Genomic DNA, 121896 nt, shown 5'->3' with positions numbered 1-121896 from the left:
ACTGGGCAGTTATGACACAGTTTTGGTAATAAGGGAAGATTCTAGTAACTAGGTTACAAGAGATGATGATGACATTTTCTGGAACCCGTAGTGCCCCCTGAAGGATTATAACTGACTATAGTTTTGGGGCAGTCATGATGTAACAGACCCCACTTCTCTGTTTCAGTTAGGGTCTCCAGAATTTGAAGTAATAATTCTCTCAGGGGGTAATAATTTTTACATCTTGGGGAAAGTGGGGCATCCCAGCTCTCATTCCCAAACACTTGCCTATTTAGATAAGATTTCCCACTGTTTCAGTCTCAGGACTCTTGGATTTATCTTAGTGCACTGGCCTCACATTTGTCCTTCCTTGTCCTTTCCCTTTGCTCACTTGTTCATGGCTAACTAACCTGCCTAATAGCAGCAGTAGAGAGGGTGTTATGTGGCCCAATCCCGAATGCATTTTGAAGGTAGAGCCAATAGGGAGGGTGTGATGTCAGCCTGGAGATGGTATGAGAGAGGAGGAGCAACCAAAGACAATTCAAGCTTCTATGCAATGTAAGGATGAGGTTCCATTGACTAAAATAGGTAAAACTACCGAGAAGGAGGCTTGGAGGGCATGTATGGACATGTTCATTCAGGACACCCAATAGTTATCATCATACATCTTGTGAGTAGGCATGTGGCTCTAGATTTAGATTAGAATTTAAGGTACCAGGTGAGTCTACAGATAAAAAATGTGAGCATCTTTATCATATAGGTGATATTTAAAGCCATGGTACAAGATTAAAATCCTGTAGGAATGGCCATAGATAGAATAGGGATATGTTTAGAACTTGAGTATATGAAAAGGTCCTAGGAAAGGAGTCAGAGTTGGAAAATCAAGAAGAGGTGCCAACTTGAAGTCATGCAAAGAAAGTATTTTGAGGATGGAATTGGGATAAGCTGTCAGATGCTCCTGACAGGTCAAGTAAGGTGAGGCGTGAACATCACTCCTTAGATTTAACAAAGTCAAGTGACCTTGGCAAAGAGCAGTTTTAGTAGAGTGCAATCAGGAAAAGCTTAGTGGGTTCAAAAGAAAAACAAAAGTTGTTTTTATAGAATTATTTTGAGTTCTGCTGTCAAAGGGAGGTGAGAAAGGGAGCAGTGACTAGAAGGGAAAAGAGGCTAAGAAAGGGTTTTCAAAAATTTTGTTTGGTATCTTAAGATGAGGAAAGTAGTTATTTGTACCAGGAACTGAAGACAGTGGATATTGAATGCAAATAAGGTATAATGGGCAGTGAGTCTTGTCTGATCAGATGATGGTGATGATGGTGGTGGTGATGATGATGATGATGAGTGTGTGTTTTCCAGGAATGTAAATGAGAAACCCCCAGAGTTTCTTCTCCAGCACATTGGGATGGGATCTGATAATTTTCACTACTAACATGTTTCCAGGCGATGCCAAAGTTCCTCTTCCTAAGAAACTCAATCCACTGAGCTAATCACTTTTCAATAAGATTGAAGTATTGTTTATAGAAAAAAATTCTTTAAGTGTGTTACTTTTAAAAATTTGTAATCAACTAAACCTTGCTCCATGTAAAATTAACTCCAATTTTATCGATTTTTTAAAGATCATGTTCATTCATCCTTAAATACAACTCTTATTTTCCATGTTTCTCTATGCCATCTGTAAGGAAGTTGATTTTAAATATTGTAAAGATAATAAATGCTATTTCATACTGAGAGAAGAAAAATGTCTTCTTAATCATATTGCTGCCTACCTGTAATTTCAGTGAATGGGGAGGCTGAGGCAGGAGGATCACAAAGCTTGAAGTCAGCCTCAGCAACTTAGCAAGACCCTGTTGCAAAATTAAAAAAATTTAAAATGCTCCCAAATGTCATATTCCTAGTATCTTTCAGTCCTTTGTTTTATCTACCTTTTTAAATATATTCCATTCATCTTGAAAACACTTTTCCCACAGATATTTACTGAGCACCTATTAAGAATCAGGAATCATTCTAGTACAACTACAAACAGAAGCATCTGGGTTCGGGGAGGCTACATTCCTGTTTGTAGAGAAAAAGACAATAAGCAGATAAACAAATCTAGTAGTAATTCAGGTGGTGGTGATTTGTATAAAGGCAATGAATTACAAATGCTGAGAGGGACAGGAATGCAATGAAAAATAGGAATGGCAATCAAGGAAGGCCTTGGGAAGGAGGTGATATGTCACAAGAACAGGAAGGAGGGAGGGAAGTAATAGACCCAGGGCAAGACTATTCCAGACAGGAAATAAGAAGGCTCAGGGCCTGCAGGATACCTTCTTGGCTTGTGTAAAGAAAAGCAAGGCATCCCGGAGCAGTGTGGACGGAAGACAGGGGGAGTGGATGGAACCAGAGAAGAAATGGAGAGGTCAGGGCCAGGGGTCACAATCAAGTAAAGTCTTGTCCAACCCTGGGAGGGATTTTCCTTTGAATTAGGAAGCCAGTAGAACGTTTTTTTTTTAAGCTCAGAAGTGACATGATTGGTTACATTTTAACAGACTCCCTCAGGCAGTTGCCTTGTGAATAGACCACAGGAAGCCCAGGGCAGAAGTAGGGTGACACCCAGGGTCACGTTGATGATCCAGGCAGATGAGTGAAAGCAGAGGAGGTCTAAGAAACAGTGGGGCTGGGTCTGTAGCTCAGTGGTAAAGCTCTCGCTTAGCATGTGCGAGGCTCTGGGGTCCATCCCTGGCACCACAAAAGATAAAAATAAAACATAAAAAAAAAAAACAGTGAACGCTGGATAGTTTTTAAGAGTAGAGCCAAGACATGCCGAGGAATTCCATGTGGGAAGTGGAAGAGAGAGTCAAGGAAGATGGTACGTTTTAAGTCTTGATGAGTAAAGTTGCCATTCACTAGAAAGTTTGGGAGTTAAGTGTGGGACATGTCAGGTGGGTACCCTCTGATCCCACCAAACGGAGGAGACAATGAGTTAGAAAGATGAGCCTGGAGTTTGGGGAGCATTATGGAATAATGCTGGATGAGCTGGTATTGAGATGGCATTAAGAAGCTGTGAAATTTGATAAAATCACCCAAGGATTGAGTATAAGAGTGATGAGTACAGAGAGGAGGGACCTAAGGATCTAGTTCTGGGTGCTCCAACATTTGGAGGATAGGATGATAAGAAGGAACCAGCAAAAATAGATTGAGAAAGAGAGCCACGAGGTCAGAAGGCAATCTAGAAAGCAGAGTCAAAATTGTACTTGAAGAAGGACAAAGGAATAACTTCCTGCCCCAGTTCAGAATCCCCCAACTTTTTTTTCCTGTTGCACATGATGTTTTTTTGTGGTATGCACAGTAAATTACATCATTAGGCAATGACCAAAGTTTTTAAAAAAAAATGTGATCATATAAAATGCAGGATTGCATTATTGTACGGTAAATGATGAAAAAATAATCTGCCAATTAGTACACACATACTGGACTTTCACAAAGTACATAAGAGTTAAGATCGATAGTACAATTTATTCAGTGAACCACTGACTAAACACAAAGCTCAGGACACCCCTAAAGATCATGCAACATTCACTTCCTGACTTCCTCTCCCTCACATTAAGAGCAGAAATATATTCGGATGGCATTTAGAGGTGAGAGTCCCAGAGTCAATCTCTAATCTCATTATATGGAATTGCACTTTATTTTCACTGAATCCCTAACTTACTTCTGCTGATTCCTCGTTCTCACTTCTTTAGATTTTTGGTTATTTTATCCATTTGCTTTTTGTGGAGAACATTCTCAGGAAAAGCTCCAGGATGTAAGATTTCTGAGAAATCACCAGTGGGTCTGAAAAGGACAACTGATCACTAATTTGTCCTACCTGATACCTCATTTTATAGGTAATCAGATTTTAAATTTCAAAAATTCCTCAGAATGTACAAGGCTGAAGCTGCTGCTGAGGGGATGATGTATCTTCTGGTTTGCTTCATGTTTTACTGTTCTTTCTGGGGCTTTTTGTCTCTTCTTTTGCCCTTGTTGATGTGTTTATGTGTTTCCTGTCATTCTTCAGGGCCTACACTGATCTCCTTTCGATTTTAAAATATATAACATTCTTGAGTGAGTTATAAGAAATCGTCTTCTATTATTTGCTTTGATAATTTTCCCCCTTTACTTTTCTGTTTCATATTTCTGGAATTTCCATCAATTGAATACTGAAGCTCAATACTGATCCTCTGTACTAATATCTTTTCTGTCTCCTATATTTCCCCTCTTTATGTCTTTTATTCTCTGAGTAATGATCATTTGTGCTTTTTATGCAAATAGTGTTGATGTGACATTCCAGGTAGGTCACCCTAATTGAGAGGCACACGATTTTAAAGAATTGAGACAAATTATTGTTAATCATAAATGATAACCCAATTCACTTCTCTAAGACTACATTATCTATATGTTAGGTGAACTCATTGGGAGAAAACATAAATCTATACATAGTTAAGATGATTTTCAGATTTTGCTGTGACTTTTATCTCACATTTCATCATATAACAAAACATGGCTTCTTTAGAAATATTTATTTAGTCTGAAAGATGGCAAACAATTTTCAGTTGTCTCACCTTGAAAGAGATGGGGGGAAGACATAAAATGCCCACTAAATAGGTGGTTGCCAAGAATATACTTTAACAAATTCTAATTATACCCTAATTCTTGGCACCCATTTCTCCTTGAAAGAACCTAGGAAAATTCCATCTCTATTTCTATAGTTCTCAGAAATGTATGTTTTTGAAAAGGAAAACTGACATGCCTACACATCATTAAAAATCCTCTCCCTGAAACATTTGCAGGAATTTTAAAGGAATACAAGACCAGAAATATCAGACATGGATGAATACACACATATACATGTGCACATCTGTGGCTGCATGCTCACACAACCATGCACACATACATGTACACTGACATGCATGCACATGACACTCTTTCAAATTCTGCTACTCCATCAATGTTTCTGCAGAGTTTTCTAGTGCTCTGCAAAATTTTATACACAAGTGTATCTTGATGCTTCTTTGGTAATTATTTGTAGCATCAGCAGACTTTTTGTATTAGACAATATTTAACATTCAAATATAGATAAAATGGTCCCACTTGTGGACACAATTTGACTTTCCTTATGGTCCTCAGACTCTATTATTCAGAATCTAGTGATCTCACATACAGCCACCTGATATCCAGGTGTGGAGCAGCCACTTGTCAACAGCCTTCCAAGGTCCCACCTGCACCACTGACGGTGGTGCCACTGGTAGTTTGCTTTGTCACAATTCATATGATTTCTTTTGTATCAGCTCTAGCCCTGATGAGCCAGATGAAGAATTCTATCTTCTCATCTTTGTAAGTTTACAGACAAGAATTGAAATCAGGACCCCCTGGGCCTGCACATGTTAGTTATTTTGTAGTGAGATCATGGATCAGCAGATAGAAGGGGAAAGAAGCACAATTCATTTCCCAAACATATCAGTGAGACTTCTGGATGGCTGGACCATTCTTGCTCAGCACTAAAAACTACATTGTGGGAACAAATGGGTTCTGTCACTCTTATTAGAGAGAATAGGGCTCAACTTTTCTCTTTGTAGGGACAACCATTTGTGTATGTACATTCTTTAAACCTCAGTTTCCCACCTGGGAACCAAATTCGTGGGCTTCTTTAAAAAGCCCTAGTAGCTAATTTTAATTATTGCCATCCTATAGATCAGGAAATTAAAGTTTCAGGATGTCATAAGAACTTTGTATACTGAAAAGTGCTTTACAAATTTTGGTTTCTATTTTTCTAAAACTAGTAAGAAGACTCCTTTTCTTTTCCTTTTGCATAAAACTATTTAAGTTTGGAACTTACTTCCTGAAGATGACACAAAGAGTCTTTTAACACTGCACCTCAAGATAAAGATGTTTCAAATACCAGTTAGGAGAAAAAGTATTTCCTGGGGAAGAAGTAGTCAATACTATCATTTCAATGGGTAGATGATGAGAAAATTGATTTTTCTATCACCATATCTGTAAACCAACTGCTGATTTCCCATACTAAAGCAGCTCAACGGTATTTTCTGTGAATGGCTAGTGTGTCACTCCGAGAGTCAGATACAGATGACGTGATTGTGCTAAGAACTCCAGGCACATCACCTCCAATCTCACAAGAATTCTGTAAAACAGTTGTGTGCTTCTTATTGATAAAAGATCATGAACTTCTACACACCTAAAACGTTTCTCTGATTCTCAGATCTGCACCGTTTTCAGTAGGCTCTCTCCATGTAACTACAATATAAGGACAATCTAGTTCCTGCTACTGCAAGTGACTCTAAATCCCAGAGATCCACCTTTCCAACAAATTGGGATAATGAAATATCTTGGGTTCTAAGTTCAGCGAAAAAGATCATGAAGTAGTGAAAGTAAAGCCAATTTTCACACTCAACCTCACATACAGGGAACATTGTTAGGTCTCCCAGAGGTCCATACTCCTTGTTGCAATCTGACAGACAGCTGTCAAGCAGAAGCTCAAAACTGGCAGGGTATGAAAAACATACCCAGCTCTCTGTGAATTATCAGGCAAAACACAGCTTGTTAGCCTGTCAATTATTGTCACCACGGTGCCAGACTGATTTGGGTTTTCTCATCATACATATGAAATACTTTGTGTTAACAGGGAAACCCTTTTGGGAATCAAAGTCCTGCAGCTTTGTATTTCCTTTTTTTTCTTAACTGTTTCTTGGATGTCAGAGCTAACCCTCTGCTCCCGAGGAGGAAGTAAATGAATAAACAATCTGTCTAAAGAAGACACAAAGAAATGGACCTAAAGCATGTTTAGCCAAACAAAAAGAACACTCATTTATCTGTTCCTGTCACAACTTTTGCCGAGCACCTAATTTGTGTCCTGTCTTGGGCAGGGCACAGGAGACTTAATGATGCACACAGCATGCTCCGTGCCCTGAAAGTTCTCTCTGGCAAGCTACAACGAGACACTTAATCAATTAACTACAATACAATGGTGCTCAGGTGTTCAATGTTTGGAAAAGGGCTAAGCCATATTAGGCATAGAAAGAGCAAGGAATAAAAAAATTCAGTGATGCCTTGCTTAATTAAATCATTATCTGAGCAGTTCAATCTGCCAGTAATTAAAAATGAAAGAAAGTCACTGGGATGGAATTTGTCATTGCACTTGATTCTTCCTCCTAGAAGAGATCTCTCGCTTCCATCCCATTCATTAGAGACAAGATGACTGAATCGCTGCCCACTATTTGTGTACCATTTCTCCTTTCATCAATTGTGGGTGATTTGTCTTATTTTCAGAATGTCCACTTGTCCTGAATGATTCTTGTTTTCCTGGTTCTTGTTTATATTCTTTTGTTTTTATAGAAGGCTCTCACTTTCTTCCTGGCTTTCCTTGTTTTTGTTGCAACTATTCAATGTCCTGCTCTGATAATTCTCTGCTTTTTTTCCTCTTAGATTTTTCTGGGATGAGTTTGCATTCTCTTAGCCAAAAGACACTGAGAACTAAACAAAGTCAGACATATGATTTCTGACTCGGCTAATTTTGCTTTATTGTGGCTCCAACAGCAACTCAGGTGAGATTTCAACAAGGACTTGTTTGAAGCCTGTGTAAATGAAAGAGAGTGTTGTAAGTGTTGATCTGTTTTGTCCTTTCATTTATGGAACCGTGTGTTCACTTTGAAGCTGCAATTTATAAAGCACTCCAATTGATTTTGGGTCTAAATTGATAAGAAGGGAACAGATCAGAAGCCAACAGTAAGACTGAGCAAGTTGAATCAGTCACTAAAGTTTATTTTGCCACAAATAAATGCCAAGACAAAATTGGAGAAAAGAAAGCTAAGTGTTTAGAACCTGGTGTTTTATGGGAGGAAGGAGAAACAAATGAGCTCTGTTTATTAATAGCTTTTTAAATTGAAATAACTCAACTTCATGTTCTGACATATTAGTGGTGTGGTCAGATCATCTCACAATGTATAAGTCTGTCCACTGGCTTCACTTGGCAAGGAAAGACCAGAGAGAGACATGGAGTTCCACCCCCAGCAGATCCAGGACATGTCCTGTGCACAAACAGAAACAGCCGGAATAATTCAAGGGCTCAACACATCTGATGAGAGGTTGAGAGAAGTACAAGAAAATAGTCCATTTCCCTCATTTATTTTTCCATCTGATTTTTTTTCCTCTCCCCTTGTGGGAAATGAAGCAGAGAGTGTTCCTCAGTCATTTTCACCCACTCAACAGCAATGGGTAAATTCCAAAAAAAGAAAGATAAAAATTAGTACTTCCTTCACCCTACTCGCATCTGCTCCAACCCAAATGCCAATATCTATTGGTTTTGGAGCATGTAGGCCAAACACTATCTTTGTGCTTTAACTACATCTAGGTACTCTTGTACTTTAATGGTCCTTCTGCAAATACATGAGGTAGGTCTTTATATCCTCCTTTCACAGAGGATACCAAGTAATTGAATGAACCATACAAGTCATCAACTGAGTTTTGAATCAAGGTCAGCATGACTCCAAGTTCTCTGAGCCTTTTCCTGGCATCATGCCTCTCTCTCCTTGGACCTGCCACAGGCATTCTCTTGGAATCCCATTCCTGTGCGTTCCCAGTTATGTAATCTTCCCATCTCCTCAAGTCTCAGCTCATTCCCCCCTCTTTCATAGAACTTAGTTCAGCCTTTCCAGCAATTCATTCTCCCTAAATCCTAGGGTGCTTCTTTCCTTGGCATTTAACAAATATAACCTTCTGTTGTTCATCTGCTGTGCGGCAGGGGTTAGAAGCCAATGGAAGCTGTTTATCCATGGAATGTTCAGACGTTGGGAGCTGTCATCTTTTCTGCTAAGGTACAAGCTGATAAAAACTGAGATTGCTTCTTCAAACACTATCCCCAAGGCCTAGCTAGCACAGTAGCCAACAGGCAGTGGTACTGTCTGTGTTTTTATTGAATAAATATTATGCAGAGGATAGTTAAGGTGAGTTACCAGGAGGCCTAATGGCAAAGAAGCATCTTATGAAAGTAATTTATTGTTAACAGGGATTAATCCTGGCCAAGTGAATCAACATGGAAGCAGAGAAGTAGTTTCATGTGCCACCTGAGGTATGTTGTTCCCGTTGTCCCCTGGCCCATTACACTCCTACTCCATAACTACCAGAACTTAGCCAAAAGTCATGAGACTTAGAGTTTATAAAGCAAATAAATAAAAGTGCTGCTTCATTCAGATCTCTCTAAAACACAGAGGATACAAAGTGATGCTTCTTTTTACCCCGAGCAATAAACGGTGGCAACAAATGGGCACAGGAAACATTTTTCTCTCTTGAGCAAGGCAGACATCCAGCAGGCAGGGATCCACGAGAACTAAGAAGGGAGAAAATCACAGTAGCCTGATTAGGAAGCAGACTGATCTACAAGTAAAGAATTGCAGAGCTGGCAAGAGATATCCATGAGGATTCAAAAGCAAGGGAGAAAACATGTTAGGCTCTCAAGGTGGCCAGAAAGGAATGATGAGGCTCCTGGACTCCACTTAATAGACCAAAAATGCAAAGTCTGTGTTATTTAGCACAAATGAAACACTCCCTCCAAGCTTCCTGAACTCGTTGTGAGAAATTTGAGTTGGGAATAGTGAACCAAACTATACATAAATCTAAGCTAGAAAAGATATACTACTTTGTGAACTTTATTTCCTATTTAGCCTGAGGACACTCTGGTATACCAATATGTGTCCTGACTTCTGTACAAGATTGTAATCCTCTATAAATATATATTATATATATATATTTGGTCTCCCCAAATCTTGGCAAGATGTTCTGCCTACTAAATAAATGTTTGGCATAAAGATGGTAATGTTGAGAGCTCATTGGAAGACAACTAGATTTCTTATATGGTATTATTAACACTGAATTTTTTAAAATGTTTTGCTTCTCCTCCAAACTATTTCAGTCACAGCATATTCATTCTGACAAGTCATTATATCTTAACCAATCAAGGTCCCCCTAAAATCCTTTTGTATTTTCAAAAGAGCCTTCAGTACAAATCCTGTTGCCTCAGAGCACAACACTTTGAGGAATTCAGGGTCAAGCAAACTTGCCAAAAACCACATAAACACAGTACCCCTAGACATCACAAAACAAAGTAGAGGGCTCAACCTTTTCCAAAAGAAAACAAATACAACATGAAAACAATCTGGCCACTGCAGGGGCCCATTTGTCCCCCAGTTGACTATCAGATGCACCTAAAGCAACAAGAGCCTATTGGACTCTGTGTTGCCAGGAAACAGATTTTCTTCCCTGCACTCCAATACCTTTTTCCCCTACACTGAGAAAGCTAATATTCAGACCTAGTGGAAAAAGACAACTCTTCTTCTTCTTCTTCTTCTTCTTTTTTTTTGTTTTTTAAATTGACAAATGAAAGTATGCATGTTTACCATGTACCACATGGCAATTTGAAGTACATACACTTTGTGGAATGCTTTATCAGGCTAATTAACTTATGCATTACTTCACATAGTTGGTCCCTCAGGAAGCCCTGATACTGTTGGTGGAAAACTAAATTAGAACAGCTATCATGGGAAAGAGCATAAAGGCTTTTATTGAAAAATAGAACTTCCCTACAATTCAGCGATACCACCAGTAGGTGTATAGCCAAAGGAAATGAAATCAATAAGCCAAAGAGATACCTACATTCCCATGTTCATTGCACCACTATTCACAATAGCCAGGATATGGAATCAACCAAGATGTCTATTGACGAAATAATATATATACACAGTGGGATAAGATTTGATCACAAAAAGGAGAAGACAACTCTTAATGACCCTCCATTTCCAGAGATTGAAGAAGAGTTGTGTTCTAAACGGGACTAATTTAATACTAGTTGGGCACAGTTGAGTCAGAATATTGATAATAATGGAAAACAAAAATTGGTTTGTTCTCATTAGAGCCTCCTCATAATAACATATAGTCCCTTTTATTGGTCTGTGGACTTGAAGTCATTAAATTCACCAGACCAGTTTCTGTGCAAACAATATAAACCTAACTTAATATTGGTGACCCAAGGGAGTATTATTTGGCCAACTAGTCCTCTGCAGAGAGCACCAGGCTTCAGTTAGATTTAGAGAAAACAGGGGTGGAACCTAAACATAACTAGGATGTTTCCTAGTCTCTTGGGTTGGCTTCCCTCTTGAGGTCTAGCTTCCTTCACTCAGCCTTTCCTTGCGTAGAGAGTCAGAAACATGTCAGCTTACTGCGCTGGGCTTTATATTTCAAGCTTTGCTTTTATTACATCTCTTCCCTTAGTCCACTTTGGGAAGACCCTAGAATGGACTGGCTCAGCTTGTGTCCCCTGCCTACGCCTAGGCCCAGACAGGTAGGTTACTATGATGTGAGACTTCTACCAGGAACACACAGTACAAGTGGAGATTGGGGACATTTCTAAAAGGAAAGGGAAGATATTCTAGACAGAAGGAGGGCAGTTGGACAGACATTAATGATAATCCACTATATCATCTGCTATGCTTGGGGGGTGCTTTGTCCCTCAAGATTCATTCATGGGGGCTGGAATCCAAAGTGATGGTGTGGGAGATTCAGGATCTAGTGGAAGGTTCTTAGACTAGTTGAAGTCACTGCCCTTTGGACAGGATTAAGGTGATTTTCATGAGACCCCTTGGTGGTTCTTATGAAAGCTGAGCCTGGTCCCACCTGGTCTGTGTCCGGTCAAATAAGGCCATGTAGTCCTGCTTGCATTCTGGTCATACCATCCACCAAGATGGGATGCAGCCAAGAGATATCAGAACCAGTGCAGGCATCATGTGCTTAAACTGCAAAACCCTGAGTTGAATAAACTTCTTTACTAAGTATCCTGTCACAGGTATTTTATTATAGTGACAAAAGGATGACTAATGCCCCATCTTATATTAAAACTCTGCTTCAAAATAAGACACGTTATTATTTAAAAACTCATTTCATGTAAGCTTCACATCATTCTACCCTTGACTTCAAATTTCTTGCATTTTTTTTTTGACTTCCTCATGAATCCAGACAATCAAAGAACTGTGGAACAAATGCTCTATAAGCACACAGTAGAATCTCTATAAAATAAATGTAAGCAAAATACCGAGAATTTTTGTGTTGTTGTTGTTCCAGGGATTGAACCCAGCCTTTTTTATTTTTTATTTTGAGTCAGGATCTTGCTAATTTGCTCAGGGCCTCCCTAAATTGCTGAGGCTGGCTTTGAACTTGCAATCCTCCTGCCTCAGCCTCCTGAGCTGCTGGGATTGCAAGTATGCACCACTGCACCTGACCCAAGAATTTTTTAAAGGCTAAATTTTCTCCTATGTAGAATCTAACCTGTATCTTTCTTCTGCCTTATACACAGTCCTCATCTTTGTCTCCTGGGTTGCTTCTCCTGGGATATTTTTCTCCTTGCTCCCATCAGTCTCTACCTGTTCTTTCTTTAGAAATCAAACTTGAAGTTTACCTTCCCCATGAGAATTTCTATGACCACTCTCATGTCTTCACTCAGCTCTTCCATGTTTTTGTCACAACATTAGCTCAATATCATAAATTTATTCCTAATATCAGGTAGCATTCCCTTCTATGAACATCAGTCAGGATTCCATTTCTTCTTCTTCTTCTTCTTTTTTTTTTTTTTTTGATACTGGGGATTGAAATCAGGGCATTCCACCATTGAGCCACATTTCCAGACCTGTTTTGTATTTTATTTAGAGACAAGAGTCTCACTAAGTTGCTTAGCACCTCACTTTTGCTGAGGCTGGCTTTGAACTCTTGATCCTCCTGCCTCAGTCTCCAGAGCCACTGGGATTACAGGCATGCACCACTGTGCCTGGCTCAGAATCTCATTTCTCAAAAATGCTTTGTGTAAAATCTTGAGTGTAAGCATGAGTGAGTAAATTATGCATGACTTCCACTGGTGGTTAAACAAAAATACTAAGGCAAAATCCAAGGGTGTCTTAGGAAAATAATAAGCATATTATTTATCACTAATAAATGTCAATTATTACAATGGATATCCCTCAATAGCAAATATAAATATAAACCTCAGCTTATTTCAGGCCAAATTCAGTAAAATGTCCTAATTTTCCCAAGGTTCATTGCATGCTATCATGTGCTGAGTATTGTGTTCAGCAACCCTGGGAATACAAAGAAAAAAAAACTCATAATCCAGCAGAAGGGGAAGAGCAGCTGTGGAATAGGTGACTTAAAGGGGGAAAATGGAGAAGGAAAGTGAGTAACGGAAGATGAGCCTTCCCAGCTTTCCTGGAAGGACTTGGTCGATAGTTCCAATTATATCTTTTGCATATTCCCATTAGAGCATGTATAATAGTTTCTTTCCCTGTTTTTCTCATGTCTGTCAACCCCTCAATCGTGCCCCTACACCTACCTGGACCAAAACTATGCCCATTTATATATGTATGAAGCATTCAAGAAATATCTATTAAGTGAGTAAATAAATGAACACATCTGTGCCTGCTGACATAGGTTTCACACACAGAAAAAAATGCCTGGGATGCCTTGAAGATTGGTATCTGGTTCTGTAAATGGTAGAGAGGTATCAAAACTTCTAACATAGGCATTGAATATCAGGTTTGTGTCTTCTAACAAATACCTGAGCTGGGCGCAGTGGTATGCCTGTAATCTAAGCGGCTCTGGAGGCTGAGGCAGGAGGATTGTGAATTCAAAGCCAGTCTGAGGCCCTAAGCAACTCAATGAGACCCTGTCTCTAAATAAAATACAAAATAGGGCTGGGCATGTGGTTCAGTGTTGAGTATCTCTGAGTTCAATCCCTTGTACCACCACCCACCCACCCCCTAAAAAAAGAATATCTGGTGTGAATAAAGATGGACTGAGTGACCTAGGAAGAATAAGGTGGCTCTGTTACTATCTTAGGCAAGAGATGATTAGGGTCTGAACTATAGTAATAATGGGGATGGAAAAGTCAAGACAAATATTTAGCTTCTGCTTCTAAGTGGAGATGTAAACAGAGACATGAGATAGGAGGGAAAGGGAGAGAAAAGGGAAATTGGATGGAAATGAAGGAAGACCCTCATTGCTATACAAAATTACATATAAGAGGTTGTGAGGGGAATGGGAAAATAAACAAGAGGAGAAATGAATTACAGTAGAGGGGGTAGAGAGAGAAGATGGGAGGGGAGAGGAGGGGGGATAGTAGAGGATAGGAAAGGTAGCAGAATACAACAGTTACTAATAGGGCATCATGTAAAATTGTGGATGTGTAACCGACGTGATTCTGCAATCTGCATTTGGGGTAAAAATTTGGAGTTCATAACCCACTTGAATCTAATGTATGAAATATGATATTTCAAGAGCTGTATAATGTTGTGAACAACCAATAAAAAAAATAAAATAAAATAGAAGTAAAAAAAAAGTGGAGATGGGGAAAGAATCTAAGATAAAACCATTTTAACGTGAGTGAAAGAATCTGGAAAATTCCTTGAGGATTGCCATAACAGGGATTTTTCTTGTGCATCCAGGATGCCTGATAGTGTAAGTTGCACAAGCCCACACAATTCAGCATCCCCTGTCAGTGCCAGATATTTCTTACCCTTGAATTTCCAACACCCGCAGTAAGATCAACTTGGCTCAGGTATTTCACAACTGCCACAGTACTTGTTAATTTTATAACTTATGTAATTATTCCCTTTCATATGCCTTAAATGTCAGGGTTCCTGAAGTAATAGCAGAAGAGCAAATTAAGTAACTTTTGCTGAACTTATGGTATTTAGGCAAATTTTCAACACCAGCAACTCCTACAAAGCATTACAAATCCTTGGGATTTCCCCCCGAAAGGATGCCTCTAACAAGGTGTAATTATTTCTTCAATTTGGAAAATGATATGCAAGCACTCACTTGTTGTTTCATCCATTCCCCCCTAAGAAGTGAACTTCCTCCACTTACACTGGGAGCCCAGAGGTTGTTTTGCTCTAGAGGGAGTTTCATAAAGAAATAACTGGACGATTTGTTATCAGATCCACAAATAAGATGGAAGGATTAGGAAGCAGATGTCATCAGCCTGATTCTGTTCTCCACCCCTACACCAGTCTGGATAGATAATATTGTGAGTTAAGGGGTAAAAGATCTCAGAGAAAACAAAATCCATACTACCCGAGAAAGTTAACCATTTATGAGAGAGGTGGGAAGGTTCAGGCTCAGTCCCCACGGAGAATCCAAAACAACTTTAGACCTGTGTTTGGATCCAGGATTGAGAGGATCCAGGTATCGATTTTCAGGTGAAGTCTGAAATGCCATTGGCTGTGGGGATGTGACCATTATAAAGTAGAAAAGAAGAGACCTGGGGACAACACAGAAAATTCTTTAGCCCCCAAAGTAGTGAGAGAGCATGCAAAGGTGTTGGAATGGGCATAGCAGTTAACAAAAAGACAGAGTGCTGGTGCAGAGGTGGCAAGGTGATGTGGCCTGTCCAGCTGAGGTGCAGCTGAGGATGTTGATGAAATGCCAAATACTGTTAAGGTGGAGGACAGCCTGAGGGTCAAATGAATGGACCATAGCTAGTCACCAGGACAAATCCACATCATAATATCAACATCCCTCCTCCACCATGTGTCTTTTCCTAGGAAATGACAAGTTCAAACAACTTCAATGACAGACCACTGACAAATGTCTCTGGTAGTGACTAATTTAAAATATTAGCATTGGAAACAATGGGGGTTTGGGATAGAATTCACATTTTTATAGACATGTGAAATAATTTTCATATTGGCACATTTGAGTGAGTTACATAAAATTTGTGCATAACTTCATATCCTAGAGGAAGAGGACAGGATCTCTGGTGTACAACAGACCAAGATTTGAGGCCAGCTCTGCCAATTACTGTGTGACCAGGAATATGTATCTTCTGTTTTCAGCCTCAGTTTCCTTATTCACTGTCTTCACCTCACTTATTGGTTTACCAAACTTAATTCCTTACTCATGTATTGAACTGAGCCCAGCTAACAGATGTTAGCTCCTTGTCCTCCTGATGGCTTTTATATCAGCTTCCCTCAGGATCCTTATTTTCCAATTTCCAGCTCCAATTTTTTCTTTCCTAGACATTCCTAACTCAGAATGTGTCATTGCAACAATTAACCCCAGCAGAACAACTCATCCAAGTCCTATGCCTAAAAATCCATCTCTTAACATCTCTGTTGGAGTATCCTTCCGGGATAGGATGGATGTTCTATTTACTTAGATTCTGTTCTGATTTTTGAGTGTAGAATCCACGAAGATTTTAGGAGGAGAGAATAATGAAGTTGAAATAGTGATTGGATTAGCTGGTGCTTGTTAAGCATTTGGTGTTAAGAACTTTAGATGTCAAAGCTGTTAATAGAACCCTGTATGTACAATGAGTTCCCAGAAAATAAAATAATGACAGAAAATATTCATACCAGCGAGGAACATTAGCTCTATCAGAAGGTACAAGCTGAAGCACAGAGAACCAAGTCACGAACAACAAATGTAGAAGCCTCCTGTGTTTGAGAGTTCTCTTCACCTTCAGATTTATCACCAGTCTCTTTAGTCAATCTGTACAGTACGTTTCCCAGGATCATGCAGAGTGGAAATTGTGTCATTTATATAAGCCTATACTTTACTGATTTCCCGAGATCCATTCAAAATATTACCAAGAGAGCTCTGGGTTTTCCTTTCCAAACTCCCTTTCCTTTCTCCCAAGGAGAATCAGCATCCCAAGTTTGCTATTTTCGCATTGACATATATTTCTCCATGCTTTAATGCCTAAACAATGTATACTTTTTTATAATGTTTTATAATTTTCAGCTATTTGTGGTTCATTTATTCACTTGTATTCTGACTTTTTCTACAAAAGATTTGAGGTAACTTACAATGAGATCAGGAACTATAAAACCATAGTAGTAATATAAACTTGAATTTTAAAAATTGGTAACAGATGATTGAAATACAACTAGAAAATTAAAACAGGGGAAAAAAGAGATATAAGCAAAGCAATTATTATTATACATAATGAAATACTAAAAAATGAATTGTTGCAGAATACTATAATTTTGATATATTAGATTGTTCAGATATTAGTTTAAACTTCAGAGGGTCTATTATAATATATTATAATGTGAAATAGCTCACTTACTGTCATGGTCTGAAGAGAACATCTTTCCCTCATCTTTCCCTATAATGGCCCCTACCGGCCCTCACCTGTAGAAGGAGATGTGTGACCTCAGTAATGGAGAATTCAATCCCAGGAGAGTGCAGGTTAGTAAAAATAACAATGAACTAAGACTTACTGAACATTTATTATGAAGCAGGTGCTCTGCTGAGCTCTACACACATAATCTTTGATATTATTCCATAAGCATCCTAAGTGTTGCTCTATTTTACAGAAGTAGAAACTGAGGTTAGACATTTGCCTGAAATGAAACCCTAAATGGCTACACTGAACCTCAAGTTTTGTTGGGTTTGCTGGGTTGACTGACATCCCAGTAGCTGTGTTAAACTGTTGTGCTATCTGGCCTGGGATCCCTCAATTTCCTCAGGCCCTGTAAACAAGTCAGTGGGAGCATTGGATTTATCTATCAAATAGCTAGAATAATCACACCAACACATTTCATTATTTCAGTGTATGAGTGGTGTGTGTGTGTGGGTGTGTGGGTGTGAGAGAGAGATGCTGGGATTGAACACAGGGCCTTTCACATTCTAGGCAAGCCTTCTCCCACTGAGCTACACTGGAGTCCTCATTAATATTTTTTATCTCAAGACTTTTCCAACTTTTGAATGGAACCAGCTGTCTCATAAAAGGCGACAAAGTGCATTCAAGCTGTCCTAAACCAGTGGGTGTTGAAGCCCTGGTAATCTCCCTCTGTCTCTCTCAGAGGCCTGAGACCAACTTCTCAGACAAGAACTAGAACAACTTCTGTAGCTCTTGGTGCAATTACATTAGATTTAGGGTAGGTTGCCCTGAAGATCATAGACCCTGAAATCCAACTACTTTCCTGTACTTGCCCCCTGGAAACAAAATGCACACCTTGTTTTTTATTTTGTTTTTATTGATTTGCTTGTGTTTTCTTTTTTGGTGCTGGACATTCAACCCAGGACATCAAGCCCTACCACTGAGTTACAAAACCAGACCCCAAATGGATCTTTTAAAAATATATTTGGAGTTTTTGATCCTTTTGATTTTATTTTTAAGATTGAAAAATATTAAGAATTTATCAATTTTACTGGAAAATATTTAATGCTAAAAATATTCAAGAGATGCATCAGAAAAAAAATCAGAGATTTTTACATTTTACATTCAGCCAATTTTCCTGCTCTTAATTGATTTCATTATTCATGTTTCCACACCCCAAACCTAGCTGATTTTTTTCTTAGCACTTATGCACTTCAAGAATGCATAGTTATTAATCAAAGGATCTATGTTCTCTACTTAGCCAAGCTATCCATGTTAAAAATCTTTTCATCTTCTCTCATAAATCAGTTCTTCCCGTTTCTTCATTATTCACATTACTAATGTCTAAATTCTTTCTAAATTGTCTGAGATGTTCAAAACTTCCCATTGTTAAAAATTTCACAGAAAGGGATACCTCACTTCCAGAGTAATGCCATCATGATTCCTAATTAAAGTTATTTAGACATGGACGTATTTTGCTTTTTGGTGCTCAACTCAAGTTTAATTCTAGGTTTCAAGATGGTTACTTTTTTGGTTTGGCTTCTTTATTAAGATTTCACTTCTGGCTAGTCTTTTTTGGGGGTCGGGGGGTACAGTAAGGTAACTTGGGATTGAATTCAGAGGCACTCAAGTACTGAGCCACATCTCCAGCCCTGTTTTGTATTTTATTTAGAGACAGGGTCTCACTGAGTTGCTTAGCATCTCGCTTTTGCTGAGGCTGGCTTTGAACTCACAATCCTCCTGCCTCCGCCTCCCAAGCCACTGGGATTACAAGTGTGAGCCGCCACGGTGCCCAGTTTATTACTCTTAATTCTGAATTAGGTTGAGATTCTAACAAAAATAAGACTAGCTGGATGTTTAAGAACCAAATAGAGCATGAGGACTGAAACATTCAATTAAACTTGTTCATCTCAATTCATCAGAATACCAAGAGCAGTGACTCTGGAGCTCCCGGATCTCTGGCTTCTCAGCATGGATGTAAACACAGGTCAAAGGATTGTTTTCAGGCTGCACTGACTCAGGAGTGCTCTCTGTCTCCCACATTTCCATGATGCCTAGGCCCACATGGATTTTACAGTATCTGAGTGTTGCTGGTTTCCCATATTTTTATGTGAAAATACCATATAATATTGTTGGCAAAATTTGGCATATAGCACCAAAATTTACAGTCATGCATTGCTTAGCCACAGGGATATATTATGAGAAGTGCATCACAAGGTGACTTCATCATTGTTTAAGCATCACAGAGTGGACTTATACCAACCTTGATGGTACGGGCCAGTGACCTGATGCAGACTGTATGCAGTTGAGAAACCCAGGAAACATGAGATTCATGAGGCTATTGCTGGCATAACATTACCTACTGTTTTATAGTAAATTCTTATTTTTTTAAGGAGTTCACTCTAAAAAAAATTAAAAGTATAGAACAGTAAATATATAAACCAATAATAGTCATTTATTATCATTATCAAGTTTTATTTACTTTACATGATCCTATGTGCCATTCTTTTATATGACTGGCACATAAGTTTTAGATAATAGGTTTTACATCAGCATCATCACAAACACCCAAATACTGTATTTCACCACCATGTTGCAATAGCTACAATATAAAGAGGCAATTGGAATTGTTCAGCTCCGTTATAATCTTCAGAAGTCACCCTCGTGTATGTGGTTCCATGTTGACCCAAAATGCCATTATGTAGCACATGCCTGTAAATAATTGTTGGTTAATACTTTACTATTTGGAAATTGATTGTTCAGTGGTCATTGTCTCCTTTCTCACTGTCTTCCTTTGTTGTGACATATAAATGTTATTATTTCTCTGAAAGGATGGGGATGAGAAATGAAAGGTAGTGAAGTAGGACTAGAAATCACTCTCAAGCCTCTTCCGTGTTTCGAGATCTGTGCCAACAGATGGTATGCCTTGTTACCATTTCTGTTCCTCAAATATTGGCACCAGCCTTCTGTGAATCTGGCACAAGTCACTCTGCAAAACACAAAGAAAACTCTATAAGTGATAGCCAGCCAAAATATTATTTGATTTCAATTGTAGATTTTAACTACCAAAGTTACTATTACCATGCTTGGCTATCAACAAGCAAGAATGAACTGTAAGTGAATCTCCCTTAGCAGAATCAACAAGCTAAAGTGGCAGTCTGGAGAATTAAATATTATCTAGGCCTAGATCTGACCTATTAAAAGAGTCAGCATATTAGGAAAGGATGTTTTTTTAGTCTGTTTTGTGTTGCTATAACAAAATATTTGAGATTGGATAATTGATATTGAGTAGAAATTTATTGGCTCCCAGTTCTGGAGCCTAGGAAGTCCAAGATGAAGGTACTGGTTTCTGGAAAGAGCTGGCTTGCTGTGTGATCATATGGTAAATGCAGAAAGGCAAGATCTCAAAGAGAGTGAATCCATTCTGCAAACTTTTTTCCTAATGTCATTAACCTACTCATGAAGGCAGAGTCCTCGTAATTTAAACATCTCTGTTAGGCCCCACCTCCCAATACCCCAATATTGGGAGGTTAAGTTTCTAATACATGAATTCTGAGAGACACATTTAAACCAATGCAGATGTTTTCCACTGATATGCAAGGTTACTTGCTACTAAATTGTGAGACAGAACTATTGTCTCTTATTAATAAGTTTGCCAACCAATTGGGAAGCATCATGGACATTCCCATTGAAATCCTGCTATCTCACAAAATATGAGATTTGGGAATATGATTTATGGGTAGGATGACTCTCTTTGGAATTAGAAATAATAATGTACCAATGCATCCAGTGATCATTGCAGACATAATTTTATGTCATCAAGTTAAGTATCTGTCTCTTCCCTGTATTTTTACTCAAATTATTTTCAATTACAACCAAATCATTAGTGTTCTTATTTAAGTCAGAAAAGAACATGTGAGACATAGTAAAGCTAAATTTTATGACAGGATATTGGGTATAATTAGTTGTTCCTGTAAGTTTTCAATTGTGCCCTTAAAATTAATTTCCCAAGAGTCAGTATCCACCTCTGGTCCATGTTCTTCATGAAGTAGCAGTTTCTAGTGTCCATTGGATATCTACTCAATAAAACCTTTATTAAATGGAAGTTCAAGAATTTGCGCCAAGATTCATCTGAATCTTCTGGGCCAGTCAGAATAAGAATATTACATTTATGATAATTAACATAACATTTCTTTGATTATTTAGGGTTGAGGTGTGTTCATAACTAACATGCAAAATTGAGATCTTTTTACATATAAGGTCTCAATGCATCCTACAAAATGTCCTTTTCATTTTACCTGATATGAAAATCATCTCCTAATCTCTTTCATCTGTCTTGTTCTGCAAAAGCATAAAGTTGAAAAACAAAATAGTTAACAGGTCTCATTAACTTTTTACTGAACAGCATTGCTGAATTGTTTAGTATATAATTCGGCACCATGTCCTTTGGAATGAAACACACATAAAACACATGGTAGAATCATTACTATCACACATCATACCAATAATACCCAATAATTATTTCATGTAACCCTCAAAGCAATCCTGCTAGATAGAAATACATTATCCCCACTTTTGAGATGAAAAAACAAGGCTCAACAACATTAACTAATCCCAAGTCCACAGAGCTTCTAAGAGGCAGAGTGAGGAATCAAATCTAGGATTGCATAATTTCAAAGTCTGTAGATTACTCCTTCCTCATTATTGTCTCTTTTGGGGGAACTACCAGTACAACCTAAAAGAAGAAACAGATAAGAACTTCTTGCAGCTGAATTAGAATCAATCTCATAACAATTTTTCAAATGCCCAGTTGAACTTTATATTCTATATGGAAGCAGATCTGCCAATCTGGGAACTCTGTTGGAAAGGAGGAAACACACTGTCCAGGAGGAGACAAGACAATAAAGTTCAGTATTATTGTCATAAAAAAGCAGCATCTCTGTCCTTGAACAAGCCCCTCAAGCCTCTATGTTTTTCCTGAACAACCAGCTAGAAGTAAAACCAAAATGGTAGGACCCTGAATACCTGAAGCCCTTTGAAGGGGGATCTGATTCAGAGGGGACATCAGAGAATCCCCGTCTTTCATAGGCAAAGGACAGCACTTGATCAGAGCACACTGTGGAAGTTGAGTTGGGGATCACTGAATGGCAAATGCCTTTTGCAGAACTTCCACCCAAGATGGTAACTGCACACCTTTGGTTTGTGCTGGGTTAAGTTAATCAAGACTTCTCTTTCTGTCCTTTAACTACTTTAGCTTTTTTCAGAATTCCAGGCAAGGACATGGGGAAGTCCATTCCTCACTAAGCAGTTCTGACAAGATTTTTGTCAAGAAAATTGAAATAGCCTGAGTAAAATTGTGACAGACAGAAATGATGACTTAAGGGTGCATTGAGGCACTGCTGTGACAAAACTGTCTCTCAATGATGGGGACAGCACTAACAACCCTAGTGGTCTAGCAGGAGGGGCTGAAAGCCTGCTCTTGTCAAGCTAAGGCTTCCAGCCAGCAGTACACAATCATAAGTCCTGTGAATGGTTCTGGCCCCACATCAAAGCATCAGCAAGTTCCCTGTTTCAAGACATTCAGCATAACACCCATGTCTCTCAGACTCCAAAGCAACAGTTTTCCAAGATTCTATCAGCTGTTTAATACTATCAGTTCTTGAATACTCTCAACTCATAACTGCAACTCCTTCTTAATGTATGTGCAGGTGTAGACTTGGTCGTTGCACACTGCAGAACAGTAACAAATTGTTCCTGTATACATATGGGAGAAGAGAAGGAAAAGGAGTTGTGATTTATTCTGCATTTTTTCATACTGCTGTTCAGAATAAAGAAATAAAGACATAAATAAAGGATTGTTCCTCCTTCCAGTCTGCCCATGCTCTCCAATCTGCCTTCCCTCCTATTCCTAAAGAAAGTAATTTAGGTCTATGCAGTCCCGATTCATTATAATCTGCATTTTTTTCCCTTCAACCCCAATCCTACCACTCCTATAAGAAAAAAGATTCCTCTCCATAATAAAGATTTAGAACAATTGTTTTTAGCTCATTTTTCAAGAGTATGAGCAAATACCAAAAATAAGAACAATTTTCTAGATTTTATATTAATTGCATTATAGAAGAACCTATTTTTTTCCCTTTTACCATATCAAGTACTCAGTCTATAGCTCACTTTGATAATTTTAGAATAGTTTCAGAATCAATATCAACTTAACCCTCTCAAGATAATGAGAAGACAGCCACAGATTGGGGAAGGATATTTGCAACATACAAATCTGATAAAAGATTATCCAAAATACACAATTCTTAAAACTCAACAAAAAGAAAATAAAAACCCCAATCAAAAAAATGGGTGAAAAACTTGAACAGTTACCTCACCAAAGAAGATACACAGGTGATAAATAATCATATGAGAAGAGATTCAACATCAAATGTCACTAGGGAATTATAAACTAAAACAGTAAGATACCACTATTTTATTTATTATGCCTCCAATTTGCTCTAGCAAAATACCTAAAGCTGGGCACTATATAAAGAAAAGGGATTTACCTGGCTCGCAGTTTTGAAGATTGAAAACGTCTGCAATTTTGTAGCCCTGTTAATTCAGCCTCTGGTGAGGGTCTCATGACAGATAGTATCATGATAGAAGTGCATATGAGACAAAGGGATTGTAAGACAAGATAGGAAGCCAGAGAGATTCAGGGGAGAAGCCTGCTCTTTTTATAACAGCTTGTTCTCACAGGAACTAACTAGATCCCACAAATACTACATTAATCACACCCAAGGACATGGCCCCAATGGCCTAAACTTCTTTGACTAGACTCTACCTCTTAAAGGTTTTCTCAACCTCTGAGACACAGTGGGGACCGAACTTTCAGCACATGAACCATGAAAGGACACATTCATGAAAGCCATATCCAAACCATAGCAACTAGCGCTTATTAAGATGGTTAATCCAAAACACTGAAAATACCAAACACTGGAGCAATAGGAACTCTCATTTCTACTGGAGAGAATACAAAATAATATAGCTACTATAGAAGAGAGTTTCTTACAGAACTACATAGAATCTTAAACATATTACAATACAATTCAGCAATCATGCTCCTGGGTATTTACCCAAATGAGTTGGAAACTTGTGTCTACACAAAAACCTGTACATGTGCATTTATATCAACTTCATTTATAATTGTCAAAACCTAGAAGCTGTTATGGTTTGAATCTTTAATGTTCCCCCAAAATCTCATGGCTCAGGCAGTGCAGGAATATTTAAAGGTGAGGAGAAATGGACTACAGGAGCTGTAAACTCATCAGTGGATTAATCCATTTTATAGAATAATAATTAGAATGGACTGTTGAGTGATAACTATAGGTAGGTAGGGCATGACTGGAGGAAATAGGCAACTGGGGGCATGTCCTTGGGGATTTTATCTTGCTTCCAATTCCTTTCTCTCTCCCTGCTTCCTGGTTGCCATGAGCTAGCAGCATATTTCCACCATGCACTTCCACCATGATATTCTGCCTCACCTTGGGCCCAGAGCAATGGAGTTGGCAGACCATGGACTGAGACCTCTGAAACTGTTGGTTCTAAATAAACTTTTACTCCTCTTAAGTGGTTCTTGTCAGGTATTTTGGTCACAATGATGGAAAACTGACTCACTCAGAAGCAACCAAGATGTCCTATGGTAGATGAGTGTATAAATAAAATATAGTACAACTAGACAATGGAATATTATGCATCATTAAAAAAGAAGTGAGCTACCCAGGCATAGTAGCACACACCTGTAATCCCAGCTACTCCAGAGATCAAGGCAGGAGAATCACAAGTTTGAGGCCAGCCTTCATACCTAAGCAACACTCGGTATCAAAATAAGAACATGAAAAAGGATGGAGATGGAGCTCAGTGGTAGAAAGCCCCTGAGTTCAATGCCAAGTGCTGTGCAAAAAAAGAAGGAGAAGAAGAATCATTGAGCTCTCAACTTATGAAATATATGGAATAATCTTAAATGCATATTACAATATGAAAACATTATGTGTTCTATGATTCCAACTACATGACATTCTGGACAAAGCAAAACTACATACACAGTAAAAAGATGAGTGATTGGGGATAGGGATGTGGCTCAAGTGGTAACATGCTCAACTGGCATGTGCAGGGGGCTGGGTTTGATCCTCAGCACCACATAAAAATAAAATAAAGATGTGTCCACCGAAAACTAAAAAAACTAAATATTAAAAATTTCTCTCTCTCTTTCTCTCTCTCTCTCTCTCTCAAGAAAGAAAAAAGAAATGACTGTGCCTGGAGCCAGGTAGAGACACTTCTCAAAAAAAAAAAAAAAAAAAGATGAGTGATTGTTAAGGGTCAGTGGATAAGAAGGGATTAAATAGGCAGAACATAGGAGATTTTTAGGGCTGTGAAACTATTGAGTATGATACTATAAAGGTATATTATTATATTAATTATTATATCTATTATTATATCATATTAATTATTATATATTATTATATTAATACATCTTATTATACATTTTTACAATCCCATAGAAAGCACTACATCAAGAGTGAATCCCAGGGGCACCAGTTTTGGACTCCCCACCTGTGTAAAGCAGTCTCTCTCTCTTTCTCTCTATCTCTCTCCCTCCCTCCTCCTCCTTTTATCCTTTAAATAAAACTTTTTGTTCTTAAAAAAAAGAGAGAGTTGGGCTGGGGCTGGCTGGGGCTCAGCAGTAGCACACTTGCCTGGCATGTGTAAGGCACTGGGTTTGATTCTCAGCACCGTGTATAAATAAATAAAGGTCTATCGACAACTGTAATAATTTTTTAAAAATGAGTGAATCCCAAATGTAAACTATGGACTTAGGTTAATAATAATGAGTCAATTTAGATATAACACTTATAAGAAATATACCACTGTGATGCTGAATGCTGATAGTTGAAGAGGTTGCATATGTGTGGGGGCAGAAGATATATGGGAACTCTATAATTTCTGTTCAGTTTTACTGTGAACTTAAAACTGCTCTAAAAAAATAAAGTCTATTTTTAAAAGAAGTAATCCACTTTCTTTAAGATTCTCTTGTGTCAATCTCTATGCAGGGCCTGTCTTAAATGTGATCTCAGATATAATGTCCTCACAACTACCCTGTGAAGCAACTATTATTACACTCCTCAGCTGGAGAAGCTGAGGCCAAGAGGGTATAAACATACTACTGTTAATCAAGAGGTGTGGGGTAGACAAGTTAGGGGAGAAAAATCTAGAGCCTCAGGACTCTTAAGCCCAGCACTCTAAAGGACACATTACCCCTCATTTCCTATGAATCTATTTCTCTAAAACTAAATTGTATAAAATTTTGTTTTATAGTTTATTATTCTTTGTAATGTTAGAAAGTTTTTGGAAGTCTCTTAAAGCAAAATTAAAGTCTAACTCTACACATAAAGTTTTAATATCTATGATCAGAGAACCTAAACACTTCCACCCATAAATGCATCAGGATGAAATAATGCCATAATAATAACAACGTTTTGCAATTTGAGGGCTTTTTTGAAGTACTTAAATTTCAATGGAGTAACTTATGGGTCTTCCAATTCCAAAGTGCCTACATCCTTCCTTTTGAAGAACAGTATTTTATACTATAAAATATATTTATATTTTATACTATAGAACACCCTTTGCTCACACTCCTGGCAAATAAGTGGTACAGAGTTGATTCTCAGCAATCAGTCAATCCAAATGCCTGATAGAACAAAGCCAGAAAACAAAAGCAACAAATGTGTTTGTCTGAATTACAGAAGACTGCCTCTCCTCACCTTCCTGAAATAATTGTGCACAGTGCCCTTAACATCCAAAGCTCATTAAAGCTCAAGTTCAGACTTGCTGGAAACCTCCTAATCCAGCCTGGGTCTCAACTTCCTGGCTTTTGCAAACCCACTGCACATCTGTATGCTAGAGCATAACATCTGTTGAGTCCTATATCACTTGAGGTTTTGAGATTCAAGCAACAGAAGTTGACTGTGACTGATAAGGTATGAAAAGAGAAGATGGGTATCAGGTAATCCCCAGAATTATGGGAATGACGGAGAACCAGACAGGAGGCCGTCTCCAGGAACAATGCCCCAAATCGTGAACAAAAGTGATATGAAGCGAAGATTGTGCCACCATCAAGACTTGGACCCTGCTGCTGTTTCCAGGCCAAACCCCAAGACTCACATTCATGGCTACAGCTCATGTTGACAGAAAGCTGGACAGAGTAAGCGCTAGCATTGTGTCATGAGCTTCTGGTTAGAAACGAGAGTGGGTGAATCTGGCTGGAAGATTCTTCGTTGCATGCCTGAGCCCTCATACAGAGGTCATCTCCAGGTTTCAAGGGGAAGGAGGTCTTTGACACATCCCAAAACTCATGAAAAAAAGAATCGTCCCCCCATTTTTTTTTTTTTGAGAGAGAGAGAGAGAGAGAGAGAGAGAGAGAGAGAGAGAGAGAGAGAGAAAGAGAGAATTTTTTAATATTTATTTTTTAGTTCTCGGCGGACACAACATCTTTGTTTGTATGTGGTGCTGAGGATCGAACCCGGGCCGCACGCATGCCAGGCGAGTGCGCTACCGCTTGAGCCACATCCCCAGCCCTCGTCCCAAAATTTAAAAATAAAATATCGTGTTTCCAATACAAATGGCAAATTCCCTAGCACAGTAAAAGAGTTATAATATCCCTAGTTTTGAGTTGAGAAAATGAGAGACATAGTACCTTATTTGAATTCATAATGAGCAAGCCAGGATTGAAATTTTCATGTTTCTGATCCCAAACTCAGGCACCTTCCACAAGCTTTGCTGCTACCCATTAAAATAAGAACTATCTGAATTTTATATTCTAAACAACGCAGTGATGATTTGTACACCAAAATTTCGGATACCTAAGAAAATTAGAACAGCATGAGCTGTTGATCGCATTTATTCAATAAAGGCTTGATAATCTCAAAATAATCACGACTGTCAAAGTATCAAATAAGCCACCTACTCTACTTTGTTTAAATATGGAAAAAATATTGAATCAAAATGGCATAATTTTAAATTTTTTTAATCATTTATTCCTTTTCCAACAAAGCATTAGAAAATCATCTGTGAGAGCAATTTGCTGTATTGACTGTCTTAATGTGGAGTTTTAGGTCTCTAGAATTAAAAAACACAAGTTCATTAAGCTGCAACTCAGTGCAAGGTATTGTTCTAGCACCGGGGAAGAAACAACCCATCTGCAATGAAGATGTTATAGGGAGCCGCTCACAGAACACTCAAAAGACTGAATTTAAAACAAATTAGATAACTTTATTTACCTGGACAGGGACTGTCACCCATAGAGACTTCTGCTCTGTGGGAAAACAGCAATTTCTTGGCCTGTATCTTGGGAATTTAGGGACAAAAACCACAGCTCAGGAACTTTCCTTAGCGTCATGCAAGCAAGTCAATCATAGAAGCTAAAATAGTAGTTAGCAGAGCAACCACATCTTGGGTTTAAGCAGGTGTTAGACAACTGTATCCCAGGTTCGAGCAGGTGGTTAGCAGGGACAAGAATCTACTTCAAAGTCTTGGGGTCACCAAGACCACCATATCCTTGGTTGAGTACCTTTTGTGTACAAAGTACAGAAGATACTCTCTCTCTCTCTCTCTCTCTCTCTCTCTCTCTCTCTCTCTCTCTCTCTCTCTCTCTCTCTCTCTCTCTCTCTCTCTCTATATATATATATATATATATATATATATATATATATATATATATATATATAATTTAGCAGAAAATAGCTTTCATTTTGTTTTCTCAGAAATAGGTCCTGCAGCCATCTCTTCTCAGGGGCGATAACAGAAAAACTAAGGTGGAATCCAGAACAGCTAAGATGGAGTCCCTATGGCCACACCTGTTTGCTCATAGTGACTCCATTCTTGCTACTGCAGCAAGGAGGGAACTATAACAAGTGATCAGGAAGTTTTGCCACAGCAATTGCTTTACATATCCAGTACTAGTAACTTATTGTATTATACCTTGTCTTACTTATCAAAATCTTATTCCTATAGTCTATAACCTATACCTATAACTTATTGATTGTATTGGTCAGTTCATACCACACACAACAAAGAAGTTTAAAGACTAGAAAGCAAGTCAGAGAAGGGAATACATAATCGCAACTTGGAAGTGATACCATGCTAGGAGGCTTCCTGGAGAAGGCTCCAAGTCATTAGGGAGGTCCCAGCATTGTTTCTTCAAAGTCTTCATCATGCCCCTATGGAAAAGCTCATGTGGGCTTTGCAAAGAGTTAGGTGTTCAGGATACAAAACAAACACAGTCTTCATAGCATGGTACTTAAATCCTGGAGAAAAAGACAGAAATTCAACAAATAATTGTGCTAACACTTTATTAAAAATAATTGCAAAATATAGCATCAATGAAACATTAGAATTTTATAAGAATTTGTATTAAGATACATCTATTATCATCTAACCAAGTTAGTGGGGAGGTGTTGGAAGACCAGAAGATCATTCTCCATGAGGTTTTTTTGTGTGTGTGTGTGTGTGTGTGTGTGTGTGTGTGCGTGTGTATGCAGATCTTTTCTTTGTCTCTTGTTGTTTTGGTTTGGCTTTTTTACTGTTTTGTTTGTTTTGCTGTGCTGGGGATCAAACCTAGGGCATTGAACTCATTAGCTAAGCACCTACCATTGAGCTATAGCCACCACACACACTCACACACACACACACACACACCTTTTCTCAGCTTTTATTCTATACTTTCCTTCCAAGGATGTTCATGTACTGAAGAGCTTTGTTCTGGAGTTATTGTTTACTGCCTGCTATAAAAGATTCAGGTTATCTGTGTTTCTGGGTCCTTTCCTTTCATGCAAACTACTACCTAAACAGGGGTAACCTAGTCTTCTTGGTAGCAGCTTATAGGCATTGAGACTTTGGACATTCACATGAAAAATACTGGTACTGTGCCCACTGGTACTGCTCTACACAATCTCTGTCTTCCACCAGCCTCCATGAAGCTATGGCAGAGAAGCAAGGTAAATATCAGAGAGTTCTCTATGTTTTCTTTTGAAAAAAGTGTATTCATATCTTTAGCCCATTTTTAAAAATCAGGTATTTTGTTTTTTGCTATTGAATTGTTTGAATTCCTTATATATTCTGGACATTAACTTTGTCAGATACACAGTTTGCAAATAATTTTCCTCATACTGTAAGTTGTCTCTTGCTCTTTTGATTAATTGCTTTGCTGTACAGAAGCTTCTGAGTCTGATGGAGTCTCATCATTTTTTTGTTTCTGTTGCCTGTACTCATAAAAAATACAAATATTATGTGTCAGTCAAAACCATAAAAATATCTAGACCATTCACAGTTATTTACAGCACTTTATTCTGAGACAACAAGATGCGAGACAGTGGGTTTTTGTAGTTTTGTCTTTTAGCTTTTGTTTGGTGTAGTAACCTATACATCTCCAGAGAGTAGTGCCATAAATTGAGGAAACACACCATCCACCCCCGGGATGGTACTTGGCACAACAAGAAACACAAATGCTAAAAATAATCATTGTTTTCAAGAAGCCTAGAATATTCTTGGCACAACTGTAGAGTGGTATAATGGAAACCACGTGGAGCTGATGTATTCGAGTCTGGGTTCTGCCCCATGCCAGCTGTCTGAGACTGTACAAACCACCTAATTTTATTTGCTCCTCAATTCGTCACTCACTAAACAAGGATAATACAAACTTATGCCTTTTGTCTCACATGAGATAACAGCATTTTAATAATAGTAATAAATTTCCGTACCAAAGTCTTCTTTAAATGAGCCACCAATATTTCTTTTTAGGAAATATAGCAGTTGAGAGGCAGTGAGAAAAAAATTTGAGATGAATTTACTCTTGATTTAAAACATTTTGTTATTGGGTCACTGATAGCCATATAGCTGTTGGTTTTCTCTTTCCAAAAGCTCTCATGAACTCAGGGAATATGGTGAGGACAATTGCATTAGATGGCTGAAAATATGACTCCCTTCTCAAGCTCAGAGCATGATTTTCTCTTCTCTAACCAATAACCTCATAACCTGTAACACGGCTCATCGATACTTTACTGCAGTAAAACCACTGTGACTGTCTACATCTCCAGACAACCCTTAGAGGCACAGCTGCTGAGATGCCAAAAAGGAAGCCATATGTCAATTCCCCAAAACACGTTGAATGCCAGTTTCTTAAAATGCAAGTAGCACGTGAGGGTTTTGTTTCTGCTTCCAAAAAGCAGTGAAGCATCCTCATTCTCAAATTGATGAAGCCAAAGCACACAGAAAGCTCAGAGCTAAGCTTCCTCTTTATGGCTTTCAATCTCATACAAATTCTCGGTTCCATTTCCATGGAAATTTTCCTTTCCATTCTGCTAAAAGGTTTTCTGACATTTGCTTGACATCATGATCAATTAGAAAAATCGTGATTAATTAAAGCCTTGCACTAAAAATAAGCACCCACATTGGAGTGATTATTTCTTTGTTGTTTTGTAAAGAGCAAGGGGACTTTTATGAGAGAAAAGGGGACTTTGTTATGGGAAGTCAGTCTGGCTGAACCTTGGTGCAATAGTCTGGACTGAATGGCATTAGGATTGATTTAGGGTGCTTTTAAATTCACCCCAAAGTCATTTCAACTATGGCACCTAATCCTTTTTCCTTTTGCCTCCATTTTAATCCTACACACATCATTCGTATGTCCTCTGTCACCTGCAGCTACTTAATGGTTTATCTGTTAGTTTCCTTCTTAATACTAGGGATTGCGTTTTACTTACCTATTTACTCTCAGTAATTAACAGCTGCTGGAATAAATGTTATGTTTTTAAATTAAATGAATGAATGAGTAATATGTAATAACTAGGTGGATACATAAGATTCCAAATTATAAGCCAAGGAAATGTCACGAGAAGGTCCCGGGATAGTGTTGACATAGGAATCCGAAGTATGAAGACAATATTGCAGCAATCAAAGTAAGTCAGGTTTGCATTTTGAAATTTTAATTAAAGTTGCTTTCCCTTGCTTCCAAAAGAGAGAATTTGGCCCCCTGGCTATTTTAGGGGAACAAAGAACAAATAAACCCTAAAGCCTTCGCCTTCTTTCTTTCCATCTGTAATTACTAGGAACGCAAAACCGACTTTAGAATTTTGAAAAGTCTAGAGAAACTCTAAGGGTGGTGGGACAGGTCTCAGCAAAGCAGAGTTCCTGGGATCCAAACAGACAAGAAAAGAGAGATTGGCTTCTCAAGAATCTTAAGTGGGAGCAGATCATTGTGCTGGTCCTTGCAGAAGGGGTTGTCTCAAAATATTCACTCCTCCTCTGAGGGGCACAAACTGGCCTGTGGGTCCAGCAGTGACAGTTTGCTATGAAGAGGGCTTTAGGTGTCCTTTGTCTGCTCCTGTGCACAATTGAGGGCTTCTTTTCTGTTCTCTGGAGCTCCCAACCTTGACAGGCAGTCCTTACTATTAAGACACTTTATCATCTCCCAATTAAGGCTCAACACTTTCAACTGGTCTTCTCCTCTCCTGTCATCTTACATGGTTCTAAATGGTAAATTTAGCAAACATTCTATGTGATCAATTAAAAATCTTTCAACCTTATGGTTTGCCTACAGTACTCATTAATCATAGGTGATATTTCTACAACTCCATTGCTATGGTCTGAATATCTGTAACCTTAACTCCATATGTCCAGTAGGCAACATAGCTAAGCAGAAGCTGGTGCACATCCAAGCCCACCACTCCTGTGAGTGGCTAACTGAGGTAAGGCACCGAGTTTCCATAATGGACAATTAGAGACACACAGACTCAAGAGGCTCCGGTTACATTGAGAACTATGACACAAACCTTCTAGTTGGGGTAATGCTTAATCTTACACCTTAGGGAAACAATCTCCTCCATCATTATCATAGATACACACACACACACACACACACACACACAAGAGAGAGAGATCACAGCAAATATTGCCAAGGAAGAAGGTCCTTGCAGCCAGCTGCCTGAATAGTTTACACAGTGAGATCTGAGGGAAAAAGCCAATGAAACCCAACTGCAGGCAGAGGGAATGGAGCCACGCCCACCCGGCCTGGCGCATTGTTCTCCCCACAGTGAAAACTCCACCTAGGCACATAGAAATGCTCTACCCACAATCAATCTAACCAAAGAGGTAGAAGACCTATACAAGGAAAACTGCAGAACACTAAAGAAAGAAATTGAAGAAGACTTTAGAAGATGGAACGGAACAATCTCCCAGGGTCTTGAATAGGAAGAATTAATATTGTCAAAATGGCCATACTACCAAAAGCGTTATACCGATTTAATGCAAATTCCAATTAAAATACCAACAACATTCCTCATAGAAAGAAAAAAAAGCAATCATGAAATTCATCTGGAAAAATTAGAGACTCAGAATTGCCAAAGCAATCCTTAGCAAGAAGAGTAAAGCAGGAGGTATCACTATACCAGACCTTAAGCTATACTACAAAGCTATAGCAACAAAAACAGCATGGTATTGGCACCAAAATAGACCTCTAGACCAATGGTGCAGAATAGAAGACACAGAGACAAATCCACATAAATACAGTTATCTTGTACTAGACAAAGGTGCTGAAAACATACATTGGAAAAAAGATAGCCTCCTCACCAAATGTTGCTGGGGGAAACTAGAAATCCATATGCAGCAAAATGAAATTAAATCACTATCTCTCACCATGCACAAAACTAAACTCAAAGTGGATCAAGGACATAGACCTTATACCAGAGACCCTGTGCCTAAAAGAAGAAAATATAGGCTCAAATCTTCACCATGTCAGATTAGGTCCTGACTTCCTTAACCAAACTCCTAAAGCACAAAAAATAAAATCAAGAATCAATAAATGGAATGAACCCAAACTAAAAAGTTATTCTCAGCAAAGGAAACAATCAATAACATGAAGAGAGAGCCCACAGAGTGGGCTACCCACACATTAGGTAGAGCACTAATTTCTAGGATATATAAAGAACTCAAAAAACCAAACCACCACCACCACCACCAAAAAAAAAAAAAAAAGAGCCCAATCAACAAATGAGCTAAAGAACTGAACAGTACTTCTCAGAAGATAAGCAATCAATCAACAAATATATGAAAAAATGCTCAACATCTCTAGTAATTAGAGAAATGCAAATCAAAACTACTCTAAGATTTTATCTCATTCCAGTCAGAACGACAGTTATTAAGAACACAAGCAACAATAAGTGTTGGCGAGGATGTGGGGAAAAAGGCACACTCATACATTGGTGGTGGGACTGAAAATTGGTGCAGCCAATATGAAAAGCAGTATGTAGAGTCCTTGGAAATCTTGGAATGGAACCATCATTTGACCCATCTATCCCACTCCTCAGTCTATACCCAAAGAACTTAAAAATCATGTACAACCAGAGAAATGAAAAGTTGTTCTGTAATTGTGTACAATTAATCAAAATGCATTCTGCTGTCATATACACTAATTATAATAAATAAATGAATAAAATTTTAAAATCAGCATGCTATAGTGACACAGCCACATCAATTTTTATAGTAGCTTAATTCACATTAGCTAAACTGTGGAAGCAACCTATATGCCCTTCAATAGATGAATGGATAAAGAAACTGTGGTATATATATATATACACAAGGAAATACTACTCAGCATTAAAAGAGAATAAAATCATGGCATTTTCAGGTAAATGGATGATAATATCATGCTAAGCAAAGTAAGCCAATACCCCAAGTCCCACCTCCAAAACAACCAAAGACTAAATGTTTTCTCTGATAAGTGGATGCTGATCCATAACAGAGAGAGGGGGCATTGGAAGAATGGAGGAATTTTGTATTGGGAAAAGGGGAGAAGAGGTGGGGAGGGGGCATAAGGGTAGGAAAGATGGTGGAATGAGAAGGACATTATTACCCTACATATACCTAGGTTTGTACAAAGGGTGTGACCCTACATCATGTACAACCAGAGAAATGAAAAGCTGTGCTCCATTTGTGTACAGTGAAACAAAATGCATTCTGCTGTCATGTATAACCAATTAAAACATATTTAGAAAATCAATTGGAAAACAACAAAGAAGAAAAAAGAAATTCTCTACCCACATCAGAGAATGTTGGGTCTGTGGGCAGGGGACGCCCCAGAGCCAAAGACTCTGCAGTACCAGGAGGTACACAGGTTCCTAGGCCAGTGGTGGAGTTCCCAGAGCCACCTAGGTCTGAGTGGGAGGAGGAATGGATGAAGTCATTTTGGTTATCGTCGGGTCTGCACTGCTTCTCACCTTGCACCAAGAAATTCCCACAAGCACATAAAATTGCCATTTAACCAGGAAGAGATATGGATTCTAAGCTGGGGACACCTTGGCACAGTCCCCAGGAGTCCTTCCCACTCACTGGCCTGCAACAGAAAATCCAGAGACACCTGAGTTCACCATCACTGAAGGGAGAGGCTGCTATGGAAGCTGAGCTCCACAAGGTTCTTTAAAGATAGAGACTAACTGAGTTGGTTCCAAGCAGAAACCAAGGAACCAAGTGCTTTGGTCTCTGCCTCATCATATTTCTCAACAGAATGTAATCAAAGCCTATCAGAGGATGGACTGAGGAGGCTTGGACATTGGCCATGCCCCTGATACCTGGAGGATTTCAAAACTGGAAGTACCTGAAGGAAGTCTCTTTATCTCCAACATCTCAGGAAGAAGGACTTCTCATCTTTTTTTATTTGTTTTTGATTTGCCTATAATTTCTTCTATTTTGGTTTGTTTGGTTTACTGTCACTACTGGATATTTCATATTTTTTTGCAATTTAATTGTTTTTTAATTCATTAGATATTATCTCTTTTTTCTTCTCTTTTTAATTCCTCCCCTTCTCTTTTTTCTTTGTCTTCTTATTTTCTTCTGTCTCTCTTTCTTTTCCCTCACTTTCCTTTCTCCAATCTTCCCTTTTCTTCTATATAATTTCATGTTAATTTTACTTTCTTTATTATTTAATTTTTCATCCTACTCTGTCTAATCACTCTCCCTTCTCCTTAGTGAGTGGCATTGTAGTAAACATATTCAATAAGTTTTTATTAGTATATGGTTTGTTTTCAAGCTGTATCTGTTACTGATGGTTTTTCTCTCTCCTCAAAGCAGTGCTGGGGATTGAATATAAGACTTTTAGCACATTGACTGGGTTTTTTGAGGCTGAGAAAAACCCTCATCCCCAGGCACAGCACAAAGAAAAAAATTCTTCTAAAAATAAAATAAAAATAATAATAAAAAACCTCTCACATAATACATAACACTGGTAGAGATAGCCATCTTAACAGAAGAGGAAATTGCAACATAGAAACACATAACGCAGAACACATGAGAAAACTAGGCAATAATATGCCTCCAAAACCTCAAAACTCCCCAACAACTGAATCCATCAGTATTTAAGTGGAAGAAATTTCAGAAAAAAAAATTTTTTTTAAATTAATGGTTAAAATGATCAATGAAATAAAAGAAGAACTAAAGAAGACAATGTAGCATATTAAAGAGAACTTCAATAAAGACATAGAGATTCTTGAGAGGAACAAAACAGAAATCTTGGAGATTAATAGCATAATAAGTAAAATAAAAGCTCACTGGAAATTTTCCTCAACAGACTAGATCAAGCAGACAAAAAGAATAGCAGGGCTCAAAGACAAAGAATTAGAACTTTCAGATAGTAATAAGGAAAATAGAGAAGAAACTGTGGACAGAATATACAAAAGCTCTTGGATAACATTAAAAGACCAAATTGAAGACTCATAGGTCTCATTTAAGGAGTGGAGACACAGAAAATTGGCACATAAAACTAACACATTAAAATAAGAACAGAAATTTCCCTAATCTTTGAATTAAATGGACATGCAGAAACTGGAGGATTTTAGAATTCTAAATAGTCATGACCAGAAAAGAACCCCTACATGACAAATTATATTTAAATGCCAAAAATTTAGAGCAAAACAAAGATTTTAAAAGCTGTAAGAGAAAAGCACCAAGTCACTTGTAAAAGCAAACTTATCAGAAACAAAGTATGTTTCTCAGTAGAACCTCTGAAATATAAGAGGTTATTCCATTTATTTCAATCTCTGAGAGAAAATAACCACCCACCTAGATTATGATATGCAACAAAGTTATCCTTCAGACTTTTGAAGGTAAGTGTAAACTAAAGGCATTTATGACCACTAAACCTTCAGCATAGCAGAATATATTTAACCCAATTTTTACCATCATCCCCAAAGTGGATTACCTATTAAAACTTAAATATAGTATATAATTGTATATTAACAATAACTACATTGTATTATAATAAAATAATAATTACTATACTAATAACTATAAGCTCTGGGTTATGGCTTCCAAATTATTCTAATACATCTGTGTCAGTTTTATTAAAATATTCACAGAATTGAAAACTTGGGACTTAATGAGTTACAGGAATCCTACACACAGAACTGGGGAATAAAATCCATGAGGAGAGCAAGGGAAGGAATAAATCTCCTTACAAGACTAGATAAGCAAATGAGAATTAGGAACAAATAAAACATGAGAGATAAGACAAAATGACAGGAAGTAATACATTCCTCTGTATAATAACATTGAATATAAATGGTCTCAATTCTCTAATTTAAAAGACATGTACTGTCGGATTGAATTAAAAAACAAGGTATGACTCTGGGTTGTCTGAAAGAAACACATTGTACTGACAAAGACATTCATAGACTGAAAGTGAAAGGATGGAAAATGATATCCTGTTACCATCTAGGGGTTCTGGGTTTGTTGCATCCATTCAGCAAAGATTTAAAGAACAGGACACACAGACAGCAAGGAAGCAGCAGGCTTATTGCAAAAGTGACAGAGACAGACTTCTCTGAAATGAAGGAGTCTAGGACCTAGAAATCTGGTGGGGGAGTTTTGGCTTGTTTCTTTTTATGGTCTCTGGAATTTCCTCCTTTCCTTATCTCCTCCCCTATCCATACTTTCCTGGCTATAATTGATCTGTGCCCTCTGTATCCACGTGTCTGTTTTAGGTTTTTATTTTAATTGGATCTCCCACTTAGGAGCACGAGTATTGAAGTCTGTCTGATTGGTTCACCACTTGTGTCCACAAGGAAGTTGTCCTCATTAGAAGACCCTCTCCATGTTCCTTTGTTCTGGCTCTGCCTCTGACCTCCTCACCTGCCATCTTGTCCTGGCTGCCTACATCCTTTTAGATCTCCTTCAATACTATGCAAACAGAATCTGAAAGCAAGGAAGAGTCACTATTCTCATAGCTGACAAAGCAGACTTTAAGTCAAAATTCATCAAAAGAAACAAACAAAAAAAATCCTATCTATTGATAAGGAGAAACCTCCAACAAGATATAACAACTGTAAATGTTTATGTCCCAAACATCTCAGTATATCCAATTTCATAAAAGCAGTACTCCTTAACATGAAGACACAGGTAGACCCTAAAACAATATAAATGGGTGACTTGAATGCACCATTCTCATTAATGTATCATTCAAACATAAAATCAACAAAGATACTACACAGATAAACTATTGATTAAATATACTTAACAGACATCTACTGAATTCTTCACTCAACAACAGCTGAATATACTTTCTTTTCAGCTACTTACAGAACCTTCTCCAAAATAGATCATAAATTAGGCCACAAAGCAAGCCTGAGCAATTACTTAAGCACTGAGATAATGCCTCACATCTTATCATAATGGAATAAAATTAGATATCATCAGCAAGAAAAAGTACAGAAAATATCCAAACACATAGAGATTGAACAATACACTTTTGAATGATGAGTGGGTCATTAAAGAAATTGGGATAGAAAGTTTAAAACTCTTGGAATCAAATGAGAATAAAAACATAATATATCCAAATCTCTAGGATAGAGTGAAAGTAGTTTTAAGAGGGAAGTTTATAGCTATGAGTGCCTGCATTAAATTATCAGAAGGATCTTAAATAAATAACATAATAGTGTATCTCAAGATCTTAGAAAAGCAAGAACAAATCCATCCCAAAACAGTGGAAGGAAAGAAATAATAAAGATCAGAGCTGAAGTTAATGAAATAGAGAATAAAAAACAATTGAAAGGATCAATTAAACAAAAATTGGTTCTTTGAAAAGGTAAGCAAGATTGATAAACCTTTATCTAGAGTAACCAAAATAAAATTAGAGATTAAAAATGGGATATTTCAACAGACACCTCTGAACTACTTTGAAAAATTATATTCCAATAAATTGGAAATCTAGATGAAATGGATAAATTTCTAGATACATATAACTTGCCAAATTTGAACTAAGAGGTTACAGAAAACCTAAACAAAACAATAATAAGTAATGAGTTGAAGCAATAATAAAAGTCCTCCCAACAAAGAAATCTCAGGACAAAATGTATTAACAAATGAATTTTATAAGTATTAAAGAACTAACACCAATACTCTTCAAATTATTTTACAAAATAAAAAGAGATAGAACACTTTCAAATCCATTCTAGTAATCAGGTATTACATTGATACCAAAACCAGATAAGGACATATCAAGTAACAAAATTACAAACAAATATCTTTGATGAACATAGGTGCAAAAATCCTTCATAAAATATTTGCAAACTGGGGCTGAGATTGTGGCTCAGTGGAAGAGCACTTGCCTAGTATGTGCAAGGCACCAGGTTCAATTCTCAGCACCATGTATCAGTAAATAAAATAAAAGTTCAGACAACTAAAAAAAAATTGCAAACTGTATTCAGCAACATATTAAAAAGACCATACACCATTAACAAGTTGATTTCATTCCAGAGATGTAACAATGTTTCAACATACAAACATTAATACATGTACTGCACCATAAAAGCAAAATCAAGGACAAAAATCACAATATCATCCAAATAGGTGCAGAAAGAGCTTCAATCATCTCAATAGTTGCAGAAAGGGCATTTGACAAAATTCAACACCTCTTCATGTAAAAACCCTGAAAAAACTAGAGATAGAAAGGACTTACTTCGGGCTGGGGATGTGGCTCAAGCGGTAGCGCGCTCGCCTGGCATGCGTGCAGCCCCGGTTCGATCCTCAGCACCACATACCAACAAAGATGTTGTGTCCGCTGAGAACTAAAAAGTAAATATTAAAAATTCTCTCTCTCTCTCTCCTCTCTCACTCTCTCTTAAAAAAAAAGAAAGGACTTACTTCAAATGTCATAAAGGCTATTTATGATGAACTCAAAGCTAATATCATAGAATAAAGAAAAAAATAAGAAAGCATTTCCTCTAAAATCAGGAATAAGACAAAGAGTCCACTCTCAAACTTATGTTCAATATAGTACTTGAAATTTAGCCAGAAAAAATAGACAAGAGAAAGATATAAAAAGGATACAAATAGAAGGTAAGTTATTTCTATTTGCAGATGATATGATCCTATACTTAGAAGACCCAAAGACTCTACCAGAAGACTTCCAGATCTGATCAACAAATTCACCAAAGTAGCAGGATACAAAATGTACAAGAATTAATAGCTTTTCTAATAGAGCCATAATGAATTCACTTAAAAAGAAATAAGGAAAATAATTCCACTCACAATAGTTCCAAAAATAAAACAAAGTACCTAGAAATAAATCTAACCAAGGAGGTACAATATCTTTACAAAGAAATTTACAGAATGATACAAAAATAAATGTTTGGGAAGACTTCCCATATTCACAGATAGGCGAATTAATACTGTTTAAATGGTCATATTACCAAAAGCTATCCACAGATTCAATGCAATCCTCATCAAAATACCAATGATATTCTTCACAGAACTAGACAAAACAATTCTAAAAGTCATATGAAATAATAAAAGACTCAGAATACCCAAAGAAATTCTGAGCAAAAAAGAGCAATTCTGGGGGCATCATAATAGCATATTTCAAATTATACTAGAGAATCAGAGTAACAAAACCAGAATGGTACTGGCATTAAAATAGACTTATGGAATAGAATAGAAGACACAAAGATAAATCCACACAGCTATAAATACCTGATTCTTCAAAAGTTATCAAAAACATACATCAGAAAAAAAAGATAGCTTCTTTAATAAATCATACTGGGAAAATTGGATCCATATATGGAGGAATGAAACAAAGTCTCAATCTCTCTCTCTCTCTCTCTCTCTCTCTCTCACACACACACACACACACACACACACACACACACACACATACACACACCATGTACAAAAATAAACTCAAAATGGATCAAACACTTTGGTACATGACCAGAAACTTTGCAGTTTCTAGAAGAAAATTGGGGGGACATTTTAACAGATTAGGCACAAGAAGTGACTTCCTAAATAGGACTTCTATAGCTCAGAAAATAATACCAAGAATTGATAAATGAGATGGCATCAAATTAAGAAGTTCTACACAGTCAGAGAAACAACAGATTAAAGAAAGAACCTAAAGAATGGGAGAAAAGTCTTTGCCAGCTACTTGTCTGACAGAGGATTAACATCAAGAATGCAGAAAGAACTCAAATAACTCAACATCAAACAAAGAACCTATTCAATAAATAAGTAAATGAACTAAACAGACACTTCTTCTAAAAAGTACAAATGTCCAAAAATTATATGAAAAACTGTTCAACATCTTTAGCCATAATGAAAGCTACATATGCTAAACTCGAGGCCAACATCATTCTAAATGGAGAAAAATTGAAAGAATTTCCTCTAAAAACTGGAACAAGACAGGGATTCCTTCTTTCACCACTACTATTCAACAAAGTCCTTTAAATCCTACTCAGAGCATTTAGACAAAAGAAAAAAAATGAATAGGAAAAGAAGAGCTCAAGTTATTCCTATTTGCCTACAATATGATTCTATATTTAGAAGACCCAGAAAACTTCTAGAACTCATGAACTTGTCATTTGCAGAAAAAATGGAAGGAACTGGAAAGTTTCATGTTAGGCAAACTAAACCAGAGTCAGAAAAAAAAAGTATAGTACGTTTTCTCTTTTATATTGAAGCTAGAGAGGGGAAAAAAGGATGTCATGAAAGCAAAAAAGACCATTGGGGGAAAAGAGATGATCAGAAAAAGGAAGGAGAAGAGAGAAAAAGAGAAGTGTTGGGGAATAAAATTGATCAAATTATATGCAGGTGCAAACATATCATAATGAAACTATTTTCAGAAATTAATATGTACCAATAAAAAACCTAACCCAACATAATGGAGAGTTGGGCTACCAGAAAAGTGCAGTGTCTCTGGTCTAATGCCTATGTCTTTGATCCACTTTGAGTTGAGTTTTGTACAGCATGAGAGATAGGAGTTCGATTTTATTCTACATATGGATTTCCAGTTTTCTTAGCGCTGTTTGTTGAAGATGCTATCTTTTCTCCAATACATGTTTATGGCACCTTTGTCTAGAATGAGATAACTGTAATTACGTGGGGTTTTCTCTGTGTCTTCTATCTTGTTACTTGGGTTTTCATGTCTGTTTTGGTGCCAGTACCATGCTGCCATGCTGTATTTGTTACTAGACCTCCGTAGTATAACTAAGGATATCCAAATAAATGGAATGGAGGTCTCCAAATAAATTATTACTTTCAAATTATGAGAGCTTACCTGATTAAATCTAGAAGGAAATTTTCTCTATTGTCAAGGTTTGCTTCTATTTTGGAAGTGTAGAAGAGAGGCATTTTCTCTAATTCCATTGGGATCTGGAGAGACATTCCCATTCACTCTGCCTCAATGTTTCAGGAATTTTTAGGGAAAGCCCATATTGGTACAGAATTTCAGAGTGAGGAGAAAATTTCTGTAGTGGTTAGGTGGAGCATCCATTTCTTAAGTACTGAGTGCCAGTGGACTGGGGAGAAGGAACACAGGTGTGACAAAAAGCAATAGAGGGGAAAAGGTGTAAAAGCTAAAGACAGAAATAAGGGATCAGTAAGGTGGGGATGAGGGAGAGGGTGGGAGGGGCTCCATGCAGGGGCATATGACCATGGAGGGGAGGTATATTTTGCAAACAGATGGTGTTATGGTTTTAATGTGTGTGTCCCTCTCAAGTTTGTATGTTGGAATCTAAGACCCAATATGACAGTATTAAGAGGTGTGGCATTAGGAGGTGATTAAGTCATGAGGACTTTACTCTCAAAAAAAGTAATTAGTATGAATAATTATTATGTACTAATAAAAATAATAATGAAATTAAAAAGACTTTAGAGATAATGCCAAAATAGGCAAATATGTATTCTTTTATAAAATTTTTAATTTTGTTTTAATTAGTTATATATTACAGTAGAATGTATTTATGCACTTTATATATCATACATAAACGGGATATAATTTCTCATTTTTCTGATTGTACATGTTGTAGAATCACATAGGTTATGCAGTCATATATGTACATAAGGTAATAATGTCTGTTTCATTCTACTTTCCTTCCTATCTCCATATTCCCTCCCTTCCTTTCACTTCCCTCTACCTAATATAAAGTAACTATTCTTCCCTAGCGTTCCCCTCTCCTTGTTGTGAGTTAGCATCCGCATATCAGAGAAAACATTCAGCCTTTGGGTTTTTTGGGTTGGCTTACTTCACTTAGCATGATATTCTCCAACTCCATCCATTTATCTGAAAATGCCATAATTTTATTCTCTTTCAATACTGAATAATATTCTATTGTGTATATATGCCACAGTTTCTTTATCCATTCATCTTTTGAAGGTTCCATATTTTAGCTATTGTGAATTGAGCTGCTAAAAACATTTATGTGGCCAAATCACTATAGTATGCTGATTTTAAGTCCTTGGGTAGGTATAAACTGAATGGACACAGAGTCAAACCCATACAAATACAGTTATCTCATACTAGACAAAGATGCTAAAAAACATTCACTGGAGAAAAGATAGCCTATTCAACAAATGATGCTGGGAAAAATGGAAAGCCACATGTAACAAAATGAAACTAAAACTCTCTCTCTCACTTTGCACACAACTCAACTCGAAGTGGATCAAAGATTTAGGCACTAGAACAGAGAATCTGCACTTACTAGAAGAAAAAGTAGGCCCAAATCTTTACTATGTCAGCTTAGGATCTGACTTCCTTAATAAGGATCCTAAAGCACAGGTTGCTTCATAGTGAGGTAGAGAAGGGGAGCATGGGAGGAATAGACAAACTCTAGATAGAGCAGAAGGGTAGGAGTGGAAAGAAGGGGGCATAGGGTCGGAAATGATGATGGAACATGATGGACATTATTATCCAAAGTATATGTATAAAGACACAATTAGTGTGAGTATACTTTTTATACAACCAGAGATATGAAAAATTGTGGTCTATATGTGTAATAAGAATTGTAATGCATTCTGCTGTCACATATAAATTTAAATTTTTTAAAAGAATCAATAAATGGGATGGATTCAAACTAAAAAGCTTCTTCTCAACAAAAGAAACAATCAATAATGTGAGGAAAGAGCCTACAGAATGGGAGAAAATCTTTACTGCATGCACCTCAGATAAAGCATTAATCTCTAGGATATATAAAAACTCAAAAACTTAACAACAACAACAAAAAAAATCAATAAATGGGCTAAGAAACTGAAGAGACACTTCACAGAAGAAGAAAAACAATGGATTGATAAATATATGAAAAAAATATTCAACATCTCTAGCAATTAGAGAAATGCAAAGCAAAACTAAAATCAATAAATGGGCTAAGGAACTGAAGAGACACTTCACAGAAGAAGAAAAACAATTGATTGATAAATATATGAAAAAAATATTCAACATCTCTAGCAATTAGAGAAATGCAAAGCAAAACTACCTAAGATTTCATCGCATTCCAGTTAGAATGGCAATCTTCAAGAATACAGGCAACAATAAATGTTAGCAAGGATGTGGGGAAAAAGGTACACTCATACATTGCTAGTGGGAACACAAATTGGTGCAACCACTATAGAAAGCAGTATGGAGATGCCTCAGAAATATGTATTCTTGATTGTATTAATTTAGCTGTCCATATAAAATTAAAATGACATGTTAAAATAAATGGCTAAATTTGGGGGGGGGGAAATAGAACTAGTCCCTTTATAAAAGAACTCAAGGGAACTAGCTAGAACTTTTTGCTTTTCTACATCTGCCATGTGAGGATTCATAAAGGATGCACCATCTTGAGAGAAGAGAGTAAGCCTTTACCAGACATGCAATCTGCCAGTGTCTTGACTTTAAATTAATCAGCCTACAGAACTGTGAGAAATAAATTCCTGTTCTTTGTAACTGACCTAGTCTTGGGTATTCTGTTGTAGCAACATGCATAAACTAAGACAGATGGGTATATGCTCTTGGCTTGCCTATGATGTTGGCCCTAGGCAAAAATGGTGGCACCCATTTTAAGCATCCTTTCATAGTCCTGACTTAAGGAAGTGTCTTTTGATAATTTGTCCCTTTTGTACTTCTCTACCCATAATACTTGGCAGGCTGCATTGACTATCTTTCTCAGCAAGAGCTCTAATGTCCACTGCTGGATTATCTTAACACTCACAGACGGAATCAAACTTGGGTCCAAGTCTTCCTTCTTAAGGAAAATTAATCTGCTCTCTTTTGTGCCTTTTTCAATTAAATGGGCTCCTTCCCTGCGTCTTGTGTCCAAACTCTCTTTGACCCTTACACCTTTTCCTCTCTATTGCTTTTTGTCAGAACTGAACAGTTCTGACAAGTTCCTTCTCCCTACTCCACTAGCACTCAGTACATAAGAAATGGATGCTCTACCTAACAACCACAGAAATTTTATCCTCACTCTGAAATTCTTTACCCAATATGGGCTTTCCCTAAAAATTCCTAAAACATTGAGGCAGGGTGAATGGGAATGTCTCTCCAGATCCAATGGAATTAGAGAAAATGCCTCTCTTCTACACTTCCAAAATAGAAGCAAACCTTGAAAATAGAGAAAATTTCCTTCTAGATTTAATCAGGTAAGCTCTCATAATTTGAAAGTAATAATTTATTTGGAGACCTCCATTCCATTTATTTGGATATCTATAAAGCTGTTATCATTTCTGTAAGAATGTAAAAAAACATATGTACAGTCAGTGGCTGTCTCTCTTATTTATTGATATAAGCCCAGTGTCTACACTATATCTACTACATAATACATACTCATTAAAAAAAGATTAAAAGAATATATTGTATCTACTACATAATATATACTCAGTAAAAAAAATGATTAAAAGAAGTAGTGAATTATCTTACTTTATTAACCTTTACTTGCAACTTTAAATTTGGGGGAAAAGATCCTTATAACTAATTAAAACCAGTAATGTAAAGTCACCTATAATTAAGCTCTGCCGGAAGATAGTGAACAACTTTTATCCCAGCAAGCCCAAACTTTCAACTTCTCCTTAACAGTTCTGAAAATTTGAGCTCCTGGTCTCCAGGCTCAGATCATTTCCACATTCTCCAGCATTTCACCATCTACGATTTTCTTCACTTTTATTTTACACCAGTCTCCTGGTAGTTTTTGCAATGCAATCACTGCATAAATGTGTGTTTTCTAGCTACTTAGTGAAAATCTAATTATTAATATGATAATAATAAAGTAGCAAGAGATATTTTCTGCATGGCTCCTAAAGAATGATTAGACAGTTTATGGGAATTGGAGTTTACATAAATAACATGATTCATTATAAACAAACATATTTATTTAGTTAGTTGGTTAGAAATAAAACCTAAAATTAAAATCTGCCAGAAAAACTCACAAATAGATGTAATTAATTTTTTTGATTTATTCCATTTCGTTGAGTCTGTCAAGATCATTTCTTTTGCTCACTAGTAAAATTTTATGCATAACATAAACCATAGCACATGGAAATAATTTCCACCACTTCACTGTCATTATGATTATCATCAGCAAATTTATTAGACTGGCTATTTTTCTTTCTGCAGGGAAAAACTTTCTTTAAACGTGGAAAGAAATTCTATGTCCACAAAAGTTCTTTTCTATCCCAGAAGCTTATACACCTACTTACTGCTTCTGTCCTTGTTTAGTATTGTTTTGCAAAGTATAAACAAATGACAAGGGATAGTGAGGTACAAAGTAGCTGGTACCTCTGACAAGGGGTGAGTTAAAACCTAAAGCTTGAGTGGTCTTGGCTCTGCTCCAGTCAGGGTGAGGCAGAGTCTTTCTCTCTCCACCTGCCCTTTTAAAAGACAGAACCAGAGGGTAGAAGAATGAGGTTGGCTCATTCTTCACTGAGTGCCATGTAGCAAGAACAAGACCCCTGCCATGGATTGAAGTGACTAGAAGTCTATGATAAGGCTTATGATATGTTTTAATTTTTTTATATTTTCCTTCCATTAGTTATATGGAATATGAGTCATTAATAGCATATCATACACTTAAGTGCTTTTACCCAATTTATTTTATTTTACTTATTTATTTGGGGCACTGGAGATTGAACCAGAGAGTTCATGCATGCTAAGCACACACTCTACCACTGAGCTATGCCCCCAGTCTTGCCCAGTTTAAACTGATAAATTGTCAGTGTTAGAACTAGAGACAGACATCAGTGTCCTCCAGTCCTGTCACTACTACTAAGAGCTGTGTAACCTTATGCCCCTGACATATGCTCTGTGGGTCAGTTTCCTCTTGTGTAAACTGAGGCCATCGGTGCCTATTTGATTGAGGTCATATGTTTTAGCAAGTTCCCAGCATTTTTCTGGCAAAGCATAGAAGCAGTAGAATCCTGTCTAAAATAGGAATCTCTGTGATGGTGGGTATACATAATCTTACTAATGGATCATTTCCTAAAGGAAAGTTTTCTAAGATGACAATAAAATAAATAAATAGATAGATAGATAGATAGATAGATAGATAGATAGATAAATATTTTGGTTGTTTACAATAAACAAAAAAGATTCAAATTCCAAAGAAGCAAGATATTGTGTTAACCAATTACCCTACCCATCACCTCCCCTCAACACCAGTTCCTATGTTGAAACTCTAATCCCCAGAACCTCAGAATGTATGGGGGAGATTGGATCTTTACAAAGACAATTAAGTTTAAATGAGATCATTAGGGTGGGCCCTAATCCAACAGGATAGGTGTCCTTTTAAGAAGAGGAGATCAAGACACAGGCACAAATAGGAGAAAGACCATGTGAATAAATTAGGGAGGAGGGGACCACCTATAGGACAAGAAGAGAGGTCCCATAAAAAATCCACCCCTTTGAAACCTTTATCTCAGACTTCCAGCCTTCAGAACTGCCACAAAAAAAAATTGTTTGCTGTTTGTAACTCACCCATGATACTTTGGAAGGGAATGCCTAACAAATAAATATGGGGAAAACTTATGCAGCAATAACAGATCAGAAAAAAATGGAGGAAACCCCAGATTCCTTGGCTACCACCAGAGAAAGACCATATCATCCACTCAGGCAGGGGCTGGAAGTATGAAAGAGTGGATCCAGACAGAGCCTGGAACAAGAATGAATTCAAAGCAATCATAAGCAAGGCAGAGCTCTTCAACAAAGTCACCTCTTTCCCTCCGTCTCAGCATGACCCCTACATCACATGCTTCGTTTCAATGCTATGAAAGAACAATTCCAATCAAGGAAACCCATAACACACTTGTCAATGTTTCCTTTTCATCATAAATATCAAGAAAGGATCTTTAATAAAAATTTCAAACAACCATTAATCTAGAAGAGGAAGAAAGAGGCACTGTGTAGGTAGTTGAATTGTTTAATTAAGAAGGTCCTAGAAAGAAGTGGAAATTTAACTTCAAGGCAAAAAAAGAATAATTTCTAAGGAAAGGCAAGTTCATTACAGCAGATGCTTCTAAGTAGCCATCTCTAGAGGAAAGCTCTGGACAGTAAACTATGGTTCAAACCTAGAAGATTTAATGGACTTTCTGAAAGAAAATCCTCAGAGAATTTGTTTGAAAAGCAAAAGCACAAGGCATCTTAAGGCCATTTAATTTTTTTTAAAACGATGAGAACAGTTGAAATTTGAATGAGAACTGCAAACTTAATGTGCAAAATCAAAAGTCACTTGAGTGATTTGGAGAGATCAAAACACAACATGTACTTCTTTGCTACTAATAAATCATGTCAGATATATTATATTTTAAGGTGTTTAAAATAGAAATTCACTTTATAACATTCAGACTAAAATTATCCCTTCACACTCGGAAAGCTGATGCAGAAGGATTGCAAATTTGAAACTCAGCTGGGCAATTTATTGAGATCCTGTCTCAAAACAAAATTTTAAAAAAGGGATAGGAATGCTCTGGGGTTCAATCCCTAGAACCACAATACAAAAAAATAATAATAATAATAACAGGACAATGGTAGAGTACTTGTCTAGCATAAGCAAGGTCCTGGGTTCCATTCCCAGTACCAAAAACTAACACTAACTGATTTTCCAAATGTTTTTCACATTGCTCTGAACCAGGACTATGTATGCATTCCGAAGAATGGAAGTAGTTCTTGAATTTTGCCATTTGACAGAAAACAGGGAAAATTGAGGGTAAATAGTAGAGTTTATAAAAATGGGTTTTGCTTTTATATATATTCCTTTCATCAAAGAATAGAAATTTATTTCTCAATTTGATATACTTCTGAACATAGATCCCGATTTTTAAAAAAATTTGTCTAGAAAATGGAAGGAGTTAAAACAATTGCAAAGTCAGAGAATTCAGAAGTTGTACCCTCATTTTGAAGAAACAATCAGTAACAATCCATCTTAGTTCCTGCAGGATGCTATAACAGAACAAAATAGACTGGATTGCTTACAAACAATAGAAATTTATTAATTTATTTTTTATTGAATCTTTGCAGTTATATATGATGGCAGAATCCATTTTTATATGATTATACAAGCATGGAATATATCTTATTCTAGTTAGAGTCCCATTCTTATGGACGTTCATGGGGGTGGGATGCACTGTGTTGTTTTCATGTATGTACATGGGAAAACTATATCAGATTCATTCCAGTGTCTGTTTTGCTTCTACCCCTTCCATTCCCTCCATTCCCCTTTATCTAATCTACTGTACCTCTATTTTTCCCCTCACTGCCCCCATATTGTGGGTTAGCTTTCACCTATCAGAGAAAACACTCAACCTTTGGTTTTGGGGAATTGGCTTACTTCACTTAGCTTGATAGTGTTCAGATCCAACCATTTGCTGAAAAATAAAGTCATTCTTCTTTATGACTGAATAATACTTTATGGCTGAGTAATTCTCTATTGTGTGTGTGTGTATGTATGTGTGTGTGTATATATATATACACACACTTACATATACATATATACATATATATATGCCATATTTTATTTATCCATTCATCTATTGAAGGACACCTATGTTGGTTCCATAGCTTAACTATTGTGAATTGAACTGCTATAAGCATTGGTGGACTGTGTCACTGTAGTATGCTGATTTTAAGTCCTTTGGATATATACTGAGGAGTGGGATAACTGGGTCAAATAGTGGTTCTATTTTTTGAGGAATCTCCATACTGCTTTCCAGAGTGGTTGCACCGATTTGCAGTCCCACCAGCAATGTATTAGTGTATCTTTTTTCACACATCTTTGCCAACATTTATCATCACTTGTATTCTTGATAATTACCATTCTGACAGTAAAATGGAATCTCAGTGTAGTTTTAATTTGCATTTCTCTAATTGCTAGAGAAATTGAACACTTTTTCATATATTTGTTGATCATTTGTATTTCTTCTTCAGTAAGAGCACTAATTTCCAGGATATATAAAGAAATAAAAGAACTAAACACCCAAAGAAAACCAAATAACCAAATGAATAAATGGGCAAAGGAGCTGAGCTTACAAACAAAAGAAATTTATTTCCCACAAATATGGAGGCTGTGGGACTGGGGTTGTGGCTTAGTGGCAGAGTGCTTGCCTAGCATGTATTAGGCACTGGGTTTGATTCCCAACACTGCATATAAATAATAAATAAAATAAAGGTCCATAAACAACTGAAAAAAATTTTTTTTAAATGAAGACTGGGAAGTCCAGGATCAAGGTGCAAGCCCGCTTGTGTTTGATGAGGACCCAGTTCTTGGTTCACGGATGTGTCCTCATACGGTAAAAGGGGGAAGGCATCTCTCTTAATCAATTTTAGAAGGACACTAATCCCATTCAAGAACTCCCTCTTTGTTATTTACCTTACAGAGGCCCCACCTCCTAGTACCATCACATGGTGAGTTTGGATTTCAATGTGTGAATTCAAGCATGATATAAACACTCAGCCTAGAGCAGGGTCCAAGTTAATCCTGGATCAAACATTATAAGAGATTTCCTCTTCTTCTTCTTAGGAAAGTACTTTTTATATCACTCAGGATTTTTAGTTGAAAACAACAGAAACTGTTTCTGACACACAGCAGGATACCTGCTAATTTTAGGATATAATGTAGCTCACAGAATTCCCAGCTTCAGGTAGACTTCAAGTAAAAATGTCGAAAATCACACAGCAGAACTGTACTGTTGAAACTGCCATTGCTGCCAGCAAGAAGTAAATGACAAGAGTTTGCTACTCACAATCTAGAACCTGATGTTACTGCCACCACTTCCGTCACCAACCCCATTGCCTTGCTACACCAAAAGCCTCTTCTACTTCCAGAGCCACCACAGAGAGGTGCCCACCCATTCCCTTGTGTTTCCTTAGCTCAAGTCATCTAACATGATTACCACTGTGCAGGACAGCCTGGATGATATGCCCTGTCACACTGTCCATGGATCATTATGTAAACTGTAGCTCAATAGAGTCTTAATATTTGCCTTGTTTGTTGTTTACTCATCTTTCAACTTTTCTGTGTCCTTAGATTTAGATGTATCTCCTATAATAGATGAGGTTTTGTTTTTTGTTTTACAGACTCTGATAATTTTTTTTAAATGGAGAGCTAGTCCATTTATGTTTATTATGGTTACTGACATATGTAAATATGTCTTTTTGTGTTAAACTATTTCTGGGGTTTTGTTTGCATATGTGTTTGTTTTCCTCTTGACCTCTTTTTAATTGAACAAGATTTTGTTGCTGTTGTTGTTTTTATTGTTTTCTCTTTTTAAATTAATTTATTTTTTATTGATTTTCTAAAAAATAAATGACAGTGGAATGTGTTACAATTCTTATTACACGTATACAGCACAATTTTTCATATCTCTGGTTGTATATAAAGTATGTTGACACCCAATTCATGTCTTCATACATATACTTTGGATAATGATGTCTATCACATTCCATCATCCTTGCTAATCCCATGTCTCTTCCTTTTCCCTCCCACCCCTCTGCCCTATCTAGAATTCATCTAGTCCTCCCATGCTCCCCCTCCCTACCCCACTATGAATCAGCCTCCTTATATCAGAGAAAACATTCAGAAATTGGTTTTGGGGGATTGGCTAAATTCACTTAGCATTATCTTCTCCAACACCAACATTTACCTGCAAATGCCATGATTTTATTCTCTTTTATTGCTGAGTACAATTCAATTGTGTATATATGCCACATTCTTTTTATCCATTCATCCACTCAAGGGAATCTAGGTTGGCTCCACAGTTTAGCTATTATGAATTGTGCTGCTTTAAACATTGATGCGGCTGTGTCCCTGTAGTATGCTGTTTTTAAGTCCTTTGGGTATAGACCAAGGAAAAGGATAGCTGGGTCAAATGGTGGTTCCATTCCCAGATTTCCTAGGAACCTCCATACTGCTTTTCGTATTGGCTGCACCAACTTGCAGTCCCACCAGCAATGTATGAGTGTACCTTTTCCTCCACATCCTCTCCAACAATTATTGTTCTTTGTCTTCATAATAGCTGCCATTCTGACTAGAGTGAGATGATATCTTAGAGTAGTTTTGATTTGCATTTCTCTAATTGCTAGAGATGATAAGCTTTTTTTCATATATTTGGTGATTGATTGTATATCCTCTTCTGAGGAGTGTCTGTTCAGGTCCTTGGCCCATTTGTTGATTGGGTTATTTGCTTTTTCAGTGCTTAGCTTTTTGAGTTCTTTATGTACCTTAGAGATTAGTGCTCTATCTGATATGTGAGGGGTAAAAATTTGCTCCCAGGCTGTAGGCTCTCTGTTCACCTCATAGATTGTTTCTTTTGCTGAGAAGAAACTTTTTACTTTGATTCCATCCCATTTATTGATTCTTGGTTTTAATTCTTTATGTTCTTTTTTTTCCCTGCCTTCAGCTTGGAAGCATATACTACATTTCTATTCTTTTAGCATTACCCCACAATTTAATATGCATACTTATTGCGCAAAACAGAGGTTCTAAGAGTCTTTGAATTATTTATATATTATTCACAATGTCAATACTATCCTTCTTACAATCCAAGAAATTAGCAATATTGTTACTCTTTTACTTTCAATATTCATTTACAGTTTCCTGTAGACTTAGCCATTTCTTTGTGCTACATTCCTTCTTGTATCTCAGTCTTTCTGGAATATCTTTCTTCTTCCCAAAGTACATCCCTTAGAATTTCTTTCAGCGAGGGTTGGCTAGAGGTAACCCTGTCAGTTTTTAATTAAAGCACTCTTTATGTTGATTTCATTCTTGAAAGATTCGGTAAACTCTAATTTGACCATTATTTTCACTTTTTACCAAAGTTAGATGTCAGTTTCCATTTTTGTTGGTAAATTATCTTTGATTTCTTTGGCTTTAAAATTTAATCTTGCTCTTGCTGGCATGCATTCTCTCTCTCTCTCTCTCTCTCTCTCTCTCTCTCTCTCTCTCTCTCTCTCTGTTTCTCTCTCTCTCTCCCCTCTATTTACAATCTCAAATAATATGGGGCCCAGGTGTGGTTTCTTTTAAATGATCATATTTTGGATTAAATGAACTTCTTATATATAAGGATGGTTGTCAGATCAATTCAGAGAAATTCTCAACCATTGTCTTTTAATACATTCTACTCTTCCCCCATTAACTTTCAACTTTCCATTTTTAGAATTCTGATTTATGTCGTGTCTTTTTGTTTTTTAAATCCTGTATATGTCTTTAATATTTTTTTTAACTTTTCTGAATTGTGAGGAGTTTTTTTCTTCAGATTTATATTCTACTATGTTAACTTTCTCTAGCTATCTCACACCCACTGTTAAATTTACTTATACATATTTAAATTTTGATTATTTTTTCCTTTTTGTGTTATGTTTCCTTTATTACCTACCAAGAAAATTTAAATAGTTATTTTTTTCTATTACACTTTCAACTCCTCTTTGATCTCTCTAAACATTTATTTTCTATTCTCTGCTGATATCTGTGTTCTCTGAAGTACTGTTTTGGTTTTGGCTTTATTTCTATGGTATCATATGTACTTGGGTGTTTTGTGATTTTTGTGCACTCATGTAATTTTACCTTGACTTATGGGAAATTTCAGGCCTAAAATGAAAGTTCAGAGAAAAATCTTTGTTTACTTCTACCAGGCAAACCTGAGGTATTAAAATCCAGGACTGTTTTCCCTGAAAGCTCACACTAAAGTGTTTGTTTTAAACACAGAGACTATGAATCAACAACACATATATTTATGAGTATTGGATTATACATATAAATTTTCTAAAGATTATTTTTCTCCCTTCAACTCAGTTACAAGGTTAAGATGAACAAAATCAGCTGAGCACAGTGGTATAGCTATTTAGAATGCCGAAGGAGTAGAATCACAAGTTTGATATGAGTCTAGGCAACTGAGTCAGACCCCTATCTCCAGAATAAAATAAAAAGGGTTGGGAATATAACTTAGTGGTAGAGAACTTGCTTAGCCTTTGTCAAGGCCCTGGGTTCAACCCCTGGAGCAGGAGTTAAAATCCCTTTTTGTCACCTTCTGAAAAAAAAATGGTTTTATTTCTAATTTATACAAACATTAAGGGTACAGAAACATTTGAGTTCCTAAGATTTATAAAGTCTTAGATTTATACAATTTAAAGTCCTCATCTTGGGATGAAAAGTTATAACAACTAACATTCTAAATATTTCTCAGTTTCATTATAAACTTTGAGATGTTGAATTAAGCACATTTTAGATCTAAGCTTTATCAGTAAGTTCTGCATCTTCCAATCTCAAGGTCAACATGATCTGTATGCTGTCAAGAAAAGAACAGATTTACATGTACACTTAGCTGGTGGCTTATGACATTCACTGAAAGCGTAGTATTTTGCATTATTGAATAATTGTGATTAGTACATAAAATTCTGTACTCCTGATACACATTAACAAATGCTCGGGTTGTTCTACCCCTTCATATCTGGGACTAACCGAGCATGGTAACTTTGGCATCTTACTCTCTTTTGTGTTAAGGCAGAAAAAGAGTCACATAATTTTAAAACTGAAAGAAAGCATATATTACAAAGGCACCTGCTCTCTCTTTCTTTGCCAGTAGAGATCTTCCTTATCAACTTTGCTATATTAGTGAATACCTAGAATGTGGAAAATTAAATAATATCAGAAGTATTCTTAATATTTTTCTTTTAGTTTATATCCAGGTAAAAAATAAAAGAGAAACTCATGATAAAGATCCATTTATAATGAGAAATAATATATATATGGTATCAACAGTACAGATTCTCAGTAGGCTATGAGGCAATCAGAACTAGGGAAAACCACACAGGGTATACTTCCTCCTTCCATAGGTTTTAAATGTTTGGTGAAAAAAGTGAGATATTTAACAAAGATAGCATTGGTTGGATGGGAAAATATAATCACTTTTCAAACACAGTAATTGAAATAGAGGAATAAGTGGCAGAGAGAGTAACAGGACACTCACATATCATGACCAGTGTTCCAGCTGAGCTCCTAAGATCAGAACCAGAACCTCCTCTGAGGACAGAAGGAGCAGGCTGTTCATATCATGTGGATGTTGTTAGTTCTACTATTTCCAGGCCACTTAAAAAGGCAAAGCAGAAGGGTCCCAGTGAGAGAAATCTGCTCTAGCTGCTTCTTAGGGATACCAATAGTATCAACCAGAGATCAAAGCAGTGGAAACAGAACTAAGTGAGTCTTATCACCAGCTCAGCCAGTGACTATGAGGTTATTTCATTCAAGTTTTGGCTGATTTCTTTTGCCAAAATTCTTCTGGCTCTAAAGCCCACCTACCTGCACGGTGGTTCTTAAACAGGGTTGCTCATCAAGATTAGGCACCTTTTAAAATATACCTATACCACTTCTAGAAATCTTAATTAGTTTCTGGAAAGGGTTTGGACAGATCTAGATTAAAAAGCAATAAACAGAACAGTTGCCCTGGGCACCTATCAATACAGAGAATTGAAACTTCATTAGAATCACTAACAATTTGAACATCACAGAACTTCTCTTAGCACCAATATTCTCTGTGATTAAAAGGAAAAGTTTGATAAATCCTTGAATGACAGCAAGTGTTTATGAAAATAAGGTGGATTTACCCACCACTTTGTTTTACTGAGCATGGTATAAAATTTTGGAGACAGTACTGATGCCCTTTGTCTATCCTCTTACATGCCACTCAACATATCTTCTAAATAATTACCCCTGTTAATCAGTTGATCTTGAATCTACACATATCTTTTGACTATGATGCCTCCATATTTTATCAGTATTCTAAGTAAGAACTGCTATTCTGGAAAATAAAGCAGCACAAGTGTTGGGAGTTAACCAGCTTCTCCTCAGGAATTACCAACTCCTGGCTACTGATGATACATCCAGTCGAGACCTATGCCGAATGGACTAATGTCATCATGGATCTGTGGTGGCAAGGAACCTTCGTTGATACCAGTCTTATTTGCCATCCTGTGGGGGCTCCTTACTTTCCTCATCTTTCTCCCACACCACCCTATTTCAGCAGGAAGCAGCCAGAATTAGTCAACGCCCACTCTCATTTAATAACAAAGAGAGGGGAATGTTGGGATTCTCCCTGGCTCCAAAGACTAACTTCCCCATCCCCCAAGAAGAGCCATCCAATGGTGAGCCCTGCTGGCTCACATGATTCTGCCGTCCAATCAGACTAGCCCTGCTGGCTCACCTGATCCTTACCCACCAATCAGACTAGCCCTGCTGGCTCTCCTGATCCTTACCCACCAATCAGACTAGCCCTGCTGGCTCTCCTGATCCTTACCCACCAATCAGACTAGCCCTGCTACTCACTTGATCCTTACCCACCAATAAAAAAGCACCCCATGCCAACTGCCAAACCACCCCCGGCTCTATAAATATGAAGAGCTGTTCCTCAATAAATGGGCATTTGCTCCAACCGAGCCTTGTTCGTTCTTTCAACAAGTATTTTGTGATTCAGAATGCTCTGTATCAATGCTATATGTTTATCATCATCATCATCATCATTATGGAAAGGCAGTATGAAACATAATAAAAAATTGCTAATTTTTTCATTAATATTAAATCATTAGATAGTATACTTTTCTCCTTGACGATAGGAAATTCTAGAACCAACCACCTGGGCTCAAACCCTGGCTCACCTACTTTCTTCTACCTCTGCAAACTTGGGCAAATTAACTCATTTCTCTGTGCCTTCATTTCCCCATCTATAAAATGAGGACAATTATTATGCTTATTATTATAAGGAAAATTAACAGTGTTACTGCACAAAAAGCACTTATATTTATGCCTAGAATGTAGTAAATATTCAGTAAAAGTCAGTTTCTTCATCATTCTCATCAAAGTTATTATGATAAATATGAATTAAGGTGTCTGGAATCAAAATGTGTGAGCAGTTTTGGGATAAGAAAATTAAAAGAAAAAAGGAATCCCACGAAGCAACTGAGACAAACAAACTCAAACCATTATTTTCCAGATACTGTCAGGTTCAGACTCAGGATCTAGAAACTTTATCAAGTACAACCAAGAGCAGAGAACACAGGTCCTGATTTATGGCCAACATCAGAACAAAGACACCTCACCTCTTAAATCCAAAACTAGCAGAAGAGTTTAAAAGATGGAGCTGGTCTAAACACAAGGAAAGAGACATTTTAACAGTTTATCAATCAAGCAGATGTTCCCTGGCTTTTCTCCCTGGATGGGAGCAAGGTAAGAGTACCTGATTCTTCCTCAGAGCTATATTCAGAAGACTACCATGTTTGCTAGAGAGGGAAATGACCTAGATTCATTTGATACTGAAGAATTGCAAAGAACTTTCAGGAATTTTGTGTAAATGAAGTGAGATTGTGTATACCCATATAATATAATCTCCATGTAAATGACCATAATTATCATTTGGATAAAATTAAGAATAATGAGAGTGAAATAATCTTTTTTTCTTTCATTTTGGCTAAATTCTCATTAGAAAATAAAGTTGTTGTTGTTGCCTTTGTCCATTTGGATTGCTACAACAAATTACCATAGATGGAGTAGCTTAAAAATATATTTCTCACAGTTCTGTGAGAAATCCAAGGCAGACAAGGCACTGGCAGATGCATGTCTGGTGAGGTCCCACTTCCTCATAGATAACTATCTTCCCATTCTAATGTTACATGGTGCAAGGGGCAAAGGGGATCTTAGGGGCTTCTTTTATAAGGGCACTAAATCTCATTCATGGTAACCCCATGACTTAATCAGTCCCAAAGATCCTGCCTCCCACAATCTTCACCTTAGGATGAGGATTCCATAAGAATTTTGCAGGGAGAAATATAAACATTCAAATCCTAGCACTGTTTTATGTGAGCCTTTATTACCCAGGTATCTTGATTATACTTGTACAACTTTTATTTTTTTTCTACTAACCTCCTTCAACTTTTTTTTAAAGAAAGACAGAGAGAGAGGGAGAGGGAGAGGGAGAGGAAGAGGGAGAGGGAGAGGGGGAGGAAGAGGGAAAGGGAGAGAGAGAGAGAATATCTTTTTTGTAGATGGACACAACACAATGCCTTTATTTTTATGTAGTGCTGAGAACAAAACCTGGGTCCCACCCGTGCTAAGTGAGTGCTCTACCGCTGAGCCATAATCCCAGCCCTCAACTTCTTCATTTCTATTTATTGCGTGGATTGTTGTTGTTTTTTCCTTCCTTGATATCAATCAAATGTTATTGATTTCTGGCCTTGGAAGTCAAGTTACCCACACAGTTAATGTTAAAGAAAGCTGAATCAGAACCTGCATTCCCACAGGGTCATCAAGTGATATATACACAGGTGAATGTTTAAGAATACTTTTGTCACACAAGATAGGACCTTGGACATCTGCAAGCCCAGAGTCTTAGAATTCATCCATGCATTTGAGAGGAGGATGCTTTTTTTTTCTTTTAAAGCTAAAACCAAAAGGATTTAAGCTTTGGGTTTCCACACCCATATTTTCTGCCACATTGAGAAACCTAGCCAGAGAGCACACAGGCCACATAAGAAGGAAAGGTTCAGAGAAAGTGAGATGAAACCAAATGACATCGCTTGTATCCCTGCCAGTGCCTGATGTCAGAACCACCTTTTGAAATTCCCAGTTAAATTAGTTAATAACTGCTCTTCTTTACTTCAACTATTTTGACTTGAGTGACTATTATTTGAAACAAAGGGTTCTGAAATACAAAATACCAATCTGTTAAAATATACCAATATTTTTATCCACCAAACATCAAACACCAAATGATTCACTTGAATTCTGGGACATCTTTCAGGAAATAAACTTAACTTCATTTTCAGTGTATTTCTGAGCCACAGCATTCGTGTTGAGAGTCAAAGCCAGTTGTAATGGCCCCTGGCATTTTGCCAGAAGTAATGGTTGTGAGGTGAGCCATTAAGATGATGCTGGATTGATTCAATTGTATATTAGACCTTTATACTAGTAATAGGGCGGCTCTTGCTGCCTCGGGTTCCTGCTACTTTGGAGTTCCCCTTGAGTTCTCTCAGGGTTCCGAGCAGGAGGGGAGGAGGGGAGTTCTGTTTGGTGTGTGGTGTGTTCCTGGAGGAACCCCGTGGGTGGCGTTTGGGGAGAGTTCCCGGGGAGTGTGCATGGAGTGCTGTGGGAGTTCGGAAATAAAGTTTGTTCCTGCTTGAGTGGCTCGTGATTTATGCCCAGCCAGACTGCGGCAGTTGGTGGCCCGTACGGAGATTAGTTGCCACTCCTAGGCCTCAAAGCATTTGAGTGGCTTGTTGTAATGGCCAATGTTTTGGCCATTCTTGATGAGAGATGATGCTAAGGTCTGCACCTGTATCCAGTAACCCATTAAATTCATGTCCTTGAATATTTAGTTTTAGCATTGGGTGAGAACCTAAATTTAAAGACAGCATAGCTCAATCTACACCTGTGGAGCCTAATCCCCTGGAACCTCTTTCTATAGTACTACTGGAAAATTTATCACACAGGCTGGGTATTATTAATAACTGTGCTATTCTATCTCCTGGTGAAATTACTGATATACCTCTTGGAGAACTAGCTATAATTTTTATTTCACCTTCATAATCGGGATCAATTACCCCAGGACTTATCATAAGTCCTTTTAGAGTAGAAGAACTGCATCCTAACAATAAACCTACTGTTCCCTGGGGAAGAGATCCTTTTACTCCTGTGGGAATGATTTGAACTCCCATCTCTGGAGTTAGTACTGCTCTGGTAGAGGCACAGATGTCCAACCCTGCGCTCCCTCTGATGAGAGATCTGATGGATAATATGTCCTGGGCACTACCCTGATGGTGTTGCTGGGTTCCTCCATGGCCCCGGCTGCATGCACATTCACTCTCTCGGAACCCCACTAGAGAACTCAACAGGAACTCCAAAGTAGCTGGCGCCCAAGGCAGCAAGAGCCTCCCTATTACTGGTGTAAAGATCTAATATACAATTGAATCAATCCAGCATCATCTTAATGGCTCGCCTCTCAACCATTACTTCCGGCAAAATGCCAGGGGCCATTCCAACTCTGCTGTAGCTCTCAACACATTTGCAGAGGAAATAATCTATGGGCAAAGGAATAAATATTCTATTCCATTGTCAGGAGGACCTTTTATATTCATGTCACACTAGTTTCACCTTATTTTCTTTTCCAAGTATCTCCCAAGCCCAAGATGTACAATTAGTTAATAAATTGGCTCCAGCTCTTCCTCATGTTGTGAAAAATTCAGTAGTAAGAAAACCAATTACCACACAACTAATCCATTTCAAGAAGATTCTCAAGTGTATTTTTCTTATGAAAATATGAGTAGCCCTATGAAAATATATCAATATACTAATCCATTTCAAGAAGATTCTCAAGTGTATTTTTCTTATGAAAATATGAGTAGCCCTATGAAAATATATCAATATACTTTAGGATTACAATGAGATCAGAAAAGATAGACATGAAAATGTCTATCTAGCCTAATAATATGGAATAGACTAAGCAATCACAATGATAGATAACTTCTGAAGAAATGGGAAGTGTCAGCTCTCTGTTACTTTGACAAAATACCTGAGCTAACTTTTAAAAAGCAAAGAGGTTTTTTTTGGCTCAGAGTTTCAGAGATTTCAGTCCATGGTCAGTTGGTTCTGTCACTTTTGGGCCTGTGGCAGCACAGTACATCAAGACATGTGCTTATGGTGTTGGGGTGCAGCGGAGCGTCGGAGGAGAGAAACCACACAAGAGACTTCACTTCATGCAATAGCAGGGGGGAAGTTTATTGAGGATCCTGTTCCAGCGCGCTGGGACTCTGTGCCCACTCAAGAAGGGAGAGAGGCTCAGAGCCCAGAGCAGAGTTCAAGTGGAGCTTAAGTACACTTTTTGGAGAGGGTGGGGGGCTTTGCATACATCAGAACAAATCATCATGAGGCGCGGGAAAATTGAACAACAACCCTGAGTCAGGATTAGTGCATACATTGGCGGGAACAATTAGGGCAGGAGTGATTGGTCATGTCTAAACGGGGTACACATTCAAACTGATTGGCTTAGGTCCTGCAATGCCTACGTGCCAAGCAACTCGGAACCCTTAGCTATTAAACAACCAGAAAGTCAGTGGAAATATTTACTGGGCAGTTCCAGTATTGTCCTAATAGCTACAGGGATTACAGGTTTTGGGGGTAGCAGAGGGACTCTAACAATACCCAGTCTTTTACTTTTTAACCCAATCCCTGAACTTTGGAAACTTTAGGATGCCTGGTCTTTTACACTTTAACTCAGGCTCTGCGGCTTAGAATCAGCTTGGAAATTTTACCTTTACAATGGCAAGGAGGCTTATTTACCTGTTGGCAGCCAGGAAGCAAGAAAGAGAAAGATAGGAAGAGGCTGGTATCCCAATATCCTCCTTTGCAGACACACCGGCAAAGACCTAAACTCCTCCCACTGGGCTCAAACCCCTAAATGCTCCACAACCTCCCAATTGCACCACAGCTGGTAACGGGGCCTTTGGAGGACTCTATCCAAACAATAGGAAGATGTTTCCTATATAAATTAGGTGCTAGTGTTGTATAGTATTGAGAACAGTTTTTATTCTCTGAAAATACTAAGATTAGCAATGCCTTTGTAATAGCAAGCACTTGCAATCTTCATGAAGGGAATTCTTCCAGAGGTATCCTCTTCCAAGTCCAATTAATTTTCAGTGGATTCCAACCTGTCCTATGTTAAGTACTTTATCCAGCAATATTGAGAATGATATGTTTCTTTTAATGGTCTTATAAAAAAATATATGACTTCCAAGCCAAAGGGAAGTAGAGTATTCAATAATAGTTTAATGGTTTATGTATCCCTAAAACTTAATCTTTATCTGACCTGTAAATATGCCTTATACTAAATAAGAATCATAATTATTGAAAATCCAAACTAAAATACATTTTCTTCAAACCAAAAAAAGAAAGTTTTTTGTTTGTTCTGTTTTGTTTTTTGTTTTTTGTTTTAATAGGAGACAAGCTCTGTGTGTCTCCCTATATATTCTTCTGCCATTGGTTTAGTTCACAGCACTTTATTTTTCATTTCTGAAATGTATGAAATTATTCCCACCTTAACATCTATGAATCAAAATGACATTAATCCCATATCTCTCACCATGCACAAAACTTAACTAAAAATGGATCAAAGACCTAGAATGACAATGAAATAATCTTTTTTTTCTTTCATTTTGGCTAAATTCTCATTAGAAAATAAAGTTGTTGTTGTTGTTGCTTTTGTCCATTTGGGTTGCTACAACAAATTACCATAGATGGAGTAGCTTAAAACACAGAGACTCTGCGTCTAATAGAAGAAAAAGAAAAAAGGCCCTAATCTTCATCATGTGGGATTAGGCCCCAACTTCCTTAATAAGACTCCTATAGCACAAGAATTAAAACTAAAAATCAATAAATGGGATGGAATCAAACTAAAAAGTTTCTTCTCAGCAAAAGAAACAATCTGTGAGGTGAACAGAGAACCTACATCCTGGGAGCAAATTTTTACCCCTCACACATGGGGGCAGAGCACTAATCTTTAGGGCATATAAAGAACTCAAAAAACTAAGCATCGAAAAAACAAATAACCCAGTCAAAAAAGGGCCAAAGACCTAAACAGACACTTCTCACAAGAGGATATACAATCAATCAACCAATAAATGAAAAAATGCTCATTATCTCTAGCAATCAGAGAAATGCAAATCAAAAGTACTCTAAGATATCATCTCACTCCAGTGAGAATGGCAGCTATTACGAAGACAAACAACAATAAGTGTTGGCAAGGATGTGGGGGAAAAGGTACACTCATACATTGCTGATGGGACTGTAAGTTGGTACAGCCAATATGGAAAGCAGTATGGAGATTCCTCGGAAATCTGGGAATGGAATCACCATTTGACCCAGCTATTCCTCTCCTCTGTCTGTACCCAAAGGACTTAAAAACAGCATATTACAGGGACACAGCCACATCAATGTTTATAGCAGTACAATTCACAATAGCTAAACTGTGGAGCCAACCTAGATGCCCTTCAGTGGATAAAAGGATAAAAAAAATGTGGCAGAAGAATAGATAGGGAGACACACAGAGAATTTTTAAATAAATATTTTAAATAAATATACACAACTGAACTTTACTCAGCAATAAAAGAGAATAAAATTATGGCATTTGCAGATAAATGGATGGCATTGGAGAAGATAATGCTAAGTGAAGTTAGCCAATCCCAAAAAAACAAATGCCGAATTTTTTCTCTGGTATAAGGAGGCTGACTCATAGTGGGGTAGGGATGGGAAACATGGGAGGAAGAGATGAATTTTAGAGAGGGCAGAGGGGTGGAAGGTAAAGGTAGGAGGCAGGGGATTAGCAAGGATGGTGGAATGTGATGGACATCACTATCCAAAGTACATGTATAAAAACAGGAATTGGGTGTCAACCTACTTAATATACAGAGATATGAAAAATTGTGGTCTATATGTGTAATAAGAATTGTAATGCATTCTACTGTCGTGTATTTTAAAAAAATAAAATCAACAAAATGAATAGAGACATAAAAATAAATCTATGTATCTAAAATGCACACCCTTGATTAGAATTCCCCATCCTGGTCAAATAATGATAACCCTAGTAGCTACCATTTACATAGTCCCAAGCATTGTTGTGACTGCTTTACCCATGTTAATTCACATAATCAGTCAGGACAACCCCATAAGATTGATCATCCCTATTTTATAAGTGGATTACCAGTATTTTATAAGTGGATTACCAGTGTTTGCAGGTGGTTTTCATCATCTCTATTATTCAGGTGAAGAAGTAGAGACATAGTAATTTGCCCAAGATTATCCAGCAAGTAAGCCACAGAGACTTGGTTCACACTGTGCTACTGACTCTCTAGCCTATTAAGGTATTTTTCTCAATAAAGTCTAATCTACTTTTCAGATTAAATTTGGAAAAACTGTTACATAATAAATACTCACCCAACTTTTTCCTACAAAACTCAATTCAAAAACCCTTCTTAACAACCCTTGTACAAAACTCCCTATCATTAATCCTCACTTGGAAATAACCTAAGAATTCCCACATAATAATCTGTTCTTTTTAAAAATCTGATCTTAAGAGTCCTTGGATTATAATTATGTCTATGATTTGTCGGCCTATCTAAACTGCAGCTTCTTGAGAGTTGGAGCATTTTTAAATAATTATTACAAAACACCCACTGAAAGTAGGAGTATTTTAAAATTATTATTACAAAGTAGTGTTTTGCATGAAATTCTTACTTGATAACCACTTGTCAGCTGAGTTGATTAATATGTTAAGCCAAAATTAACTTTTTCTTGAGTACAGGGTCCAAGCAGTTTTCACAAATCTTTTGGGGGAAAAAAACAAGGATTATAATAATCATAATGATAGTGACAGATAATGGTAGATAAACAGAAAAAAATGAAGCAAATCTGAGTACAGTGTAGTATATACAAAGTAACAATTTCCAAAAAGGATTTGATGCTTCCCTTGATTGTCTTGCAAATATTCACTACCAATATCTGTGTAGTCACCTCAGTATTCCCTACTTATTTGACTTCTTCAATCTCTTAGTAAATTTGAGGCTAAGGGACAAGATGATACATACAAAGCCTCCCATGCTCAATGGAAAAGTAAGACACATGCACATTAATTCTTATTGCATATTTAAAATAATAATAGCAAGAAGTAAACATGATGATAATGATCGAAACAAAAATGTTCATCTAACTGTTCAATAGCTTAATACTTAATCTCAGAAAAATGCCAGTGATTGTCTAGCCCCCTTCTTGGAAATGGGACAATGGTGAGAAATGTGGTCTTCAGTGGTATGTACTTGGGCTCAAATCCTGGCCCTGCTATCTGGGCAGCCAAGGGTAAAGCACTGTACTCACTGATTCCCAGCCTATGAGATGATAATGCAAATTCTGCATTCATAGAGCTGATTGGAAGCTTAGATGACTTGCCAAATACCTAGAAGAGGAAGCTCTTAGTATTAGACACTATTTTAAAGTTGTCTTATTACCACTATGCATATCTCCTAATATTATTCAGTCATCAAGACAAATCATATAGCTAGGAGCAGTGGCACACGCCTGTAATCTCAGCCACTCAGGAGGCTGAGACAGGAAGATTGCAAGTTCAAAACCAGCCTCAGCAAAAGCGAGGCATTAAGCAACTCAGTGAGACCCTGTCTCTAAATAAAATTTAAAAATAGGGCTGGGATGTGGCTCAGTGGTTGAGTGCCACTAAATTCAATCCCCAGTACCAAAAAAAGAAAAGAAAAGAAAAGAAACAAAATAAGAAAAGAAAAACCATGTAATTCCTAATTGCACTACAGAATTTACGTGCATGAGTAAAGATTATGCCTGTTTGTTAATGTTCTCCAGATGACCTCTTAGTCCTTTATTTCCCTGTTCCTCAGAAGGAAATAGCATTGATTATTTATTTTTTGATGTAATTATTCTGTTATTCATTCATATTTATGTATGTTGTTATTTGCCTCATCAGGTCTTTTGTCAGTGTGACTATCATATTCAATATTCTTCGGTTTGTATCCTGATATAATGCATTTAAGACAGGCATGGTTATTTGTCTTGGTACTTCTAGGCAAGAAGATAATAAAATGAACCATACAAGAAAAATCACATGGATTTTGAAAATTCATAATGGCAAAACAATAGCTTTTTAAATATCTGAAGACCTGTATATCTTTAATGTAATTCATTCCTCCGGAGACTCTAAATGTGATGCAATTTGCATATTAATTGTTGCCTCTCAAAGAATTAATTGGTTACCTCAAATACATTTGGTGGCTTTTCTAATGAATTGTCCTAAATGCTGGGGGAAAACCCACAGAAATGAAAATGAGCTACAGCCCACACAAGAAAGTTTCTAAAAGAACCTTTGCATGCTTAATTGAAATTAATCCATAGTTTTAAAAGAAATGAGACTTATTTAGGCGCAGACTCCTGACGCAATCCCAGAATATTTAATGATTCTCCATGTCAACTCAGATGCTGAGGGAAGTCTCAAAGGTTGGCAGAGCTTCACAAAAGGTCTGGATCAAGCTGTTAGACGACTCAGATCTTGACCTAAGTTGTCATCTGGTTAAACACAGATTTGTAATTTGGATCACAGCCAAATACAAGGCTATATTCCAAGTCTGCCAATGTGGATCCTTTCTCCCTAGTAGTTTAGTATGTCTCGATAAATCAACATTTTTTTTCCCTTCTTGATATGCTTTTTCTCGGTATTCATTTTGTAGATTACCAACAAAGTTTATATTCTTCTTCCTTTAATGCTGAGAAAGTCTGGACTTCCTTACTCAAACTGCAACAGGTTTTGATAAATGTCAAATTGCCATGCATTCATCAAACAAAAAAAGTGTATATTTTAATTGAGTCTTTGTAATTTTGTTAATTAATGACTAATACTTTCTCCTTAATCGAGAGACCAAATATAATTGCCTTTGCTGCAATTACCAAACTGCCATATTTCCAAGTTTTTTGACAAATGATTCTGTAACATACAAATTGATTTTACCAGCATAAGGAGTAATGCAAATACTTAATCAAAATAATTACCTCTGTATTTCTGGCATTTCCATATACCTTCCTTGAAAAACTAACATGAAATAAAATAACAATTTTCCCAGTTGTATCCTTCCCAACACTGTGGAATCACTGAGTGAACAGATTTTTGCTCTAAAATACCTGCAAAAAATAGTTACACTCACAGACTTCTTCCAAAGAATTTTCATCCTGTGCAGCACTCTTTAGTATTTAACACATCAAAGTCATGTCAAATTTTCCAATCTTTTAATCTTCCTTTTACCAGCAGTAGGTGGAATATTGAGTGGCATCATTACAATTCTTTCCTAAACCAGAGATACTAAGATCTGCAAATGCCGTACCTATGTAATAACTCTTTCTTCTTCACCTTTATCATGTAAAAAAATAACCTGAAATCACAATGTCTGTACAGGCAAAGCTGAGTCCTAACAGGGGAAACAACTGTTTTTAAAAAGCTGTATATATAGTACAAATTGTCTGGTCTTTGAAAGCAGACACACCAGTGTTCAAATTAAAGCCATATCTTAACTCTTTGAGTTGCTGATTCTATCAGATTAGAAATAATGACCAAAGTTATAATATCTAGCTTCCAAAACAGCTGTGACACTTAAAAATAGAAGATGGATATTTCATAGACTTTCAATAAATGCTAATTGTTCAAAGGATACAATTAAGAAGGTGAAGAGAGAGCCTACAGAAGGAGGGTTTTTGCCACCTACTCCTCAGATAGGGGATTAATATCCAGAATATATAAAGAACTCAAAGAACTTAACACCAAAAAAAAACTAATTATTAAATGGGCAAAAGAATTTAAGAAACACCTCTCAAAAGAAAAACTATAAGTGGTCAATAAATACATGAAAAAAATGTATCTCTAGCAATCAGGGAAGCACAAATCAAAACTACATTGAGATTTTGTTTCACTTGAGTCAGAATGGTGATTATTTCGAATACAGATAATAATAAATTTTGACAAGGGAATGGTCATGCCTTGTCAGTGGGACTGAAAATTAGTATAACAATTCTGGAAAGCAGTATGAAGATTCCTCAAAAACCTAGGAATGGAACCATCATATGACTCAGTATGACCATCTTTGGTAAATAAATCTAAAACCAGCAAATTTATAGGGGTGCAACCACATCAATGTTAATAGCAGCGCAATTCACAATAGCCAAATTATGGAACCAGCCTAGATACCAGTCAACAGATGAATAAATAAAGGAAATGTGGTATATATACACAATGGACTTTTTCTCAGACATGAAGAATGAAATTATGTCATTTGTGGGTTAATGGATGGCACTGGAGATCATCATGCTAAGTGAAATAAGGCAGACACAGAAAGTCAAGAGACAAATGTTTTCTCTCATATGCATAAGGGTGGCGGGGAGAAGAAAAGAAAGAGGAAGGCAGATCCTATGGAAATAGAAGATAGATCAAAGGAGAGGAAGGGAATTGATGGGAAGGGAAGAGGAACTGAAAAAGGAGAAAATGGTGGACTGAATCTGATCAGACTTTTCTATGTAGGGATATAAATATCCCACAGTGAATTTTACCTCTATGTATATACATAATGCACTGATTTATAAAAACTATAAATAAATAGAAGAAAGATAAGTAGAGTAGAGGAAAGGGAATAGGGGGAGGAAGGAGAGGAGAGAACAGGGAAGTACTGGGGACTAAATCAGATCAAATTATACTTCATGCTTGTATATCAAAGTGAACTCCAATATTATGTATAACTACAAAAAAACTAATTTAAAAAAGAAATGTCAGCTGTTTAAATTGTTTCATGGGTGGAATTCATCAATTCCTTTAAAGTCATTTAATTTGGTCTGTGTGGATAAAAACAGGAGCTCAAGTGTCAAAGTCAAAATAAAATAACCTCAATCTCAGCTCAACCAGAGCTCGTATAAATTAGGAAAAGACTATTCAGAGAAAGGAAATAGGGCTGAGTCTATTACTCTCTCAATTGAATCCACAGAAAGTCATTTGGGTAATTATTTGTTACATTCATGCATCATAGAATCATCAGTTCAGCTGATTCATTAAGCTATTTTCCTTTCTTCCACCCCTTTCTATATTTTCCACCTTCATATGTATGTTCATATGAAAGTCAATTAGCATTGATGTTATGTCATTTACTTTGAGCCAGCATAGTTTGAAATCAAGTAAAAAGATGTGGGTGGCCGTTACTAATGCAAGTTATATCTGTGTCCTCCTAGACCTGAATTTTGTCTTTTGCTTTCTTAAATAGCTTCTGATATTAAGGTATTTTCTCACCTATTTCCCATTCTATTTATATTTTCTGATTCTCTCACTTATATTTTTCCATTCTATTTACATTTCTTCCATCTTTAGTAATAATGGCTTTTTATTTTATTTCTTTCTGAATATTTTTTTTCATATCTTTCCTGGCTTATCTTCTTGAAGCATTCATTTTGTATTTTAGTAATATCATTTTCTAGTCCTATTCACCTTTAATTTGAACAGGATCCTCATATTTGCTGGAGCAGAATATTAATGGGAAGGATAAAGATTTGTGGTGTTCAGGATATGCTGTCCCAAACTCTGAGTCCTTGGCACATTGAATATTTCAGAGTAAAGGAATCTGATGAAAGGTAGAAGCACCACCCTTCCCCCCAAAGAAACAGGTCCTAAAAGCCAGGAAGAATTTTTTTTTTGACCTTCCAGGGAAACTGAACGTAACATGATCATTTGAGAGAGGTCTTCCTAATACCTAGAAGACCAAAACATTCTTCTTTCTCAAGCCACAGAGACACACAGAGATACATAAATGAATAGGCCTTTGTTTCCCTCCATCTGTTGCCATTACACCATCCTCTTCTTGACCTATCAGATTTCTCCACAACTCTCCACTCTTCTATGAAAAACATTCAGGTTTAACTGTTTCTTCAGGTCTTCATTTCCTTACGAACACTCGCTCCAATGTCAGGCAAAACTTACATTTAAGTACACTTTTCTGTATCTGTCTTTTGTTGCAGGGGCCCAGCTAATTAACCAAAAGATAGGAATAAGGAAAATATATTTTTTCTTACCCTAAAATATAATGTTCTTCAAAGATGTTGCTTTTCTTTTCTGGAAAATTACATGGACTTAGTAGCCATGTCTAGGTTAATTCTTTATATTTAAGTCAACAGTGAATTTAAAAAAAAAAACTAAGTATAATTTTTTCCTGAATTAATCAGGTAATGTGTATTAAGATCAAAACTGAATCCTGAAGTATCCAAGTTGCCAATTTACAATGCCCAGCCTAGCCAATGCCAAAAAAAAAAAAAAGTCCAAATACTTATTTAGGTAAAGCTATTTCCTAATTGATTGCAAGGTAGAATTCATGATGATCTTAAATTAGATTATTTATAGGTTATTTAGAAGGGATTTTATATTGAAACACTGTTCTGTGAACACTAGGACCTCAGCCTCTAGATTGGCTGGATTACCTGCTTGGAGAAGGAATCATTTTGCTGGAGGCAATTGTAAGGTTCTTCAGCAATCCGAAGAACACTGGAATACTTTGCAGAGGTAAACATCATCAAATGACACCAGCCCCTACTATTAAACCAAGATTTGCCATTCACCACTGTGACCCAACCAGAGGCATATTTTCATTCATATTTTCCTGCCGGTGTGGCTACTGTTTTCAGACATTGTGTATGATTGAGATATCTACTTTCCTGCCAGAAATTCATATTTTCCTGCCGGTGTGGCTACTGTTTTCAGACATTGTGTATGATTGAGATATCTACTTTTCCTCTAATTTAAACCAAATCACAAGCAAACATGGAAAACTGCCATCTTAAACTTCAAAAGTACCTCCTAACTAAGATACTTTGGTTGTAATAGACTCCAAATTACCCTGTACAGATTTTCCATGATTTATGATGGAGTAATGCCCTAGCAAACCCTTCATAAATTGAAGATATCAGGCCAAAAGTGTATTTAATACACATAACCTATGAAACATCATAATGTGGCCTACCCTACCTTAAATGTTCTTAGAATGCTTACTGTAGCCTACAATAGGGCAAAAATCACCTAACACAAAGTATTTTTTATAATAAAATATTGAATATCTCATACAATCTACTGAATAGCATGCTAAAAGAAAAAAAATGGTTGAATGGGTATACTTTCACCTCATTGTCATGTCAAAAAAATCATTAAGTTGAACCATTATAAGTCAGGGACTCTCTGTATTCTAATGATTATCCTCTACCCCTCGACATATCTGCAACTTGGATTACTTGAAATATGGCATCATTTCTCATACCCATAGTGAAGAATTCACCATTTGCCCATGATCCAATAAGAGGGAACTCATGTCTGTTTTATCTCACTTATACCAGCATCTGAGTTAATCATTTTATACAATTCTAAAAATACTTCAAAATTAAACATAATGATTGTGTAATATTGCCTAGAAACTAGGAAGCAATTATTCCTCTATAGTCATGCATATTGTTTCATCTTTTCCAGGTGATAAATAATGATACAATTGTGGTTTTCTTATATAAAATATTGTCCTTTCCCAAATTTCTTCTCAGAAAAAGGATTGCTGAATCAAAGATAGTAACAACATTTTGATGCATAACACTCGAATTCTTTCAAAATGTGCTGAACAGGTTATGCTATCGACAATAAGAATTAAAGGTAACGTTGTATCCTGCAACATTGCATTCATTTAAATATTTTGCAAATAGACATGATATGCTGATTATTTTTTAATCTACATTACTTTAGTTATTAATAACACTTTTCCTTCTTTATTAATCATGTTGCCTAAAGTTAACAGTAACCATGTAACAATAAGCGATTTAAGTCCATAATTTGAAACAAACAAACAACAAAAAAAAACTGCAGAAAATATTTTCAGGATGTACAACAGAAAAAAAAATATTGACCCTTTTAAAATAGGAAAATCTACATAAATTGATAGGAAAATCATTAAGACCACAACAGATAAGTGGAATCCTTTGGTCTTACTATTTACTAAGAGAATTGAGAGTGATGAGAATAGAGAAATCAAGAGTTCAGTTAAAATTGTGTTAAAATGAGCTTCTAAGAGCTATGAAACATAGTGATCAAGTAATCAGTAGTTTGAAATATAAAACATAGCTCAAAGGAAAACTCTAGGCTAATGATACAGATGTGGGAATTGATAGAATATAGATAATATTGAGAGGTATGAGTATCAGTTGGATCATACTTGGAGAAAATATGCAAAAAATATGGTGTCCTGAAGGTGGTAAAAAGAGTGTTTCAGATCCGTCCATTTAACTGCAAATGTCACAAAATCATTCTTTTTTATGGCTGAGTGATATTTCATTGTGTATATAAACCACATTTTCTTTATCCATTTATCTGTTTATGGGTACCTAGGTTGGTTCCATAGTATCTTAACACTATGTACATGTAAGACTGGGATCCTAATTAGAATAAGATTTGTGTCTTTGGTGTCTTATCTTATTCTAATTAGGATCCCAGTGTTACATGTACATAGTGTTAAGATACTATGGAACCAAGACACCATCACACTTTCTCCATCCCACTGTACGGAACAAAGTGATGGCAAAGTAGAAAGAGGCTGAAAAATAACACCCTTAACATCTATTAATGAAGAATCTAAAATAATCAAACTCAGAACTAGGAAGTAGAATGGTGGTTGAGGCTGAGGAAAAAAAATGATAAACTGCTAATCAACATGCATAAAACTTTCATTTATGCAAGATGAATAAGTTCAACAGATCTGCTGTATGATACTGTGCCTATAATTAACAATACTGTATTGTACACTTTGAACTTTTCTAAGAAGTCTTATGTTAGTTGTTCTTACCACAGTAAAGTAAACTAATGGGGCTGGGCATATGGATCAAGGGTAGAGTGCCTGCCTTTCATGAATGTGGCCCTGGGTTGGATCCCCAGTACCAAAAAATAAAATAAAATAAAATAAAATAAAAATTTTTTAAAAAGAATAAGATAAGATCTATGTTTGTATAAATATGTCAAAATAGGTTCTACTGTCAGGTATAACTGAAAAAAATCTTAAAAAATGAGTGTTTCTAAACAGAGGGAAGAACAGCTAATTGCAAATTTCATGGGAAATAAAATTCAAGATGTATTAATTGGATGTATATGTACTTTTCCTATCAGCTTAATGATAGCTCTGTCTTCCTACTGTGATTAGATTGTGAACATTTGAGAGCAAAGATGTTCAACACTATTACACTATTATGTTGTTCATACTACATATTCAAGATAAACAGAGACACAGAATCACAGTAATAGAAGATTTAGAAGTTATGAGGTCAACAATGATACAGATTAAAGAACACAGAGACAAATTCACATAAATACAGTTATCTTATATTAGACAAAGGCACCAAAAACATACATTGCAGAAAAGATAGCCTCTTCAACAAATGGTGCTGGGAAAACTGGGAATTCATATGCAACAAAATGAAATTAAGCCCCTTTATCTCATCATGCACAAACCTCAATTCAAAGTGGATCAAGGACTTAGGAATTAAACCAGAGACACTGCACCTAATAGAAGAAAAAGGAGCCCCAAATCTCCATTATGTTGGATTAGGCCCTAACTTCCTTAATAAGACTCCTAGGAGATTCAAGGGAAAACATGGCAGCAGGAAGGGAGTGAGCCACCCCATGACCATGGCACCAGACCCTCAGATCTCTCCTAGTCAGACTACTCCATCTCTGAGAGTGTTAAAGGATCCCTATCCAACTGCTCTCCACAGAAATCACCAGTGCTGTGATGCGGGGCTCTGGGCCTCAGCATTCGAGTAGGACACCTGGTGTTGGAGCAGGACCCAAAGCCCGAAGTTCCAGTCCATGCAAGACTTGGCGAGCACCTTAGCAGAATCACCTATCAACACATCTGCAGATCACCAAGACTTTGCTCCACTCCTACACAAGTCACTCAGCTGCTACGTACCCACAGCACAAGGCCATCCTGTGGCTCCCCGTACCTCACCAGCCCCCCCACCTCACCAGGCTCCCCCCACCTCACCAGGCTCCCCCCACCTCACCATCCCCCCCACCTCTCCAGGCCCCCCCCACCTCACCAGACATCCAGGCACTGAAAGCAGACCACTGCCATCTTGACTCAACATTCTTGCCATATTAGCTGTGGATAGTGCCCAGATAGGATCTCCAGGGGCCAGGTACCAGATTTCCAACCTTCTCCCCTTCCCAGTGGCAGTAACCCAACACAGTAGCTGCCAAACATAGGTGTGCAGTGCAACCAGGGAGCGGCCCACAGGAGCCCTGGGGTGAGAGTCTCCTCAACTGGGAACTGATAGGGGAGAGGGAGACAGGCCTAAAGTCTGGAGCCTAACGGAGAGACCAGGAACTGGGAAATCTCCAGGCAAGAGAGGGAGATAGTACCCCGGGCGCTCACGTCATACAAGCAAGCGGGCTGTAGTCTTTCTGCAGGGACTGGTGGGTACCACTCCCCACATACAAGTGCCCGGAGCCAGGATCAGTCTTCCCACCCTGGTTACCTCCACCATCTGCAGGGCAGAGACACCAGCTTACAACAAACAAAGCCACCTACTGGATGAGAAGAGAAGCAGGAAAGATACGGATCTCTAAAGCTAGCTACAATCCTGGCTTCTTCCTTCGAGTTTTTTGTTTGTTTGTGTGTTGGTTGGTTGGTTGGTTTTTTCCTCTTCTACCCCTCCATCCTCCAGCCTGCACATCCCCAACATATGTGAAACCAAGAACTTTGCATGAAATATAACTTTGAGGACTGAGTCATCTGAATAATATAATATAGAGGTGTTGTATATGCCCTTTTTTTCTTTTTGTTTTTATTCTTTCATTTTCCCCCTCCAAATTTTACTTTTTTAGCATCTGTATTTTTCTAAATACATATGTGAGTTTGTTTTATGTACTCTACTGTCATCCCATGTATTTGCCTACCCTAAATTACTTCCTGTCTATTCTCTTGCTACTAACCCTCTTCACTAGATTTCTCCTTCATACTTCCTAAGATATATTAACTCTATGTCCTCACATTCTACCTCCTCAGCATATCATCCTAAGCCCCACCCCAAGTTTATTGTCCACTGTCAGAAACTGTAAACCTTTTTACAATACTACTGATTATATTTTAGATAACAATTGAATCTAACATTTCTGTACATTAAGACTAAACTGTAAATGTCTTAATAACAATAAATTGCTCATAGGTGCTATATTGTTGATATTGGGATCTGTTAACATTGTCCTTCCCCACAAAGGAGAGGTCTTGGAACCCTACAAGAGCACTACATAAGCCTATAGGATACAAACAAAAACAATCTAGACCCACAGAGCTGGAAAGGAAGACACACGAGCAACATGAAAAGACAAGGGAAGAAAGTACCCCAAACAAATGAAGACACCACATCATTAGAACCATTGGCAGCCACAGCAGGAGCAATGACAGAGAAGGAGTTTAGGATATTCATGGTTAAAATGTTCTGTGAACTCAAGGAAGATATAAGAGAGCAAAAATAGGCAGTGAAAGATCACTTCGACAAGGAGATACATAGACAAATACAGGAAGCAAAAGATCACTACAACAGGGAGATAGAGGTGCTACAAAAAAACCAAACAGAAATACTTGAAATGAAAAAAAAATAAACCAAATTAAAAGCTCAAATGACAGCATCACTAACAGAGTAGACCACATAGAAGATAGAACATCAGACAATGAAACCAAAATATATAATCTTGAAAAGAATATGGACCACACAGTGATAATGGTAAGAAACCATGAGCAGAGCATTCAAGAAATATGGGATAGCATAAAAAGACCAAATTTAAGAGTTATGGGGATAGAGAAAGGCATAGAGGTCCAAACCAAAGGAATGAGCAAACTATTCAACTAAATAATATCAGAAAATTTTCCAAACATAAAGAATAAATTGGAAATCCAAATTCAAGAAGCCTACAGGATGCCAAGTGTACAAAATCACAACAGATATACACAAAGTCACATTATAATGAAAATGAGGAGAACAAGGAGAGAATTTTAAAATCCACAAAAGAAAAGAATGAGATTATATATAGGGGAAAACCAATTAGGATAACGCTGCGAATTTTTCAACACAGACCCTGAGAGCTAGAAGATCCTGGAACAACACATATAAAGCTCTGAAAAAAAAAATGGGTGTCAACCAAGAATCTTATATCCAGCAAAATTAAGCTTTAGATTTGAAGATGAAATAAAAACCTTCCATGATAAACAAAAGTTAAAAGAATTTATAGCTAGAAAACTGACACTACAAAACATCCTTGGCAAAATATTCCATGAAGAGTAAACAAAAAACAACAATGAAAATCAGAGGGAGGTAGTACCCTAAAGGAAAAATTAATCAGAGAAGAAAATAAAGTCAAGTTAAATAACAAAAATAAACAAATATGGCTGGGAATACAAACCATGTCTCCATAGTAACCCTGAATGTTAATGGCTTAAACTCACCAATCAAAAAACATAGACTAGCAGATTGGATTTAAAAAAAGATCCAACAATATGCTGCCTCCAGGAGACTCATCTGATAGGTAAAGACATACACTCACTGAAGGTAAAAGGTTGGGACAAATCATACCACTCACACGGACTACGGAAGCAAGTAGGGGTTTCCATCCTCGTATCAAATAAAGTAAATTTCAAGCCAAAGTTAATCAAAATGAATAAAGATGAACGTTACAAATGCTCAAGGGAACCATAAACCAACAAGACATAACAATCATAAATATATATGCCCCAAACAATGGTGCAGCTATGTTCATCAAACAAATTCTTGTCAAATTCAAGAGTCAAATTTATCACAACACAATAATCTTGGGTGACTTTAACATACCTCTTTCACCACTGGATAGATCTTTGAAACAAAAATTGAATAAAGAGTCTATAGAACTCAATAATATATATAATCAATAACTTAGACTTAACTGACACATATAGAATATTTCAACCTGCATCAAGTGGATACACTTGCTTCTCAGCAGCACATGTATCCATCTCTAAAATTGACCTTATACTATGCCATAAAGCAACTCTTAGCAAATACAAAAAAGTAGACATACCACTGTGCATTTTACCAGATCATAATGGAATAAAATTGGAAACCAATGACAAAATAAAAAATAAAAATTACTCCAACACCTGGAGACTAAACAATATGCTACTGAATGAACAATGGGTTGCAGAAGACATCAAAGAGGAGATTTAAAAATTCTTAGAGGTAAATGAGAACATAGACACAACATATCGAAATCTCTGGGACACTATGAAAGCAGTTCTAAGAGGAAAGTTCATTGCATAAAGTTCATTCCTTAAAAGAAGAAAAAGTCAACAAATAAATGACTTCATTTTACATCTCAAACCCTAGAAAAGAAGAACAAATCAACAGCAAAAGCAATAGAGGCAAAAAATAATTAAAATTAGAGCTGAAATCAATGAAATTTAAAAAAATGAAAAATTGACAAAACTAAAAGATGGTTCTTTGAAAAAATAAATAAAATTGACAGACCCTTAGCTGAGCTAATGAAAAGAAGGAGAAAGAGAACTCAATTACCAGCATATGTGATGAAAAAGGTAATATCACAAAAGACATTACAGAAATAGAGAGGATAATTAGAAATTATTTTGAAAACTTATACTCCAATAAAATAGAAGATAGTGAAGGCATCAATGAATTTATTAAGTCATAAACTTGCCCAGACTGAATCAGGAAGTATACACAACTTAAATAGACCAATATCAAGTGATTAAATAGAAGACACCATCAGAAGCCTACCAAACAAGAAAAGCCCAGGACCGGACAGTTACACAGCCGAGTTCTACAACCCTTTAAAGAAGAACTAATACCAATACTCTTCAGTTTATTTCAGGAAATAGAAAAAAAGACAGTAATTTCAAACCCATTCTATGAGGCCAATATCACCCTGATCCCAAAACCAGGCAAAGACACATCAAAGAAAGAAAACTGCAGACTAATATCTCTAATGAACATAGATGCAAAAATTACCAATAAAATTCTGGCAAATCTAATACAAAAACATATCAAAAAGATTGTGCACCATGATCAAGTGGGATTTATCCTAGGTATGCAAGGTTGGTTCAACATAAGGAAATCAATAAATGTAATCCATCACATCAATAGACTCAAAGATAAGAATCATATGATCATCTTAATAGATGCAGAAAAAGTATTTGACAAAATACAGCACCTCTTCATGTTCAAAACACTAGAAAAACAGGAACATATCTCAACATCATCACAAAGGCTATCTATGTTAAGCCCCAGCCTAGCATCATTTCTAAATGAAGAAAAATTGAAGGCATTCTCTCTAAAAACTGGAACAATGCCCTCTTTCACCACTTCTATTTAACATAGTCCTTGAAACATTGGACAGAGCAACTAGACAGATGAAAGAAATTAAATGGATATGTATAGGAAAAATAATTTAATTTAGCACTGTTTGCTGACGATATGATTCTATACCTAGAAGATCCAAAAAACTCCACCAGAAAATTTCTAGAACTAGTAAACAAATTCAGCAAAGTAGCAGGATATAAAATCAGCACCCATAAATCAAAGGCATTTCTGCATATCAGTGACAAAGACTTTGACATGGAAATGAGAAAAACTACCCTATTTATAATAAATATAAATTAAAAAAATAAAATACTTTAAAAAAGAGGTGAAAGATCTATACAATGAAAACTACAGAACCCTAAAGAAAGAAATCAAAAAAGACTTTGGAAATGGAAAGATACCTTGCTCTTGGAAAGGCAGAATTAATATCAAAATGACCATACTTCCAAAAGCACTATACATATTTAATGCAATTCCCATCAAAATCCTAATGGCATTCCTCATAGAAATAGAAAAAGCAATCATGAAATTCACCTGGAAAAATAATAGACCTAGAATAGCTTAAAGCAATCCTTAGCAGGAAGAGTGAAGCAGGTGGCATCACTATACCAGACCTTAAACTACATTGTAGAACAATGGTAACAAAAACAGCATGGTATTGGCACCAAAACAGACTGGTAGACCAATGGTAAAGAATAGAAGACACAGAGACTAACACAAAATTACAATTATCTTATATTAGACAAAGGCACCAAAAACATATACTTTAGAAAAAATAGCCTCTTCAAGAAATGGTGCTGGGAAAACTGGAAATTAATGTGTAACAAAATGAGATTAAACCCCTGTCTCTCACCATAAACAAAACTTAACTTAAAATGGATCAAGGACTTAGGAATAAAACCAGAGACACTGTGTCTAAGAGAAGAAAAAGTAGTCCCCAATCTTCATCATTGGGATTGGGCCCCAACTTCCTTAATAAGATTCCTATAGCGCAAGAATTAAAACCAAGAATCAATAAATGAGATGGATTCAAACTAAAAACTTTCTTTTCAGCAAAAGAAACAATCTGTGAGGTGAGCATACATCTTGGGAGCAAATTTTTACCCCTCACATATCAGATAGAGCACAAATCTCTAGGGTATATAAAGAACTCCAAAAGCTAAATACCCAAAAAAAATATAACCCAATCAATAAATGGGCCAAGGACATGAACAGACACTTTTCAGAAGAGGATGTTCAATCAATCAACAAATATATGAAAAAATATTCATTGTCTCTAGCAATTAGAGAAATGCAAATCAAAACTACTCTAAGATTTCATCTCACTTTAGTCAGAATGGCAGCTATTATGAAGACAAACAACAATAAGTGTTGCTGAGAATGTTGGGGACAAGTTACACTCACACATTGCTGGTGGGACTGCAAATTGGTGCAGCCAATATGGAAAGCAGTATGGAGATTCCTTGGAAATCTGGGAATGGAACCACTGTTTGACACAGCTATCCCTCTCCTTGGACTATACCCAAAGAACTTAAAAACAGTATACTATAGGGACACAGCCACATCAATGTTTATAGCAGCACAATTTACAATAGCTAAACTGTGGAGCCAACCTAGATGCCCTTCAGTGGATGAATGGATAAAAAAATGTAATATATATATATATATATATATATATATATATATATACAATTGAATTTTACTCAGCAATAAAAGAGAATAAAATCATGGCATTTGCAGGTAAATGGATGGCGTTGGAGAAGATACTGCTAAGTGAAGTTAGCCAATCCCAAAAAAAACAAATGCCAAATGTTTTCTCTGATATAAGGAGACTGAGTCATAGTAGGGAGGGGGAGCATGGGAGGAATAGATAAATTCTAGATAGGAAAGAGGGGTGGGAGGCAAGGGAAGGGGCAGAGGATTAGCAAGGACAGTGGAATGTGCTAGACTTCATTATCCAAAGTACATGTATGAAGACATGAATTGGTGTGAACATAATTTATATACAAATAGAAGTATAAAAAATTGTTCTATATGTGTTATAAGAATTGCAATGCATTCTGCTGTCATGTATTTAAAAAATAAAACCAATTAAAAAAGACTTCCATAGCACGAGAATTAAAGTCAAGAATCAATAAATGGGATAGATTCAAACTAAAAAGCTTCTTCTCAGTAAAAGAAATAATCAGTGAGGTGAATATAGAGCCTAGAGAATGGGACCAAATTTTTACCACATGCACATCAGATAGAGCACTAATCTCTAAGGTATATAAAGAACTCAAAAATCTTAACATAAAAAAAAACCAAATAACCCATCAATAAATGAGCCAAGGAACTGAACAGACGCTTTTCAGAAGAAAACATACAATCAATCAACAAATATATGAAAAAATGCTCAACATCTCCAGCAATTAGAGAAAAGCAAACCAAAACTACTCTAAGATTTTACCTCACTCCAGTCAGAATGGAAGCTATTAAGAATACAAACAACAATAAATGTTGGAAGGATGTGGGGAAAAGGGCACACTCTTACATTGCTAATGAAACTGCAAATTGGTACAATCTGGAAAGCAGTATGGAGATTGCTTGGAAAACTGGGAATGGAACCACCATTTGACCCAGCTATTCTACTCCTCAGTTCCTACCCAAAGAACTTAAAAATAGCATACTAAAGGAACACAGCCACATCAATGTTTATAGCAGCACAATTCACAATAGCTAAATTGTGGAACCAACCTAGATACCCTTCAGTAGATGAATGGATAAAGAAAATGTGGTATATGTACACAATGTACTATTACTCAGAATAAAAAAAAATAGAATAAAATCATGGCATTTGCAAGTAAATGGATGGAGTTGGAGAACAAGTGAAGTAAGCCAATTCCCAAAAAACAAATGTCAAATATCTTCTCTGATATAAGGATGCTGATTTATAATGGAGATGGTGGGGGTGAGCATGGGAAGAATTGATGAACTTTAGATAGCGTAAAGGGAGGGAAGGGAAGGGAGTGATCATGTGGGTAGGAAGGAAAGTGGAATGAGATGGACATCATTACCCTAAGTACATGTATGAAAACACGAATGTGTACTTTGTGTACAACCACAGACATGAAAAATTGTGCTCTATGTGTGAAAAAATGAATTGAATTGCATTCTGCTGTCATATATAACAAATTAAAATAAATAAAATAAAATAAATGAAGTTATCAGGTCAACTTTCCTTGATTCTACAAATAAGAAAACCTGCACTAAAAAGTGGTGATACAATTTTTCCACAGTCACCCTGCTAATAAATGGGGGGGTATGGTCTTCTTATGGACACGTGGAAATGGAACCCCCACCATCAACTCCATATTCACTGTATTTTTTTCTTTTATACTGTAGATTTCTTCTAATTTTCAAATATGGACAATGAAGATAAGAGGAAAAAGTTTTATTTCCTACAATCAAAATCATCTTTCTATAATTAAGCCAAAGCTTTAGGTCTAAATTAGAAGGACTATGAAAAGAAAAAAAATGGTGAAAGTAGCTATTTCTGTATTGAATCCAAGTAGATAAAGATGCACATTTTTCCACATAACAAAATATGGATGATTCAATGGTAATATTTGAGGGGAAGAAGGAGGGTAGAGAAAGAGACATCCCTGTTTCAGTCAGAATATCTATAAATTAAACTACTTACTCATCTAGTTGATTGCTTCCCACTCAACCTAACCCAGTTCAGAAACCATATAAACTGAAACTTTAGCAAGAAAACTTAATATCTCACTTCTTGTGGTTTCCAACATCCCTGCAGCCAGTCATTAGAGATACCCAAGAAGACAGTGCTGATAAGTGAATGCAAAACTACTGTGAAATACACACCACATTTAATGGTTTGTGATATAAGCTTTATATATAAAACAGTGTTCCACTGTGTTTTGCTAATATTATAATCACTGGTCTACAATGATAAAATAAGCAAGAGCAAGTATAATCTTTCCTACAGTCTTAGCTTTTAGGACTCTTAATTTTATGGCCTCCTAACCAGCCACCATGTGATCCAAAGCTGTGTTTCCTGGAGATAGGAAATCAAATTGACAATTTACTGTCAATACTCAGTAAATCCATAATAAAGTCATGTAATAAATTCTTAAGTTTTTCCTAGTGAGCTTTCTCCATAGAGATTAATACTTCTGATTTTCCTTTACCCTGGATGTTTGAGTTCTTGAGCAATTATTGAAAAATACGCACCATAATTAATGCATAGTGTTACATGGATTAGAAAATACATCATAAAATCTTTATGAATTCTAAGTATCCTCACTAGTTAAAAACTTAAATAACTTCAAATGCTAACACCTGCCACTCCCTGAGTTTGGACACACAAAAAGGCAGATGGTTCTAGAGTAATTATTATGGTTCTTTTGCTTAGACACATTTTTAAATTATGTAAACAGAACCAAGCAGAGAGATTAATCAAAATGGAAATTAGCAATACATAAATGCAAAATACCACAAGGATGTTTTCAAGAAGTTTGTATTTTCATTTCTAGTTAAACTTTTTTCATTTCTAGCCAGTGAACATATCTTGAACATGCTTTCATCGGTTATTTCTTGAAAGACTTCCACTTTGAGAAAGACAGCTGACTCATAATTTTGAAAGCTCTTGCAGTTGATTTTGTCATCTCCAGAGAATTCAACAGCCTTGACACAATTTGAAGGCACCTGTCTTTTAACCTCGAAAGATGAAATCACCAGAATAATATCTTAAAGAAGAAAGTACAATTTTCCCAGGCAATCCTTGTTACACCTTGCCAATTCTAGTCCTTAGAGAGAACCCTATTCCTAGAGAGTAAACAATCTTAATTTGCGTGTATATAGGACTAATTAATGTTGTATTTTAGCATTCTCCATAGTTAGAGATTAATTATTGCTTGTTCTTCACTGACTCCGTGAGAAATTGAGCTGAAAATGTTTCTTAAATGGCTCTAGAGTCTAGAATAGCCATGTATGAAGATCTACTATTGTCAACTCACTCTGGGAGCAATGGTCAACAAGTTCTCCCTAACACTCTTGACTCCTGGTCTTAGACATGCTAGACACAGGCTCTGAGACTGCTACTGTATTGGGTCAGCTCCACCATTTGTAGCAAAGGTTAAATATTCATCAAGAAGCTTAACATGAGAGAACAGCCTTTACATTATCTTTTCTCTGTCTCTATATGATCGACACTGAGAAAACAGCCATATTTGCTTCTATTTTCCCCTCAAAACAGAGTCCTCCAAGAGAAAACCCAATTCCTTGAGCAGATTCTCAAGGGCCATGCCATTAACCTAAATGCAGAGTAGTCCCACAGTAGATAGTATCTAGCTATAATCAATAAAACTACAACTTCAAGTGAGTTGAGACATCCCTAGACCAGGCTCAGGAATGTTCTCACCAAACTAATGGTCTCAGATGTTGAAATTTTAATCCTTGAACAATAAAAGACATGAGACCTTTTCAACAATTGAGAGTCTATTGAACTTTTCATTCCTAAGTGGAAAGTAACCTAGTGACATGTACCAGCTATGGAGTCAGTGAGGACGTGGGCTCAACTCCTGGTTCTCCTATGAGTTCCACAAAGCTAGGGGATATTGGGAACATTCTCAGTGTCTAACAATTTTAGTTTTCTTCATTAAAACATAGGAGTTACCTTGTAGGCTTGTTGGGAGAAATTATAAGAGAAAACATAGGTAAAGTTATGTGGTACAGTGCTTAGAACATAATAAGCTTTCATAAAAGGACATTAGTAGGAGTGGGAAAAAAAGAGCTAATAATCATTTGGAATCCACAGATAACTACAGTTTTGAACAGAGCATGCCTAGTGGTTAGTGTTCCCTCCTTTGTTGGATTCCCGATAGAATTAAAGCTCAAGAAACAGGTGATTGACATGAAATCCTTCAGTAAGCATCAGAGCCATTAAGATCAAATGATTTGGGTAGAGTCTCATGTTCAGGGCTACGTTCAATTACTACCAGAAGCTCATAAAATACTTGTTATCATCCAACACTCTGTTTCTCAAACTGCATTCCATTCTTATAATCAAAAAATACAAGGTTTGTAATGTAACAAAAGGTAATGTAACAAAACTTAATTTAAATTTTTTTCTAGCTAAAAAAAAAAGTTTTTCCGACCCTAAAATCCACACTTACTTTCCATGATTATGAATGTCAATATCCCAAAAGCACAGATGATAGCACTTCATACAAACCAGTCTGCAGTAGGAATATCAACAAAACTACTGTAAATATGATGTATAACAAGCATATACACTGTTAATTAAGAGTTTGGATCTTGAATGTCCTCCAAAAGCCCAGGTGTGGAAGGCCTACTGGGACATGGTGCAACCTTTAGTAGGTGGGCCTAAAGGAAAAGAAGTTAGGTCATAGGGTTGTGACCTTGAAGATGATATTGAGACCCCAGCATATTCCTGTTTCTCTCTTTGCTTCACAGCCACCATGAGGGGAAGAGACCTCTTCCACCAAGTGCTCCCACCATAATACATGGTGCCTCCATGGACGCAAGCCCCAGGACCAAGTGATCACGGACTGAAACTGTAACAGGGCAGCATTGGGGAGAGTTGTCTTTGCCGAGTTCTGTAGGGTTATTTCCTCTCCTTAATCCTTTAACATTTTCCCCCTTTTATCCAGCACTGTAAGTTCTAAAGAGAAGCCCCAACTAGATGGTTAAAATGTTAACAGCTAAATTTTTCTTTAGATTCACAAAACCCAGTCCTTTGTTACACTCTTTCTTAGTAACTAACCACATGAAAGTGAAGTTCATTGATGTCATAAGATACATGTCCCAGCTTATGAGGAAACTGCCCATCCTGAAGCCACTCTATAACTCCTTCCTCTCCCCCATAAAACCTCTATGCATCCATAAGCTACTAGAGATACTAGGAGATAGTCCCTCTAACTTCTGCAGGGCCAGTTTTGAATAAGCCTGACTCCTTTCTATCAACTCTCATCTTCCCAATTTTGGTTACTTTGAGCTGTGAACAACCAGGATGTTCAATTTGGGTGACAAAACTTATGAAACTATGAGCCAAAATAAACCTTTCTTCTATTTGTTTATCTATGGTATTTTGTCACAGTAACAGAGAGCCGACTAGCACATTCACAAACTTTATAAATCTATACAATTAAAACTTTTTTAAAAATGTTGTTGTAAAGTACATGAAAAAATGCTCACCATCTCTAGCAGTCAGAGAAATGCAAATCAAAACCACCCTAAGATACCATCTCACTCCAGTAAGATTGGCAGCCATTATGAAGTCAAACAACAACAAGTGCTGGCGAGGATGTGGGGAAAAGGGTACACTTGTACATTGTTGGTGGGACTGCAAATTGGTGCAGCCAATTTGGAAAGCAGTATGGAGATTTCTTGGAAAGCTGGGAATGGAACCACCATTTGACCCAGCTATTCCCCTTCTCGGTCTGTTCCCTAAAGACCTAAAAAGAGCATGCTACAGGGACACTGCTACATCAATGTTCATAGCAGCACAATTCACAATAGCAAGACTGTGGAAGCAACCTAGATGCCCTTCAATAGATGAATGGATAAAAAAAAATGTGGCATTTATACACAATGGAGTATTACTCTGCATTAAAAAATGACAAAATCATAGAATTTGGAGGGAAATGGATGGCATTAGAGCAGATTATGCTAAGTGAAGCTAGCCAATCCCTAAAAAACAAATGCCAAATGTCTTCTTTGATATAAGGAGAGTAACTAAGAACAGAGTAGGGATGAAGAGCATGAGAAGAAGATTAACATTAAATAGGGATGAGAGGTGGGAGGGAAAGGGAGAAAGAAGGGAAATTGCATGGAAATGAAAGGAGACCCTCAGGGTTATACAAAATTACATACAAAAGGAAGTGAGGGGAAAGGGAAAAATAATACAAGGGGGAGAAATGAATTACAGTAGAGGGGGTAGAGAGAGAAGAGGGGAGGGGAGGGGGGATAGTAGAGGATAGGAAAGGCAGCAGAATACAACAGACAAGAGTATGGCAATATGTAAATTAATGGAAGTGTAACTGATGTGATTCTGCAATCTGTATACGGGGTAAAAATGGGAGTTCATAACCCACTTGAATCAAAGTGTTAAATATGATATATCAAGAACTATGAAATGTTTTGAACAACCAACAATAAAAAAAATGTTGTTGTAAGGGCAAAGGGAATATTACTCCTTCATCCTTCCAAGATTCCCTTGGGTAAAGTAAGACAGATTAACTGGAGAAAAGTTTCAAAGAGGTGCCTGGAGGCAATCACATGTGTTATTATCAAATAGCAGTCACCCACCAGTCCAACATGATTTAGAAGTTTATATACCCCCTTTTTATAAGACAGGAAAACAGGGAGTGTAGGCAATTTGAGGACACTTGAGTGATGGTTAGGAAAAACAAATGGTCCAAGAGATAGAAATCAGCTTATAAAAAGATTCTTTTTAGAATTTGAGGGACAGGCAATGTAATGAAAGTCCACCCATGTACGGTTATAGTCTTAGTCTTCTTTTGAGACAGAAAATGAGATCTCAGGGTGGGGATGGAAGGCCATTATATTCTCTTATACAAGTTTAGCTTTAATACAAAAAAGGGCAAATCGAAGTAAAGCCTCTATCAGCATCTGCTAACTTTTGAAGGCTTTTAATTTAAAATAATCAGAATACCATGGTGCTATATGTTGTGTTAAAAAATTTTTGGGCTCCTTCATTGTAAACACAGACGGGTACTGAGGAACAAAACTGACCAAATTATGCCCTTATATTGTGTACCTGTGCAAATATTTAAAAACAAATACCACTATTATGTATAATAATAAAGTACCGATAAAATAAATAAATAATTTTTAAAGTAAATAAGTAAATAATATAAAAAAGGGAAAAACCATATAGATAAGAATAAGTTTATTGCCGCGTCCAGCTAACGGGGCCGAGTCCGGCGAGGGGCGGCGAGGTTAAGAAATACACAAGACACCAAGGTTCTTCATCCAGGAGTCACCACAGGAGTCACCACAGGAATCCACTTTATTACTACCATCATCTCCTTTTATACCCCAAGCAGCAGAAGTGGAAAGTTACTCAAAAGAGGGAGGGAGAGGGGAGAAATTCGGTTGCGACATCTGCCATTGTTAGATACCGAAACTTCCCTTATCAGGAAGTCCACCAGAGCAGAAAAGGTCAAGACGTTCCCGTGGAGCACATATGTCTCAGGGGGATAAACAGAAGAACTGCAAGTCTGCATCATGGCCTTGTGAGCTGGCCACTTTGACTTGCAGAACAAGGAACTGGGGGCTGGGCCTCAGGGGCCAGGGAAGGCCTGCTACCAGCAAGTCCCCCTTTTTTGTTTTTTGCATGTCAAAGGGAATCAAGTAGCCCCTGTTTTAGGTCGTCCACTGCCCCTGCACTGCTTACCCGTCTCTGGGGAGGCCCCATTCCCCTGGCTTAGGTTGCAGTGCAAGCATGGAAGTTGCCTGTCACTGGGTACTACAAGATCAGCTCAGGGTGTTGTGGCCAGCAGGACATTGTTATGGTAAATGTTTAACCGCCTCCATGTACAGGACCCATGACCATCACCGTCAAATGGTAGGTGTAGTTGGACCGTAAGATTAGGCAGCAAAGATCCTAGCACAGAAAGGCAGAGAGGAGAGGTATGCACAGAGGAAAGATATGGCAGAAGTTCTTCTTCCGAGAAGGGCATTCATCTTCGGATCAGCCTGAAGTATATTTCAGAGGGGCGATCATCCATCTCCAATATGTTATTTTTATAAGCCTAAAATTACCATGCAACCTTTTGGAGAATATCAGCTTGATATAATTTTTTTAAAGTTTTTATCTTAAAGACTTATATACCTGGAAAATACGAACACATTTAATATACAAAGAAAAGTAATAGTACCACAATTACATTGATGTTTTTATATTAATCAAGTTTAGCTCTTAAAGAAATAACATATTGCAATATTGCAAAATAACAGTTGTTGTTTAACCATAGTTGTATAATTCTTAATTCCTTCAAGATTACTTGCTCAAAAAACTTACATATATAACCAACTTACATAGACCTTTTTTATCACTTGCTTAAACCCTCTTATTTACTTAATCACATAGACTCTCTTATCCAGAAACACATTTTCCTTCTTTTAAATCCATGCCTAGAACCTTCTAATTTCTCTTTCCCATCTGTTAATTCCTTTTTTATTCACACTTTGAACCAATCCTTGTAAATTTCTGAATTTAGGCAAATTATTCCATTTCAATAAGAGATATTTTGTTATTTGCACAATTGATCACATCTGTTTACTATTTCATGAAAACATAAATAATGTTTAAATGTATAGAATTATACTGTTGTAGGGACGGACAAGGCAAGGCACCTAAGATAGCAGTGAAGATAGGGAAACAGTCTTATTTAGTTGCAGCTAGATTCAGAGAGCACACCTTCTGCTGTAATAAATTAATCCCATGAATCCCAAGTTTAGGTAGTTTCAGAATTTTGCACTCAACATGTAAGGGGAGAGGCTCAGAAGTTCACAGTCTGCAGAAGTTCACAAAAAGCAGGTTTTTTTTTTTTTCTCTGTTCTGGGCAAGTTAACTTTTCAAGGACACCTGGGAAGGAGAGAGCTTTTCCTTCCCTTTCTTTCTTCCCCCTGCCAGCTGTTACCATGGAGCCCAGTTAGTAACTCTCTTATCTTAGAAATGTAGTCAGCACTGTGAAGCCCAGCTCAAGGCCAGAGGCCTTGTTTACATATTTTGTGAAAAACTAGTAAGGGGGTGTCCAGCACCTGGAGTGCTGATTTTTTCAGACAGTGGTCAAGTAAAACAGGGCAACATGAAAAGTGGAAGTTTATCTAAATTAAACTCTTTTGTAGAGATTCTTTTGCTGAAAGTCACTATTATTGAGAAATCCTCCTGTCAGAAACCAAGGACAAGCCTGGGTGATAATCTCAACGAATTTGGTTGCTGTCTTGGTTTTTATTTCTGTTCCTTGTCTATTTAATAGCTTTTTTAGTACGTTGGCCAAACGAAACTTTGTTGTTGAATTACCCATGGTATGTACCTTGTTTCTCTTGAATTATCTTTGAACCAATCCTCCCCCTTCTACCTTAGAAGGTGAGCCCCGTCCGCTTACCCCTGCTTTCCGGATCCCGGTAGAACCTCCACTTGCCGCGTCCGGCTAACAGGGCCGAGTCCGGCGAGGGATGGCAGGGTTAAGAAGTACACAGGACACCAAGGTTCTTCATCCAGGAGTCACCCCAGGAGTCACCACAGAAGTCACCACAGGAGTCACCACTTTATTACTAACATCATCTCCTTTTATACCCCAAGTAGCAGAAGTGGAAAGTTACTCAAAAGAGGGAGGGAGAGGGGAGAAATTCGGTTGCGACATCTGCCATTGTTAGATACCGAAACTTCCCTTATCAGGAAGTCCACCAGAGCAGAAAAGGTCAAGATGTTCCCGTGGAGCACATATGTCTCAGGCGGATAAGCAGAAGAACCGCAAGTCTGCATCATGGCCTTGTGAGCTGGCCACTTTGACTTGCAGAACAAGGAACTGGGGGCTGGGCCCCAGGGGCCAAGGAAGGCCTGCTACCAGCAGTTTATGAAAATGCTTTCATTTGTTGAAGGATTAGAGAGATTACAGGTTAAAAAATATTATTTTAAAAAATTTCCCACTGTTGGTTATAATGTTGTTTAGATGGTATTTTGAACTCAACATATATCTACAAAAACATTTTGTAGAAACTAGCTATTTAACTGTGAAAAGTTCCTAATTATTTTTGTCATACAAGTAAAAAATTGATAACTAATCTCATTCTCCAAAGAATTCCTCAATAATAGTTTACAAAATCCCATTTACAACTAATTCTCAAATAGCTGAAAATTTCTATTACTAGTATTTCTAATAGCAGACAAATGATTGCTTATTAAATGTTGTGAAGATTCAATTTGAAAATAATCATAAAAGAAATATAAAACAAAGCCAATTAAAAAGCTTTTTTTCCCTAAAGTTGGGTCTAACCAGTGTACACACACTCTTTTTTTATCAGATGCTAGTAATGTTAAGTTGTGTAAGCTGTAACCCAGAAAATTTACAGGGTGCTAAAAGTGATAGTCTTATTGATAAGAAATTATCCTTATTCTTTGTGTAACTGTTATGGTTTAGATATGAGGTGATCCTCCAAAGCTCATGAATTTTAAATTGCAAGAATTTTCAGAGGTGAAATGATTGGGTTATAAGAGTCATAACCTAATCAGTTGTTTACTCAATGGATTTTCTGGACAGTAACTATGGGCAGGGAGGGGGTGGCTGGAGGAGGTAGGTCCCTGGAGGTGAACTGTGGGGTGTATATTTTGTCACTGGTGAGCAGAGCTCTCTCTGCTTCCTGATTGCTATGTTCTGAGCTGCTCCACAATGCCCTTCCGCCATGATGTTCTGCCTCACCTTGGGCCCAGAGCTATGGAGCTGGCCTACCATGGACTGAGACCTCTGTGGACTAAGACCTCTGAAACTACAAGCTCCAAATAAACTTACCCTCCTTTATGTAGTTCATGTCAGGTATTTTGGTCACAGCAAAGGAAAATCTAAATAAAATAGTAACTATTTTATTGAGAAGTTGTTTAAATATGGGTTAGATTTTTGAACATGCACTTTAAATGTATTTGAGAAATTATTTTTACTTCACTTTTGTAATTTACTGAACTATATATATGCACTTATACTTATTTGTAAAAATAATGAACACATTTGCCATTGGCAATTACAGTTAAATACAATCTTTAGCACTATCGAACAGCTAAGAAAAATTCAAGTATAGATAAAAATTAACACTGATCACCCAGTAATCTGGATGTATTATCATCAGGCCAATAATTCTATTTATAAGAATGTAGACAATTTTGTTTTTATACTGAAAAGGCACTTCAATCTCAATCCTGCAATGAATTTCTTTTCATGTAAGCCAAGCCATCTAAAGAGTAAAAAATGATTGACCACAGAGGAATTGAGCCAAAGGACCCTCTTTTCTTCTGCGTAAAATCTGAGGTGCTGAGTATCTATGCAAGAACTGCCTAGAATCTGTCATGTGACTCTCAGAATAGCTAGGTTTGCTCAGATTTTGGCTACACTAAGCATTCAATGAAGACAAGTCATGTGATAAATTAAGTTTAAAAAAGCTGTTTTCTTCCAATTTTTTTGCTTATTTTAAGTGAAAGTATTTCAGACATAAATTACTCGGAAACATGCCTTAAATCTTCATTGCACTTTGCATATTTAGTTAATATAAGATCCCAAGCTATGATTCTTTATCTTGTCTTTCTACAAAAACAAATGCTCTGAATGTTAGTATTTAAGCTATTCTCTAAGTCAGATACATTTTTAATATCTACTTTTGTCTGATAAGGAGGTGCAGTATATTTCCTGGGGTAAGTCAGAAGTAAGACAGGCAAAATTATAAAGAAAAAGCAATTAGGACACTAGAGTGTTTTGGTATTTGACTATGTTCATATATATTTTGCATCAAAATAAAGAACAGCCAAGAGAAAGTCTCTAAAACTCTTAAAAAGTTTTATCAAGGGCAACATTAAACCCGGTTTTGCTTGTTGTTCTTGTTGAAAGCATTCCTTACTGTTGATCTGTTTGTTCTCTTAGAATGTTGAGAGGAGGGGGAAAAAACTCAAGCTGATTAATAATGTTTTTCTTTGAGTTTGTTTTTTTGAGTCCCACAGCTCAGTATTTACATAAATGGAAGCCCTGCTGCTATTAAATCACTCATCTATGTTTGTCTAGAAACTGTTTCCTATAAAGCTAAACCCATATGTTTTGCAAGGATTTTTCTCCCTCTCAAAAATAGACCTGAATTTCTCCTTTCCACTATCATGGATGAGTCGTCTAGGATGTATTTCTCCATAAAGAAGGATTAGAAAATGAGTAATAATAACCAATATAATATGCCCCTACAGTTAGCTTATTACCAGGTTCTAATTCTTAATTTTCTTGAAACTTCATCTGCATATAAGAAGAGAGGGGGAAACCCTCGGTAACTTGACTACAAGAATAAAAATACACAGCCATTAGAGTAAGAGTCTAGATCATAAAATGCAACTGGTATCTTTTCCACCAAGTAGCATAAATGCTGACGTATTAGTTTTTCTTGTTTTTGGAAATATGAGGCAGGTACGTTACCAAAAAAAAAAAAGTTTAGAAAAGCCACAATCATAAATTTGTAAGACTAAAGCCCAAGCTACTGAATTCATTTGTGAAAAAGTCATGGTGCTGTCTTTTCAATCTTGCCAAAGGAAGAAAAAAATAAAAATACTTGGGAGAGATATAGTAAATTACAGTGACTTTTTCAGGTCATCAATAAAATCCCAAGGGAGTTAATCTTCCAATTATAAGGAAGAAGCTCAACTTTGGGAAGTGAAGGAAATTTTAAGATTAGATATTGATATATTTTGTAGACCCTTTACTTCTAATATTCTCAATGGCTGGGAAGTACCAAGGCTCATGGTTTAAAAAGACTTCAGTTCTCTTTTTCTACTCTCTCAATTCACTGTCCATTAAGCTATTTAAAAACAAGCTGTGTTTTTATTCAACTATTTTCCACCCCAAGTTTCGATGATGGGAACAGATCTCTATTTTGCAGGCGGCACTCCCTGAGGACCCTGCCTATTCACCCCACTTTTCTTTTCAAAAGAGATAAACATGTTCTTGTCATCCACAGCTGTTCCTCCAGATGTTCCTGAACCAGGACCAAAATCAGCTCATCTGTGCTTTAAACATGGTCTTCTTGGGAATTCTTGTGAAAGCCTCTGTCTTCTGTAGGTGAGTTCTTTCACAACTCTAGTGCCCACCAGAATAAAGCCCTTTGCTTCTTCAGGACATCTGCCTGCTGAGAGCAGGACAAGGCTCCCTGGCCAAGTCAGACAGGGAAAAGCAGCCTACAATCACATAGGGCCACCCAAAACAGCAAGATCAACCGCTCTCAGCCAGGAGACCAGCAGAGAACCACAGTGAGAAGAAACCACAACTAGTAAATCTAAGAAATTGTTTGCTATTGAATCTAGAGCTCTTTTGTTAAGGATGTCACATGGCCTGTGTAATTTACATACGTGCTTTAGGTTCCTCTAAATCATATTCCATGATGTTGTGACTCTCATCATTCATTGACATATTAGAAAATCTTATTCCATAAAGATTCTCCACGTGTAATTGTCAGGCATGCATTCCAACTAGTTTACATAAAAGAGATTCTAATCGGCTCACATACCTGGAAATTCTATAAGACTTCCTTCAGGTCTGGGTAAGCCCATAGGTTCAAAGTTTATCATCATATTTCTAACACTCCAGGTTTGTCTAACCTTGCATGATGAGGACTGATAGTCCTAAGCACCAACCCAAAGCTGGTTGGCATGGAACTCTAAGGAAGAATGATTCCTTTACTGGAAGGCCAGTCTAGAAGAGATCAGTGTTGAGCAAGTAAGTCCTCTCCTCTCAACACATAAAACCATAACTGTGTACAATGAATTCTTGAAAAACTCCTTTGAATTTACCTATAGTAATGGGATAACATACACAACTGTGCTTAGTAATCCTGTGCACACTGAAATATAAAATCGCTAAACCAGATTAAAGGGGATGGAGGATAAGAGAATAAGTATAATATAGGCAAATATTAGGGAAGCTAAGCCATCTGGCTTTTAAAACAACACTGAAATTTCTAGGTGAGTAAGAACCCAGTGGAGAATTCTAGAGTGTTCTTATTCCACTCTCTTTCAATTTTCTGTAAAATTAATATTTATTAATAGATTCATTTCTTATTAGAAGAATTACATCTATTATTAAGTTCAACAGACTTTGTTACATCTCCTCGGTTAACAGTTGTTGATGCAATAAAAAACATTTTTTTCAGTTTTGTTTTTATATGTTGTTTGAGCTTTTATTTTCTTGGTCAAGAGGTTCTTCATGTTCAAATAGAAAACAAAAGCATGCAAAATATCACAGTCAAAGATAAAAATTTATCATTAAAAGGAAAAGTATATTATACCCAAACATAGAGTTACTGAAACACATACTAATTATAATTTTAGTTTTTGAGGAAGTCATACCAGTTTTCAAAATGACTACCAATTTACAATCCCACAAATAGTACGCAAGCGTTTCTGTTTCTCTAACTTTCCAAACTCTTGTTATGTTTCATCTTTTTGATAATAGATAATCTAAGGTATAAGGTGTTGAAATTTATTTTTCACAAATTTATTAGCTATTTGTATGTCTTCTTTTGATGAATGCCTTTGCCCACTTTTTCAATAAGGTTGTTTTCTTGTCATTGAATAGAGTTCCTTGTGTATTGGGTATATTTGCTTCTTATCTGATGTAAAAAGTGCAAATATTTTCTCCAGCCTGTGGGTTTTCTCTTCACTTTTTTGATATTTATTTTGCTATGCAGAAGTTTTCTCATTAGATTCAATCTCACTGGTCTGTTTTTGCTTTGGCGCCTGTGTTTTAGTGGTTGTATCCTTATTGTGTGTTCTTAGCATCTTCGTTGAAAAGTAATTGATTCTAGAGGTGTGGGTTTAATCTGGGATCTCTAAATCTATGAGACTGGTAAGTATGTACATTTTTATGCCAATACCATGCTGTTTCATGCTGTTTTTATTACTTTAGCTATATTAGGCAGCTTTGTGTTACCATAATAAAATATCTGAGGCAACTAACCTATAAAAAGAAAAGACTTATCTAGCTCACAGTTTTGAAGTTTCAAAAGTATAGGATCTGCAATGGCTCAGTTCTTCGGAGGCTAGCAAATGGCAGTATACCATGGTATAGCAGTACAAGTAGTAGTAAGTATTCACATTGAGAGCCAAAAAGCAAAAAGTAGAGACCAGGTTTCTACTTTTGTGTTCTGGGACACCCACTCAATGACATAAGGACCATCATAGGCTCTACCTCTTAATGGCCCACAGAACCTCCCAATACTGCCAGACACCCTGAGGATCGAGCTTCATAATGGACCTTTGGGCAACATTTATCTAAACCATGGCACTAGATTTTCAAAATATTTTGAAATCTGGTAGTGTAAAGCCTACAACTTTATTCTTTTCAGTGAAATTTGCTTTGGCTATTTGGAGTCTTTTATGAATCCACAAATATTTCTTGTATTTCTTTCTTTTTCTATTTATACAAAAAAATAACATTGAAATTTTGATAGGTATTGCATTCAATCTGTAAATCACTTTGGGTAATATGGATGTTATGGTACTATCAGGATGATGAATAAATCTCTACTTCTGTGTTAACTGCAGCAGCAGCATTATTATAACTAAGGTATAGAAACAACTATAACTAAGGTATAGAATGTTATTTTAAAACATCCTTTCATCAATGGATGAAAGGATGTTTTAAAATATGTCATATATACACAATGCTATTCTGTATAGCCTCAATAAAGTGGAAATTCTGTCATTTGCGATAACATGAATGAACCTAGAGGACTTTCACAAAGTTAAACAACACAGGCACAGGAAGACAAATACCACATGATATCACTTAAATATGATATTCTAAAAATGTCAAGTTCTTAGAAGCAAAGAGTAGAACATTGGTAACTAGAGACTGGGAGAAAGGGCTGAGGGGGAAAATGAAGAGATTGGTCAAAGCTACAAAGTTTCAGTTAGACAGGAGTGAGAGGTTCTGTTGATCCAATGTACAACATGATGACTAGTTAATACTTACGTATATTTCAAAATGGCTAAAAGAGTGGATTTGAAGTCTTCTCACCATGAGGAAAAGATTACATATTCCAGGCGATGGATATAAATTATAAATTTAAATTTTAAATTTAAATCTAAATAAATTTTTAAAATAAGAAACGAATGTTGATGAGTCAATCACATCACTTTTCTTCAGTCACCTTAAACTCTATATAATAAGAACATTTCTACCCATTATCTGATTTAATTCTTATAATAATTCTCTGATGCATGTCCTAATTAACTGGGGACTCAAGCAATGAAGTGTATCTTGTGAGAAATAATGACAGAAGTAAACCTCTGCACTTGGAAAGCTCGGACTCTTTGGCATTTTCTTGCCACTGTACTATAACTTTAAAAATAATTTGACATTTAGGCACCATGATTAAACCCAAATACAACATGGAAACCTCACTTACCTCTTTCTAAAAAGAGGCATGAAATCAGCCCATTAGTTATTTAGCTACTGCACGCCAGACCGGGGGCATCACCTGGTTCTAGATATTGTCAAAAAAATATTGTGGCAGGGCTGGGGATGTGGCTCAAGCGGTAGCGCGCTCGCCTAGCATGCGTGCGGCCCGGGTTCGATCCTCAGCACCACATACCAACAAAGATGATGTGTCCGCCGAGAACTAAGAAAAAATAAATAAATGTTAAAATTCTCTCTCTCTCTCTGTCCCCCTCTCTCACTCTCTCTTTAAAAAAAAAATATTGTGGCATTATTTGGTATTATTATCATCAGAAATATCATTTTGAAACTTATCTGACTATATTTACTCATATGCTTTGGGAGTTACAATTACTTAAATCTGATTCAAAGGGTTTCCATTCTTGGCTTTCCTTCTTAAAAACTCTGGAAATAGATCTTCCTGTTAATTACTACAACAGCTTAAATGCATTTTATTACTTTCAATTACTGTTTAAGTAATCATATAATATTATTATATTATGTGACATTTTAGTGTTAGAAATTATAATATCTAACAATGGGTGATATAATTTATTTAATATTGAGCACTGAAAATACTAATTTAAAATATTTATTGAGTCCCTATTACATTCAAGACACTTTTCTTGGTGCAGAAAATGCAATAATGAATAAGACAGACTGGGATCCAAACTAAAGTAACAATCTCTTGAGGGCTATTAGCATTATTAGTTTAAAAAATAACATTGTGCTATAATACAGTCTTAATCAAAAGATGAGTGAAGTAATTAGAACTAAAGAATATGAAGAGATGTGTGTTTAGTGCTGAACAGGAGTTTTTATATCCACAGAGAAACACTCAAAAAGGGAAAAAGATAAACTTGATAAAAAGCAATTATGAAAACATTATATAGAAACCCACTATTTAATGGGCAGTAAAACCTTATACAGTATCTGAAGGTGAGAAAGAGCCCATCATGTTAAAAATAGAGACTGTTCCTGTGAAAATGGAAATAGATCTGTCTCTCACCTGAACCAGGTAAGTACAATCCAATTAAACCTAAGTTGTCTTCCCAGGGTATTTTCAATCTCAGAATCCAGTGGTGACACTTCAGCCTCCTCTGATAGCCTTCAATACTGGGACTTTCTAGCACATACGAGAGTTCTAGGTCTTCATCCTCCCCTGGCTCTTCAATTACATTATTTTTGCCATTTTTATTCTTCACACTATTCTTTTTCAAAATTACTTATTATTTCCTCTTAATTTGTGGCATTTTTTCAACAATGAGATATCCAAAGACCCTCCCTCCGTAGATATTCCTAAAGAGCAAGGAGTTAACAGTAAATTACATGGACCTCCTAAATAATTGTGGAGAGAGACGTTAACGTTGATTCTAGTAATAAATAACAGTGGTGACAAACACTTCTATAATGCTTACTAAGGCATTAAGTGTGCCTCTGAGTGTTTCAACATGTTAACTCATTTAATCCTATTAGATTGTACCTATTATTGCTTCCATTTTACAAATAGGGACACTAAAACGAACATAGATTAAATAATTTGTTCAGGGCTCCCAAGCAAATAAATGGAGCTCTGCTTGAACCCCAGCTGTCTGGTTCCATGAATGTGATTTTAAGCATTTTCTTTCTTGCTGCTCCAAGAAAATATTAAATATTTACAAAATACCTGAACTCATGAAACTGCTGGACTTTATGACTAAAACTTAACTAAGCACTTGAGCACCTTAAAGTCAAGTGCATTAGAAGCTCTGCTAGGAGGGAGAGTTTCACAACAGGCTAGAATAATTCAGAGACAAACAAAAATCGATGTTTTAATACAAAGGCATTGAGAAAAACATGAGATAAACTTTTTAAAAAAAGATTTCCAGAATAAACAACAAACTATAATTGAATACAAAACCTGTTAACACTTTAAGAATTAATGAATGACTTCTCATATCAACCTGTAAAAATGGAAAGATTCCTGAAGCTTCATTTTTTTCCCCACCCACCAAGACTGGACCCCTGGGAGACCATTTCATTTTATCCACACTTACTTTCCCTGTGTGGTTCAGCATTTGTACTTCTGTATAACAGATTTCATCTTAAAGAGTTACCACAATGCTCTGGTAGATAAAGAACATAATATGATAGCTAAATAGATAGCAGGTCCTACCGAGTTTACTTCCATTAAGGCGATTGGATTAGTAAGATTTGTGTCACCATAAGAGAAAACCTGAAATAATATGGGAAAAGTTTGTTTGGACTGAAGGTTTTAGAAGTTTTAGTCTCTGTCGACTTGGCCCTGGGCTTGTGACAAGGCAATATATCATGGCAGCAAGAAAACACGAAGAAAGACTAGCTCAACTCAAGACTGGGAAGTGAGAGAGAGAGAGGGAGGGGCCAGGACCCCAAGGTCCCCTTCAAGGGTCTGCCCCAATGACCTAACTCCTTATGCACAGTCCTACCTTTCAAAGGTTCCACTATCTCTTAATAATTCCATGCTGGGAACCAAAGGTCTTTGGGGGACATTTCAGATCCAAACTATAGCATCCACTGAATCTTGAGACTGCTCCCTAAGTTCAACATTGTTTGGGGATGGAGCTTCTATATACTGTTACATACCTCTCTCACCCTGCCTTTCAAACTAATGCCAAATAGTTTCTTCGTTCCAATTTTTCTTATTGTATAAATGTTTGAAAATTCCCCTATGGAGTATTGGAGTGAGCAGCCAGTTACCAAACTCATCCTTCCCCCATGTGTCTAATAGTAAATTATTTTCCCATCTTTAGGATACAAATGAGGAATAATGTTTAACTTGGATAGAAAGAGCACACAGTGTCCTGACAAGAGAGCTACCTAATCAAAATCTTTTTTCAACAGAAGAAATTTTGAACTCTTAGTTCCATCACCTGCCATGTAACGGGGTAAACCTAGAAACCAGAGGATGACCTTTGGTCATGAAAGTTGGGGAGGGAGGAGCTTGAGATGCTAATGATCTGTTTGGGTTGGTAGGACCATGCTGTTTGCTAAAAGGCAGAGAACTAGAACTGGGGAGAGGTGGTTCTGGCTCCAGATCTTTATCATTTAATATCTCTAGTACAGGCTGGCTTCTTCTGCGGTAAGAAGAAATATTAAACTACCCAATCTCAAGCTACCTTTCAGCTGGGTGAATCAAATAAGATGATAGATGTGAAAACTGTTTTAAACTATTAACCACATGCTCTGGAAATGTATTATTATGTGGAATATTATTGTAAAAAGTTCCAAGAATCCTAAGGCCAAAGGATCCAGGTGATTTCCCACTTTGGCCCCCTCTGAGGACTCTCCCACACAAAAGAGTACACAAATGGCCTAGAACATCCTTCAGAGCAAATGTCTTTGCTTTTGATCTTTGCATGATGCATGTCTCTTCCCCAGCTGGGGTTCCTTTGAATTGATTTCACAGGAAGAACTCCCATTATGATAAATGAGAGTTGCACCTGCAATCTATAGAGAGGCAAATGTATTTCACCAGGAGGATAATGAAACAGGTTTGCTCAAATCAGGGAACCAGGAAATAGATAGGTATCAACTTGAAATTACACTTTATCAAAGCAATTGAAATAGGAGTCTAAAAAATAGGTATTGTTCTTAGAGAAAGGAGCAATATTTGTGTATGAAAAAGATCATGCAAGAGATTGAGGCCAGGAGTGAGGAGGTATGGGGCATTTCTGATATGGCAAGTAAGCACAGTGAGGGCAGACTCCCATCATACAATGTTAAGAAAGGTTCGGTCAGGCCCAGTGTTACACATCTATAATCCCAGTGGTTTAGGAGGCTGAGGCAGGAGGATCTCAAATTCAAAACCAGCCTTAGTAAAAGCAAAGTGCTAAGCAGCTCAGTGAGACTCTGTCTCTAAACAAAATACAAAATGGGGCTGGGGATGTGACTTAGTGGTCAAGTGCCCCTGTGTTCAATCCCCAGTAACTAAAAAAGAAAGAAAAAAAATTCTGCCTGTCTACAAGGGATTACGACATTAATCTAAAACAACCTTGAAAACAAAATAGGTTTGTAATCCTCACTTCATAGAAGAAGACAGCAAGGCCTGAGAGAAACAATGGCTCAGCTCACATAGGTAATAAATAGAAGTGACTCGGGGCTACCTCCAGAACACCTCAAACCCTCTACCTTTCTGTAATTATCACTTTGTTTTGACTGAGTGAAGGGATTGAGGGGAAAAAACGTGTCCTATTCAACATGCAACTGAGCATTCACCTACCTGTATGTTAACATTAGTGTGGTGGCTATCACTGGTGACCCCAGGGCAGAAGTCCCTGTCACTGACCCAGACACAGATGACTTTGGTCCATCCAATACTTGGGACCTTCGCAGTTGAAAAACCAAGTAGAGAAGTAAGTATCTTTTTGCATGTTCTTGCAGCTTGACTCTACTTGGTTGGACCTATTTGGTTGGCATGTATTCGGCAAGTGAATCAAGTGCCAAATACATGCCAACCAAATAGGTGCCCCTCGAGCTGCTTCTCAGTGTGATGGAAACCGGGTTGTCATTGAATTACGACCGGAAAGCTGGCACATAGATGGTGATCAGATGATTTGCTTGTGCAGCTTTGCCTCGCTGCTCAGGAGTGAACCAAATGCGAAAAGGGATCAAATTCACAGTAGGGGAGGCAAAGGTCAACTGAATTGTGCAAATTACTATCATATCTACAAATGCCATGCTTTTTTTTCCTGACTTTCAAAAGTACAAAATAGTTTTTTGAGAACATTTTCCCCCCAGTTTTTATGCCACCAAGGACCTCTTTTTTTCATATTTCCACAGAAACCTCATGTTTTGAAAGATTTTTAATCTACTGAACTTCATTTAAGTAAATTGATTCATTTGCGGAGTTTTATTCATCAAAGACAAAACTGACGATCAAAGCTTCTAATCGGCCTGAGATAGCTAATATTTCCACAGCGTGCTAATTATAATTCCAGGCGAAAGCAAAGAAATTTGACATTTTAATTAGTGTGGGCAGCTTTGCCATACTAAATGAATCATTTCTATTGGCCTTTTGCAAATACCGAAAATAATTTCTCCTTGTCCTAAGTTTCGAGGGATTTAGGGTTCCAAAACAGTGGCGCTTCCTGGTCCCTGAAACTAGGTCAAGAGTCTTTTTAGGTGTCCCTCTAGGACCTCCTGCAGATCCATTCCAACAGGCCTCTCACATTGCATTGTAATTGTCTTTTTACATATACATAATTAGAGTTTGATTAGCTAAATACCAACCCTAATTACATGAACATAACTGCTGAGTTTCTTCTACACGTGTACTTTTCCCAGGAAGAAATCTAGTGAATGTTCTTTTCTCCACTTCATGTCACCGATATTTTTTTTTTGTTATACATATATTCAAATATTTGGGCACACCTACCAAGAAATATTATCCAATGGAAAATCCCTTTCCTCCATCTCTCAACTTGAACTAGCAGAAGCAGGCCATTGACTGAGCTACATCTCCAGCCCCAAATCATGTGTTCATTGATAAGAAATTTAAATTCGACCTGGAAGCTGCAGAGAGCTACTAAAGATTTTTTACAAAAGATTAACAACAACAAAAAAGGCACATTGACCCTGACTGTGGTGTGTGACCAACATGTAACTCAGATGTTAGCAGCATTGACCCTGCCCAGTGACGCCATGGAAAGGTCTTTGAATCACCATTCCACCATTAGGAGGCCATCTTCCATGAGGTCCTCTGTTGAGAGCCACAGTCAAGTCAAGATGGCACCTGGCACTTTGCCAAGAGGAGTGGTTTGATAAGTAAGGCCAGCGAGCCATTAAGATGATAGAGATTCCTTAATGACTGACTGCTGTGTCTAGATTATGTCAATGAAGTTAATCTGTGTGTAATCATTAAGATAATGAGGATTCCTTATTGGTTGACTATTGTATCTAGTTTATGTTAATTAAGAACGAGCTGTGTATTCAGTTATGTATATATACCCCTACTGTCCTACAATAAAGCGGCTCCCGCTCCTGCTATATCAACCTTCACAAGTTGCTCCTCACCATCCCCCCCCCTCTCCCGTTAGTTTACCCAGCCAGACTGCAGCAGTCCTTCCCAGAGCCCAGCTGATGCTAGCACCATGCTCTTAACCTCCAGAACCTCCAGAACTGTGAGCTAAATAAACCTCTTTTGTTTAGAAAGCCACACAGCTCCAAGTATGTAATTATAGTCCCAGCGAATGGACTAGTACAAAAGATAAACCACCAAGAACAGCTCTGGACTCTTACCTTGCAGATAATACCACAGGAATTTTTATTAACTAGTTTTAATAAGTAGCCTTTATCTGCCAGTAATTTGCCCTTCCCAAAGTTGACACCAGTAGAGACTCAAAGTCATTTTCCTTTGTCTTGTCACTGTCCTGAAACTCTACTATTCTTTGTTGAAGATGCAAAGAAACCTACAATTCAAATCTACCTCTGTAAGAACTACTCATTCTCTAGTGTCTTCCATCTGTATATGAAATATCTATGTTAATAAACTTCTGTTTGTTTTTCCTTTGTGTAACAAGGTCTATTCCAATTATAAACCTTTGGGGGTTGAAGAAAGATCCTTACAGAGTTTTTGCTCCTCTCTGGGGACTTTTTGTCCTAGTTTCTCAAGCCTCTAATTTCTTTCAGTCTGTCAAGCCTCTGACTTCTTTCATCATCAATCCTTTTAGGAAACACACTTCTCCCCTTCAGTTTCAAACACAAAGAAAATTTTATTTTTCATTTACACACAGCCTTTGATACTTTGGAGGTTTCGTTTTACACATTGGGTTGTTCTGCTTTGAAAGATGCACTGAGGAATTCTCAGGGAAGATAAAAAGGTTTACATTCCTATAATGTAAACTGGGGGAAACCGAGGGCATTCTTTTCAAAATGCCCTTTGGCCATTCACTCCTGTCCTTTCCTTTCTCTCCCTTTTCCTATTGTATCACCGTCACTTTCACTCTTCTTGGAATAGCCTCAGGATTTTGGACTGAATTTCCCTCTGTTAGATTCCATGATGGGTCCCCTTCCCTGATATGGGTTCCTGCAGACATCCCTGTGCTGGGGTGACTCGGCTGCCTCCCACCAGGAATGCCAAGTCTTATTTTCATAAAACATATTCCTTCCTCAGAAGTAATCATATCAACAGCTAAGAAAATCTGACCGTTGTCATCTTGTTAGAAATGACTGAAGAAAGGCAAACTGGCAATGAAGAAAAAATAAAAGAAGTCATTGGTGAAGGAGGAAATGACAGAAGTCTGAAGTCGTAGCAGTGCAGATAAAAACTAAATCATTGTAAGAGATAATCCTGAGAAAGAATTAATAGTGCTTTAAGGATTGGATTGAAAGACTGGATAACATTTTGTGGAGAAAGAGGTCGAGACAATGGTGATTTTGTTTTCTTATTTCAGCAGTTGGGACTACTATATAGATAATAATAGTATTCGTTCACTAAGATGGAGAATAATGGAGTATGATTTTTAGGGGTATTTTTTTTTTACATGTTGTGTTGTGATATCTTTGGAATGTGCAATAAAGATGTCCAGGAAGCAATTGGATTCCCAGGTCTGGAATCCTGGAGAAAGATATTTAAACATCACCAGAATGTCAGTAGATCTGAAGCCATAAGAATAGATTACATCAGGGCTGGGGAATTAGCTCCATGGTAGATTGCCTGATCCCTAGCACTAACACACACACACACACAGAGAGAGAGAGAGAGAGAGAGAGAGAGAGAGAGAGAGAGAGAGAGAGAGAGAGAGAGAAGGCACTATGAGACCACAATCCTCCACTGAATTGTCTGCTAGTTTGTTGACAAGAGAAAACCAGTGTGAGACTTGGCAAATTAAGAATTGAACAGCTGTTTTAATTTCTTCTCAGTTATAACAACTTATTGTTTTCAACCCACTTCTTCTCACCAACAGGTAAATTTCTTCAAAATATTCCAGAACATTATTTTTTTTTCCTCTCCTTTCATAGCTATAGAATCAGAATCATGGTAATCAAAGGCAAATCAACCTAAAAGGACTTACATCACCTCAGCCTTAACTGATAACACTAAGAGTCCCAAGGAAACCAATTTAACAGCTCAGCAATGATCAAGCATATACCATGGCCTAGTGAAAATTAGATATATTCAGTATCTTTCAAGTCATGGGGTCAAACATTACCGTTTCAGTGGTATTAAGAGAATAAACACCGATTATTGAGTGTCCAGAAATGTACTTATTAGGAGGACCTGCCCTAAGACGTTAGTAATTTTATTTTGTAAATCTTATTTTCTTCCTCTGTTCTCTGACAGCCATAACAAGATCTCCCTCAGCTTAAGCTTTCTCCCTGCCTGATGTTCACAGATCCTATGCTTTAGGAGGAAAGTATAACACCAAGAGGTATTTCCTACCTAAGAGAAAATATTTCATAGAAAGCAATATGGGGTGTGCTGGGGTTTGCCACCCTGGCTCAAGACACCTGTTCCACAACGAGCCACTGACCACTCCCAGCTCAGGCTTGCTTTGAGCCACAAGATACTGCCATCCGCGGTGATGCTTCGAGGACATGAACAATCCACCTCCAGTGGCTGAGTGAGGTGAGTACAAAGCCAGACTCTTGCCTTGGCTCTTGCTTTGATTCTGGCTAGCTCCAGCGTCCCTCTGGAATATGGCACAGCCTCCGTGGCAACTGCATCAAAATTCAACTTCTTCCTTCTTCCAAACCTACTAGCCCCTCTCTCTCCTACACACCCATAGTTCCCAACAACACCCGCATTAAATTTTCTGCATGAAAATCTCAGCATCTCAGTGTCTATTTTCCAGGGAATTTAATCAAAAACAATTGATAGGACAGTTTTTTACAACCTTGAGATTAAGAGAAATTCAGACTGCCAAGAGATTTAGTATTTTAGGTATCTGCTTCTTAAACTTTAAAATGTCCAAGAAGGAAAGAGAGTATAATATATGCTTTAGTTAGCTCTTCATTGCTGGGACCAAAATGCCCATCAAGAACAACATGGAGGGGGACTGGGGTTGTAACTCGGAGGTAGCGCACTTGCCTAGCATGTGTGAGGCCCTGGGTTCGGTCCTCAGCACCACATATATAAATGAATAAATAAACAAACAAATAAACAAATAATGTCCAAATACAACTTTTTTTTTAAAAAGTGAACATAGAGAAGTAAAAGCATATCTGGGGCTTATAGTTTCAGAGGTCTCTGTCCACAGTCGGCTGACTCCCTTGCTCTGGACCCAAGTTGAGGCAGCATGGCATGGGGGAAGGGAAAGCTGCTCAGTTGATGGTGGGATCAGGAAGTAGGGGGGTGGGGAAAGCCACAGGGAGGATGCACCCTTCTGGGGCATGCTCCTAATGACCCACCTCCTGTAGCCATGCCCCACCTGTCTACAGTTACCACCCAGCCACTTCATTCAAACTAGGGTGGATTGATTGAGAATTGAACAGCTGTTTGATTTCTAATGTAATGTGAGTGAGGAAGAGAAGGTATGATAATCTGATCATTTTACCTCTGAATGCCTGTGTGAAGGAGTTTTTTAGGGGACATCTCATATCCAAACTATAACAAAATATTTCTGTAACTCAATCATCAAATATTTTGTGGTGCTAATAGATCAGTTATTAATTACTGTGTTCTCCATCACTTCTGTAAAATCATGGAATGGAGCACAGTGTTTTTCATCTCTTACCTTTACGGCTCACTTTTCCTTCATTAAAACTTCAGGAAGTGTGTCATCTGTTGTTGTTGATGGTAATGCTATTGACTTTTTTTTTATCTTCCTCTTATTAATTCTGATTCTTATTTCTTCTCAAATGTTTACTTTCTATTTATAATCACTTGACCTTTGATCTACCTAAAACCTTCATTAATTCAAGAGAGTGATAGAAATATCTACCATGTTTCTTTAAGTCTCTGTGAAGTTTTCTTCACCTTGGTTACTTTCTTCTCCCTCTCCAAGCATGTCCCTCAGCATTCTCATTTTCTAAGAAGGCTAAGACTTCCTTTAATCATTCTTCTATTTTTAAGTTCATCCTATTGGTCAGTAGTTTGAGACTGTAATGGTGCTAATCAGGCAATCTAAACCGGCACAGTGGCACACACCTGTAATCCTAGCAGCTTGGGAGGCTGAGGCAGGAGGACCATGAGTTCAAAGCTGGCCTCAGTGACAGCAAGATGCTAAGCAACTTAGCGAGACCCTGTCTCTAAATAAAATACAAAATAAGGCTTGGAATGTGTCTCAATGATCAAGTGCCCCTGAGCTCAATCCCTAGCCCCTCAAAAAAAATTAGGCAATCTAGTGATGCCTTACTTGTGCCCAGTTATTTGCCCTATTACCATGAGTTCCTCTAATAAAAACAGAGAATGAAACAAACATTCAGAGAATGAAACACACAGAGAATGAAAAAAAAAGAAATATAAGATACCACTCCAAACCAGGTAAAGACAGAATTAGAATACTTGATCTAGACTAAAGATAGAATGTTGCCTAAACTTTTATAATACAAAAATTAATAAAATAATAATGGCTCATGCACTTAGGCCCAGAAGCTAAGAGAGGAGAGAGAGCTGACCTTATACATCTGCTTATTTGATGGAGTCTGGAAGGACCCACGGGTAGATGCCCAACCTCTTCACACAGTGATTTCCCATGGAGGAGCAAGAAAGAAGGCAGGCAGAAGAACCAGGCAAGGAAAAGATGCACCCAGACACCAAAACACATAGGTGTGCAAGCATATGCATACACACACACACACACACACACACACACACACAGGCATGCTGATGTAGGGGGAAAGGTTTTTATTTCACCTTAAACTCCCACTTCTATGAATTTCCCTACTTTTGTAGTATTATGCCAGACAGAAAGAAAGAAGCAACTTTAAACCACTGTTCTATGGAAGTGCTATTTATCTCATTTTGCCTACTCCAGAGATCAGAAGTTTTATTCTAAACTCAGGTAGGATCTACTGGGGTAATATTCAGCTGGTTGTTACAATATTGAAATATTCCATCATATTTGTAAATGCTGTCTGGCTACCTTGATTCTTCTTTCAGACACTCCCCTCCCACACGTCTCCTATCTCCACACTCATCTCTTCAGGATCCTCAACTAGAGAAGGAACGCCCTACACTGGGGGGAACCAAAACCCTGCTCTAACACCATAGCTGGCAGCTGCTCTTGTTGGTCACTGGCCACTGTAAGTAATAAATCAGCAGTTACATACTTTGACTATCAGGCCCATGAACATGATGCAGTAATTAGAGAAATTGCTTAAGTAGGATTTTTTAAAGATGAGAAAGGAACTGGTGGAAAGTGACTACATTATCATAATAACAACAGATTAACATTTCCTAAATGCTGGCACTCTTCTGAGAGCTTTGTGTGCACAATGTACAAACGAGGGGTGCCCTATTATTACCTATCCATGATAGCTGAAAAACCTGAGGGGTAGAGAAGATAAGTATCACTCTCCCAAAAATGTACCATTAACATCTGAAATGATAAGTGCGGACAACTTGTTATGCAGTGGAATCAGATAACAATTTCCCAGACCTCCTCCTTGGAAGGGAATAATGAGTTTCACTGGATTCCCCCCACAGTGTCCCGTCTTGCTCTTGTCGCATGTGGTCTAATCACCATATAGATGCCAGCTTCTTGCTTTAAGTCCTGTTTACTAATCTTTGGTCTTAATCTTTACTTAGGTATTTAACCATTACAGTTTCAAGATTTCAGTGTTTCCCAGTTTACTTTGGCTCTTTTCTAATGTGCTACACACACACACACACACACACACACACACACACACACACTATTTCTCTAATCTTCAAGTAATTTTTCTTGAAAGCACTTTTCTTGCTAGCTTCTCTCTCTCCTGTGTAGCAAAATTCAGTCCGAAAAATTATCTACACTTTACTCCAGTCTCTGTTTTCTCCTAAACACACCTGAGCAGGATTTTCCTCCCTGCCCCCTCACTACACGAAACTGCTCTTGTCAAAGTCTTCAGCAGCATCCACGGAGATACATCCAGGGGTCAAGGTTCAGATTGCATCCAAGGGGACATGCAGAAGTTGGATCCATTTGATCACTGTATCTTCAGTGACACTACATACTGTGAGTTCCTCAGGAATATCCAGGACGTCATTCATCTGTGTATATATTCTGTGTTCAATATGTATCCAGAATCTTCCAACTTCTCCTGCTGCCATCATGGCCCCACCCACTCCTTTTTCCCACTGACATAACTGCAAGAGACCCCTGACTTCTCTCCCTGTATCCACCTTTGCCTTCCTTTGTTCCATTCCCAATTCAGTAGCCAAAGCAATCTTTATAAAACGTGAAGGCAGACCAACTGATTCTCTACTCAAAAACACTACAGGAACTCCTCCTCGTGCCCTATGTAGTGAGAGTCTAACTCCCACAGTGATCTTTAAGGTGCTACGTGCTTTGACCTCTTATTTTCCTGACCACCCATTCCTCTTCCAGTCTAGCTTCCTTGCTGTTTTTTTTAACATAATCAAGATCTCTTTTGTTCAATATGATCAGAGATTCAAAATCGAAAATTCTATTACAAATGTGAGAAAAGAATATGCACACAGATGTGCACACAGATGTACATACACACATACATTGAGAGAGAGAGAGAGAGAGAGAGAGAGAGAGAGAATCAGAATATTTGGCAGTTTCAGAGTCAGAGAATTTCAACACAATGAATAAAAAAATCCTTCAGAAGGTAAATAATACCAGTTTTGATTTTATGGTTGTGGTGGTCCAGACATTTTTTCTGACTTCCTTTCTTTCTACCTGTAAAAGGAAAAAGCTAGATGGAATTTTGTGATGATTGTTGCAGTTAGGAAACTGTATGATTTTGTAGATGCTGATTCATGGAGCATCTTGCCTAGGGCTGTATTGATGATGACCTATGAGAGCCATCTTTTAGTGAACACATATCTCTGTGGTAAGTGAGATCTCCTATGGTAAGTGACATCTCCTTCTCCATTTCTCTGAAGAGCACCAACCATAGTCCGATGTGTGATTATTAATGCATAGCTTTGGAATTCACCACTAAGTTGAAGGATGATTAATCCCTTAAAAATTTCCATTTTGGGGTAAATTCCTATGCATCAATTTTTTCATGAGATTAAGAGGTAAAATATTTTATCTACACTTAATAAGAAATATTTAACTACATTATAAATAAGTGTTCTAAAATTATCTTGGGTAAATATGAGAAAAGGTTTACAGTTCTATTTAAATATTAATTGTCTTAAACATGGACAAAATTACATATTGCAAAACTAGTACTAAAATACTAGACTTGGGATGTAGCAGTTTTACACACAGGCCAATATCTTTGGGGAAGCATTAGAGTTGATATTTACTTCTGTTCTGCATCCATACCTTCTCTGAGTCTGCACCTTCTTGATCCTCTGACCTGTAGCTGTGCCAAGTTTGGAAGGCACTCTCATTCACCTCTAAGAATATTTTAACCTCCTCCTTGATGTCTTTTGCAACCCATTGTTCATTCCGTAGCATATTATTTAGTCTCCAGGTGTTGGAGTAGCTTGTGTTTTTTATTTTATCATTGATTTCTAATTTCATTCCATTATGATCTGAGAGAATGCAGGGTAGTATCACTACTTTTTTTATATCTGCTAAGAGTTGCTTTGTGGCATATGCATGGTCTATTTTAGAGAACGATCCATGAGCTACTGAGGAGAAACTGTATTCTCTCATTGAAGCATAAAATGTTTTATGTATGTCAGTTATTGATTATATTATTGAGTTCTATAGTTCCTTTGTTCAACTTTTGTCTGGAAGATCTATCCAGAGTTGAAAGAGGTGTGTTAAGTTCACCCAGAACTATTGTGTTGTGGTCTATTTGGCTCTTGAACTTGGGAAGAGTGTTTTTGATGAATGTAGACACTCCATTGTTTGAGGCTTATATATTTATTTTTATTATTATTATGTCTTGCTGATGAATGTTTCCCTTAAGCAGTATGAAATATCCTTCTTTATCCCTTTTGATTAACTTTGGCTTGAATTCTACTTTATTTGATATGAGGAAGGAAACCTCTGCTTGCTTTCATAGTCCATGTGAGTGGCATTTTTTCCAACTCTTCACCTTCAGTCCATGGATGTCTTTTCCTATGAGATGAGTCTCTTGGAGGCAGCATATTGTTGGGTCTTTTTTTAATCCAATCTGCCAGTCTTTGTCTTTTGATTAGTAGGTTTAGGCCATTAACATTATTATTGAGACATGACTTGTATTCCCTGCCATTTTTTTTTTTTTTTGGTATTTAACTTGACTTTGTTTCTCCTTTGATTAGTTTTTCCGTTTACTGTAATATATCCTTTGCTGATTTTCATTGTTGTTTTTCAACTCTTCTTCATGGAATATTTTGCTGAGGATGTTCTGTAGTGCAGGCTTTCTAGTTGTAAATTCTTTTAACTTTTGTTTATAATGGAAGGTTTTTATTTCATCATCAAACCTAAAGCTTAATTTTGCTGGATATAAGATTCTTGGTTGGCATCCATTTTCTTCCAGAGCTTGGTATATGTTTTTCCAGTATCTCCTTGCTTTGAAGATCTGGGTTGAAAAATCTGCTGAGATATGAATTGGTCTCCCCCTGTATGTGATCTGATTTCTCTTTCTTGCAGCCTTTAGGATTCTATCCTTATTCTGTATGGTAGGCATTTTCATTATAATGTGGCTTTGTGTAGATCTGTTGTAATTTTGTACATTTGGTGTCTTGTAAGCCTCTTGCACTTGGTTTTCCAATTCATTCTTTATGTTTGGGAAATTTTTCTGATATTATCTCATTGAAGAGATGGGCATTCCTGTGGTTTGAAACTCTGTGCCTTCCTCTATCCCAATAACTCAGATTTGGTCTTTTGATGCTGTCCTATAATTCTTGGATGTTCTGTTCATGGTTTCTAACTTTCTTCACTGTGTGATCAACTTCATTTTTCAGATTGTATACTTTGTCTTCATTATCTAACATTCTGTATTTCAAGTGATCTAGTCTGTTGGTGATGCTTTCTATTGAGTTTTTTATTTGGTTAATTGTTTCCTTCATTTCAAGGATTTCTAATTGTGGGGTTTTTTTTCCTCAGAATCTACCTCTTTCTTGAAGTAATCTTTTGCTACCTGTATTTGCTCCCTTATCTCTTTGTTGGAATGATCAATTTTGCCTGTATTTTCTCATTTTGGTTATTCTTTAATTCACATTTTAATATGAACCTTCTGAACTCCTTTTATGACATTTCTTCAAACAAGTATCCTGGTTTGTTTGGGGCAATTTCCTCCCTTGTTTTTTCATGTTGTCTATGTGATTTCCTTTCTTGCAGTGTGGATCTGAGGTATTACAGTTTCTACCCTATCATCTTGTAGTATTTGTGCAGATTATCTGTATCTCACCTTGGTTTTGGGCTTCCAGACCCTGCAGGTGTCCCAGGATGGATGCTATTGCAACTATAGGTGGTGGCAGCAATAGCCAGAGGTAACTCGAAGTAGCAGTGGAAGTACCCCATGATGGATGCAATGTCTTTCAGAGATGGGGCTGAAAGGGTGGGCCTTATACTGGCTTTGGGATGCTTGCTCCAAGATGCAGCTGCTTCTAGTCCCTGTCTGTTGTTCCAAAGTAGAGGCCACTGTGTGGGGAAGGCAGTGAGGATGAATGCAGTGTCTCAAGATAGAAGTGGGTTAGATCTGGGCTCCCAGGTGGGGGAGGGAGGGCAGACCCAGTCCTACCCTGGACCTTGGCTCCCATTCAGGTCAATGAGGTGGTCCTGGACTGAGCCTGATCTCTGGCAGGTGTCTGCTGGTGGCAGGATGAACTCAAGCCTACCATGGGCCCGAGCTCCCACGCAGGTCAGCGAGACAAGTTTCTTCCTTGCTGTTCTTAGCAGGTGCTAAGCTTATTCTTTCAGTTTGAAACATTCTCCCCAGATATCCCCATGGTTAACTCTCCCACCTCTTATAAATATGTGCTCAAGTGCCATCTGCTCAATGAGACTTACCCTGATGACCCATTTAAAGTCATAACCCTTCTCAGTACTCCTTTTCCAGGTTTGCTTGTTGTTTAGAACACTTAGCATGTTTGATGATCCTATAAATATTGCCTCTTACTCATTATGGCTCTCCCCGCCCCCCATGAGAACAGATTCTCTGTGAGGGGGAACTTTGCCTGCTCCTTTCACTGATATATCTCTGATGCCTAGAATACAGCCTGGTACGTAGTACGTGTTCAGTGAGGCTGTGCTGAGTGAAAGGCTGGGACAGTGTGGTGCTGCAGCACTGTCCCCTAACCCAAGTGTTCAGCTCCTTTTTCTATCTTCCTTTGGTGGATGACTTCTCTCCAGATATCAATGTGCTTCCGTGCATTTTACTAAACAGAGGTGGATCCTTGTTGCTATTTTTATTGAGGTGAGAGTCACATAATATAAAATTAAGCATTTTAAGGTGAGCAATCTGGTCACATTTAGCATATACATAATGTTGTATGATCACGCCTCTATCTAGTTCTAAAATATTTTCATCACCCAGAAGAAAATCCTGTACCATTAAGTAATCACTTCTTATCCCTCTTGCCCCCAGTCCCTGGCAGCCACCAATCTGTATCCTTTCCTGATGGATTAGCCTATTCTGAAAAATTGATAGTAATGGAATTATATACATGTGACTTTAGTGTTTGGCTTCTTTCACTAAACATATACTCTCAAAATGTATCCACTTAGTGGTATAAATCTTTTATAGTTGAACCATATTCATATACATATTTATATACATATAAATATGTATAATATTAATATATTTTTGTTTATTTTTATTGATTCTTTTTAGTTATACATGACAATAACAAATAGTGCTCAGAAAACTGGAAATCCATGCTTAGTAGAGTAAAATATGCATTATGCAAGGGTTCCAATGTCTCACATCCTTGTCAACATGTTATTCACCCTCCCTCATTTGTTATAGCCATTCAAACAAGTGTGAAATGGTATTTCACTGGAGTTTTGATTGCATTGCCCTGATGATTGCTGATGTTGGACATCTTTCATGTACCTATTTTCCATTCATATGTCTTCTTTGGAGAAATGTCTGTTTATGTTCCTTACCACTTTTTAACAGGGTTTTGGCTTTTCTTTTTTTTTTAATTATAAGAGTAATTTATAGATTTTGACACCAGAAGCCTTATGAGATTATATATGATTCACAAATATTTTCTCCCACTTTTATATTGTCTTGTTTACTTTCTTGATAATATCTTTTGATGGATAAAAGTTTTAATTGTGCTGAAGTCTAGTTTATCTGTTTTTTCCTTTATCCCTTGTGATGGGATAGTGATTTTAGAGACACTTTAGTGGGAAGCGTTTCTTTCCTGCTTTGAGTTCGAACTTTACATAAATCTGAAATGTGAACAGCACTGTGGGTATGTCCCTGTAACCCCATTTGTTCAGAAAGCAGTAAATCTGGACATCACCAGGTAGTGTTTGGGGGCATTTTCCCCTTGCTCCTGATGTTTCTGTAATTGTAAAGTAAGCATCCCTGCCATGCACTATAGGCTCCCTCCACCTTCCCACTCACTCACCCACATTCAGTAAGTGGCTTTGGAGTGATAAAATGGCAGAGTTGGCACTGCTCATGTTTTTGTCTGCTCCTGTAGAGAGCTGGTCTGCCTACAGAGCCCATGTGCCCTATTCTATCATATAGTGAAAGGGGGACTCCAAATAAGTGTTTTTAAGCTTGCCTAACCTAGAGATATAATCTTATATATTCAATAAAGGCAATATTTTTATTTTCATATGCTTTTCCCATTTATTCGTTCATCCCTTCAACAATTATTAAAAGGCAGTTTTAATTCAGGTACTGTCATATGCTGAGGATTCTTCTGTAAATAGAATAGATAGAAAATCCTTATGTTTGTGCAGGTATGGTGCTAATATTAAGACTAGGAGACACAAACAAGATCAATAACTAAAGTTATATTAGTTGAGAACATGGACAAGGAATACAGAGGCAACCACAAGGCCCCATGATGACCATTGTCTTGGAGCTTTTCAATCACATGACTCAACAAGGTCATCATTTCTCTGCTCTGCTGCAGAAAGGAACTCTGGCACTCTCATTTGTTAGTAGGATCTAAAAAGTAGAGGAGCAGGTTTGGACTTTTTACAGGAACCAGGGGGCTTTGGAAGGCCCTAGCAAGTTGTAGTCCCAGATCATACATTGCCAAGCCACAGCTAAAACATATCTCCACATCTTATTCTCAAGGGTCGGGTTCCCAGTCAGGGGTGTCCTGATGGTACAGCTGAAGTCATGTGCATGTGCTCTGACTACAAGAGAGAAGGTGAAGGAATAACTGATTTTCCTCAATTTCTATTAAGAAAATTATAGAGCTTCTTCCTCCTGAGGCCCACCTAGTGAGATCATTAACAATGAAACAGGTGGAGTGTTGGGGTGCCTGCCCAGCCAAAGAGACATATCCATGATGTTAGCATCTTGTCATGTTTTGCACCTCAATTTCTGCTTATTTTACTTTTCTTCTTCACATTTTTGTAAGGAGAGCTCAGTCTGATTCTTCTTCTTTCAATCTTCTAGCTAGAGACTGCCATTTAAAAACTGCAAGAACTTCTGTCTCCTGACAGATGGAGAATTGAATAGAGGCAAAGTATTCCTACATTTTCTGGGAGGGAAAAAAAAAAACTCACCTCTGTTTGATAGCACAGCATCCATCCTGAGAACAGATGTTTCTAGTTGGGCTCTGTCTCTGAAGACTTATTTAGCTTGTTGAGATAAATGATGTTTCTTGTTTTCTCTGAGATACTCCCTTACTTTCTTGTGTTTTTGTTAGTTTTCTGGAGATATATGAGTCTGTGTGCATGCATGAATGTGTACTAAAGTTCAAGTATGTGCTCATAGACAATTTGGGAGCGAAAACTCAAGAAACATGGTATAGATGGCCAAAACACAAGAAACTTTGAAAAGGAATAATAAATATAATGTTCTACAAATCACAATGTTTGAAAGAGAACACGAGAGTTGGAAAACACACCTATGTTGGATGGCATCTAGACATGATTATCTTCCAGAGGCCCCAGGACAAGACCCTGATAGGATGGCTCCCTCAGAAGACAAATCATCCTACTATTGCCAATTTGGTAACCACATCCCTTTACTTTAGCTTCTTCCATGGCCACTCGTTCCTGCATTTTGGAGACGGACTTACAGCTCCACCATGTCTGCTGAGACAAAAGACAGAGATGCCCCCATCCCTGCTTCATGTCACCCTGGTTTTTGAGCCACCTGAGGGTGGCTGAGAGGCAGAGTCTGGGTGAGCAGCTGTCTTCTAACTTCAGGCAGCATGAGATGGCCAGCAGGGCACAGGTACAGCTTCTTTAGGGGGAGAAAGTTTTGGCCCATAGCCCTTCTCCAAGGTGTTGGGAAAGAGTTTGAGTAGGCAAAATAATAGCAAATACCTCCTACACATTCCAACATTGTTTTAAATCTGATGTTGTATAACCCAATGAAATATTAATTAGGTTTGCTCTCACTGCTTCTTTTTCTTCCTTGGAGCCAAATGTTTAACAGTGTAATTGCTTAATGAATAGGAATTAAAATTTGCTGGTACCCCAAATTCTTTTACCTTTGCCCAATAAAGACACATTGAAAATCCCCCCCTAAAATAAAACAAATGCCAAATGATTTCTCTGATTTAAAGATGCTGATTCATAATATGCTGAGGGGAATGTGGGGACATGAACTCTAGATAGGACAAAGGGGAAAGGGAAAGGAGGGGAAGGGAGGGGGAATAGGAGTAGGAAAGACAGTGGAATTCAATGGTCATCATTACCCTAAGTACATGTATGAAGACACAAAGGATGTGACTCTACTTTGTGTACAACCAGAGATAGGAAAAATTGTGCTCCATATGTGTAATATGAATTGTAATACATTCTGTTGTCATATATAACAAATTAAAATTAAAAAAAAAATTTTTAAAGGCATTGAATTTCAAATCTTTTTACTTTGTAGTATTTAGTAATAATTTAGGGATATGAGAGCTGAAAATCAATAAGCAATTTGAAATTCCTTACCATAAATATTCGATTAACATTAATAATTTTAGAAAAAGCATTTTTTTCTAAAAAATATTTAGAATTTTAGTACTTGAGAAAAAATGAATGTTTGCAATTTCACATTCTCCCTAGATTTTTCTGCTTACCTTCTTTTCCAAGGTTTTTCATATCCTAATATTTTTTCCATCCTAAATTCTTATGGAATTTCATTCAAAATATTATTGATTAAAAAATTGCAGCCAATGAAAAATTGTGCTCTATATCTGTAATAAGAATTGTAATGCATTCTGCTGTCATATATAAATTTTTAAAAATTACAGCCACAGAAAAATATTAAATAACATTGCTTTTTTTCCCAGAGCTTTAGAAGCAGAAAGGTGTTCCTGAATCTCTCTCAAATTATATTTTTTCTTTTCTTTTTTTTTTTTTTTTTTTTTTTTGCGGGGGGAGTACCAAGGATTGAACCCAAAGGCATTTAACCACTGAACCACATCCCCAGCCCTTTCTACATTTTATTTAGAGGCAGTGTCCTAAGTTGCTTAGAGCCTTGCTAAGTTGCTGAGGCTGGCTTTGAACTTAGGATTCTTCTACCACAGCCTCCCAAGATGCTGGGATTACAGGCATGCACCACTACACCTGGCTTCAAATGATATTTTCAAACGTCATATGATAAGCACATCCAATGTGGCAGGAAACACAACCCAATTTGAGATGGACTAGTTAACAAATAATTACAAAAAAAATAAAACATGTTTGACTTTTTAGACCCATATAATTCATCTACCTTAAACTAAATTTTGCTGATGCTATGAAGCAAGATGCATTCCTATTTTCTTCAATATGAAAATTTCACAGGACTATTTATTGGAGCATATAACCCTTCCTCATTGACCTGCAATGAAACCAAGGCCTGGACCTCTATGCTGCCTCTATGCTGAGAGAGTCTGACCAGGCTCTCTCAGCACTGCTCCAGGGCCACCTTATTTGGAAAAGGTAAGACAGGCTTGGCCACTTCGTTCCAGGGATATGTGCAGGGAGACCGTTTGAAAGACATCCCCAGGGGATGTTTCTGAATTCTAAAAGTGGCCACTTGTAGAACAAACTAGAAATCCCTATGTTGTGCTTCTCTCCCATGATACCTTCCATTAAAATCTTACTCAATTTAATAGTTTGGTCTCATCTTTCAGTAAGGAAAATCAGAGAAGGCAGAAGGCAGTAATGAGATGAAATGGTACAAGGTTGGAGGACAATGCTCCACCGATACTTTCATGTCTCTGCAGTCAGTGTTTTCTCAGCAAAGAGCACTGGATCCTCAGCTAAAGGATAACTGAAAAGCAACTCTAACGATAGAAGCCTCTGGGGACATTCAGAAACTTACCTCCCTGGAACCATTTGTTTACATTCCAGGGTGGCAGTTAGATAACTTGCCATCCTCATCGTAAAGAGGATTTCTCTGAAATGTAGAAAAATCCTAATTCCCTCTTTCTGTCCATCACTTCCAAGTCCCCTGAGTGCTAGTAACTCCAAGTTTCCTAATGCAGGGGTTCCTTCCCTATGGTGCTTACTGTCCGTAGGCAGGTACATCTGGCCCTTCCATACGGCCCCACGAGGACTGAGGGCTAGAGAAACAGATGCCAGCTGCTCTGTGAGTAAAAGGTCTGTTTTCTGATCTTGAGATTTTATGTTTATAGATATAGATCACGACATCAATATAGATAGATATAAAGCTACAGGTTGAGTATCCCTTATCCAAAATGCTTGGGACCCAGAAATGTGTCTGATTTTTTTTTTAATCTGGAATATTTGCATGTACATAATGAGCTTTCTTGAGGATGGGACTCAATCCTAACATGAATGAATTCACTTATATTTCTTTTTCCTTTTTTGGAGTGTGTGTCTGTATGCACCTGCTAGGCACATGCTCTACCTCTGAACTGCACTCCCAGCCCTTCATTGTTTCTTACATAGCTCTTGTGCTTAGTCTGAAAGCAATTTTATTTTTAGTTCACCTGTGTTGTGACTGTGGCCCATTATATGAGATCAAGTGTGGAATTTTCCACATGTGACATCATGTTGTCTCTCAAAAATGTTTCCACTTTGGAGCATTTTGGATTTTGGATTGGGGTGTTCAACCTATAGATAAATTAGACACATAGAGGATAGATAAAATCTTTTGTATAAATATAAAAGTACAGGAGGCTATAGATAAGTATGCTTTGTTAGCTTGAAAAAGTATATCTCTGGCAACATTTTATAGCTTCAAACTTAACAACAGCCACAGTCCAAGTAATGCCAATTTGAAGATCAACAAAAGTGACCTTGAGTGGGCTAAGTAGAAGCCTCAGACAGCATGAAGACCAGAGATCCGGAGCTAGATAATGCTGGTCTGCAAGAAGCATCCACGACAGATCTGTTCTCAGATTCCAGATGCTCTGTGTGGAAAGAAAATAACCAAACTTTCTGTAATCAAGGGGCCTGGGAGATGAGGCTGGAGTATGTCCAAAAGAAACAATGTCACATCAAAGACCTTGGACTTCACTCTATAGGTAATAAATACTTCCAAGCAATGACCAGATTTGTGAGGGTGTGTGTTAAGATAACTCTGACAGCAATGTCCAGCATAAATTATAAGTGGCTAGTAGTAGGGAGAGAAAAAAAAAAGGGGACCATTAGATGACAAATGACAAGGTCTTCAACTAAGGTCTAGCAATTCTAGTCCTATCTCTCTTAAATCAGTGTTAAAATTAGAACTGGTTTCTTTGCTAATCTAAAATGCATTTGTTCCTGGCTTCAGAATTTGTATTACAGCTTCTTGTACTCATCCAAATTGAATATGTAATCAGTTCTCCACTGCATATTCTCTTGCTGCAATGTTCCTTATTACTGAATGTTCAGCAGATTCTCGAGTCAGGTCTTTCTATCAAAGGGTCCTTATACATCTCTTCCCTCACAGAAGCCATATAAGCTTCTTTTCTTCCTTCCTGCTTCTCGTCCTTTCATTCCGCAATCCTCACAGAAAATAAATGAGAATACGAGAGGTATCTATTTTCTTCCCTTGTGCATTTCTTTCCTCCTTCTTTCCCTCCACCCCCAACCTCTCAATTCCTTCCTGTCATTCCACCCCTGGAAGCTCCCACCTGCGTCTGATAAATGACACTGACAATGACCCTGACTACAGCCAAGGACAGAATATTTGGGGGTTCAGATGTCTGAACACCTACGTGTCTGAGATCCCAGCTCCTGCTGCAGTCTCCTTCTCTAGCAAGTTCTGCATAATTGGAGCCCACGCCCTCTCTGTATGCTGACTCCTCATTCCCTTGATGCCTGAGTCGCTGTGGGTTCTGCATTCAGTCATTCAGTCATTGACTCCCTTCTTCTCGAAGCTGATGACCTGGTAGCCTGTCTCCCGGGAAGCTCAGCACTTGAAGAGAAGTTCAACTTACACTTACAAAAATCCTTCCATGCGGGCATAAAAATAACAGTATATCCAGCTTAAAGATGTGAAAACTTAGGGCTTCATGAATAGATTGACTTCAGAGTCACACAATGAAGTGACATCCGCACCTGGACAAACAGCCTAGTTGTCTATTCACCCAATACACTAATATTTCTCAGATGATATCTTAACCAGATAGAAATATACTTTTGAATCAAAGTCTTCCATTAATGCCCAAGGATTTAATGGAAGTTTTTCACAATCCTCACAGGGAGAAAAAGAAAAAATAAAAGCTTAGGATCATCTGATCATGATTCAGATGACCTTTCTCTAAAAAACAAAACAAAAAAGGCCTAAAGTTTTGTTAAAATACATGAGCTGAATTTCAGAGCTTTAAATTTGTTATGTAGAGTTCAAGACAATGCTTTTTAAAAGTATTTCCAACTCTCCAGATAATAGAAGAAAAGTGTTTAACAATTTTATTAGTATAATCAAGACAACTTATTTTCCATCTCATTATAGACATACAAGAACTAAAATTGAAAAATATTAAAATCATTACATGATTATATTCTTTATTTCTTAAAATACAAATATTTGAATCAATAGTTTAATACCTGGGCAAGTATCTAATAGATAACTTGATGCTTTTCTCAAAGACATTAAACACAACTGAAATTCTAAGAAAAAAGAATTTCCTTTGAATTTACAGTAAGAGTTTCAGTCTCATATGGTCTCACTAAATAAAAATAGATGTCTTTTTTTTCTACACCCACCATAGAAAATTCTTCCACTAAGTTTCACAAAGTAAATGTTTTGTTTTAAATATTTTATATTTATACATATTGAAATAAGAAACAGAAAAAAATGAAAAGAGATTCAGTAATCCTTTGAGACATAGTTTCAATATTAAATGAATATTTTAAAAGTCTACCTGTTTAAGGGACATGAATTGATTTCATGTATCTTGACTATAAGAATTTTCAAATGTCTTTAGAGTGTTTTTAATTCATTTAAGTCTATGTTTGAGCATGAACTGTCCATTCTCATTCTTCTACCTGCCGTATTCATGCATCATATTATGGATTATGCAAAACTCCAAAGCCTTATATGATATCAGAAAAGTGAAGTTCAGTCTGGTCTTTGGTCATATTTATAACTTTTTTCCCCTCTGTCTGATGCTATACTAGAG

General features: G+C 37.2%; 1 long non-coding RNA gene across 1 annotated transcript; it reads right to left on the bottom strand.

Moving 5' to 3' along the window:
- Positions 1-19582: 19582 nt before the first annotated feature.
- LOC144367224 (uncharacterized) lies at positions 19583-90432 on the bottom strand. The gene is made up of 3 exons (XR_013426553.1): positions 90114-90432; positions 21448-21490; positions 19583-20138 (listed from the first exon to the last, which is right to left on the bottom strand). It is a non-coding gene; the product is annotated as an uncharacterized LOC144367224 (long non-coding RNA).
- Positions 90433-121896: the final 31464 nt, after the last annotated feature.

Source organism: Ictidomys tridecemlineatus, chromosome 10 (assembly GCF_052094955.1).
Source record: "Ictidomys tridecemlineatus isolate mIctTri1 chromosome 10, mIctTri1.hap1, whole genome shotgun sequence".
In the NCBI taxonomy this organism is placed as follows: Eukaryota; Metazoa; Chordata; class Mammalia; order Rodentia; family Sciuridae; genus Ictidomys; species Ictidomys tridecemlineatus.
The sequence above is the reverse complement of the archived record's forward strand: the minus strand, read 5'-3'. Positions and strand labels throughout refer to the sequence as shown.